The sequence below is a fragment of the Fistularia commersonii genome, chromosome 7 (assembly GCF_037954325.1).
Source record: "Fistularia commersonii isolate RoL2024-O1a breed Wild chromosome 7, RoL_Fcom_v1.0, whole genome shotgun sequence".
Taxonomy (NCBI): Eukaryota; Metazoa; Chordata; class Actinopteri; order Syngnathiformes; family Fistulariidae; genus Fistularia; species Fistularia commersonii.
In genome coordinates, this window is record NC_141290.1 from 10,753,718 (window position 1) to 10,897,896 (window position 144,179).

General features: G+C 43.0%; 4 protein-coding genes across 5 annotated transcripts; 2 read left to right on the forward strand and 2 right to left on the reverse strand.

Annotated features, from left to right (window-relative positions):
- Positions 1-4,710: 4,710 nt before the first annotated feature.
- On the reverse strand, positions 4,711-49,057 carry necab3 (N-terminal EF-hand calcium binding protein 3). The gene is made up of 13 exons (XM_086149783.1): positions 48,715-49,057; positions 43,212-43,236; positions 30,058-30,166; positions 26,295-26,320; positions 25,516-25,613; positions 24,447-24,583; positions 19,632-19,738; positions 17,606-17,685; positions 15,243-15,296; positions 12,972-13,084; positions 11,908-11,985; positions 11,255-11,346; positions 4,711-5,678 (listed from the first exon to the last, which is right to left on the reverse strand). Exons 1-13 carry the CDS (start codon positions 48,853-48,855, stop codon positions 5,650-5,652), a joined length of 1,089 nt encoding a protein of 362 aa, XP_086005909.1. The 5' UTR covers positions 48,856-49,057; the 3' UTR covers positions 4,711-5,649.
- Positions 49,058-50,892: 1,835 nt separating this feature from the next.
- Positions 50,893-62,198, forward strand: rbck1 (RanBP-type and C3HC4-type zinc finger containing 1). Its single transcript, XM_086149784.1, has 12 exons — positions 50,893-51,081; positions 51,306-51,450; positions 52,789-52,885; positions 54,395-54,593; positions 55,423-55,514; positions 55,611-55,778; positions 56,545-56,705; positions 57,447-57,543; positions 59,395-59,574; positions 59,674-59,772; positions 61,160-61,303; positions 61,402-62,198. Exons 1-12 carry the CDS (start codon positions 51,048-51,050, stop codon positions 61,480-61,482), a joined length of 1,497 nt encoding a protein of 498 aa, XP_086005910.1. The 5' UTR covers positions 50,893-51,047; the 3' UTR covers positions 61,483-62,198.
- On the reverse strand, positions 62,143-69,525 carry tbc1d20 (TBC1 domain family, member 20). 2 transcript variants are annotated; one of them, XM_086149785.1, is made up of 8 exons: positions 69,096-69,525; positions 68,719-68,904; positions 68,518-68,598; positions 66,795-66,981; positions 66,558-66,659; positions 65,732-65,873; positions 64,927-65,105; positions 62,143-64,831 (listed from the first exon to the last, which is right to left on the reverse strand). In XM_086149785.1, the coding sequence occupies exons 1-8, from the start codon at positions 69,151-69,153 to the stop codon at positions 64,567-64,569; spliced, it is 1,200 nt and encodes a 399-aa protein (XP_086005911.1). In that variant the 5' UTR covers positions 69,154-69,525; the 3' UTR covers positions 62,143-64,566. The 2 variants fall into 2 exon arrangements, with proteins under 2 accessions (XP_086005911.1, XP_086005912.1); XM_086149786.1 differs by having other exon boundaries at positions 69,102-69,295.
- A 3,221-nt stretch (positions 69,526-72,746) lies between these two features.
- Positions 72,747-91,647, forward strand: znfx1 (zinc finger, NFX1-type containing 1). The gene is made up of 19 exons (XM_086149787.1): positions 72,747-72,863; positions 73,582-73,661; positions 73,760-74,535; positions 74,885-75,113; positions 75,277-75,629; positions 76,107-76,286; positions 77,048-77,154; positions 78,135-78,373; positions 78,707-78,835; positions 79,072-79,214; positions 79,383-79,526; positions 79,615-79,732; positions 80,268-80,509; positions 80,679-80,815; positions 82,568-82,700; positions 86,626-86,793; positions 88,189-88,299; positions 88,438-88,533; positions 88,748-91,647. Exons 2-19 carry the CDS (start codon positions 73,637-73,639, stop codon positions 91,172-91,174), a joined length of 5,757 nt encoding a protein of 1,918 aa, XP_086005913.1. The 5' UTR covers positions 72,747-72,863; positions 73,582-73,636; the 3' UTR covers positions 91,175-91,647.
- The last annotated feature ends 52,532 nt before the right edge of the window (positions 91,648-144,179 follow it).

Here is a 144,179-nt window from a genome sequence, read left to right on the forward strand (position 1 = left end):
ATTTTGCACGTAGTGAATGAAAGGACAAGATCGCAGATACATGCAGCTGAAATGTCCAGCCACCGCAGGGTGGTGGACTCTCCCTTACAGATAGGGTGATAAGTTCAGTCATCAGAATAGAGCTGCTGATCCTCCGCATAGAGGAGCCAGATGAGGCCGCGGGCATCTGGTCAGGATGCCTCCTGGACGCCTCCCAGGAAGGTATTCCGGGCATGTCCAATTAAGAGGAGACCGCGGCTAAGACCCAGGACACGCTGGAGAGACTGTGTCTCCAGGCTGGCCTGGGAACACCTTGGGGTTCCACCAGAGGAGCTGGACCATGTGGCGGGAGAGAGGGAGGTCTGGGCCTCACTGCTCCGGCTATTGCCCATTCAACCCAACTCCATTTAAGTGGGAGAAGACGGACGGACGGACGGACGGACGGACGGATGATTATAAATATGGTGCTTGGTTTGGATGCATGCTCAATTGAGTGTCCTTTTCCTTGTTGCTCCACAGCTGTTCCAGACTCAGCAGTTATTGCTACCAGCAAGGCCTGTGATTGTCAACATCTACACCAGATAGATGTGCCCCCTGGATCTCCAGTCAAGGTTCCAAATAAATGACATGTAAGACTTTGCAAAACTACACAACTTTGCATTAACTCATTGCTTCTCAAATAGTGGGCTCACGCCCTGGGATGATGCAGTGTAATGCTGGGGAGTGGGGTGGTGGTGGTGTTTGTGACCCCAGGGAACATGCTTATTTTTACTGTATTAGAATAAAGTGTAATTGCACATCCACAGTAGGTGTGTGCAAATTATTAGCTCTATGGTGTAAGGTTATTTTGCATCAAGCATGCGCACACACAGCACAGCGTGGAAAAATATTAAACAGGGATGATAAGAACGGTGATGAGAGACGGCGATGATAAGACAAACAAAATCCACTCAATAGTTAAGATGAGGAAATATGACGGAGCGAATGTAGTGCTTTGGTTCACTGTGACTATGGTGGGAGATGAGGAAACACTGGTGTTTACTGTGTTCAAAAAAGAAAAAAAAAGTTGTGAGTTCATGTTGCTTATCAATTTCAGTTTATTATTGTTTTTATTTATTAATCGTGACTATTTTGGTAGACAGATGCTGGAATTGGAGCTGCCAGGCAGGAGGTCTCGAGGAAGTCCAAAGAGAAGATTTATGGACGTAGTGAGAGAGGATATGAAGGTAGTTGGGGTAAGAGAGGAGGATACAGAGAATAGAGTTAGATGGAGAATGTTGATTCGCTGTGGGGACCCCTGAAGGGAAACGCAGAAAGCAGAAGATAAATATTTTTATTTCTTGATTTTATTTTATTTTTCAGTATCAAATGGTTCGGTTGGTCAAAAAATGTTTAAATAAGGATTTATTTTTTTTACATTTCAGGCAAATTGCAGACTGAAAAACAATATTAATAAAGTTACTCGTTCTTTGCAAATTGATCTATATTTCTTTCTTTTTTCATTAATGTTATGCATTATGCAGAGGTCCACATATAACCATTTTATAGACAAATTATACTATTATAGTTGTGGTGGAGAGTGGGGGGGGGGGCACAGTGTGTTTTTTTTGGGGGGGGGGGGATTGCAAATGTTTATTATAGAAATGAGCTTGAAAGCAGTTTCACCTCCCACAATTGTTAAGACAAAAAGCAGGAAAAAAAAGTAGTCCAAAGAAGAAATCAGGTCAGTCTCTTCCTTTTCCTGGTGCTTCAATTGAAACTCATGGCACCGAGTTACCACTAGATATCTAAATACTAATACACACACCCATTGGTTGTTAAGCAGTAGCTAGCTCATCAACCGCATGGCAGGCACAGTTTGAACAGGCACTGCATTGATTTACTAAAAATACATCAAAGTTTAAACCACCAAAGAAATCTTAGAAAAGTCAAGGACGATGGTTGGTGTTCGCAGCACTCCATTTTCATGTTGAAATGCATAATAAAATTCCGAGAAGGAATCATCTGAGACTCCTGTGATGTCTACTGAGGGACCAATGCATTGGTTTTGGTCAAATATCTCCTCGGCAGCTGGAACAGCACAAAATTCCGTAATTTTCTACAAAAGTGGAGCACAGCTGAGGCAAGTAAATCCTTCTATCTCCCAAGTTCCTCAACAACCCACATGAAGCATGTGTTCAAGTTTGGTTTAGAGAAGTCCAGCTAAAGTACTGCAGTCTCACATAGAATTTCCATGGATATGTTTCCCCCCCTGGATGATTTGCAGTTTTGACTTCTCACACTGGATCTTAATGACAACGGTGGAGGTTTCTTTTCAAACACAAAGTGACATTCACCAGCATCCAAGTTGTTGTATCTCTTTTTATTAAAGTTACTCTATAGTTTGTTTACAGTTGTTTTCCATTAATGAACAAAACACAACAGAAATATTACCTCATGTGACATCAATATGTACAGATGGAATGGATTCTACTTTGACCAAAATATATATACATATTTTTTCAGTATCTCCAAAACTCAAGTACATCTGCTGAATCTGTTTTTCATTCATTTTTCATTTCTGTTTTAATACATGAGACATAAAGTCAAAGATCGCGTCAGAAAGGAGCTTGAACAGATGAAACTAATAAATAATTGACCGTAATCGCTGGATGTTAGGTGTTTTTACACTTCAAATAAAATGCGGTACATTAAAAATATAGATATAAACAATGCTACAGTATCATGCAGCTAGATCTGAGTGCTAAATCAATCCCTGACATGTACCAAAGTGACCTTTCCCCGATAAACTCCCTGCTTAATACTGTTTTAAAATGAATTAAACAGTTCAACAGAAATTTAAAGAACTTCCTGTGAAAAATTCCTGTGTTTTCACATGCACAGCTCATTGTATCACTGTCATTATTTCACGATTTTGAATTTGTTTGGGCAAAGGGTTTTATGACTGTCACTGTAAAAAAGAAAATCACCACCAACCCTGTCTATTCCTCTTCCCCTATTTTTCCTTTTCTCTTTTCCACGTCTCCCTACAGGGGTTACCATAGCGAATCATCTTTCTCCATCCAACACTATTCTCTTCATGTCCTTTTTCATGCCATCCATAAATCTCCTCTCCGGTTTTCTGACTAGCAGTTCCAACCTCAGAACACTTCGACCTAGAACTTCACTATCCCTCCTCTGTACATGTCCAAACTGTCTCAGTCTGGCCTCATCTCCAGAACGTCTGACATGTGCTATCCCTCTGATGGCTTCATTCCTGGTCCTATCTGTCCTCCTCCCTCCAAACATCTCTGCTGCCTCCTGTCTTTTCCTCTAATCTCTAATCCAGACAGCATGGTTTGTATTCTATACCTTTATACCTTTCCTTTCATTCTGGCTGATACTCTGAGTGGGAGAAACAAAATCTCATAATGCGTAGTGAATGGGAAAGTTAGTAGTTTCACCCAGACCACGACATTAAGCTGAAAGTAACCTAGGAATTAAGTTTGTATTTCAAAAACCTAACAGAGGAGCCATTGAACTTCACTGGGCCCTCGTGGCGTCTGTGTGAGTGTGAACTGTGTGTGGGCGTGTGTGTCGTAAAGGGCCTGGAGTGGTTGGTCGCAGTTTGTAAACCAGTAAAAGCGGCAAAGACACTCCATTTACCATAGCGCCCTAACCTGCAATAAACACACTGACCGTCATCGAACAAAAACTGAAAACCAACTGAAAATAAATAAAGTAAATCGGAGTTGAGCATGTATAAAAATTATTACCTAGAGTTTTTGAAGTCTGAACCACTGTATTTACAGTGTGTATGTATATACACTGCTCAAAAAAATAAAGGGAACACTAAAATAACACATCCTAGATCTGAATGAAATATTGAATATCTGGAATATTCTTATTGAATACTTTGTTCTTTATACAGTTCAATGTGCTGACAACGAAATTGCACAAAAAATATCAACGGAAATCACATTTATTAACCCATGGAGGTCTGGATTTGGAGTCCCTCAAAAGTAAAGTGGAAAAACACTACAGGCTGATCCAACTTTGATATAATGTCCTTAAAACATGTCGAAATGAGTCCGTGTTGCTTTCTAAGTGGACAGTGATTTCACAGAAGTGTGATTGACTGAGTTACATTGTGTTGTGTTAGTGTTCCCTCTATTTTTTGAGCAGTATATATTATTACCCTTACCCCACCCAAAACTACCATTTCATCATTACTGATACGTCTGTTTCCATTTAGCTGGGTTTGTTTGTTTTTTCTAGCAGCCTTTGAGGCACAAAGCACAGGACCCCCCTGCCCCCCCGAAAACACAAACCAAATTTTAGTTTTAAACATATTGCCACAACATAATGCAGTTTTGTGGCCTAGTCATTCGATACATCAGCATTTATTCCTTACAATGACCGCCTAAATTTGGTTAAATTTGTGACATTGTTTGAATTGTCCTGCAGGAGTGTCCAGTCATCTTTTTTTGTTTTTGAAATCTTGCTGACTTTGCCTGACTTGAGTGTTTTATGAAATTATGAAAACTTGATGTATCCATTTCAAGCCGAAGGTGCAATGTTTTCTTCCCCTTTCGGTAACACTTTCCTAAGGTAAGAATACACGAGTATAGTGTTTGTTGACCCTGAACAACCAAGATTTAAAAAACAAAAACAAACAAAAAGCATTAGTCCTGAAAGCACAAAGCCATAGTCATCGTCATGCACATAGGAAAAGCACAAATCCATCAATTCTTTTTTTCTTTTCCCTTTTCAAATATACAACTCTTCCAAAACACAAGACAGCACTGGCTCACAGTCCTTTTTTTTTTTTTTTACGCTCCATCTGTGTTTGTTCTTGCTGTTTTCGATCACTGGTACAATAAAAGACCAACGCAGCAACAGGGACCAGAGCAGGAGTGAGAGACTAGCTGTGAAAGAAAAGTGAAACAGAACATAGCTCTCTGATGGCAGGAAATTCAGTTCCTCTCAAGCCAAAAGATCGGCCGTTTAGGTGAGCACTGCTATTGCTTTCGGTTTTAGGTGACTATTGGCTCTCCGGGTACTGCATATCCAAGAGCTCTAATAGTTTCAACTCATTTGACGGGTTAATTTAGGCACCAACCAGATGGCTGTGGGATCTGGGCATTTAAGGAGAGCCAACTGCTTTATTACGATGGGTAGGATTTGAAAATGAGCTGCTTTTGAGGGTCGGAGCTACGTGCGGTATTCAAGCAAATATAGCAGGTTTTTACAAAGAATCGATTCAATATCATTTTTATGATATTGAATTTTATCATTTTTTATAACTATGCATCTTAGGGAGAAAAAAAAAGTCAAATAGCTGGTGTTCCTCGCAGCTGACATGAAGATGAGAAACCGCCTTAAGAGGCCAAACAAAGTCCCACCGCCTTTGTAAAGCACTACGATATTTCTTTTGATATCAGTGGTACAGTAATGAAAAGTAAGAGACGCACAAACGTTAAAGCATGCTTCTGAAGGCTGCTGGATGACGTCATAGCCCACGTCTCTGGTTGCCTTCAAACACATGGGTGCTTTTTGAATTCCTTCGCTTGTGTGCGTGCATGAGTGTCTGTGCACGCACGCACGCGCGTGTATGTGTGTGGGTGGGTGGGTTGATACGCGTGTCTTTGTCCGTGTGACAGCGTAGGCAGTAGATGTGGCATTCTGGATTCAGTTCTTAGTCATAATCCACCAGGAAGCTGTGGAAACAGAAGAAAGAGATAGAGATAAAGAAATCTACCGTGTACGTTGGAAATATTTCTTCGGTTCATGGTCATTTAATCCTGAATGCATTTTCAAATTCCCGTTCAATACTAATACAGCAGAATAATGACCGCCACTTAAGTTTTAAGCGGTGCCCATTGTTCTGCCCTACATTGTGCGAGTTTCTTCGAAACCTGCCATAATATTTAGTAACATCTTCACATGATGGACCTGCTCTTTAAACTCTTGGTACTTATGTCTTCTAGACATCAATATTAAGTCAACCCTGGTGACATTTTGCAGTCCACCCTCCATCCGATAAGAATAGTGCTGTTAATACTAGCGGTTTAATTTTGTTTTTCTGATCCGTATTTGGGACCCGACTCCCGACTATCTCGCCTCTCCCTTCTAATCAGGTTTGCTGTTGCCCGAGAGAGCCATAGCAAAGAAAGTAATGATATCTGTCTTTGAAGGAGGAAAAAAAAAACAGGTGTCACAGGCTTCAGCACACATAAGCTATGTATATCCCAGCTATGTATATTCAGAAATAAAATGAATAAATGATGAGATGGGGAAAACGTGTCCTGCTTCTGCAGAATTTTCTGCTGTGAGTTGCTCACAGAACTGGATCTATGCATACGGCATGCACTATTCTCCTATATCCTCAGCTAATGCACATCCAGTGTTTCTTTTGACAAATCTCCATAAAATATGCACCGATAAATGATAAAACCCTGAAAAGAGCTGTCTCCGGGGTAGTTTATGAATGTCTATGCCTCGCTTTCTAAATTAGTTTAAACATTAATTACAACAAAATGAATGCTTCATCACCGCTAAACAAACCTCTTGACAGAATCAAAACTTTCTGACCGTCTATAAAGACTTAATCTACATTTCTACCACATTACTCTTGGAAAGAAATATGTTCAATGCATATTTTATTCATTCATTATTGGATTTGTTAAGAAACTCTTCAAAATAGGAACATGCTGTAGCCATCAGCCTTGTTCTTGAAATTCCACAAATTAGCTTTAGTGGACCAAACAGTACAGGGCCAAGCTCGTGCCTTTAGCAGCTATACTGTAAATGTTATTTTACATATTTATCCAAACCACTTGAGGCAGAAGGTTGCTCGCATTGAGCTGGGATCTGCCCAAGGTTTCTGCCCTGGAAAATGCAGTTGTTTCCTCGCCAAATGCTCACTCATAAGGGAATGTTGGGTTTCTGTTAATCGCTTTTAAAGAGTGTGGTCCAGACCTGCTCTACATGGAAAGGGTCATCAAACAACTGTGTTTTGATGTGGTGCCATATAGATAAAATTTGACTTGGCATGTCATAGGTGTGCAAATTTAAATTTAATGCAACTTTACAGGGTACAGAAAATATGGGGTATTTTATTTGTTTTTTTTTAAAAAAAGGAAATTGTTGTCTTGTGTCGGGTCATATGGCGCTAGAGCTGATCCCCGGCTGGCCATTTTAACAGACTAGCAGAATGTTTTACATTTCAACTTTTCCCAAGGCTCGTTCAACTGTGGCTTGGGCCAAGGATGATGTTTTCAGTGTCCTTTGTCTTCCCTTCTATTTGTAAGATTATTCCAAAAGCCAATAGTCTAAAAAAAATCATGAAGGATGAAGGCCTTGCAGAGAAAGATCTTATGTAATATTGAATATTCAATATTAAATGACTACATGCATGTTTTTTCTGGTGTTTATATTACTAAATTGTGGGTAATTTTTTCCATTGACAAATTTTATCATATTGCTGAGGGGTATCGTAGTCTATATGACGTTCAACTACATTTTCTGCTCCGTTCAGACCTGACCTGACCCCCCCACTTCCTGCACAGACGACAATGTGAAGCGGAGCCTTGATGAACGCTAGCCACTGATCTCCAGTATAAAAGGTACAAAATCGCCTTTCAGCTGCTTTTATCAGTCATAGCCTTGTTACAGCCAAAAATGTTTTTTCACTTCTGATAATTACACTCTTGATCTATATGATGGGATGGAGATATATTGTGTACTAATGGCTGACACTGTTAATCATGTTTCCCTAAAATTAGGAAGGATCCGTCACTGCTATACTTTTATTTATAAAGCATTTCGAGGCTTTATGCTTACCTAGATTTGTACCTTAATTGTCAGGAAAAGAACTGGTCCTCAGTCTTTCTGTTCATAAGATCATTTGTTTGTTTTAACTGGGGAAAAGGGCTTTTGTGCCTTCTGCACCTGGAATACTTTGCAGAAAGACTGGAAACATGAGTTTATTTCATTGAACGTTTTTTTAAAATTTAAACTTTCTGATGCCGGTTCCACAGCATGCACTTGTTTCTCTTAACCTGCTTATAAAATGATCCTTTTTAAAATTTCATTTTCTTTTTGGATGTGTTTTAACTGGGGAACTCTGAGGATGATTTTTGTATTTGTTGCTCACTATCTTGGCCATAATGCTCTTGAAAAACAGGTTCTTAATGTTAATGGGATTTTTTTTCCTGATTAAATTAAAATCAAATAAATCAAATAAAAACAAATAAATAAATGTGAATGAACGAATGCTAGTACTGTGCTTGGGAATGGCTGTGCAACAGCATCACAACGCTAAACCTCAGGACTCAAGCGAATGCCGTTCCAAAAGTTCAATTGTGCATTTACATGAAGCTGTTTGAATTGAGAGGGAACGCATTCAAAACTTTGCATGCCATTTGGAAAATAAAAGCGAACATTTCTGTTCCGAGGCCCTTATTAGGAACTTGGCCATTTCTTTGTTCATTTGGACGTTATAGGATCCAGGGACCATGAACCTCAGTTCCTAGAGCCATTTTAGCTCCTATTCTGAGGCAGGGCCCCTTTAGAGCTCCATAGGATCTTAGATTAGGTGTTTGGTGATTTGTAGAACTCATAAGCCACGGCCATGACCTGATACTGCTTTTGATGCGCCATTTTTTAAAAACGATCGCAATCCGCCGTTTTCTTGCAAAGAAATGAGCCGACCAAGAGATCCCGCCACTGAGGGGTTTCAAGGGTTTACAGCATCAATAATTGTTTTAGCCAAAATAGATACGGAATCAGCTAATCAAGGTGGTTCTTCATGGGGCGAAGCAGTGTAGGTAAAAATAATCCCGTCCGACAGTCCATGGTTATTATTCTCTACATGCAGGGCACGAATACTGGGGTAACTTTGCCCTTCATGTTGTCCCTGTTGTCTTCCTCTTCATGGTGGTTTGGTTATCGAGCGAGGTGCTCAGTTGTGCTCAACTGTCCTCAAATGTGCCACAATGGTCTCTTACTGTCTGTGAGAATAAAAACTGAAAGGTTCCCTTGGGGGAAGGGAGTTCATAAAAGAAAATTTGAGCTGGAAAGGTTTTAGAACTGTTTTGTCCAAAAGTGGCTGAAGATTTTACTCCATGGGATTAAATCCTGTTGAGCTCCTTAAAAAGAAGCATGCAGGCTATCAGAAAAGGCAATAGTGTGTATAAAATACATACACAACAGAACAGAGGATAAATATTGCCTCCTTAGATATAACAGAAACCCTCCCACCTCGGCTACAGAACAAACACACAGTCAAATTAATAAACCTCACAGGAAAAAAAAAGCATTTTTAGCAAATAAATGAATCATAACACTGCGGTGTCTGGTACAAAATCAACATTTCACCGCTGGAGATTATCAGAGCATGATGACTGATCAAGGGGTTAAAAAAAAGAACCTTGAAAAAGACCAGAACCAGTGCAGACTTCTTGCTAATGAAAATAAGTCTCACAATAACTTTCACATATTAAATCATGTCTTTTTTTTTTTTGATGGAAAAAGCTACTAGTAAGTGTGTTGCTGGTTTTAGTCTATGAAGCGGGTTCAGGGTGTGCGCGTGTGTGTGTGTGTGTGCACAACTGCACAAACTGTATATACATTTTATCATTATTTATTGTAACATGTTCCACAATTACACTTGTAGTCTGCCTCCGTTGGCGTGTGAACCCAAACTCCCCCTGAGCCATTCGAGTCCGACCAACGTCACTCAGAGTAGGAGTTTAGTTTTCTGTCGCCGTCAGAGTTGCCTACGTCGATGATGCCACAAATAGTTATCATTACGTCCGTGACCACGGTCTCTCCCTGGTTCGTGACTTTGAGTAACTAGGTAATCTCTGAGCTGAATTCCTCCCGTCACTCAAAACAAGGTAACCTGTTAGCGTCACCGTGGCAACCTGTTACTGCAGCTTCAAATCAGATAAGCTGATGAGAGACTTTCTCTGGTGTCTGTGGCATGTGCCGAGCACTCGACCGACAAAAACCCATATCCAACTTTTATTTTGACCTAATAATGAGGGAGTAGACGCATATCACCTCTTCCTTGTGTTTTTATAGTATAAACGGTGAAAGCCTAACCTGCTCTCCTCTTCGTCCCGGCATGGTGTTGGGTGGGAGATGGGCTCAAAGAGCGACTATTGTTTCCTCCCTCCAGAACCTTAGAGATTGGGTTGATGTGACGCCAAGCAAGATACTGAATCTACTAATTGCAAGGCAGGACGTGAATGTGAACATGACCCGGGTGAACGATGCAAAATGATGAAGGAGTTTCTTCGTTTGCGAATTTTGACAAATTAAACTCAGTCTTGACTGTATTAGGGTAAAAATACTTCTTGTTCCCTGCCCACTATGACTATAAACACATTACCTGGGGGATTTTAAATTACTTTAGTGAAGATAGTCCTTGCTCTAGTTCATCTACTCTATTCTTCTATTGTTCTATGTTCTATTCATAAAGCTAATGATATAAGTACGTATTCTCCACAACTTCAAAAAATTCACGATATTCTCTGAAGCTTTGTTTGCCAGCTGATCCTTTAGCTTTGCTTTAGCACAATCAGTAAAAGGCAGATTATTGAAGTTGTCCAAACGCTAGTAAACATTCGTCTCTTCTCAGCAGTCGGTCCTTTTCCCTTCCGGATTCGACTGGACACATTGCTTCCTGTGTTCGATTGCCGTGTTTGAACCAGACCTGATTTAATTCTTCAAAACAGTCAGTGTGCACACAATATATCCAAATTACTGCTGTGAGACTAAACCAGCATGTGCAGTAACCTAGCAACAAACACGACCCTTGCATCCCTCTGAGCCACAGCTAATGCACCATCTGAAACATACATAGAAATCTGCAAAATATTAATAAAACCTCTAGATAAAAGGCTCTGACTCCCGTTGGCAAGTCAGTGAGGGGATTAATAACAAAACTAAAATAGGTGTGTCACACTGACAAGCTGTGAAACTGAAGTATCCTCTCTGACTCATTTTCATATCGGCGTTTGAAGGGTTCAATTAAATATTGTTGTTTTTCTTACATGTATGGAAAAGCAGTGGATTTAGTAACACAGGCCAGGCATCTAAGAGTATATAAGTAAAAATTTAAGAACTTATAAAAACCATGTAAACAGTCACATAAGTCAGTATGACATGAAACATTAACATAACGTGTATGTATGCCTGTGTGTGTGCGTGCGTGTGTGTGTGTGTGTGTGTGTGTGTGTGTGTGTGTGTGTGTGTGTGTGTGTGTGTGTGTGTGCGACAAACAAACCTGGCAGCAACATAGTAGATACAACTTCAGCATCCTCCAGCATGTCTATGACACAACGCTGGAAATCCTTACTGTTGTTGGACTGAAGGTAACTATAGCAACAAACAATGAGGTAAAACGACAGAAAAATGCAGACGTTAAAACTGTTGTGGGAGTAAAATATAATCTTTTCTAGACAGAAGGCTGTAACAGTTTCTTCAAGATGGTTACTGTTATTATATTTTTGATGTTTACTTGGAGGGATATGACTAATGGTGATGTGTCCAATTTTAAAATGTTTTATATATTTTACAAACTACAAAATACATATTTGTTAGGTATGTAAAAATAAGATTCTTTTCAAGTTGACCGTATAATATTATAGATTCATGTTTTGATCATGTATGCACGTGATATTTAAACCATCTAAAAAAATCTTGAATTTTCTAGTGTGTGTGTATGTGTGTGTGTTTATGTGTGTGTGTGTTTGTGTGTGCATGTGACAAGCCATCTGCTCATCTTCTCTGATGGGGGAACATTTGATCAGAACGTTAAGTGTGCCAAACAGCCTGCCAATATCTCTTTCATACATACATACAGACAGACACACACACACACACACACACACACACACACACACACATACACACACACATTCAGAGTGCCACACTGACCTCATCCAGGAGATGCGGTCTTGCCAGAATTCATAAATTGTGTAACACCTCTTCCCTGGGACCTTCTGAACAGACACACTGACAGCAAGATGGACGATGAAAGCAGAGTGGAGCAAAAGAGGGAAACAGAGTGTAGTCAAGGGTTTGCTCTCAACCAACCAGGTTAAATGACAGGAAATCATTTGAAGTGTTCAAGAATTGAATAAAGCAATCCTCGCTGACATTGCACTGTGTCGTTAGCGTTACGTAATTTTTGAATAATGCCAATAAATGCCCATTATGCTAATGATGCTAGCGCCATGGCTCTGGGTATCTGTGTATTGGTTAAGGAGTTAGCTGCTACAGCTAGCTGTGCTACAAGATTTGTTGTTTTGTGATGTTACATTTAATTGTATCTGTTTCACATCAAAAGTGGTGGAACTCATAGCAGCACTGTCTTCTTAGCGTGACGTCTTTTTGGTGTGAAGATCGGCAGAGGTTTTCCTCTGCTTCTCACGGGAAAGACGGACAGAGAAATGTTGGAACGGTTTGCCATTGGAGGTGTTGATGTGAATGTTTGTTTGATTTCAGCGACAGGTTTTTAAAATGAGCATGATTGAACTCAAGTCAGGGAAGAGAACGACAGAACTCACAGGGAGAGATAAATGTTGATTTAAAATAAATTAGCTTCAGGTTTTATGGCATGTTGCACTATTTTCAACTGGGAAAATCTGGATTTTGTATATTAAAAAAAACAAAAAAAAACAATATGAGGATTAAAATCAGGATCGCTTAATTTCAATTTACATATCTGATCATGTATTGATTTTCTAAAGAAATTGAGAACTAATAACTGTAAAAGAGTGATATATGACCATAGCACTAGCATAAAACTACCATCATTCATTATCTTCAAGCTGCTCAGTCGCATCAGATGCTGCTACAGTATGCTATGACAGGACCATGTTAACTCCAATACTCTTGAACCTCTGACTCAACATCAAAATTAACATTTGAAAATATGCCTCGGCAGTGGAGTGTGACACTGTTTCAGATCGTGTAATGCAAACAAACTTGACACCAACTGCAAGTTGTCGGAGTGAGCTGAAGTGCCGTCAATGTAGGTCTCGACAACTTTCTGGAAGTTGTCCATATCTTCATCAGTCACCGACATCTGCCTCTGAACCAGCAGGATGTTCTGTTGGCAACGAGATGTGTAAAGGAGAGGAATGAGATGACGTGCATCCAGAGCTTGGATTCATAGCAAAAAACAAACAAACTCAATTTCTCGCTATCAAGAAAATCAATAATGCAAACTTTTTACTTTAATGTAAAGTAAGAGTAAGACTAAGTAGGTTGGCGGAGAGGCAGCAGCACTTTATCCGTAAATTTGTTATGTAAGTCTCTTATTACCTGTGTATTGTATCTATTCACACACACCCACACACAATGTCAAATAAGACACTTTCTAATGATGTACTTTCTTTCCCCCTTATTGATCCGTTGCAATAGCAACATCCCAGCCCTGCAGAGGCTTAGCAACCCCCTCCGGGACTCTGTGCTCCAACCGGAGGCCTCTGCACCCCCTAACACGCCATGTCATCCGGCTAACTTTCTTAACTATACAAAGCACAAGTGAGTCACTGCTGCAGGCAGAATAAACTGCCTCATTTATATCATATGGCTGCTTTTGTAACTGTGACTGAAAGAGGTCACACACTTTGGCTTCAAAACTCAGTTGTTAGCGGAGAGAAACCAGTAGTTTCGTTAAACCTTGAAAATAAGCTGTCGTACGACAACATATGAGTGATCTGGGGAAATACAAATTATTTCTGCGTTACGACAGCCGCTATCTCTTTAAAGAAATCTTTCTTTTGACCCAGTCATTAAGGAGACAAGCAAAACAACCAACCGCCTCAGTATGGCCGTTATGAATACTTTGATGAAATTGTCACCATAGTTACCACTTGACAATAGGCTGCACACTCAACCTACCTGTCTGTGGGCGCTCAAGCTTTTCTGCCCCTCTCTTTGACCGTGACTCCGCTAATTTCTTTTGTTCCTATGTGAACACTCAAAAAATGAACTGCAGGCCCGCTCTCAGGCTCACAATTCAGACTCGATTGTACTTCACAGTCGGGTTCTGCCTTTTGAGCATAAATCTGCCTTCCCTTATTTATTTATTTACCTATTTATTTATGTATTTCTGTTGTCTTTCTTTCTTTCTGTAAAGCTTGTTCTCTGATGTTTCCACTCTGGTCAACAGTAAAAGCAAACACGGCAAAAGACGGGAGATAAGAATAGCAACTTTGAGTAAAGAACTTTTACTATTTGACTTGTGCAGTTAAGCGGAGAGGTCCTCTGGAGGGAACTAATGTAGCTAACATAGCAGTCTCGAATTAAAAGCCCCTAGAACTTTCTGGCACATTTACCTTTTTGTTTGAAATCCAGAAAAGGTATGGTAAGGGAAATACTGGAATTTATGAAGGGATTAAACGGCAAGACTGATTATCCACTTTGCAAAATGTCCGTCATCATATGGGTTCTCCCTGCAAAAGGGAAAAGACTCCCGGGTCTTTGCTCTCGAGAATGAAGGGATTCTGTTATCCGCGAAGTGTAGTCGCGTGCCCAGAGACTTTAATGAATTACTTTTATTGAAAGTAGTTACCATTCAAGCCCATGGGTCTGTAGTACAGCTGGTGCAAATATTATGAATTTCACCACAGGAACACTTCGGACCGACTCAATCACAGTCATGATTATAGTGGATCTGAACAATAACACTGTCGTCACGGTATCGGGAATATTGCGTTTGTGTTGATAATGTGATTCTTTGTTTTGTCAGCGTTTTGCCTTCAGGAGTCACACATACTAGTGGATGGAGGATTACCAGTACATTATCATGTTTTTAAATGAATACAGTATTTGTTGTCTGCTTTTAAGATATCACAGATAGAGTATTGTGACAGCGACGATCCTTTTCTCGTACAACCTTGGGCGTTCCGTGAAAAGATGCATTTTTTACAGATTCTACCATTCCGTTCTGCAAGAGCAGTTTGCTGTGAATTTCCGTCTGAATAAACACATTCTGTAAGCTTTGACCAGGTTTTATTCGATTTGTATTTACACCCGCTTTGAAATTAGACAAATGGGTTTTTTTACCTGAGAGAATAAAATCCCTGCCACTGGAACTGTCGCACTGAGCTGTTCAAATGTGTCACCCATTTCTGAGTCACTATACAATTTATGCTTCAAGATTGTTTAATTATCCCTGGGCTCTCCATGCCAAAATGAAGGAACTGTGTTATTTTTTTTTGCCATAAGCAAATTAATCTTGACAAGCACTGCAGACTCACAGACTTGTATGTGTTGGCCAGCGTGTCTTCTTTTAGTGGCTCCAACTTGGGACTCTGAAACAAGACGGAGGGACATCAGAAGGACTTCCAGGATTTACTGCAGGATTCAGTGTATCCAATAGTTTGGATGTAAACTGCATATATATTTTCTTTAGCAGCGCATTTAGTCTATAAATGTTATTTGCATTCTGTAAGCGTGTTACGGCTCAGAATTTTTCAAGGGAGAATGCGATTGGGTCAGTCAAGAAAATTATACTTTTAAATAAAAACCAAGCCGAGACATGAAATTCATAGGACGACTTCGCATTTCAGAAAATATGATAGGGGAAAGTGAAACATAGTAAAGGACACAGGTAAAATGGAAAGCGCTATCTTAAGTGTGTGTGTTGTTGTGGGCGTGGTTGTCTTAGAGGGAGAGAGTGAGAGAGAGCAGAGTCAGGGAAGAGATATTCGATGGAAGGTGTAAGCGATACGGCGGCGGCGGCGTGGAGGTGTGAGGATGGTTATTACGCTGGGTTATGAAGTGCTTTGAAAATTGCATTCAGGTTCTTTTGAGGGAGCCGGCACATTCTTGGCGTGGGGAGAGAAAATATAATGAGGAAGACCAAGGGGGAAGATGGAGAGTGAAGATGAAATTATAGAAACCAAAGAGGGAGTAATCAAGATAAGAACAGGAAGGTAAAATGGGGTGAAGACCCGAGACGGGGCAGGAGGCGCGCATGCAAGAACTTTGGGTTCTGTAAATGGGTTTTTCTTCATAACATATAAAAATAGGGGAGTGATGGTGTGGTGACTGGGAGTTGCACTTGAAATAGAAAATAAAACAAGAATTTTCAAAATCCAGTAATACCTTGACTTAAAAGCGTAATTCGTTCTCAAGGTGCTCTTATATCAAATTATATAGCCCCATTAAAATGACTTGAAATACTTTAAATGTGATTAATGCATAAAAAATAATAATACAGAAAAAAAGATAATTTAAAGAATATGCTGGTTTTATTGAGTGTATTTACCTTGAATATTAGACAGAGATTCCAGCAGTGACTGAGCACGTTGGGTGAGTTTTTCAGTTTGTGCTTTATCACTTAACTTTATGCTTAATACAATGTATTGCTAAATGAAAACTTTACTACAATTCATGGCTAAATTTAATTTAGTGACATAGAGGTCCTCTTTTTAAAATGATCAAACCATTCCTGACCAGATCAGCACCTCCAAATCCGAGACCACGGTGCTCGACCGGATATAGGTGCAAAGCCAAGGAGAGGGAAGAGGTTCTACCCCAAGTGGAGGTATTCAAGTATCTCAAGGTCTTCTTCACGGGGGAGGGAAAGATGGAGCGGGAGATCGACAAAGGGATCGGTGTGGCGTCTGCAGCGATGCGGGCTCTGTATCGGTCTGTTGTGGCGAAGCTCTCAATTTACTGGTCGACCTACGTTCCCAACCTCACCTACGGTCACGAGCTGTGGGTAGTGACCGAAAGAACGAGATTGTGGACACAAGTGGCCGAAATGAGTTTCCTCCCTAGGGTGGCCGGACTCTCCCTTAGAGATAGGGTGAGAAGTTCGGTCATCTGGGTGGCGCTGGGAGTAGAGTCGCTGCTCCTCTGCATAGAGAGGACCCAGATGGGGTGGCTCGGGCATCTGGTCAGGATGCCTCCTAGGGGAGGTATTCCAGGAATTTCCATCTGGGAGGAGACCACGGGGTAAAACCCAGGACGTGCTGGAGAGACTAAGTCTCCAGGGGGGCCTGGGAACACCTTAGGGTCCACCCCCAGAGGAGCTGGACCATGTGGCAGGGGAGAGGGAGGTCTGGGCTTCACTGCGCCGCCTGCTGTCCCCGCGACCATACTCCGGTGAAGCGGAGGAAGATGGACGGGTGAAAAAGACATCCCTGACCGGCTTTGAATGACTCTTCCGATGCCTGGTCCGTTGACATTCCCACTATCTGCTGCACCACACGGCTGTAAATATGTCGTGCCTTCTGAGAGATTATACTCCCGGTCACGGTATCTCACCTACAACCACAACTTCTTTTTCATGGACACGCATGCTCATGTTTTCCATGATTTCTGCCGGGCTACCAAGAGGCCGGCGGCGGGTCAGACTGTTTTTAAACACCGCTTCACAGACAGCGGGGGCCACGTCCGTGTCAAATGCTAATCCCACTCTCTCGTAACTCACATCCCGGCTCATATTGCAAAGCTAAAAATCAATTGTGCAGTGGCCCGTATGGAAAATTCATATGTTGATGCATTTGTATGTTGAGGTTCCACTATTTATTTTTATTTTTTTACTGTCAGCAAGGACATACAAATTACACAAAATCTTCATTCTGGCAGAGAACATGGCCATTGTCCGTACCTGGCACTCCAGTTTATCCAGCAGCTGCTGCAGCCTGTGGATTTGCAAGCACCAGTTGTCTCCATCTTCAGCGTTCGTACCTGCAGTATTGGAACATGACAGAATTTTACATCTGTTATTTATTTTTTTACCAATATCTATTAACAGTTGGATTTGCCCTCCACGAAAACATTTTCAGATTAAAATGTTAGAAATATTATGTTGCTGTGTTGACTCATCCTTGTCTGGGCCTTGCGTAGTCATCTGGGTTTTTCGTAGAAGGGGCACCTTATAACCTTTGTTCCTTATCATTGATCTTAGGGCCAATGCCTGGTGTCGTGCCAATCGACAGTATTGATGAAAAACATTGATGAGTTGTCAGAGAAAACAACTGTCTCTGAAAGATGTCGATACTATCTCTGAGGACAAAAAATGCCTCAGGAAAACGGCGCACCTTCACAAAGACAATGTTGTGAATCATTTGCTAAACACAATCCACTCAGACTTTGAAATAAATGTCATTTTCAATGCTTTTCTTTGAGAATGTTAAATCAAACCACAGATGAATGTTATACACTTGACAACAAAAAGTTCTTCTTTTCTTTTCGGCTTTTCCCTTCAGGGGTTGCCACAGCGAATCAACCGCCTCCATCTCTTGGAGAGGACCTCCTGTCCTCTTTCACTCCATCCATAAATCTCCTCACTGGTCTTCCTCCAGACTTCCTGCCTGGCAGATCCAACCTACGGCACCCTGCCACCAAGATCTTCACTATTCCTCCTCTGGCCACGTCCAAACCATTTCAGTCTGACTTTACCTCCAGAGCATCTAACATGCACTGTTCCTCTGATGGACTCATTCCTGATCTTATCCATCCTGATCACTTCCAAAAAAGGCCTTCATTACAGCTGTCTAATAATTACTTCCTGTCTTTTTCTGCAACACCACTGTCTCCAAACCAGCTGGTCTCATAGCATTCTTCTACACCTTCCCTTTCACTCTGGCTGATACTTATTTATTGCACATCACCCCTGACACTTTTCTCAACCTGTTCCAACTTGCTTGAATGAATTTCTTCATGTCTTTTCCAAACTCTCCATTGCTTTGGACTGTTGACCCCAAGTACTTAAAATCCTCCGCATCCTTTATCTCCACTCCCTGTAGTCTCACCGTCCCGCTTGGGTCCCACGCATTCACACATGAATTTTCATCCCTCTCCTCTCTTATGCATACCTCCACCCCTCTGGATTTTCCTCTATCTGCTCCTTGTTCTAACTACAGATCACAATGTCATCTGCAAACATGGAGATTCCAGTCTAACCTCATCTATCAGGCTATGCATCCCCACTGCAAACAAGAAGGGGTCATCCCTGATGTAGTCCCAATTCCACCTTGTACTCCACTGATGTAACTTAAAATAGGTTGTGGTGTTGTTTCCTCTGCAGAACAACAATTCCTTGGGACGAAAGGTTGGAGTTCCTACTGAACAGAGTACCTTCACCGAGCAGCTGATTCTGGATGAGCCAAACAGGTCCTTGTGAGATTTCATCAGCAACAGAAACTTGCTCAGCCATAAATCAGTCCATCTTTTCTCCGTAAATAACAGGATGTCAGAAAGCCCGCCCACTTTGTGTAGGTGTCCCAGACTGAGGCCGACCGTCCCCCGTCACTCAGAGGTGAACGATGGATCGGTGATTCGGTTCAGTGAACGAGCGGGCAGTGAGTCCCATAGCGTGAACGGAGACTGGCAGCTCCTCCTCCTCCTCCTCCTCCTCCTCCTCCTCACATCTCCAGGCAAAAAAGGACAGCAAGACGCTGCACACAAAAACCTGGATGGTTTTTCTGTTTGTCTCATTCTGTTGCGTTGTAATTATTCTTAGAAAGAAACTAATTCGTCAACATCTTGCTTAATATTGCTGATTATTGCTTACTTTAACGGCACAGAAAAAAAACACCCCACACTTGGCAATGGATAGTGACTGTTAACCATTATATTGGGCTTTGCTTGAGGTAAATTCAGAGGCAGTTTTTAAAAATCATCTCTCCCACCTGTGGTCAGAGTACCAGTGCAGGGATCCGAGGTGTTCGGGACCTTGTGGCCGCACCGCCTGCCATTCCTCTGCGCTCCCGTCACCTCCGGCACCTGAGTGTCTCTCCTGCAGGGAGCGGTCCCAAAGTGGGAATCATAAGAGAGAGAGAAAGCAAATACTTATTTTAAATTATGTAGGCACGGGTGTCCTAATAGGTAATGAAGAAGGGCATATGGGAATGACAGACGAGATCAGACGATGAGATGCAAGAGCAATCAAGTGTTGGGGGGGACGTGGTGCTGGGGAGGTTAAGTACGGGGAGATGCATTAATAATTGATTTAAATCAGAAAATGAGACAGGTGAATGTCAGCTGTGTATATGAGCAAGCGAGAGAGGGAGAGAGAAATAGCGTCTCCTGAATAGAGGTGAAAACACTTAACCGGGCTGGAAGCAATGCTAACCACAGAGGCCGCGTTAAAAAGCAAACCAATCTATGAATTTACACACTCCGATATTAACAGATGGTAGAAAAAAGTTATTCTTTTATGTAAATGTACTGTCAACGGCAATCACCATCTGCACCTGCCTCTCGCTTTTGTGCTGGTGTGTGTGTGTGGATGTCGTCGTGTGTGTGCAGCAACACGCTGACAATGCAGGCGGGAACGCATTGCTCATGCTGGGGAGAGCCTGGAGGCCAAAGGCCACCGCAGCTGTAACTTCACCGCAGAGCAGCAAAGGAGACGGGAATAAGCCATCATTGTTGACTCGTGATAGCTCGCAGTGTGTCCCTTGCAATACTGATTCTTGTCCGTTTTTGTCCGGACAAGTGTGTAAATGCAGAATGACAAGTTAAGAGCGTTATGCTCTGACACGAAGGGTTTCACCGGCAATCATCTTGAGGCCTTTTCACTTCATTGTATGACTTATAGGTGACTGACATTATTTTGCAACCCAGATGAAATCTGAAACTGTCCTTTCATTTTCACTTCCTGTTAAACTCCTGTTGCTAATAAGACCGGTGAACCAGACGATTTTTTGCAGAACCGACATGTTAGAAATATTCCTGGAAATTGGGACTCTTCCAGTAAACAAGAGCCACTTTTCCTTTGGTGGAGCTTTTTGTAGTTCCCAGAACCTTTTCAGGAACTAGGCAAGTATATTCGTGCCGGCAGAGTAACCAGGGACCAATGGACTGCAGCTCCTTCAACAAATTTAGTTGTTTACTTTCAGGCAGTTCAGAAGGATGTCATTTGACATAAGTGCATTGTAGAACTTATAAGCTACGGCCAGTATCAGATACTTCTTGTGCTGCGCCATTTTAAAAAACTGTCGTCAGCAACTGGTGACAATGGACGAAGAGATCCAAGCTCTTCTATGGCATTGAGGGGTTTCCTGAGTTAGCTAGCGGCAGGTTTCTTCACATGGTGCACAGATGCTTGTGTCACACCGGGCCCTACCTTTGGCTCTTACGACAAGTGACAATTCAAAACTCAAAGGTTGCCCCAGGGAAGGGTAGTTGAAGGTTATATGAAATTCCCGCTGGGTTGTTTGGACAGGAACTGTGTTTGTAGAACTTTTCTGTCCAAAAGCAGCTACTTTGTCAACAGTCATCCAGGCAGTTTTCATTTTTGGTCTTTGGGTGTTGCTATTTTTGATGATACCGTTTTTAAGATTTTGGACTAACCATAATTTCTGGACTATAAGCCGCTAATTATTTCACACGCTTTGAGTACTATGGCTTAAACAATGATGCGGCTAATTTATGTTTATTTTTTGGGCTAACAAGCTTCACGCCGCCAAAACATTTAGCCTTGTCACATTGGACCCATGAAATTACCGTGAAAGTCTGAAGCTGTTCAATTCTAACACCGGAGAAGACGACTTTAATGGTTTTAGTGCGCAGGAGGAAGACGAAGATAGAGCGGGGATAGAAAATGGATGGATGGATGAACTTTTCCTTGTGTTATTTATTATTAATCTTTTTCATCAGCCGTGTTATAGACACTGTTCAGAAAAAAAGTATTTCCAGCACGTATTTGTGGCTGATACAGGTATACATTTAATTAAATGTAAAAAAAAAATGTTTCTGTGTAACATCTTTCGGTGTAGATATCTAATGTTACAATGTGGACACCTGTGGCTTTTCGACAAGTGGGGTTTATATATTTACACATTTATCGTTTAATTATTTTAAGCCAGTGTGGCTTATATTCAGGTGCGCTCAATAGTCCGGAAATTACAGTAGCTTTTGTGTCCAATGCAACATTCTGCAATGAACACATTTCAACTCAGGTCACTGTGCTATTTAAAAGTTATGCTAGCAAAAAGGATTATGCTAAAACTATTTTTTTATGTGGTTTTATCAGTTTTTTTGAGGGATTACTGTTTTACAGATTACTTCTTTATTTTATATTTTTTTTCTTGATTTTACTTTAAAGGGCAAGGTTGCTCACAGCTCTATTTAGAGTATAAATAAAGTTTTAACCTCTTGAACGCTTAAAAAGCTAGAGGGAGTACTTTAGAGAAACAAAACATTTCACAGGATCCCTCTACCTTCTTTTTTTAAATCTCTTTCAGTGTCCCACTTTATTTCTGCCGTTTAATCGTCTCTTCCTAACAGACTTTGCCGCGGCCATCCTTACTTGCTCTTTATCTCAACCTCTCTCTTGTGACACTCAATTTGCTAGGGTAGTTAAATGCACTATTATTTTCAAGAATGACAGTTTGGTGCTCAGAGGAGCTATGCTTACCCTTGACACGCACGCACACACACACACACATACACTCACATACATACAGACGCACCATACATGTGCATCGCTACCACTTATGTAGCCAATTTGCATAGTTGCATTAAATGGGTTCAGGATCTTGGTTGTTTATTTTTTGTAAACTGAAAGTATTCAGAAGTCATTTTCCACTGTTCAGACTTGCAGTAAAACAGATAAACTCATTAAATGCATTTCCTGGGTTATTCTTTTGTTTACATCCTCTGAAATGTATTTTTCCATTACAAAAGGTGCTGAGGTCTTTGATGAAGCATGCTGATTCATTCACAGCGGTAACACCACAGCCCGATTTTTTTTTGATTTGTTTTAATATTTCATGAAAATGTTTGACTCTTTGATGGGGAAAATTAAAAAAAATATATATATTAAGCTGTTTGCCTGTTAGTGAGGCACCTGTTTGAACTGCTGGCTCATTCAGAGCTTTGTACTGACACACCTTGAAAGGGAAGCCATCGGAGGTGGGAGTGATTAACTGGATTTCTTTACCGTGCCGACTTCAATGGCAACGTTTTCAGTCTTAATCGCAGAAGGTGCTGCCGATTGTGCTCTGGATATCCCATTCACTGTTAGCACAGACTTTATTGCTTTGCAAGGAAATCAAGAACCATTTAAAGTGAATGTTAATCCAAAATAAGCTTATCCATATGGTGGTTCACTCCAATTCTTCCCGTTCCCCAGAATCAAACCAAAAATATTTTGACAGCTCATTATGGTGAAAATAGTATAATAACGGAATTGATGTCAGCGTGTCGTGCTTTCCCTCTCCAGGTCAGGGTGACCCGATGAGGTCACGATCTTGTGTTTGACTTGCTGTTGATGTATGCTTTGGCTCTCAGAGATATTGAGGTCGAGGTCAGCGTAATAGGAACATACAGAACAGGCCTATAGTTAGTCACAAGTGAATCTATGTAGAATGTGACAATTATTATTTAGACTCCCCCCGTAATATAAAGAAAGCTCGTTTTAAGCCACGATTGATATAAAGTCAAAGTCAGCTACAGAGGAATCGAGAAGATGTTTCACACAATCCTACGGTGACATGAAATCATCAAAATAATAATAATAGAGTGCAAATTAAACAGTTAAGTGCACTATTACATTAAACAGTAAACAAGGCACTATAAAGTATAAGGATAAAGCAGACACAAACAGCTGGTAAGGTGAAAAGGTGACAGACATTTAAGGGCATGAAGACTGAAATGTATCAATATGTGTAATTTTAATGTAGAGAGTAGCAGCAGATGTTTTTAGCGTTTTTTGTACATCCATCCATCTTCTTCCACTTATCCTACACTCAGGGTTGCAGGAGTTGCTGGAGCCTATCCCGGCGGGGCAATTTTCCCAATTTTTTCCAATTAACCTGCGTGTTTTTGGACTGTGGGAGGAAACCGGAGAACCGGGAGGAAACCCACGCAGAACATGCAAGTTCCACATAGAATCCTTCGTGCCCTGAAGCTGAAGCACTAGAACCACTGCGCCACTGTGCGCCAGTTTCTGTACAGTTTAGTTAAAAAAGTCAGTCAGTAATACCATAATGGTATAGTACAATAGCAGCATGGTGGTTTTCTCAAAAGAAGGAACCTGTAGTTCTATTAAAACTTCAGTATGATTTGAAATAGCGACTAGTGGGTGAGTATGTCTTAAGTGCCTTCAGGGATAGGAGTCACGGTTCCTGGGCAAGTCGGGTCAGTGGCAAGAAAGCGTGGTGTCTCAAATGAATATGGATAATGACCTCTTCACACTCTTTGCACTGAATGTAAACACTGATTTTTAACATTTCTTCCATACTGATGCAATGATTGTTTGAATAGAGTAACCTCTAAAGTAACAAAGCCACCATTTAATAACCGACACTAGCGCCGACGTTTTACAATGCACACATTTTGTTCTTATAGTCCAGTTTAGGATCGTCATCTCCTAAACAAATATTCATTTTACCCTGTTTCACATCAACTGATTCACACTGTCCACTGGTTGACAGCTAGTCGAACTCAGCGCCGGTTACTTAGCATTCCTTGCAATACTCGCAGCCGTCGGTACTCACGGTTCGGGGACGCTCTGCTCCTCCACAGCCTCCATGGCACATTGCAGTGACCTCTGCAGAGACAGCAGCTGAGTAGACGTCTCCCGGAGCATGAACCTGGTGACAAACTGGCCTAGAATACTGGAACCCTGGTACTCCTGGGTGACACGGTGCGACAACAACCACGGGAATTTGTGACAGCGACAAAAAAATTGGGTAATTAGTTCTCTCGCCCCATAAATGATTCAGCACCATATATTCCATGTCAAAGGTGAAAAAGCTTTAATAAGAAACATAAGTGTTGCTCGGATCCCCAAACACAAATCTTATTACACTTTCTCAAGGGAGTCTGTCACAAAATGTGCCAAGGCTGAAACAGCGGCATATTGTCAAAATTTATAATTAGACCAGGCTATACTGTAAATGCATCACGGAATGAATGGTCCAGTGCACTCTGTGACAGACCGCAGCTGCTAACTAGCGATTCCACAACCCTCAACGGACCATAAACCCCCACATCGTCTTTCTGGCAGCTTCAAGGAGGAGCAGGAACACAGGAGCAAGGTGATATAATTAAGACAGGTTGCATGATAATTCGCCACACAGCTCTTCTGGGCTTCTCATTTAACAAGCATTGCAGATGTCGTTCTGATTGAAATTCAAAACCATGATGAAAGGTTTTGGTTTTTTTTTTTTTTTTTTATAGCCGAAACAAGTCTCAGGACAATTTGAAAATCTCCTGTCGTGCAAGATGAATGCATCTGGCACAGACGACTGAAAAGGTTAACAATTTTAAAATGAAACTATAAAAAAAAAACTACAAGCCTGGAACACCTGTGAAAAATGATTTGTTACCAAGGAAGGAAAAACTATCCATCCATTAACAGCCTGTTAGCCTAGCTTAGCACAAAAAAAGGCAAACAGCAGGAAACAGATGGTCCGACTTTTTCTTTAGAACAGTAATTGAAGGTAGAAATTTTAAGGCGCTGCTGAACAAGAGGGGCTTTTTTTTTTTTTTTTGTCCCTTTTCCTTTGTTAGTCCTCATCAGGAGCTACATTGAAACAAAGCCACGTTTATTCCAATTCTTACCTCTTTCGTTTTATACATTGCCTTTAAAATAGCAATGTTCAGGCTCTCCAAAGCTGAAAGGACATTGATGTATTCCCCCAGGTGCTGCGAAAAATAGTCTGGTGAAAAATGGGAAAGGAATGAAAAAAGAGTCTGTCAGTGTAAGATGTTATGATGCTGTATAGATAATATTATAGTTTATTAGTATTTTCTAGATTTTGTAAATACGTGTGCAGTTGATAGTATGTCATAGTTTCTGTTAATGCTGGATGTAAATATGCAAGCACAAATTCAAAATATAAAAAACCTATGAAGACAAAGCTGGGCCCGATTCAAAGCTGATTCGGTCTTCACGGCTCCAGTTTATTTTTTGAAGTGATCCAAATGCATTTTTCACCAACTTCAATTGCAAACAAAACAAACAGACAGTGCATCCTCGTATAAATCATTGTTGAACTAAATCCGAGACAAAAGGAACGCCGGGCCACGCCAAAAAAAGTCAACATCTCTTGACGCCAAATGGAAGAGATGCCTTCCCATTCAGTAAATTATGCAAAGGTTTTATTCTGGGTTCTACTGGTATTTACAGGTCTGTGCCCTATTTCCGCACCATATCCAGGCCATCCGACACAGACGTGCTTTTTAAGACGATGAAAAATGGGGCCAATGGATCTGTGCCAGATATTTTCCCTTGCGTACGTTTGGGAATCTGTGTAGCCGGTGGATAATAGTGTTAGAGTGTTAGCGCCATTAGCAGCGTTCGAATACATGCTGTATTACATAATTCAGACAGAACCAACCTGATAGCTTGTCAGTATCGAGATTGCTGCAGGGGACAGAAAGATAGGAAAAAGCATTGTGAACAATTATTGAATATGATACAATTAATGTCTAGTTGTGTGTCTGCACATGAGAATATGCAGCTTTCCAGTTGTGTTAATATCATTTCGGTACAAGTCAGCAAAGCAGAGCTGATGTTATCAATAAAGAAGTGGATAAACATTGATTTATAGAGCTCGACATTTGTCGACCTGCATGGAGAGAGAGGCTTTTTCCAACAAATGCACATTAATTAAGTTGTTGCAACACCTTCTTATTCACCATTCACAGCATTATTAGTTTGCTTATCAAAGAGGTGGTGTTATTGGATATGCGAAGTGCATTCATTGTATTGTGTTAATCTAAAAGGTCTGTCACCGTCAGACGCAGACTATTAGGAATATTGCGTCAGTCAAAACAACATGTTTCCTTTTTACGGCTGTCGTTGTAATCCCTCCTTTTCAGGTCTACACACTACAGAATTAGTGGTTTCTTTACACAGCAATACTTTGAAAAGGGGATGAGATGTTCCTAAATGTCACCGCGTATTAATTCTCAAAACATCCACATGTTGTTTTTTTTTTTTTTAATTCTAAGGTTTTCTGAGAAAATAAATGCAGTGGATCTTTGCTTAGTGATTTTTTTCATTTGTGACATGAGCTGGGATCTGAGTTAGGAGCCAGCGGGTTGAGTATTTGCCACTGCCGCTGTCTGTGAAGTGTTGTTGAAAAACAGTCAGACGTACTGCCTGTCTTGGGGAAAATCATCAAAAAACACAAGCGAGGTGTGCGTGTTGGCGTCTTGTCCGTGAAGAGTTGGAGAAGTTATCGTTGCTGAGATACCGCGACCGAGAGCATCATCTGCGAGAAGGCAGGAGACATTTATGGGGATTTGCTGCAGCAGACGGCAGGAACGTCAATGGAAGAGGCACCGGAAGTCATTCAAAGCTGGTCCGGGATCATTTTAAAGAGGACAGGCATTCACTCCATCGCTAAATTAAGTGTGGCAAAGTTTGCAAGTTACATTTAGCAATAAATTGTAGCATGAAATGTGTAATGTGAAATGTGTGAAAGGGCGCTAAATGAAAAACACCTCCGCCACAAGCATCTTTGTCTTCATGGTAAATGAGCTAAATGAAACAAGTTTATTTATTTACATTCTCCTTTATTATGTATTGCTTTTTTTAAACATGATTTGTAATTTATGTGGTAGATTTTTATTTGAAAACACAACAAAACTAGCTGGCAGGAACATATTTATAGTGTTTGAGTTCATTTTAACAGGGAGATTTGATTTGATGAAGGAGCAAATTGAGTTTCAAGCTCGAATAAATTAAATTCACATGTCAAGGTGTTGCAACTCTGACTGACTGAAGGATTTGAAAATGACTTCCAACAGCAAAGTTTCTCTAAATGGCATCACCTCACGTTTCGATAAATGAATGTCGGTGTCAATTTAAAATCTCAGTCGCATATTGTAATCGTCACGGTTACAGCACACAGAATCTGAATTTAAATCTGCCAGGGCTCAAATGTGCAGAGGGAAGAAACGTTTGGAGAAACCGCTGCTTGCTGTCTGCCTGTCAACCCCTCAGTGCAGGAAGAGGAGGGTTAGCGATGGGCTGAGGAGCAGTGACATCTCAGTCTCAAGCACTATGATTCAGAGATTGTGTGCTTCCTTTCTCCATCTCTTTTTAAATTCTTTTGCTCTGTCTATTAGAGTGAGAGTAAATTAATGTTTTGCTCTAATAGCCGATTTCACACCATATTCATTAGGGATCAAATCATCTGGCGTCGCTCTTGCTATCCTTCAAGCGGATCTCTGCTGCTAATGGTTTCGCTTTTAATTCAGAAGAAAAAAAAAAATCCTCCGCCAATGCAGCCGGCAAAGTGTTCTTGCTTTTTGAAATGGAATTCAGTCGGCTTAAAATCAACCTTGCATTGCAAATTATTCTGTCACTAAATTTAGTAAAAGACAAAGATTCCCTTTCTACTTTGCTGTTGCTTTTTTTCCCCTGAAAAAGAAGTAGAAAACTTTTAAAAAGTTACTTGCCCTCCTTACCAGTTCATGAGAATTGACAGCTTAAATTGCTGTTTATGGGAGAAAGAAATGAAAAACTGCAATCTGGTAGCGAATGAGAATAGAAATCCAGACCTGGTTTTGTTCACACTGCTGCTCATTTAGAAATGATACAAATCTACCCGAAAGGTTTGTGTTTAAGCTCCCATCACTTGAAATTTGGCCATTTTGTCTGGGTTTTCTGAGTAGATACCCCCTTGCACTGGTACTTTACTTAGATTTTTCACAAAAAAAAACAATTCAATCCATGATTGCTATTTCTTTTAGAAACATTAAAGCTGTTATTAAATAATTACAGTTAATAACATGTAACTGCCAGCGGTGCTGATATTAGGAGTAATAGACCATCTGTGCCTGTCTCTCCCAACCCTCATACACCCTTGATGGCTTCTTGATGCCTTCTATCTCTCTGTCCGTCTTGCACTCAGTCTCTCTCTCTCTCTTTTTTTACCCCGACCAGCACGAGGCAGATGGCCCCCGTGTCGAACTCGGATAAGTCCAAGGTTTCTGCAGTGTTTCCTCCCCACCAGCACCAAGGCTCGCTCACGAGGGAATTCTGGGTTTCAGTAGATCATTTTAAAGAGCATGGTCCAGACCATGGGAAATGTCATGCAACAACTGTGTTGTGATTTGGCGGCATGTACTGTATTTTCCGTACTATAAGGCGCACCTAAAAGCTTTTAATCTTCTCAAAAACTGACGGTGCGCCTTATAATCCGGTGCACCTTACATATGGATCAATATTGAGCCGCAAGAGGTCTCGCAATTACAGGCAGCAGCCGCCAACTCCATTTTTTCCCGTAGAAGAAGTAGCGCGCGGTGCATGCTGGGATATATGACTGCGCGAAGCGTGCATTTTCATTTCTATTTGTGTGGGTGTGGCGATTGCAAGGCGATCAGTCAAGCAGTAGAACACTGGAATAGAGCAGCAGCGAGAGAATTCAACATTGACGAATCAATGGTACGGAAGTGGAGGAAGCGACAAGATGACCTGCGCCATGTAAAGAAGACTAAACAGAGTTTCCGAGGGAACAAAGCAAGATGGCTATAGTAAGGATAAACTTGAGGGTTGTTGAACAGAGAGCAGCAAGTAGAAGAGTCACCACGGTCACTGTTCGAATGAAGCGCTAGCATGCGAACTTAACATCAATGAATTTAGAGGCGGTCCTTCTTGGTTCTTTCGTTTTATGAAATGCTTTGAACAGTGACAAATGCAGCTGGAAATACATTGTTTTCAACGAAGGCGGGTGTATGAGAGCGACTGTTACGAGTGGTACCATATTGTGAACGCACTGAGTTGTTTTGGAAGTGAACGGAGTTGTCAAAATGTTGGTTTGTATTCTATTATTATAGTTTGACTGACTTATCTGACTGTTTTGTTGACATTCCCTTTAGCGCAGCTCCATTTAGGCAACGGCAGCCACTATTGTAGCTTCTATTATTTGCGCCTTATAATGCGGTGCGCCTTATATATCATTTTTTTTTTAAATAGGCCGTTCATTGAGGATGCGCCTTATAATCCAGTGCGCCTTATAGAGCGGAAAATACAGTAAATCATCTCCACATTCCAGAATGATGGAGGCAAACTACAGGTACAAGATACATTTCAACACAATTCAATCCTGTATGTGTAGCAAGAAAAAAACATGCAGGTTATTCTCTCACTTATTCTGTCGACCATCTATGGCGTAGAAAAGTTCCCGTAACTCCTCGGTGGTCAGGATACCATCCGCAAAGTAGGCGTTGAACTCTTCAAATGACAGCTTACCGTCATCTAAAGACACCGAGCAAAGATGTGACAAAGGCAAAGAGAAAATGTCACAGCGCTTATGAAATGGACGGGTGTTGCCTCTAAAGAATATACAGTAATTCAAACAAATTACTGAATTAAAAAAAAAAAAAAAATCCAAACACATTCAATAATAAGAGAGCGAAAGATTAAAGAAAGAAAATAAATACATCCTCCCCGTCGCATCCCATAAAGAACCATGGTTACACATGTTATTGTACCGTGGCTCGTGTCAAAAGTAGGTGGGCCAATACTTTATATGAATGTTTCTTTAACGGCAGAAGGTAAAGTTGACACTTCTTGGATATATGAGTTAAAAAAATCCAAAATAAAGTCGCCCAACTACACATAACATTCAGAAAAAAATGGCTGACCGTGCGTCTACCAAAGCCAGTACATTCTTCAAAACACTTATTTCTTGCAAGATGTCTTATTGTTGTGGAGCGGTAAGAGAGGAAACCTGGACAGAACAACAGCAGCGAGATTTTAAAAAAAGCTGCAGACGACTCCTTATTTTGCGAGGCTGTTAATGTTCGGCCCGACTGTGAGAAGAGAGATACGTGGTTTTTAATGATCCCCCTTTGAGGCTCGAGCTCCTGCGAGATGACTCCTCCTAGGAAAACCAACATATTTACCCCATTAGCGATAAACAAAGAACAGCTCGGTGATATTTAAAAATAAATGAATTACCAAAACGATAGTGACGCGTGCTTAAAACAGAAGCACTGGATGTTGCGTTTTAATTAAGCAGATAGAAGAATGTAAATGACAGAATATCAGAGTAATGAAAGCATTTCCTCCGCAATTTGGACTTGATAATTTGGAGTGCAGCTTATCTTGACGGGCAGAGAACATTAAAATCGACAGTGAAATAGCTCTTGCGAATTCAGTGAGGATGTATTCCCCCTCCCTGAACCCGTTGTTAAACAGTTCACTGGGAAAGATCAGGCATATCGATCAGGGAAGGGAAAAAAAAGACAGCTGAGGCAAGAATTCTCATAAGTAAATCCAGGCCTGCAGAGAGACTGATGACACCGACGCAAACAGAGGTATATTGGAGGGAGTTGATAAGTCAGTGTGACTGCAACAGAGCGAGTGATAAAACTGAGCCAGGTGGGAAAAAAATGAATTATCACGGGGTATTTGTCTAATAAGACAAAAAGCCTGATATTGACCTAGAGGTTCAGACGTCGACCGGGATACACGAAATATCAGGGCTGGTGATTACGATGCCTGTAAAGGAAATCCCGTCGTTTAGCTTCGGTTTGAAAACTTCTATAAGGCAGGATGACTCCGCTTCACAGCTTTTTCAGTGATCTACTCAAATAATAACCCTGTCATGGAGTTCCAGTTGACTGATTCTGCATGGCTGAGGATTCAAGGGCGTGCTCGGGCCGCCATCTGCTCAGTCCGGGCCTGTCTTGACAATACCTGGCTGGGGCAACATGAGGCCCTTCACGCTTTTCCCTCTATATCAGACAACCTCCCTCCCACCCCAATTTAAGATCAAAATCAGCACGCTAACCATGCGCGCAGCATGTTTTACAATGCAAAGATGAAAAACCCCAAGACAGATCTGGTGATATCTCTGCATACATCATTAATTCTATATGCAACGGCGGTGAACAAAGATAGCATAGATATTGATTCCCTCAGAAGAAGGAAAGTGATGGAGGGACTCATTTTCTGTAGGCGGGTTGTACTGGGTTCATTCCTCAGATGCATGGGTGGTCATGACTGTCACAGGAGCACATAATAACTGAGGCTACCTGACCCCTACTCTCACCATAAAAATAATTGGGCGGCTTGGTTTTGCCTGCGTAGGGTTAGTGTGCTCCCGGCATGCCTGTTAGCTGCTGTGACAAGCAGATGACTGAACATTGCTCCAGCTCCGATCCCTTTAGCCAGTACATTTGAAGAAGACAACACGAGGGTGTGCGAGCTCGGTAAAAGTGTGTGCTTCTGCATACGAAGTTCATATCTTCGTACGTGGACGGACTAGTGGGTGTATCACGATCCATCATGCCCTTTGGATCTCAGGTCAAAATTGCACAAACAACTTTCCACAGATATGATAATATGAACGGCAAGTTCAATATTTTTCATATATTCATTCAGCAGCACGGTAGCGCAGATGGTCCCTAAATCAATTCTGACAAGGGACCCTTTCTTTGGCAGATCAACTGGAGATCGTAAACTGCTGAGACATGTGAATGGGAAACTGAATGGTTGTATGTCTCCATTGGATGTGTGAATAAAACTGAATAGTTTTGTCCCTTTGAGACGTGTGGGTGAGAAAGTGAATGGTTATATTTCTCTACATGTGGCACTGCGATCTGCTGGCAACTGACCCAGGTTGAATCCTCTCTCTTGGCTAGTGACAGCTAGGATATGCTCCAGCCCCCCGCGACACTTAGTTCAGGATATGCATTAATAAATGCATAAATAATGCTTACTATTTTAAGATGATACTATACGAGTCCAATATATTCTCTATTAAGGGGGTCATTAAAGTCTTAATAGGGGGAGCTTCTGAAAAATAAGCAATATCTTTTTTCAACAAAGGGTTGAAAATGACTGATATTCTTCCTGTTATTATTATATTATGATTGATGATTTAAGACCGAAAACAGATTGCAGGTGGAGGCCAATTTTACCCCATTTCCCTTTTGGGAAACGAGGGAGACACCGAAATATGTGGTTAGCACAGAAAAGTGGTAGAGAAAATGTAATCTGATGTTTACCGAGTTAATCTGACTTTGTCATGCAGAGAGGCTGTGCACTGTCAGAAATGCCAACCTACAGATTTAGAATGAATTTAGAAAGTTTTACAACATGGCGCTCATCGTGGCAGACGTGTTTGCTCGCTCCGCAGCCACATGCCAGATTTTTTTCAAACGACAACTTTTTCTACAGCACGCAAATGCCTCCACTATTGTACAGCTGGCAGACACTTTTGGATATTGCCAACAATCTAACAGAGCCGAAATTTACAGGTTTCATACCACCGGAGCTACAGATCATTGTAGACTAAAGAGGGAGGCGTGAGGGTGATTGTGAACGATGTGTGGTGGAGTTTGACGTGGAGTTTTTGCTGCTTAAACACTGTCCCGATTATCTACTGAGGGAATTCACTGCCATATTTTTATCTGCTGTTTACATCCCACCGCGGGCTAACTGCACGGCTGCACTGGGCAAGCTCCATGATGTCATCAGTGCGCTGTAGACGGCGCACCCTAATGCCGTTGTTATCACAGCTGGCGACTTAAAGCAGTGCAGCCCGCGGACCGTAATCCCCTCATACCACCAACATGTGGACCTTAACACCCGGGACAAGAACACCCTGGCCAACATGTAAAGCAACATCCGTGGCGCGTACAGGGCCGCACCCCACCCCCACTTTGGACAGTCAGATCACATCTCTCTGTTTCTGTACCCAGTGTACAGACAGAGACTAAAACAAACAAACAGCGTAATCAAAGAAATCAAACCCCCGATTCAGAGGGCATCCTCCAGGACTGTTTTGCTATAACCGACTGAAATGTATTCAAGACCGCAGCCACTCAAGAGGACTCTTCTGTGCAGTGCTGGGTACAAGTGCTGATGTACCCAGTCACATACTCAGTGTACAGAAGTACATTACATTACAATCATTTGGCAGACGCTTTTAACCAAAGTGGAGACACCGGCGATTGAACTCAGGGCCTTATGCGCTCTATCACTGAGCTACATACGTACAACATGACAAGTACGCTTAGTATACATCAGCAGTTGTGTTGACAACATCGTGTTCACCATACAAGTCAGGAAGTTCCCCAACCAGAAGCTTTGGCTAAACAATCAGGTACGCCACATGCTGTCTCATGCATTTAGGTTCAGCAATTTACAAAGCTGCTAAGTATGGATTGAAGAAGGCCATCGGAACAGCCAAGCGGCAGTACAGAGAGACGCTGGATGGCTTCTACTCCAGTGCTGACCCTGGGCAGATATGGCACGGCCTGCAGCACATCATGGACTACAAGTCCACCAGCGATATTGGCATCACCACAGACAACCTGCCGGACGACCTCAACAACTTCAACCCAAACATCAACCCAAACTTCATCCCGATAGTATCATCAGACCAGGTACGCCGAACGCTGAGAAGGATAAACCCCCACAAGGCAGCTGGACCTGCCAACTTCCCGGGGCAGAGCTTGTGCCAATGAGCTGGCTGATGTTCTTACCACCATCTTCAACCTCTCCCTCAGCCAGAGCCAGAGCTCCCGAAGAGGAGCCCAACCAACTGCCTAAATGACTACAGGCCAGTAGCACTCACTCTGATCGAGAGAGTGGTGCTGGCCCACATTCAGAACGACATCCTAGAAACCCTCGACCCCCCGCAATTCACAAAGCGGCCCAACAGGTCCACCTCAGACGCCATAGCCGCCACCCTGCACTACTTGCTCTCCCACCTAGAAAACAAAGACTCCTACATCAGGATGCTCTTTATGGACAACAGCTCCGTATTCAACACGGTCATACCCCACAAACTCACACACAAAATGTTCTGAGGACGCTGAGGAGGTTTGGCATGTCGCCTAAGATCCTCAGCAACTTTTACAGCTGCATTGTTGAAAGCATCCTGACCAGCTGCATCACCGTATGGTACAGCTGTACCACTGCTCCGGATCACCACAATATCACTACCTTCTCTGCAAAGCATCCAAGGGAAAGCTGCCTCCATCGGCATAGACCGCGCCCTACCTCAACATGGACTGTTCGCACTTCTTATGTAGAATGACACGATTAAAGAACTCATTCTACTCGATTGCCATCAGACACTTAAACAGCTGACACTCATTCCTCTCCTTGCACATGTAAAGTCATGTAAAGCCACTTAATTTGCATTCAAATTGCACTCATCCTTACACCCGCACTTTGTGAGTTGCACACCAAGCTGCACTCAAATGTCTTATTGCACTGTATTCTACTCACTGTTCTATTGCAATGTTCACAATCATATCTATTATCATATTTATAATAATGTTTACACTCTTCTACCAGCACATATCCCAATGCACTGCGGACAGCAAAGAAAGAATTTCACTGTGACAATAAATGCTTTGTATTGTGAATCCTGAAGTTAATCTTCAGTGAGTACGATTGTGGACGTGTGCTGAAGACGCAATCAGCTTTTAGCATTTGTGATCGGCTTCCGGAGCTCAACCATGGCTCGAATTCCTATGTGTCGCGGTGGCAGCGCTTTCGATTCCAATTATTTTTGTTCTTTCTGCATCGGACAGGTCATCTGTGCTAGGGCTCTTGGAGCGCTCATCATCAGACACAGATGAAAAACACACTGCATTTCACTGGCAGAATCGTCTCCTCCTATAGAATGTTTGTTATAAAATGCAGTCGTCATTCCAGACACCAGTCTAGACAGACAGCAGCTATGCTGGGAAGTGACATGGCTAATACTCTTTGATGGCCTAATGATTGCTCCTGGCTCTTTCCCTGATCTGTGGTGACAGTATCGGGTCAAATGTCTTCTTTATGAAAGTGGTTGCAACAAACATGCAAGGCTGAAGGCACTGGTCCAAGTCTACGCGGCAGACATCAAGCAAAACAAGTATTATTATTTTCGAAGAGGCAAGAGTTCCATCTGTTCCTGAGATAGGAACTCTGCCCGTCCGTTTATGCCTTGAATCGCTTTCTTGTATAGGTTTATAATACTTAAACATGGACCTCTCGGTTTGCCACGTTACGTTTATGCTTAAAAGAGGCAACCTTACCGGAGAAAAAAAAGGATCCAAATCAACATACCTGTGCCAACAGGTGAAGGCACATGCACGTTCTAAGAGCAGCCTGAATGTGCAGGGCTGAGCTGTTCCTCGAGTCTGGAGGGTTAGAAGCAGAAGTGCTTCTGCACATGCTAATCATACTGCATTTGAATCTACTTAAACCGGACTGTAAAGCCATCAATGCTCTTAGAAGACAAGAACGCTACCTATACCATGTGCAATATGACAATAAGCACGGTACACTATATGAACTTAATTAACATCCCATTCCTAACCCATAGGGTTCAATATCACGTCAATCCACCCTTTGCAGCTATAACAGCTTCAACTCTTCTGAGAAGGCTGTCCACAAGGTTCAGGAGTGTTTATGGGAAGTTTTGACCATTCTTCCAGAAGCATATTTGTGAGGTCTCACACTGATGTTGGACGAAAAGTTCATCCACACCAGACTCTGTCATCCATGTCTTCGTGGACCTTGCTTTGTGCACTGGTGCAGTCACGTTGCAAAAGGAAGGAGCCAACTCCAAACTGTTACCACAAAGTTGGGAGCATGGGATTGTCCAGATGATCAAGACAAGTACCGTTCTCCTGGCAACCACCAAACCCAGACTTGTCCATCAGATTGTGAGATGATAAAGCGCATCCCTCCACAGAACACTCTCCACTGCTCTAGAGTCCAGTAATGGCGTGCCTTACACCACTGCATCCAATGCTTTGCATTGCGTTTAGTGATATGTAGCTTGGATGCAGCTGCTCAGCCATGGAAACCCATTCTATGAAGCTCTCTGCACACTGTTCTTGAGCTAATATGAAGCCCACATGAACTTTGGAGGTCTGTAGCGATTGGCTCTGCAGAAAGTTGGTGACCTCTTTGCACTATGCATCTCAGGGTCCGCTGACCCCGCGCCATCAGTTAACGTGGCCTACCACCTCGTGGCTGAGTCGCTGTCATTCCCAAACACTTCCATGTTCTTATAATACAGTTGACAGTTGAGTGGAATATTTAGCAGGGAAATTTCATGACTGGATTTTTGCACAGGTGGCACCCTATCACAGTTCCACCATGGAATTCACCGAGCTCCTGAGAGCGACCTATTCTGTCACAAATGTTTGTTAAAACAGTCTGCATGCCTACGTGCTTGTTTATATACACCCGTGACCATCGAAGTGATTGGAACACCTGATTGCCACTATTTGGATGGATGAGCGAATACTTCTGGCTAAATAGTGTATGTGCAATGACTGCTTACAACGTAAATATAAAATCCATATTTTATATCTTCTGGCTGATAATGTCCGGTTGTACAGACTATATTTTCGGGGCGGCGTGGCCCAGGGGGTTCCAAGTGTTGTTGAGCAAAACACTGAACCGCTAACTGCACCCCCGGTATCCTGGTGGACGGCAGCTAATAGGTCATCCATGATGGGTCTATTGCAGAGTACGAATTATCTCCACGGGGATTAATAAAGGATAAATTACAACCACTAAAATCAATACAACATTCATAGTTGTAAAAATGTACATTTTCGGATAGAGGTTCTTTTTCTGAACACTTGCAATCACTGCAAACACTACCTTGCACATTCATGGATGGTAATGGCTCTTTTCTGTGTGTGTTTACTATCTCACACACTCACTGTTGTAAATGTATAGCTGCTGGTTGGGGATTTTGTGTGCACACTATGCGCGTCCTTCATTGGTGGAGTAATGTAGTTTGAACATATTGTGATATTTTCAGGATTCACATCAAGAGGAACGTTATTCCAAGGACAGACTGAAGTTCAAATTTGTTAATTTGAAAGAGGTCTTTGCTTAAAGTACTTTAAGTGCAAGTTTTTAGGTGTATTCTTTGGGTGAATGATAAGACTATAATCCGAGCAGCTTTTTTTTCTGGCTCTCTGAACTAAATTAAGCTAGTTATGTTACAGTCTACTCTGGTATCTCTTATATTGCTCTGCAAAAGTTAGCAACATTAATTTACATAGATTTTCTTGCAAGACAGAACCTGTCAGGAAAACAAGACAATTCCACAACCAAGCAAATCTGCAAAAAACAAGGGGTTCTCAAATCAGTGGCTTATGTTAGGCAACGATCCATGCGGCAAATGTGGTTTTATTTTTGGAGTTTGTAAAATATTGAGTTTTGTGAAATATCGATTTAACTGCCGAGATGCTCATGGGGAAATTAGTCTCGATAAAACAGCTGTGGCTCCACATCAGGCTCGGCAATGCTGCGTTAAGTTATTAACATACTCAGAACCCTTATGCCAGCTGATGCCTTTCAGTTAATCAATAATTCATGCATGACCCAATGACATATAAGAGATGCACACAGGATCTCTAAGGAGACGGCTTCTTCGGAAACAATAAACATAGAGAAACCCAGAGGCGTCTGTGTGAGCTCTCTCCTGCCACGCTTGCATTTTTTTGGAGCAGTACCTGAAAATATCACAAAAACATCTCCCCCACCCTCACCGCCTAACTTTATAAAAAGAAACAAATCATGAACGCATTATGCCACTGAATGCATCATATTGACCTTCTTTGGACTAAACCAAATACCATTAAACTTGCTTTGTTTTTCATTCAAACTTCCATTTCCTTTTATCATCAAAAAGTGGCGATTCTGTCCAATGAACTGCATGCGGTTTTCCATTTCCTTTGGGATATGTGACTTAGAGCTGTTGATAGCCTTCCTGTTGCATCTTCTCTGTTGACAATAAATCATCCATTCTTCTTATCAGTAGTTATTGTCCCTTTCTTGTGCAATATCCACGCTACATAATAACTAGTTTGATTGACCTAGTGTCACTTAATTTGGTTTGGAAGTGGGACTGGATGGGGGGGTTCACCTTGGCATAGTCTCTTGGTGGCCAGACTCCAAACTGGCAGCACAAACAACAAAAATTCACACATCGTCACGTCCCCAGACTTGCCGCTTGGAGCATAATAAAGCCAGCTGAAAACAAAAAAACAAAACAAAAAAAAAAAGCAGCGCTGTGAACAAAACAACAGAGGCAAAGCACCGAATCAAAAACCTCATCAAGCCAGCTGACCGACCAGGCGTTTGCAGGAGGAATTTTATTTTTACACTTGGGTGAAATAAAAGAAGCCTCCCACCGAACAACGGGGAGCCTGTCTGCAGGTCATCGCTCAGGCTTGTAATCTGCATGAAATTACTCCGGTGCAAAGTCTTTTGGTGTGAGATTGACACAGCGTGATCAGACCGATGTCAAACACTTACAGTAAATTTTTACAGATATTCTATCAAATCAATGTTTTTTTTTTTTTAATTAAATAATCAAAAACAAATGTGTTTTACCCATCTACAGTAAGTCGCATGTTGGACATTTGTTTGGGAAATAGATACCAATATTGGCTTTCTTTACTTTTTTTTAATTTACAAAATCAATGTGATGTAAATAAAACAATACTCCAGAGTCCAGGAGCAGGAAGGTTTATTAATTCATTGATTCCAACATGATGTGCTCGGCTCAAGTATGACCGATTTCCGATAACTGATAAAAAAAAATGAAATTAGCCTACAAATACCACCTATAGGGCCAGAGTAAACAACGGTCCAGTGAGTGAGCGAGAAAGTCCCAAAAAGTAGGACACAAAGTAGGCCGCACTGTTATCTCTCCAAAGGTTATTCCAGCTGCAGCAGTCTTTCCTAAGTGGTTTATAAATTCCCACAGACGCATCTCGGCTCTAAAAGCAACAAGCATTAGCGGGTTGGGCCTTGATTCTAAGTATACACATCCCCGCTAAAAATACTGCACAACATGAATGTATTTTTAGTATAAATTCTGTTGTCTGTGCGAGCTGATGTGGACGATTTTCAAACCTCCAGACCCTAATTTTAAGACCGTACGCTGTTTATGCTCCTCATACCCGGCATCATCTGGATTCAGTGCCTCATTAAGGAGGCTGATGGGCCCTTTCCTTTTCATCGGAGTGGGTGTCAGATGAGAAACACAGTTCATTAAAAGCCAAGGAGTTGAAAGATAAATAGGCCTCCGCAGCTATTAGACTGTAAACCTCTATATGCCTAAAGTTAGATGATTATCAGAACCATTTTTTGAACAAAAATGTTTAGTGCATTTAATGGTACTGCTCTGTGACAATTTAACAGACTAGGTTGAAATGTAGCTTAGGTTATGCAATGTTGATAATTATCCTTAAAGCATTTTGCCCGTGCATAGTGTTGTACTGTTCCATTAAATCCAAGATATGCATTCGGTAAACAAAATGAGTTGGTTATTTTTATCGCCACTCGCAGTTTTTATTTCCGCAACACTCGTCCAGCCTAAAGTCAAATTAATAGCCGTGTTCGTTCATTGAACGAAGAATCCGGAGCAGCAGCGATTGTGAATTCAAGCACAGAAAAAATTAATGAGGATGTGCAAACGGATGTTAATAATAAGAAAAAGACACAATGATAAATTCATATAATACAATCTATAATAATTGTTGTGGTGTGAATGGAACATATTTTATAATGTTAGCTGAATTGCATAGCTTTTTTTTCCTGGATGCTGGCTTTCACAGCCTTGCATCTGAAGGATGTGCATGTCTCCCGAAAACTCTCCAAAAGGCCGGCAAGACTAAGAATGTGACAAACATATCAACAAGAAAGAAGGCATGGAATCAGACACTGTTCTCATGTTCAAAACCTCCCTCCTCCCTCCTCTTCTCTCTTCCCAATCCCCGCTGTCTGTAACCCTGGAGTCAGTTTTCGTGCACGTCTTGAAAGACACATCAGTTACGAAAAATGCAGCGGCATTGATCTGCAGAATCCAAACCTGCAGCACTTGACCATCAGGTATGTCAGCTCAATAAATAAACAAAGGTTGCTGCACTACGATAAATAAATGTTCCTCGACAATGCATAAGTTCGACTTTGTATATAACCTTATGTTTAGAAAGGCAAATAGACGGCGATTAAATTCTGTCACCTTCAGGACTCGTTCTCATGAGTCATTCGTAATGGGTCATGTGACACAGCTGTGCCAAGCATCCTAGCAATTGATGTATTTAAAAACGGCAACCAGTATGCAAATGTGTTTCATCTTATTAAGTGGCTGTTTGTAAAACTCTGCTCCCCTGGTGTCAACATACACCACCTCCGCTGGTTTCTAAGGCGGGTAGCAAAAGAGGAGAGGGACCGGTAAAAACAAATCGGGAGCGCAGCGGAGGAAGTCAAGTAAAACAAATGCTTTAGAAATAAAACGAGAAGACATTGATTCGTTCTACAACAAGGAGAAAAACTGAAAATACAAACTAAATAAAAGAGGCATGGAGCCACTTTTTTCTGGTTAAATTCACATAACATGGCAATGTGGTCTGTACTGGTAAATATAAACATAGCAATTGTGTATTTGACTCTAAGCCAGTGCTTCTCAATTATTTTCTGTTACGCCCCCCGTAGCAAAAAGAAAACAATTCACGCCCCCCCCTCACTCTCCGCCGCAACTATAAATGATATAATTTGTCTATAAAATTGTTATAAATACACCTCTGCATACAATTATATATCCTTATTAACATTAAAGAAAACCAAAAATAATGAAATACAGTTCAACTTACAACAAAGAATAACTTTATTAACATTGTTTTTAGGTCTTTCCTCGTCTCCCACTGTAGTCACAGTGAAGCCAAGCGCTACATACGCTTTCGGGTGACTTTCTTTTGTCTCATTATCTTCGTCTCTCTCCGCCTTTCTTTTCATCCCTGTTAAAAAAAAATTCTCCTGCTCGGTGCGAAAACAAAAAACGGACACCATAGAGCTTATACTCCCTGCACACACTCTTACAACGAGAGCGCCACTGCCAACTACTGTAGTGGATGTGCAATTACACTTTATTCTAGTACGGCAAAAAAAAAAAGCACATGTGCCCCCCCGGCATTGCACGGGGGGGCCCCCACTATTTGAGAAGGACTAAGCTAAGCTAATGGGCCGCGGCACATCGCCACGTGCACCTCAGCCCCTGTATTGTAACAGTCGCTGGTCTACGTCGGCAGCCGCTGGCTTACATTAGCGCTCCTCTCCTCACGGGTTTTTCTGATGACAGTCCTGTCAGCTCAGCTCATTAAAGCAGAAAATGCTACGCCGCATATAGCTGGTCGTTAGCCATAGCCAAAGCGATCGCTTGCATTTCTCGTCAAGCTAAAAGTAATTGTACTTTTGCTTTATATTAGCAGCTGGTGCTGGAGGATTGTGGATTTGATTAGCTGCTGATTCAGTTTTGATGACAGCCAAATGGTGATGTATTTGGAGATGTTTCAAGGAGTCCGAAAGCACACACAACGTGCTATGCGGAGGGCACGGTGCGAGCATTCTGTCGTCTGTGCAGCCGTGACGACTTAAACAGAGACGGAAATAAGAAAAATTCCTCGGGAGAGTTCACTTTCGGGGCACAGATGGCTGCGAAACCGACGGCTGTCTCGCGGTGCCGTAGGAAACAGAGACCGAAAAAAGATATTGGATTTCAAACAATGTGTTGGCAGTTATCTAGAGGATATTACTGTGGGGTTGCAGAAAAAATACCCCCCCCCTTGCAAGAATTAAATGCATATTTGTGAAGCCAGTGGGGCTAAAAGCCGTGAAGCTGGTCTACAGATGTGGACGGCGATACTGTCAGGTGATCCTTGTCACTGCTCTCAGCAAGCGGGCAGATTTATCTTGTGAGATTCGTCCCAAACAGGCGTCTCCGCCGTGAAATTCGGGGAGGGCTTTTCCTGGCACAGCTCCATGTCTCCCTCACAGATTACTGTCACTGTAAGTCAATTAAAAAAAAATATGACTGATGACTTCTACGTCCATCCTGATGGAAGTGATCTCATCCAGGTTGGCAATGCCTCCCGTCCGTTAGGACTGAAGGGCCGTGAAGAGTCAAAGAGTAAAAGCGATGCAAATCGCGAGACCTTTACGGTCGCGAGGGAGACGGAACGATTGTGAACCATCATCGGGTTATTTTCTGTACACCTCTACTGCGAGCTTTCAGTTACCTTACACCAGGCTGCTTTCACTTGGAGAATCCAACTTGTTCTGGATCGATAACCCAAAATTTGATCCACATTTCCCCCTTTGTCAATCTCTGGGATTAAAATACGGCAGATTCATTTCAATAGTCAGTAAAATCACAAAATGTTCCACGCGGGGGAGTTAGAGATACAAGCGGAGTATTGTGAATAATAAGCGACCGTTGTGACAAGTTAGAAGTCGCTGAACGTTGTTTACTCACCGTTTTTGTCTGCGCGGCGGAAAATCTGAAAGACAAGAGAGGGGAAGGGGTGTTATTACTTGAGCTACATCGCCATGGACACTGCAGTGATTGTCTTTAAAGTCATTGCAGAAAAATTCAACAAATATTTGTCTGTTTCACATCAACCGACACCACTTTTCATACTGCAACCACAAAACTAGTCAGCGGTTGGCTCAGATTGTGAGTGCGCTGATTTGGCAATATCCGACTCCCCCCCCCCCCGATCCATATCGTGTTCTTATTTCTGTTTCCAAACAGGAATGACTGTATGACTGGCAGCTCCTCTGCAAGAGTGATTCATCTCTACCTTTCTTGCGAAGTAGTTAGACGTGAATCGTCAGGCCATTAACAACCGTTCCACCACTCGCCACCGGGAGACACTGGCTCTCGTAGAATAAAAATGACATCTAATTACTCTGACATCAGTTCCCGGTACGGCTGAAAAGTCAGGCCACTCAGTCGGCAAGAGGGGAAATGCTGTTTTGCAGATTGCCTCGCTGTTAATGTTGCCTGAGAGAAAGGTCTTTAACGTCAGACTTTAACAGATTCAGCAACACAAGAGGTTGTTGTTTTGTTTTGTTTTTTTTCCCCCCCAGACTGTAAACATACTGCATATTTGGTAAAATATCTTGTTGGGACCATGCGGGACTTTCACCATTCACATCCAGCTTCATTCCTGGAGTTGTCATTAAAGGTTGCGAGACAGGATGTAAATTTGACACGCAGGGGGGATAAGACTTCAAAAAAGGAGGAAAATGACGACAACATGGCAGGCGAGAGGCAGCATTTCCATCGTCTGTTTACGCTTTTATTTTTTTTTTTGCATTCCTGCTACTTTTCACTGTCACAGAGAAAACCATCATGTTGCTATCGCACCATTTACCATAATTACTGACCTTTGCACTAAACCGTACAAAAAAAAAAATCTACTTTTGTTTCTACGTGCACTTTATACTTCATACCTCATAGTTTACTGTTTACTATTTAATGTAACAGTGCGCTTTATTGTTAATTTGAACTCAATTATTATTATCATTATTGACAATAAAACTAACTTTGAACTTTCCATATTCAGTGCAAGAAAGATGCTTTTCCATCAACTGCTTGAATCGCAAAAATCCAATCAGCCTTAAAAGAGGAGAATTAAAGGAGGTCGAACTGACCCGAAGTCCAGACAGATTTAAAAACACCAAGCACGCAAAGCTGTGGAGGAAGAAGAGGCGAGAAGGTCTCTCTTTCAGAGCTTTTGGTTTAGGACAAATGGGCTTTGAGACAAGAATACAACATCAGCCAGTGACGTCCCGGGTTCAGCTCTCAACCCCAGCTCTCCACTCAGACATGCACTGCAAAGCAGGTGGTGCTTGGCTTTAGCCAGCTGGATTGTTCGAGTGAAATCAAGTATCAGACAAATCAGACGGCTCCTTTGTGTTAAGTACGGCATTCTCGCCCACCAATCCGCAGCAAGCAGTTGTGGTTGCAGCGTGAGAATGGAGTGAAATTCAATTATGCGCCTCCACGGAAAAGTCTCAGGGGAAGCACAGCAATGACGCAGAAAGTATAGCAATGGATTTGCTGTAAAGGGTCGGGGTCCCGTTCTGCCTCGTGCCCACTCTGCGCAAATCCCCACAGAAAATCACCCGCTGTGAGCCACCCGGGTGAAAGAGCAACACCTGTCTAAGGGCTGGGCATGGTTTAATGTGCACGGACCAGCTCATATGTCTGAGTGGCATATAGGTCATGAGGCAAGGCAGAATTTCCTGAAGAAAATTAAAAATACGTAAAATAATCTGACTGTCGGTCATATGCGACTTCACAGCGAAACGCAAGAACAATTGTGGGAAAAGCTGCACGTGTGAACAGCTTAAATTTCAGATTTCATTGACATACTGGATGCAATGAATTTTGGTGCTCACCTTTTGAACACTGATAGGTTGAAACTGCAATATTGAAATATTTATTTTGCGTGTGTTACCGTGGTTAAACCTTTTTCCCCTCAGGGGTCGCCACAGCCAATCATCTGCCTCCATCTAACCCTCTGCATCCTTCTCTCTCACACCAACTAACTTCATGTCCTCTTTCACTCCATCCATAAAACTCCTCTCTGGTCTTCCTCTAGACTTCCTGCCTGGCAGTTCCAACCTCAGCAATCTTTCTACCCAGATCTTCACTATCCCTCCTCTGTACATGCCCGAACCATCTCGATCCGACCTTATCTCCAGAACATCTAACACGTGTTGCCCGTCTAACGGATTTATTCCTCTCCCTCTCCATCCTCCTCGCTGCCAAAGAGAACCGCAACATCGTCCCTGCCCGCCTCCAGCTCTGCTTCCCGTCTTTTCCTCGGTGTCTCTAAACCAAACAACAGGGCTGGTCTCATCCTTTTGCACGTCTGTGGAGGTTCTCAGCCATCCAGGTGATGATGAATTCTTATCAAAATCTTCTTGTTGTGGCAACTTGGACATCTTCAGGTGAAGGAAATCAAATCTAGCTGCCACGACAAGAAGATTTTGACAAGAATTTACAGTCTTCTGCAGCTTTCCTGTCAGTCTGGCGGACGGACTTTTTTCCGCTAGTTCCAACTTGCTTGCACCCATTTCTTTTCCAGCTTCTCTGTTTCTCTGGACTGTTGAGCCAAAGTAATTGAAATCCTTCACATTTTTCATCTCCACTCTGCAGCCTCACCGTTCCACCCGGGTTCCTCTCATTCACACACATGTGTTCTATCTTGCTGCGGCTGACCTTCATCCCTCTGCTTTCCAAGACGCACCTCCACCTCTCAGGATTTTCCTCCTCCTACTTCCTGCTCTCACTACACATCACAATGTTGTCTGCAAACATGGAGATTCCTGTCAAACCTCCTCTGTCACCCTGTCTGTCACCATAGCAAATATACTGCTCAAAAAAATAAAGGGAACACTTGAACAACACAATGTAACACCAAGTCAATCACACTTCTGTGAAATCATAGTGTCCACTCAGGGAGCAACACAGATTCATTTTGACTTGTTTTAAGGACATTACATCAAAGTTGGATCAGCCTGGAGTTTGTTTTTACACTTTAATTTTGAGTGTGATTCCTAATCCAGACCTCCATGGGTTAATACAATTGATTTCCATTGATCATTTTTGTGTGATTTTGTTGTCAGCACATTCAACTGTGTAAAGAGCAAAGTATTTCATAAGAATATTTCATTCATTTAGATCTAGGATGTGTTTTTTAAGTGTTCCCTTTATTTTTTTGAGCAGTGTATATAGCACTTATACCTGATCCCTGATGCGCTCCTGCCTCCAGTCAAAAAAAACTCAAGCGGCTTATCAGCAAAATAGGGGTGTAATGTTTTTAAATGACACCTTCATTTATTTGGTTTCATGCTGGCCACTGACGACATTTTTAGACACAGTAAACACTCCGATCTTTCCTGGTCTCCCACCGTAGTCACGAGCCAGGCACTGTATACGCTTTGTCATATTTCCTCGTCTTAGCTTTCGGGTGACTTTTGTCTCATTATCTCCGTCTCTCGCCGCCTTTCTTATCGTCCCTGTTAAATATTTTTCCATGGTGTCTCTTGAGGGTCTGTTCACTGCACTTCATATGTCCTGCAAAAAAAACCTACACCATAGAGCTAATGCATTGCATCCCACCCCATTATTTGAGAAGCGATGATCCGATCTAATCTTACAGCTCTCATACATGTCCTGCACCACTCAAACATACTGTACTCCTCTGCAACTCCGTACTTCTTCTTACGGGGATAAAAATACGTATCTCTATATAGGCCTCCAGGAGAGCAGAGAATAACCACAGCAAACAACAAGGAATACTTAAGTGGCTGAAATCATCACGAGCTTCAATACCTTTAAGCAGGTTGTTGAGAACCGCAGCCCTGCAAAGAGCTCTTACATCAGCTGCTATTTTGCATCATCTAACCATTCCAGCTATCACTATCACATCCATTTTCAGCCAACAATCCATTTCTAGCTCGTTCAACTTGTACATACAAATATATTTATTTATTATTTTTTTTCCTGAGCTGATGAAAGAAAGTAGAGCGATCGTGTTAAATTTGTTCCTGCGGCTTATGTCCTCGGGATCTCCGCCGGCGGGAGACAATAATGCATCTTTAACGGCAAATTTGCGTAAAAGGTCAAGCCTGCTTCCAAGAGCACTGCCGCTCTGATGTCACGGCGGCAGATGTTGAGGCTCCCTCGGCCTCTGCTGACTCACCGATTCACGCCGTGCCTCACATTATCGTCTTTCGAAAAACAGGAACAGCCACTGATCTACTTTCAAAATGAAAATCCACCCGGCATATTTCATTTATCTTGGGACTGTTCACTGGAAGGTGAAATGATAAACACCTCCCAAGACATAAACACACACACACGGCTGTAATTGTCTGGTCTCTAGGGGGACATTTTACGAGGCTGTTCTTGATCTCGTCCTCGGGGAATGTCAGTTCTCTTCATTTCCAACGCCACTAGCAGGCTCATTACTGTGGAAAACAAATAAAGACCTAGGATTGAAGTATCTTGGTCAACTATATGTGTAACCAGCTACAAACCGGCTCGCGCGCATCCTCAAGAACAAACAAAAATGCACAAACTTGATGTAACATACTGGCGAATGCCGGTACAAACCAGATTGTTCATAAAAATGACCAAAAATCCCTTTATTCAACTCCTAGTAATGTCACACATTGGATCATTACAATGTGTAAGTCCTTCTACTCCCAGCGACCATCATCTGACCCGGTTCGCATCCTTTTCAGTCGCGTTGTTGTTTAGTTGCAATGTTTGGAGATGTTCTGCTCGGGGTAATCGCATCCGTGCACGTGCGGCGTAATGCTGGAGGCAGTTTGTTCGATTTCTAATCCAGACTTTTGAACACCAGTCAACAAAGCCTACAGTGATGGTGCAAAACCAGGAACTTAAACTATTGAGAGAAGGTGGATGGATAAATTCTATATTTGTGTTTCCAGAGAGGGAGACGCAGGAGGAGATGATGATGATGATGATGGAGATGGAGAGTTGCTTTCACTTCTGACACGACTCTAACAGCTCACTTTCTTGAACTTGAACTTTACTTTTGCGAGAATTAAATGAGTAGAATGATATTTTAATTAAAAATAAAAAATAAAAAAAAAACAGAAAAAAAAAAGTCGAGGACCCTTGAACACTCTCGGAGGAAACATGCTTCCCGGATGCGCACCGACACGCACTCCCAACACGCAACACAAGATTTTTCAATTGTATTTACGGAAAAATTAGACCAAAGACTAGATAAGTCTTTTTTCCCCTGAACCTGTTTCATTTTCCCCTATATGCCGTAAATTAAAAGCCTTATCATGAAAAAAAAAAAAAAAATGACACATCACTTGACGACTAGTTTTGATGCAAAATTAAGACAAAGGTAAAAGAAGGGTGGGGGGGACTAAAAAAAGGATGCTTCTTTATTTCTTGACAGCATGAGAGTCGGACTCACGTCGTGGAGGATGGTGAGCCCCCGGCCGCAGGCGGCGGGCGGCGGCGGCGGCGGCGGTTGTTGCAGCAGCAGCTGCGCCCGGAGATGCTTCTGTTTGGCCGAACGCAGGCACATGGTGATCATCTCCGCGCAAGCCAGCATCTTCCAGGTGCCAGGAGGACGGATGAAGTGAGGGCTGGAGAAAAAACGAAAGGAAAAGAGCGAGAGAGAAAGAGGTGTGTGTGTGTGTGTGTGTGTGTGAGGGGGGTTGGGGGGTGGGAGGAGGCTGCAGGTGAAAGACGCGACGCAACTTTACTGCGCGCTGCAGGAGCCGAGGCGTGCCGTACCGTCCTGTCCTGTGCACAGAGCCGAGCATCCAGCCCCTCCTGCTGGACCCGCCGTGATTGGCTCCTTTGTCCCTGGAGCCCGAATGTTAACATGCTCACCTTTCCTTAAAAAAAAAAAAAAAAAAAAGAAAAAAAACGTGCTCACCTTTCCTTAAAAAAAAAACAAACAGGCTCACTTTTTCTCATTCCACACAGGTAGTTGCCGTGCAAACATTAGAAGGGTTGCAGTATTTGTCCTTCCTCATAATTATGAATATAACACGAAGGGGCGCGCCATTCTTCACGCATAAACAGTTTTCGAAAAATCTCAGTATTCGCAATATCTGATTTTCTCACAATCAATTTCATGCAAGCAAAATAAACTTCTTTTTTTTTTTTTTTTTTTTTTTTTACACTTTGATCCTTACAATTGGAAAACAGTTTTCTGTTGTTCTTTGCTTGGATTTAATGGTAGCGTATTTCGAGACATTTTTTTTTATTTTGTTCCAACGAGTTAAATGTTCTCTGTGTTTTTCTTTATTACGTTCCTTCACCAACCTGAACTTTTCCTTTCACAGCGAGCAAATATTTTGTCCGGTTTGCATTCGCGTTTATCAACGCGATACTTCGAATGGGACGCTTGGGAGCTTAACACCTCCAGAAATACCTTCATTTCCATCCCATAATATTTTCTTTTTGCAGGGGGAGTGTAATAGAACTGCGTGTCCATGTGGAAAATGAATGGAGAGCCACAAGTTCTCATATTTTATCAAACAGCGCCATCTAGTGGCCAAATGAGTCGTTTCTTTAATTTATTTTTTTACTAATATAAACCAAACGTCTCAAATGCAAGGACCTGTATCGCTCTTAGAAACTGAAGGAAACGGCCCAAAACACCCAAGACGAGCAAATTACCTGAAAATAACTGCTTATAGATATGACTCCCTTAATTCAATTTAAAACATGCAGACGTCAAAGAAATTGGGGTTCAAAACTCAGCTCAAGTTTGTCTTTTCAAGTCAAAACACGGTTTCCTCTTTGGACAAATTGGTTGATACAAAGTCTGTGCAGCTGCTTTTCCACTGGGCTTCTCTGTGGCAGACTAGGCCCACTCACACAGGAGTTTGTTCCACCACACCTGACACCTTCTGCACCTGGCCCTTGTCGCTACTCCACAGCCTGCATGCCCTCCTCTCGTTTCAGACAATTTATCAGTGTCCATGATGAGCCGCTAGCGCAGGGGAACAACATCAGACACCCCTTGTTGGACCACACACCACCTCCACCCAGACTGTGTCCAGTCCTCTGCACACAGCTCTCCCTCTCCAGTTGCCCAAACTGACAGCTAGGGGCAGGACACGGAAAACTGGACGGAAGCAACACCACACACAAGCCCATAAAAGGAGGGAATGAGGAACCAGGCCCCCCAGGGGTCTTGACCTCAGTTGGCCAACCAACTTGGAGGATTTGGAGGCTACGGTGTAGAGCGGGGTAGATACAGATGAGGCCCACTTGCTGGATTATACTGTAGCGTTTTAGTCCGGGAAAACACATGGTAAAACGTCCGTTTAATAAGCAACAGCTGTTGTTGGCCACAGCCACGCCACACAAGCTCAATTCCAGGTAAAAAAAACAAACAAACAAACAAAAAAAAGCTTTTCCTGGCACTCCAAACAACACGCCCAAAATTCCCAGCAACCCCAAAATCACACAGAAAACAAGCATCAACATAAACCGCAACATTCGTGACTCGCTCCAATACTAATGCCACCCGATCAGCTGTGTTCCCTCATAGGAGGAGACTCTCTTCCGGGTCTCGGGTTACTTTCACTTTCACTTTCACAGCCCAACGATCCGTGGGGAAACTAGCCGATCGTCTGCGGATTTGAGCCGAAACCGACCGAGTCTCCGCGGCTCGAGGTGAAAGCCGCACTTCCGGAAACACCGGATCACACGCGGGGACCGTGGGAAGTTGCATGCGGGAGGCGAACCGCGGGGTCCCCGTGACAGCGAGTCGCCGGCCCGGTGATGGAGGAAACACCGAATATCGATTTACGGGCGGGTAAGTGGGCATCCGTTCACTCCCAACTCCGGTTGGTGTGTGTATGTGTGTGTTTTTGTCGAAAATTCGACATAATTTCCGGGGAGCGCGCGACGCAATTCCAGTAACAAGCGAAATCAGAACCACGTGACGCTGAACCCCACCAGAAACCGACAAACGTCTCTTTTTGTTTTTATTTACTTATCTATTTATTAGTTGTTGTTTTTTTTCAATTTCCCCGACAGCGGAGGAGCTCGCGGCCGACCTTGGGGACGCACTCAGCTTCGGCGACGGGCCGGAAGCGGAAAGGCTGTGTCGCAGGCTCGCGCAGCTCGCCGTTCCGGTTACTGTCAACATCTGCGCCGGGGCTTATCCTCAGGACCAGATCAGGTGTGTGTGTGTGTATGTATATATGTGTGTGTGTGTGTGTGTGTGTGTGTGTGTGTGTTTGAATGACTTTTGACACAAATCCCCCTTTTTTTTCTTCTTTTTCGGAGCAAAATTAGTTATTTTCCTTGGGGGGCCAGATTGCATTCTAACAGGATGCTTTGGTCTTGTGGACGAACGATATGAATGCAAGGCTGAAGTTGGAGTTTACCCTCCTCAGGGTCACAGAGAATGTGAATACGTTTTTGGAGGAATACAGTATTCTTTTTATTGTCCTGCGGTCACTCCTCGAGGCTTGTCGTGGTGGAGGGTTTGCGTGTCCCAGAGATCTCAGGAACTATGTTATGGGGGGGGCTTTACTTGAGCGGTGTTTTGTTACAGGACTTTTGTGCTTGCCCTGGACTGCCCATAACAAACATCTTGTTCAGACATAAAGGTGTCCACATGTGCACTTAACACAAGCACACCTTAGGCCGCAGTTCAATGATCGACTTTGTGGATTATTCCGACTTGAGGCTGCATATTCTGGACACTTTGGTAAAGAGAGGGGTAAAGCTGTCAGCTAATCACCACCTGGTTGTGAGCTGGCTGCAACTGTGGGGGAAGACGTTGGTCAGACCGGCCTGTTGGGAACGTCTGTCAGAAAGAGTTTTAACTCCCAACTCTGGCACAGTTTCAATCAGGTCACAGGGACGTGGAGGGACATTGAGTCTGAGTGAGCCATGTTTCATGCCTCCATTGTCAAGGTAACAGACCGGAGCTGTGGCCGTAAGGTGGTTGGTGCCTGTCGAGGCGGTAACTCCCGAACCCGTTGGTGGACCCCAGTGGAGAAGGATGTAGCTAAGCTGAAGAAGGAGTCTTACTGAGCGCTTCTAGACTGTGGTGCTCCAGATGCAGCTGACAGGTAGTGGCTGGCCAAGCAGCACACAGCTGTGATGGTTGCTGAGGCAACTACTTGGCATGATATTGGATATGGTGGGCTGCTGACCTTTACTGGAGACATTGCGGATTGGTGGAATGAATACTTCCAAGGTCTCCTCAACTCCAATGACAAGCTTTCCATTGAGGAAGCAGAGTAGGGGGACTCTGAGGTTGAATCCCCTGTTTCTGTGGCTGAAGTTCCCATGGTAGCCAGAAAGCCAGGGAATGCTTCAGGATCCCCCTCTGAGGAGCTGGACCAAGTGCCCGGAAAGAAGGAGGTCTGGGCTTCTCTGCTTCGGCTGCTGCTCCACGACCTGATCCTATAGATGTGGTAGAAGGTGTATGGATGGTCCCATAGTAACTTTTTGTAAAATAGTGTTCTTCAAAAATAAAAAAAAAATCATCTTGTTTCCTTCACAGGCTGAGAGTGGGAGTCGAGGACGCTCAGTCCGATGCCTACATCCCCATCACTGTTGTGGTTACTTCTGGGATGACCATTGCGCAGCTCAAAGACCAGGTAAAGATGGACATGCACATTAGTGGTAAGAATAACGACTAGTGATAACATTTGTCCAAGGGAGCACGGTGGCATGGTGGTGAGCAAGAGGGTCTCAGTCTGGCTCAAATCCCGGCAGGAAGCCTCTCTGCGCGGAGTCTCCATGTTTTCTCCCCGTGTCTGTTTGTTTCCTCCAGATTCTGCGGTTCCCTCCCAGAGTCCCACCGGTTGCATGTCTCAATATGATGTGTAAATGAGGATAAATGGTTATATGTCTCGATATTTGGCCTTGTGAACTTGCCAGCAGTCCAGGGTGAACTCTGTCTCTGTCCCAGTGACAGCTGGGATAGACTCCAAGCCCATCCACAATCCAGAGTTTAAGATTTTAGGTATAGATAATGAAAGAATGAAAAGATTTGTCCACTTCCAGTCTTTGGTGGTTGCGGCTCAGCTGGTAGAGCAGGCATCCCGTCAGGAGAAACATCAGCAGTTCGTACCCTTAGGTCTTCTTGCCTGCATGCTGAAGTGTCCATGAACAAGACATAGAACCCCAAGTTCCCCAGGTTTGCATCTTGCATGGGAATTCTGACGCCATCACAGTTTTAGTATGAATGGGTGTATTCTGTCTACTGTAAAGTGCTTTAAAACCACAAGGTATGAAAGCGCTATATAAAGAGAGACCATTCAGTACACTTCTGAAATGTTTGTCACTGAGCTTTTAGTAAAGCTTCTGCACGTTTTCAATACATGGAATTTATGTTTGTCCTCTAGCCTTTGAATGACCTTAGCTGAAAAATAGTTTAAATCCATTACTACATCACTAGTATTGACTTTAATATAATTCATTCATTATGCATACCACTTATTCCTCCATTAGGGTTGTGAGGGTGCTGGAGCCTGTCCCTGCTGTCATTGTTATTTTATCGCATTTTCCTCTTCTGCTCCTTTTGGCTTTTCCCTCCAGGGGTCGCCACAGCAAATCAACCTTCTCCATCTAACCCAATTCTCTGTATCCTCCTCTCTCACACCAACTACCTTCATATCCTCTCTCACTACGTCCATAAATCTTATTCTTGGTCTTCCTCTAGACCTCTTGCCTGGCAGCTTCAATTCCAGCATCCATCTGCCAATAAATTCACTATCACTCCTCTGTCCATGAACAAACATGTCAGTCTGGCTTCTCTAAACCCCATACAATATATTGACTCATACATGAAATGAATCCATATAAAGACCAAACCAGACACAGATATCTCATGTTCATCCAGTATGCACATCAAAACTCCATATATTGTCAGCGGTGCTAAATGCGTTCGCTATAAGCAAAAGCCCAAGTGCAGATCAACACAATCCAAACAACACGTCACTCGGGGAGAACATGGAGACTCCAAACTGAAAGGTTACGTAGTGGCCAGGTGACCTTCTGGATCTAAATGGGCCCGTCATCAGCTCTGAACATCCGATGAAATTCTGCAAACCTTGAACAGATTTTGGAATTCCCATGTAACTTTCCCTCTCGCCTCAACCCAGATCAGCCGGGACTACAAGTTCCCGCCGGCACTGCAGCGCTGGGTGATCGGGAAGCGTCTGGCGCGGGACAATGACACTCTGCACAGCCACGGAATCCGTCAGAGCGGCGACCAAGCCTTCCTGTTCATCCTCTCCGCCGACAATGCCAACCTCACGCGGCAGCAACACAAGCTGGACCAGGAGCAGCAACGATTAGAGGGTTAGTTAATAATTAACTGTATATGTTTTTTTAATCTTAATCAGACTCAGAGCTTGTAATCTACAGTGGAACCTTGATTTATGAGTTCAATGCGTTCCGTGACCAGGGTCCTAGCACAATTTGCTCGTATATCGGATTAAAATTTTACCATTAAAATGAATTGGAATGCTATTAATCTGTTCCGGCCCTCAGTTGTTGTAATGTGTTCAAAAATAAGAAAAATGTACTAAACAAATAAAAAGTAATGTATAAAATAACAATATATAATATAACAGAATGTAAAGAAATAAAGTCATCTAGAGATTGGACAAAGATGCCGGTGGCGGCATGTAACTATGTAACTTTTTCACATATGAATGTAAAACAGATCTTTAATTTTTTATTCAAAAATCTGCACACCAAGAGTATCTAAAATTATGGCTAATTTATTTTACATAGGCTAAAGAAAATGTATTAACTTTAGTTTTGTCGTTATTTTTGATCAAGCACCCACCCCTAACTGGGCTATGGATGTGTGTGTTTTTCTTTTTTCTCAAGTCATACAAAGGTAATGATGAACAAAAAGTTTATGAACATAATGTAAACATGCAATTTTTTTCAGTCAATTCAGTCTTTTTGAGCACCTCAGATGACAGGGTGGGGATTTTATCAATTTTTATCATCATTTTTCCGAGAAAGTAGTCCTGCGACTTTTTGGCATTTCTTGACTTTTTCATGTGGATTCAGGAAAATCCAGGTGTATACTTTTTTTTTCCCTTGTTTTTCTTTGAAAGGACGTGCCGTCCTGCTGTTTGTTTACGCTGCCGTTTTATTGCTGTCCCATTCCCAGGTATTATGGAGGTGATGCAGCTTAGCGCCAGGGGAAAAGGCGGAGGTGAAAAGCCTCTGCTGACCGCTCCTCCTGTGCCTCCCAAAAACCAGGTAAAAAATGCAATCCGAGTGGCGGTAACCAAAAAAGTGCGTGTTTCTGCTGCCACTGCTGAGCGAGCATGGGTGTGTGTGTTTTTTCTCCTCCAGGTGGGCTGGGTTTGTCCACGCTGCACGTTCCTCAACAGGCCAACGCGTCCCGGCTGCGAGATTTGCAGCGGGGACCGTCCGGAGGACTACGAGGTCCCCGACATCTACCGGCCGGATGAGGTCCTGCGGCTCGAGCAGGAAGAGATCGCCATGATGCTTTACGAACAGGTGACCCGGACGCTGATGCATCGCCCCTGACTGACACGCAGGTGTTTGAGAGGCAGAATGAGGTTCATCATGTCGTTTCGAGTGCTCCTCACAAGCTCATTTTACAGTGACGTTTAAAATCTGGCGCGGTGGTGGTTAGTCCCCCATATTCTCCTTCCTAGTAGCACCAGCAGTAGGTTCATTGCGGACCCTAAATTGCCCAGACATGTGAATGAGAGGGTAAATGGTTATAAGTCTCCATATGACGCCTAAGTGATTTTTATATGATATGTGAATGAGAGTGAATGGTTGCATGTTTCTATGGAGTATGAATGAAAGAATTAATAGTTGTATGTCTATATGATGTGACAATGAGAGGAAGAATGGTTTCAGGGATCTCTATGACTTGTGAATGACAGAGTGAATGGATGCATGCTTCTATATGTGGCCTCATGATCGATTGAACTCTCGTCCAATGACGGCTATCCATAATGGATGACTGAAAAGCGCAACAGTCCAATTTTGTTTTCTCATCTACGAAGAAGGAAGAGCTCATGGCGGTAAATGGACGATCTGTCTCGGAAACTGTCTAGTTTTAATCACGGAGCCAGAGTTGTATGATGATGATGATGCCCAGCGATCGTTGGCTAAGATGTCGCCATGGACCGTATTTTAACTGGAAACATTAGGATGTGAAATATTGAGTTGAGGCCCTTTTACTTTTTGAAATGTTGACATTAATCTCCTGTATGGTGCCCGTTGCCCTTTCCCCCTGTGGATGTTTCAGGGTCAGCAGGAAGAGCGCGATAGAAACTATATGGACCTGCTGGAGATGGATGGCATGGACCTCATCGCCAACACCACCGAGTTGGACTGCCCGGTCTGCTTCTCCTCCCTGCCGCCAGGAGAGGGCATCGTGCTCAGGGAGTGTCTCCACACCTTCTGCAGGTGGGATACGGGAGGAAGCTTCAATTAATATCTTCTATCACCTTTCTCCATTTAAACCTCTCCTGTACGTACTCTTCTCTCACACCTACTTACTAAATCTCATCCCTGATCTTCCTCTAGACTCTTCCAGCCTCAACATCCCGATAAGATAACATCAGATAGTGCTTTATTGACCCCCATCGGGGAAATTCATTCTCACAAGAGAGCATAAATAACCATATCAATAATATGAATTTAAAATAGAAGAGACATAAATATGAATATGGATATAAAATAGAAGAGACATATATGTGAATATAAATATCGAAAAGATATTTACATATAACAGAATTGGGGGAAAAAAGCAAGGGAAAATTTGGATAAACAGGGTGAGAATGAGGTGATGACAACAAAGATAAAAAAATGTCCAAACCATCTCAGCCTCACTTTATTTCTAGAAAATCCAACACGTGCGGATCCTGTTCAACCTCCATAGCTTCCTTTCTGCTGCCTCCATCTCTGCGTCCTGTCTTTTCCTCAACGTCTCAGTTCTCCACACTTTTCCTTTCATTCTGGCTGATACTCTTTTCTCCATGCGCCTCGTCACCTCTTCTTCGCACTCCACTCCATGTAGCCTCACCTTTCCACACGTATTCTGTCTTTGCCACGGCCGAGCGTCACTCCTTCTCCTTCCAAAGCTGCGATAAGCATGTTGTCTGTTTTCATTAATTACAATAAAATAAAATCTGGTCTCTGTTGCAGGGACTGCCTGAAAGGGATGGTGGTGAACAGCCAGGACGCCGAAGTCTCCTGTCCTGAGGCCTGCGAGAGCAAGCTGCTCGACCGGGAAATCAAAGCGGTGAGTGGAAGTAACTCAGTCGGAATTAGACATTTAAAGCAACTCATACATCAGAAGACTTCGAAAAGATTTGGAAAAGACTGGTGGAAAAGTCATCTCCCACCTGCTCACATCTAAAGATACATTTTTAGTCGCAGCCGATTAGATTCTTACAGCAATTTTTTTTCCCTCCATTGAATATTTTCCCTGGGTATCTTTCACCCCATTGCTTTTCCTTCTCCACTCGGTCGTGTTACGTTTTGAGAGTTAACATCGTGCACGCTAGGCTGTTCTGCCCGCAGCTCCACTGTCTGCTCCTCTTTCTGGACGCTCCACACTGGTTGGGACATCCGTCGTCGTTCCCGTTCATGATTGTTTGTCGACCAGGTTTCTTGTTTCATCAGTTCTCGATTGTGTTACGTCACCGTAAAGACTGGAGGACTTGCAACAGCATCAGAAACGCCCAAGATTAACAAAAGACTCAGGTTATCACCTTCTACTTTACAAACGAAGATGACCTAAAAGATATCCTTCCGACTTTGAGTTTTTAGTCTGCGACCGTGAAAATCTTCAGATCTAAGCTCAGATGATGTTTCCAATGTTTTAAGATGAATAAATATAACTTTGTGAACATTTTGTTTGATAGTGACCAAACAAAATAACGACTTTGGCTCCTTTTAAGTATGGACCATAATTTGCTCTAGAGTACAAGTAGCACCAGCCGAAAAATGCACTATGAAGAAGGGAAAAAACAAATACAAGTCGCACTGGACTATAAGATGCATTTTTTGGCTGAAATATATCTTTATAAAATCAGAGACTAAGAACAGACATATCACATTGTAATAAGTTAATAGAGAACAACAGGTTGAATAGGTGTCTGGTATGTTGACGTAACATATTAACAGTTATTCAGATAACTATAGCATAAACAACGTAGCAAAACAAGTTTAGCAAGCTCTCAATCTCACTCCAAATCACTAAATTCTTTTTAAGTACTTCAACCTCTGAGTGACTCCGTCAACCCCGGAAGTAGGTGGGTCGCCGCTTCCTCTTCTTTGTGGCTATTTTTGGGACATTGGTGTCCGTGCTCTGATAGAGAGGCAGTTGTGTTGCAAGAAGGTCCTCCCGTAAAGTTGTATATATTCATCGCCTTGGCAACTATCTGGCAGTGGAGACGTAACTGCACCGTTGACAAGCCTCTCCCGGCAAGCTTCTTCCGTTTGTGAACTTGTTCCTCTAGCTGTGGTCATCTAGCGTTTCGTCCATGATTAGCTTTTTTGGTTTTCTTCATTTCAGTTCGAGTATCCTCTACTTTTGCCAGTCCCTCACTAGTTTCTCGCTCACTCCAAACATTCATGCTGCTGCATTACCATTTTTGGCTGCATATTTCACTACTTGCAGCTTGTCATCTGCAGTATATGATTTTCTTTTTGATTTTTCTTATTTGTGTTCAGTCTGTCTCAGTTGTCTTTATAAGTTGATGTTTGAATTTTAAATTTTCCATGGCACAGGAGTAATAGGAGTACCAAATACTGGCACACAAACCTAGAGCGCACTTTCGCAGCTGTCAGTATGAAAATGACAAACATTTGAAATGATATATTATGATATAGAAGTCGCACCTGAGTATAAGTCGCAGGACCAGCGAAAAGTGTGAGTTGTAGTTCGGAAAATATGGTAAACGTAATATTTACTCAGAGCAAAGAGTCATTTGTTGTCACAATAGACTGCAGCAGTCGAAGCATCACCAGTCGTAAAAAACAAAACTATACTTTTTGTTAAGATATGGGTCTATAGTTCAATCACACACACCCACATACACACTTCTGCTCTCTGCTGCTGACGGCCGTGTGTGATCTCTGGACGCAGCTGCTCACGGAGGAGGAACACCAGCGGTTCCTCGAACTGCGCCTGATCATCGCGGAGAGACGCTCCGATCACAGCTTCCACTGCCAGACGCCAAACTGCCGGGGCTGGTGCATCTACGAGGACGAGGTCAACGATTTCCACTGCGAGATCTGCAACGCCGTCAACTGCATCCTCTGCAGGGTAGGGACGCAGCGCTCGCAACTTCTGCTGGATTCGGATACTAAAACCGAACGGGGGGGCCTTGTTTTGTTCTGTTTGGTTTGGTTTGGTTTTCCGCAGGCCATCCACGAGGGCATGAACTGCAAGGACTACCAAGACGACCTTCGTATCAGAGCGGAAAATGACCTGGCGGCGAAGCAAACGAGGCAGATGCTGGAGGTGGGGCTGCGTCGGAGCAGGATGTCACAATGCGTTACCGTGCACATTGATTTTCCCCTTCTCTTTTTTCTTTTTAATTTTTTTTTTTTTTTTTTTTTAAGGATTCATTTGGGGTTTGAGAGCCAGGCTGTATGTAGACCACATGCCGAATATCATTCGACCTTTTCTTTTGATTTTTTTTCGAACAGTGAACTTCAATATCCACAATTTTGCCTTGTGGATATCTCCTTGCGTATACTTTCCTATTCACTCAGTTATTAACAGTGAAAGGTCATATTATTAAATGCCATGCTAGAGCTTTTTTTATTTCACATTTTCAAACAGCTCCCTCCCAATTACTTTCATGTGTTTCATTTCATCGTAGATTCGTAGGTGGTGGAAATGGATCAAAACTAAATATAGATAAGCTTTATTTTTACTGCAAAATGCAGCCTCGGGGCACCACGGGCCGGTGTCTCCGTGAGCCGGATAAATGCAGAGGGTTGCATCAGGAAGGGCATCCGGCGTAAAACTTTTGCCAAAACCAAACATGCAAATGAAACCTAATAATCTCATACCAGAGGAGCGATAGTTAATGTATTGGTAGTCGGGTGCTGGAATTGGAGCTGCCAGGCATGAGGTCTCGAGGAAGACCAAAGAGAAGCTTTATGGACGAAGTGAGAGAGGATATGAAGGTAGTTGGTGTAAGAGGATACAGAGAATAGGGTTAGATGGAAAAAGTCGATTCTCTGTGGCGACCCCTGAAGGGAAAAGCCGAAAGGAGAAGAAAAAGAAGAAGTCATTACAAAGTGCAATGCAATGTGGTATTAGCGGTCAGCGCCTTTGCCTCACAGCAAGAAGGTCCTTGGTTTGATTTCGACAGGGCTGTGCTGAGGTTGCATGTTCTCCCCGTGTCTGTGTGGGTGTTCCTTCGGGTTCTCCATCGGAAAACATGGCGTATCATCAGAGACGCTTGATTACCAGACGTGAATGGTTGAACGTCTCAGTAGAATAGAATAGCCTTTATTGTCATTGCATTTCAGAAGCAAGACGAAATTGGAATCGGACCCTGACGTGCGAATGACAAAATGAACAGTTAAATCTCTGTGTGGCCCGGTGATTGATTGGCGACCTCTTCAGGATGAACCCCGCCTCTCACCCAATGTGACCCAGAGTGCAGGAAAAGCAGTGTAGATAATGAATGAATGAATGAATATACAGATGTGTATATACACAGCAAGTTAAATGTACAAGGTGTAGAGGAACAGTGAAATACTGTCCAAAATTTGAATATTGAGGGTAGTGTTTGTGTGTGTGTGCACAGCTTCACGCTGCATAGCTTTTGAATATTACGGTATTCAGTGTTTTCTGTATCCCGAGTCCTGACGAATACCGCGCCTCCCTTCAGAACGTACTACTAAACGGCGAGGCGATGAATTGCCCGAAGTGCGACATTATCATCCAGAAGAAAGACGGCTGCGATTGGCTCTGCTGTGTGATGTGCATGACTGAGATCTGCTGGGTCACCAAGCAAGCTCGCTGGGGACCGAAGGTGAGTCCGTCGCGGGGCCGGCAGGAACACAGTGACAGCCAATCCAATCATCACTCATAGGTTGTGTATGTGTGTGTGTATGTTTGTGTGTTTCACAGGGCAACGGAGACACGTCTGGAGGCTGTAGATGCAGAGTTAATAACCAGCCTTGCCACCCCAACTGCCAAAACTGCCACTAAAAACAAGTCAGTGAACTTATATAGGCCGCTGCAAAAATTGGGGACAAAAACAAACACCAGTAAGATAACCCTGAGAAAGAAATTACTTTTTATTTCTTCTTAATGTCTCGGAAGGTTCCCCTCTTTCTTCGTCAGGAATGTTTTCTAACATTTGGAAACTTGAAAGTGAAACAACCGTGCTTTAGCTTTAACAGGGTCCTCTGCTATAATTACCCGTTGACCTGATGTTTTTTGCATCCGTGTAGTTCAAATTGTGTTTTCCTCAGATTGAATTTCAGCACACGCAAAATGGGGAGGGAGCATGTACTTTATGTGTAAAATCACTATGCAGCGTATATCAGTATGATTGATGAATGAAAATTGCAGTTTCTGGAACCCGGGTCATGTTTACGCAACTGAACCTACATAACTGAAGTTGTAATCTGTGTGCTCTTACTTTGTTAGTTATATCATACCAGTCTGTAGAAAGACTGCTATGATATAATATGATTGTAACTTTGGTGTTGTGCTCAGACCGTTGAAGATGAAATGCACAAATTGCATGGGATTTATTTTGACAAAATAGCTGCTAAGCTGGACTCTGTGTCAGGTTTTTCTTGTTTCAGGGAAAAAATTATGACTTTTTAATGTAGGAGGAGAGAAAAAATCTTAAGCACTGAATGACCATGAGTTAAAAATCCTTTATTCTAACAATAAAAGTTTGGTTTAAAAAGAAAGGTTGGTTTCATTTTTTTTCTACTGTTAACATTTACAGGTAAAAACCTTTCCTTTAAACGTATAATAATTGCCTATGTCCGAAACTTATTTTATTGAAAAAGAGGTCTGCTAATACGGAAGTTTGAAGCCCCGGCCACAAAAATGTTAAGCACCAGCAATTTGCAAATGAAACTGGGGGAAGACTGGAGGCATCTCGTAAGACAGAAGGGCGTGATGCCTGTTGAGCAAATTAGACGCATGTTTGAACTGGATCAGCTGCTGTACAAAACAGCACATTTTTTTAAACATTTCAAATACAACAGAGTAAACACAAAACATCATCGCAACTGAACACAGATGGCTGAATTTAAACACCCCGTTAAATTCTTCCATACATGTTTATATTGTATGTGATCAAGGTACTTGACTTGGTACCGATACATCGACTATTTTCACTATGTTTTATTAGCATTCTCTTGAACAACTGAACATTAGTGTGAGCGTGGACATAGAAGGCAGAAAAATAAAATGTAGTGCAATCGTTATTAATAAAATTGAAAAAAAACCAAACACTCAGTGCAGAAACCCCGATGTCACGTTCAACTAAATCAGGCACCTTGGTGACCTTGAAACGTCCCAGGGCGCAAACAGTTTACCAGCTGAATCATCAGCTCCCTACGAAGGCATTTAACCATTAACTTTGACAGACTAACAAGTTGTCAGAACAGTTCGGGGTCCCGCATGTAGAAAATACCAAATAATAAAACCTCGCTCTGGCTCAGGAAAAACAGGGGTGAGGTTCCTTCAGCAGACCAGCAGTTGCCGGTTTATCCAGTGAAAGTGACTAAGAGCTCAGAGGTTAAAACAAATATACGGAAAGTAAAAAGCGGTTTAACAAGAACAGCCTTCATTCCTACTTGCAGCCAAACAAATTTGCCACATTACCATGAAGTGCTCTGACGGCAAACTATCTTCACGTGAAACTATCTCTTTTCACTTAAATTTGCGTGCAAATGACCAGGACACCAAAATAGCACGAGTCTCCCTCCCAGACAAAGCTACACTCAGACACTGAGGTGTCTATCCAGGGGCTTAGAGAGCTTGTTTTCCCTAAGGTAAAGCATGTTCCTTGACGGAATAAGCTTATCAATACTTTGCTTGATAAGCACATTGCCAAGGTGACTTACTACCATGTTTCTGAATTAAGTAGATTTTCAGCATGTACTGCAAAAAAAAAAAAAAAAAAAGTAGAATATCTGGACAAGTGTACAGAATGTAATCAAGTTTGGCAATATGCAACAAAATGATGGGATAATTACTCACTAATTGATCATAGTTCCATTGCAGCTTAGTTATGTAAACCATGATCAAGAAAAGCATTAATACTTAAAAGCTGTGCCATTGCAGTGTGATTTGTGTTACACATTATAATTATTTATAATAGCATTGTTGTGGAGCTCTGCAGTAACAAGGTGTGTTTCTTAGGGGCCTGTAAACTGTACAGCGCGTGAGTGGGCTAAACACCAGCAAGTCTTTTAAATGTTCTTAACAATGTTAAGTTTTTGGCGCAGGTTTTTTACACAAACATTTTAATAGTTTATGCAAATATTGCATCTTTATTCAGTTACGCCACATTATTACCTAGTTTGTTTTTTGATTAGGTGTGCAGTCAGTCCAGGAGCACATATCTGAAGATAAGGGAGAGGGTGGGTTTGAGTGCAACTAAAGGCCAAACATCTTAAAAGTGATGACAAAAACTAAAAAAAACAAAACTAAACTGGCGGCCTAAACATTTGCCTGTTTGCAATTAACATGTCTTTACCATAAGCCTGAACCCCCCCCAAAAAAAACCTAGTGAGGAAGTAAAGAACACAGAAAAGAGGATTCGAACAATCTTGTTTGGTCTCAATCCAGATGTCATCCCTAACCAGTCAAAAGCACACGCGCGCACACACACACACACATTCTCACTAACTCACTTAATTGGCAGCAGTTAAAAGTTTATCGAGTCCACGAAGCTTTCGTTACATATTTCTGTGTGAGGACTCTATATTAGAGTATGATGATACCAATATAAATAAACTTTAATGACACCACGTGTCCTGAAACTTAGCCATAGTCTTCATAACAGGATGGAATCTTCATTTCAGAGCACCAGCAGCAGGAATTTTGAGTTGCATGTTCTTCTGGAGTCATTAAAAATGGCCCCAGAGGACCAAACTATGTCAGCTGTATATGCCCTGGTCCCTGAAAGGGACAAGGCTTTTGAGGGTTGAGGCTGACAGTGAAATAGATTTCGAGGTTCACGGTGGGGGACTTGGAACCGCACCCAAACAATCGGATTCGATCGAGGACAACTTCAGAGTGTGTAGTTAATGAGGGTGCTGTTCATGGAAACAGGTCGAGTTTGGGGGCCCATTCCAGAGCGGTGTTGACCACCGCGAGAGCTGCCGCCCCCAAAGCCACCGTCAGGCCCATAACTGCCAAGCGAACGAAGCGGCGCGCGGCCGAAGGCTGGGCCACCGCCACTACTTTGCTTGCGGCTGCGCTCTCCAGCGCAGCCTGTCTTTGGCGGCGGCGGCGGCGCAGCACAAAGTCCGGCTGCTGCTGAGTGGATGCCAGATCAAAGTCCTTAAAGGTGGTGGTCGCCATGCTGGGGATGAAAGGGTGGGATGGGCAGAGACAAGGCCAAAGTGTTAGTAAGAGGGAGGCATTATTTTTGCATGTAGTTTGTGCGTTTGTGTGCACCTTTCATGAGAGGCAGCCTCCCGGGCCAATTCGGAGGGGGGGAACTGAACAAACAGGTCTCCCGCTCGGCTAATAAGAGTCTCGTAGGGGAGATCCTGGGGAATCTGGGACAGCAGGTGATGAACCATCGCCATATCGCATTCACACTCCATCACCTCCTCTTCTCTGTAAAGAACAATCTGCAGCACGGGAAGTAGTATTCACACACTGGCATTTTTCTCCACGTCCTCAAGAGTGACTGATTTTTGCCGTTTGAACGCACAAAATCCGAGGTTTTAGAGTGAGCAGACGAAGACAAGATAGTCTCCCTTCTCTTCAGATTGGCGTTAAAATTTTTACGGATATCTAGAGTCTAACTCAAAACTTGAAACCAATTTCGAAGTGGAATGTGACAGACAGAATAGCATGACCTGGGAGGCTGTAAGACTTATTTGTAAATCTCAGCATCGATGGATAAGTGCTGGTTGGTGGTGGGATGACAAAGGGGTAGTTCTGGGATGTATTGCTGGAAACAGCTCCACAAAGGTTGTATTTCCTCTCTTTATGTTAAAATGTATTCTGGGTGCTTGATGTTGAGACTCTTCAGACATAAGCGGACTCTAAATGTCAGGACTTTCATGGCTTCCTGTTTGTGCAATAGAATCACTGTTTACATAGTGAATTGATGTAGCTAATTTGAATTGAAATGAGATTTCACAGCCTCAATTACACATGGAACAATTCATTCACCTCAGATCATCTTCGTGATTTTTCAATTAATGATGATAAAAATGCTATAATTCTAGCAGATTTTTTTAGAACTCACCACGGCTGCAAAGTAGATGGGCATCAATGGATGGCAGGCTAAAAAGAAGTCGTACAACCGCACAACATGGCGGAAATCTGACAGGACATGGCCGAACCAGGTGATCAGCCAGCTGAGAGCAAAAACTGTCCCCACCTCAGCCCTGGTGATCAATACAAACCAGAAAATGTTAGATCAGTGTGGGAATGTTCAACAAGACAATAAACATCATTTGTGCGTGGGAATGGTAAAGGCGACATCCCGGTCGTGTCAGCCCACCGCATAAACGGCTTAGCAATGTGTGTCTCCTTAAGTCTTTACAGACCTGACTAAAACTGTCTGTTGGATAGGAAAGGATCAGTATGGTTAGAGCAGGGTAATCCCTCACTCTCCACATGTTTTACCACAGTGTTCTGAGTTTAATGCTAAGTGTAACTGTTTTTCTAACTTTTAGAGCAGCAACTTAAGCAGAAAAATATCTCAAAACAAACACAGGGCGGACATGTTTACGCAAATAATCCTCATTCCTCAAGAGCTCTGCTTAGTAAGTTATCCGATGTTCAAACTTACTAACTCGTGTAGTTTTATTTCACTTAGGTGATGCAATGTTGGGTATATCCATAGTAATTCTCATAAACATGTTTTTGCTTGTTTGCCTTTTGAGTTAATTCAAATTATGTCTTGATGATGCTTGCAGGATTACCGAAGTTCAGTTAGAGCCACAAAGTTGTTTTTTGCCCCCTCAAATGAAAACCGTTTGTTGTCCAAGTCACTGCGACTCCGGCCTTCAACAGCCTAGAGAAATGTATTTAACCATGTCCTGTTTTTGAGTAAAGTGCAGTCTTACTGTTGCATGAAGTCATGCACCTCGGGATTGACCCTCTCAATGATGGGCATCAAGTAGTTGAGAATATGTTTAGTGTTGTCCATGGTGGGATCCATGAAGTCCCTGACAGAGAGGAGGAGATGAAGCATTTTCGAATGCACAAGTGAACGATTGCTAGTTTTAACTGTTGATATACAAACACAAAAACACTAAGGCCGGGGAAGTAGTTACAGAAGGTGTGACGGATTGAGATGGTACCTGAGGTGATGCGTGGAAAGTTTTTCCACAAGCGCAGTTGCGAAACGCTCTCCCAGGACCAAGAGAAAGGTGACGACTATGTCATGGTAACCCTGGTAATAGTGCAGCTGCGGGTTACGTTTAAGAACTCGGAGGATGATGTCTATTAGCTCCTCCTGGAGACCCTCCCTCTGCTCGTCTGGCATACCTGTATAAAAGAACCCAAAAATAGGATGCTTATATTGTATACAAAAGCTTATTCATAAAATTATTTTATATTAATTCAAGCAGCTCCCATGTGTATTTTAACATATATAGCATGTCCATTGCGCTATACCTTTCTTTTTTACTTGGATCAGTATAGTATGTATGTACAACCATCCATTGTAAACATGTAAGATGTTGAAGGAGCAAAAACATCAATTATGAAAAAAGCAGCACTGACAATTACTGGCTGAGACCAATGTTAATGTTTACTAATGGTATATACCAGTCATACATTCGCTAACACCCCCATAAATAACTTGGACAATTTTAGCGCTTCATAAAATGGGCGGCACAGTGGTTTGCGCTTCTGCCTCTTAGAAAAGAAGGTCCCTGGTTGGATTCTGACAGTGAGTCTTTCTGTGTGGAGGGTCCATGTTCTCCCCATATCTGTGTGGGTTTCCTCCAACAGTTAAGACAAAAACATGCAAAAGGTTCACAGGAGACCCTAAATTGGCCAGATCTGGGAATAAGAGTGAATGGTTGTGTCTCGTTATGTGGCCCTGCGATTTCTGACAGTTAACTGGTCCAGGGTGCACCCTACCTCTTGTCCAATGACAGCTGGGATGGACTCAAGCCTAATTAAGCGGTATCGATAATGAATGAATGAAGGTATTTTGAAAATACACCATTTAATTTTTCTGGTGAATAATCTATGCCATGGTATTTGTATTGGCTCAGACATGAAGATGTAGAGATTCTCTTTGAGATTGATGAGGATGGATAGGATCAGAGCATAGAAATTAGGGAAAAGAGGTAAAAAAATGTGCTCAAGCAGATTGAGGCAGGTTGAGAAAAGAGTTTGATCTGATGTGCAATAAAAGAGTATCAACCAGCATGTAAGGAAAGGTGTAAAAGAGGATGGTGAGACCAGTGATGTTGTATGGTTTAGAGACAGTGGAAATGAGGAAAAGACAGGACACAGCAGAGATGAAGATGCTGAGGTTCTCTTTGGCAGTGACAATGGACAGGATCAAGAATGAGTCCATCAGAGGGACAAAGTATGTTAGATGTGCTAGAGATAAAAGCAGACTGAGATGGTTTGTACAGAGGAGGGATAGTGAATATATTGGTAGACGAATGCTGGGGTTGGAGCTGCCAGGCAGGATGTTTAGAGGAAGACCAGAGAGAAGATTTAGGGGATATAGTGAAAGAGGCCGTGAAGTTAGTTGATGTGCGAAAAGAAGATACAGAGAATAGGGTTAGATAGGGGATGTTAAATCGCTGTGTTGAGGCCTGAAGGGAAAAGAAGAGGATATCTTCATGGGCTCAGACGTGGATTTGCACTTGAAGTTGACACTGGTCAATTAAATGTCCTGTTACTGTAAAAGTAACACGAGATATTTGCACCCGCTAAAGGACAGACAAGTTCATTGTGTGTAATCATCCGTTGTTCTCTGACTCTGCATGAAGAGATGTTCAAACCAGAAAATGCTTCATCAGCGCACAGCAAACAAAGGAGGAGTTTGTCAGTGCTCACCTGGCGGGAACCTTCGCAGTGACCGCTGGACATCCAGCAGCACCTGGTTGTAGTCCTTGTTGTTCTCCCTCTCTACAACCTCTGCATGACAGAAGTCACAATGGGTATGTGACGATTATTGCAATAGGGAGCGGGGTTGCTTGTCTTTCCATTCGTGTCTTGGTAAGACGAACTTTGTGCACGACAGTAACAGCGTTCTACCTGGCTCCTGGTCCAAGACTTGGGACGAAACGTTGAGGAGCCTCGGCCAAACTTGACAGCGAATTTCATCAGTCAATAGTCCGCCCTCGCTGATCGCCATCCTCCTCAGGGCTGCCACATCCACTGGGGTCATGTTAAGGGCCTGCGTGATGTCCGCGACTTTCCTCTTCCGCCTGGTATCCCAGTCTGCGACGCGGGAGGACAACAAACACACATTTAGTGTCCTCTAAACCGTCCACTTGTCCTGGGACAGTACTTTTTCCACGCAGGTGGCGACGTCTCGTTTAGCCGGGTCAGGGGGAAATACGACCCCGGGCAATATCAATATGACAAGTCTCGAACAGTAAGGCTACGCCAAACTAGCAAGATGCACTTACCCACACCTTGTTTTCCGTTCACCGTGGACGAGACGGTAACACTTCTAGACGCCTTCATTTTCCTCCGCTTCTTCTTCTTCTTCACGTAACCTTGTTAGCCGGAGTTATTCGCCATTCTTCACTGCGGTTCGTGTCGACCGCCAACAGGAAGCTAACCGTGATGTTAGCAAGGCGAGCTTTATACAAACACAGCCCTGCTCGCTGTTAGCCAGTTACCCGGCTTGAGCCGCAAAGTCGCGCATCCAAAATTGACATTTTCGGTAAAAGATCCATTGCCATTCGGAAAAGTGACATAACGGAAAATGAACTCCGCTTGAAATTAAGTCAATACACTGATGAACCGGCTACATGTTTACATTAGCCGAGGCGACCAATGGATACATCGGTCTTCAACTAGCTACCCTGCCCCAAAAGATCCATGGCTCAGTCTGAATCGTGACGTCAGGTGACGGGGAGGTGAGGAGGAGCTGTCTTCACTCAAAACCCAAAGTAGTAGTATTACTGCTACTACTGAAAATAATAAGACAAATGTATTTTTATTGTTTTTCAGTTATAGTTATAACTGACGAAAGCTAGTTATAGTTTTTCAACCACCTTATTTCTTTTGTTTATACCGCATCTGTGTTGTCAAGAAAGCGTTTGTCCATACCTTTTGCACGTTTCTTCTGTAAATAATTGGCCCGTCACTTGACTAATGTGAAAATGGATGTAATGACAGCAGCTAGTTTAATTTTGTTTGGAAAAAAAAACATCTTATTTTGAAGTCAAACATTTGGTGACGACACATCCGGCCAGTTACCCGCCGGCTCGTTCTACTTGTTAGTACCAAACGGTGTGGCAGATATGTCCTCTGTTGTTCAGTATAAAAGCATTGTAGAGAAAAAAATGTGGGTTTGAAGTTAGGAATGTCAACGTTCATATACACGGCAATGCTGTTGAGAATATGGTATTTGAAAGAGCTGTTTACAGCTCCGCACATATAGAAGCGTGGGGGGCAAAATTTTTACTGCTGTTGGTGACGCATATTCATTCATTTGTAGCAAAATGACTGATAGTATCTTTTTTTATTTTTAACCACTCACACATTAAGCAAACGCGAAGACGTGTTTTTTCTAGATCAATATCGTCAAGATTCATCTCACAACGATATTATGCATTTTTTGCTACTGTTTCACTTGGTTTTATGTCGGAGTTTCACTACAGCTTTGCCGTTAGCACTTTTAGCTAACTCCGTGGGCGTTGCCAGCTGGACTCTGGTCTCCATGGTAACGTCAGAGGCATCGCTATTGGCTACCGTCTCGTCGAAATCTGTATGATAAGGATACGAAACTTAAGGAAATATGTACTAAAAATAATGACAATAATTAGGACATTATTTTCCTTTCAACTGCCCCTTTCTGGAGTCGCCACAGCAAATCATCTTCCTCCATCTAAGCCTCTTCTCTGAATCCTCTTCTCTCACACCAACCAACTTCATGTCCTCTTTCAGTCGTCTAAAAAAATCTCTCTTTGGTCTTCCTCGAGACGTCCTGCCTGACAGCTCCAACCCTAGAATCCGTCTAGCAATATATTCACTATCGCTCCTCTGTACACGTCCAAACCATCTTAGTCTACCCTTTTCCCCAAGACAACTGACATGAGCTCTCCCTCTGATGGACTCATTCCTGATCCTGTCCATCATCACACCCAGAGAGAACCTCAACATCTTCATCTCTGCTACCTCCAGTTCTGCTTCCTGTCTTTTCCTCATTTCCATTGTCTCTAAACCATACAATATCACTGTTCTTGCCATCCTCTTTTAAATCTCTCCTGTCATTCTGGCTGATATTCTTTTATTGCACATCAGATTGAACACTTTTCTCAACCCACTTCAACCAGCTTGAGCACATTTCTTCCCCTCTTTTCTCCATCTCTCCATTGCTCTGGACTTTTGACCGTAGTCAACTTAACCCTGGTACTAAAAATCCTTCTCCATCTCAACCCATTTTCAGCCTCATTTGGGTCTCTGATTCACACCTTGCTGCAGCTAACCTTCATCCCTCTCCTTTCCAGGGCATACCTCCACCTATGTAGATTTTCCTCCACCTGCTCACTGCTCTTATTACAGATCACAATGTCATTTGTAAACATCACGGTCTATGGCAATCCCTGTCTAACGTCATCTGTTGGCCCGTCCATCAACACTGCAAACAAGAAATGCCCAAGAGCTGACCCCTGATGTAGTCCCACCTCCACCTACAACTTCTGTGCTTGCATACACTTACTGCACCAGTGTAACATACTTCTCTGCCACTCCAGACTTTCTCATACTGTACCAAGTTAGTAGGACCCTGACGTATGTATTTTTCAGATCTACAAAAGCACAATGCAGCGCCCTTTGACCTTCTATGTACTTCTCTACCAGCATTCTTAAAACAAATACTGCATCTGAAGTACTCTACATGGGAATTGCACTTTTTGTAAGTCGCTTTGGATAAAGGTGTCTGCCAAATGACTGTAATGTAATGTAATGTAATGTAATGTCTTCTTCTTCTTCTTCTTCTTCTTTCGGCTTTTCCCGTTAGGGGTCGCCACAGCGAGTCAACTTTCTCCATCTAACCCTATTCTCTGTATCTTCCTCTCTCACACCAGCTACTTTCATATCCTCTCTCACTACGTCCATAAATCTTCTCTTTGGTCTTCCTCGAGACCTCTTGCCTGGCAGCTCCAATTCCAGCATCCGTCTACCAATATATTCACTATCTCTTCTCTGTACATGACCGAACCATCTCAGTCTGGCTTCTCTGACCTTCTCTCCAAAACATCGAACATGTGCCGTCCCTCTGATAGATTCATTCCTGATCCTATCCATCCTGGTCACTCCCAAAGAGAACCTCAACATCTTCATCTCTGCAACCTCTAGTTCTGCCTGCTGTCTTTTGGTCATTGTAACAGTTTCTAGTCCATACATCATCGCTGGTCTCACCACTGTCTTGTACACCTTTCCTTTTATTCTGGCCGATAGTCTTCTATCACATAGTACCCCTGACACTTTTCTCCACCCATTCCAACCTGCTTGGACCCGTCTCTTCACCTCTTTTCCGCACTCTCCGTTGCTCTGGACTGTTGACCCTAAGTACCTGAAATCCTAATGTATGTAATGTAATGTAATGGCACCGCTCCACTTGAGTCCCTCTCAGTCACACACGTACTTGTCCTTGTAGCAATGATGATGACGATAATCCGACACATCTGCTAACTCCCATTGCTTCTGCTACTACTATTAACAACAACAACTCCTAAGTAATATCACTTTTAATTATTATTGTTGTTGTCATTGTTATCGTGAATTGACATAACGGACTCAGTGTTGATGTTTAAATCATCTCTGGCATATCTATGATGGGGATACATTGTCTGCTGGATATCTATGGTACTAACCGCGAATAACTTTCACATGGTCACACCTTTGCCAGCGGCTGCGGAGGAAACGAAACTGTGTGTGTGTGTGTGTGTGTGTATATGTGTGTGTTGGGGGTTGGGGGGGGGGCACCAGCGGCTTTTCACCGAGTCATGGCTTGCTATCAGAAAGTAGGCGTGTGAGGAATCAAAAACGAAAGTGAACTGGTGTATAAGGAGCAATATCCGCAGACGGTACAGTGTGAGCCGAGGCACAGAGGAACACCCACTGTACTCATCTACTGCAGAATAACCACACAGTGCCAGCTCTTTTCCAAATCTTGATGTGATGTCGGTGGAAGACTAAACACAAGACTGATTTCGCTCAGGGTAAGTTTGGTCATTTCTTTGTACGCATCTGCTTTCAGAGAAAATTATGAGCGCACTGCTAATATGGTTTATTTTTGATGCATCATTCGTTTTGGAAAAACACAATATTAATTGAAGTTAATGATATGTTAAGTTTGTAAAGGAGTTACAAACAATGAGCCGGGGGAAATGTTGATGCCAGGTCAGATTTATGTTTTGTTTTGTTTTATTGTTATTATTAGTGGTAGTATTTTACGGAAAAACAAAAAAACAATGTTTACATACGGTAATAATAAGTTAAGTTTGCAGGTTTGTAAAGGCGATATAAACAATAAACCGGGGAAACACGAATTCCACCTCAGATGTACGGTATTTTTGCAGACCATATTGGGAAAAACAAAAACAAAAACAACTCTTACATCCGCCTTGTCGAGAAACGAAACCCACATTCCCATCTAGTTCCTCTTACAACCACTAGATGATGCCCTGTTCAGCCTGACGTCATTGCAAACCTGTCCCCCTCCTTGCTTGATGTTTAAATTATATTTACAGTCACATGGGAAATATTATTCAAATGATTCACCTTTATTCTTGAAAGTTGTACGTATGAGAAGAAACACAAGACACTTTGAATCAAAATATGCTTACATGTTTTTATTTGAGCATAGAAATAATGTCTAAATCCTTGTCTTTTTAATTTTCTCATATGTTGTGTTCACATTCCCCTCCCCATCTTTAGGAATCATCTGCATGAATATTCAAACAACTGCCACCTTTAGCAGTTAACTTTAGGAATGGAAGAAGGAGGTCCCAACAATGGTAATTTCACATTTTTAATGTAGAACATGGTGTACATGATTTGCAAAGCATGTGTATGTTTTCAGTATGTCCTTCCATGCACTCGCTGTTCTTCCCAGATGCTGATACTGGCCGAGGGAGACAATGGGGAGGTGCACATGCAGCCAGGGGTAGGAGAACAGAGGTCAGAAGAACAGAAAGCCCCATGGGTAGCCTGGGTGAAAGCGCAGGGGCAGACAGAAGAGAAATTCACGAGAGGGACACAAGAACTGGAGCAGAAACGTGGAGAAGAAGAGGAGATAATAGAGGCGGAAGTGGAAGGCTGCTGGGCTGGGCTAGAGCAGCATCACCTGACAACTGGAGGCAGCGTGATGGGTCAGCAGGAGGGGGAGGCAGCTGGAGATCAGGAAGAAGTAGAAGAGAGGGAACCAGAAGGGGAATGGAGGGAGGTTACAGAGGGCCTGAAAGAAGCAGTGACAGGAGGGAAAAACAAAGGATGGCTGGAGATGGAATGGAAGGATGGAGATCAAATTCTTCATCCAGAGACAGAAACCCACAGGTTCGTAGGCTGGGCTTTCATTTCCTCACAGAACTTTCTGATAAAGAGCCATCCGTAGTGGCCATTACCCTCTCCTCCCACCCTGGTCTAAAAGATACACTGGATGAATCAGATATGAAACAGAACTTTGTCAGCCTTCTCTGCCTGGTGCTGAGCAAAGCCTTCCAGTCGCAAGGAAACAGGGGAACGCTGCAGTACCTGGCCAGCATCATTAAAGATTCAAAGTTTTTCCGTCTCAGCCTGCCCATGTACCTGACAGAGATGACAGCGGCCCAAACTGCTGATGGAGGACAATGCACACAAAGTTTGGAGTGCATCCTCACCGTTATCAGAGAGGTAATAAAGTGAAGGGTGGGATGAAATTTACAATGGAATTCAACCATAACAAAACAGAGATAATTCTTAGCAATTTACCCCTAAATGTAATGTATTCCCAGTGTGATGGTTAAAATTCATATTCTTAAACCATCTAAGGGGATCCTGTATGTGGTTTCAATACAATGAACCAGCAAGATACAAAACAGTTATTAGATCCTTTTGTCTTTTTTTGCAAACAAATTACATCACAAATACCGTGCATCTACATGTGTCTCTTGTCAAAGCATCATGTTTTTAACAGACATTTCATTTCCAGGAAAAATGCAAATACACATAATGCATGAAAACCTCTGTGTTTGACCATTAGGTGTTCATCATCTTCCCTGCCAGCTCAACTCCAGCAGTCACATTGTTACTGTCGATGTTGAAAGCCACCATTAACCCACTGAGGGCGTCAGGAGAGTATATACCAGATGAAATAGAGGAGAAGGTGGAAAATCTCCTGGACCTGGTCTTGCACAGCTGCCAGAGTCCGAAAAAGGGCAATACCTGCATAAAAAGGGACACCCATGGCCTCCTACACTCTAATGATGATGGTACTAGCCATAGATAGGAAACAGCTGCATTCAGAAATACTGCTTGTTAAACTTTTGAGATCATGTCACTGTCAACTGATTGGGAATTATTTTTGCAAATCTGCACCAGTGAAGCCCAGAGACGCTTAAGATACAATTAACCCTTCTGGTCATCCTATTCCAGGCAAAGAGGAGCAGGAGAATTTCAGGACCATGTCCATTTTTCCCAAGCCTGAAGAATTTCATCAGGAATGCAGGCCCTTTCTGAGGCCAAACATCGTCTCCAAATGTTACACAAGCCCCCGTGTTTACCTTGACACACATTTTCGGCTGCTGAGAGAGGACTTCATGAGGCCACTACGTGAGGGAATCCAGAAATTGTTTTGGTACCAAAGCGACATTGGAGGGACGGATAACCAACGGAGGAAAAGACTGGTTGATGATATTCTGGTGTATTTTGACACAAAACTGGTGATGCCCATATGCACCCAGGCTGGTCTGGCCTATTGCATCCAGTTTGACATTAAGCCACTCAAGGTTAGGATATTCACAGAACATTAGTGATTTGTTTGTTGAGTTACCGAGTCGCCCGTTGTGTGAGTGGGGAGGGCCATTGTGAGCCATCTGATTCCTCTATCAAAACTCTTGCCATAGTGGAAAAAAGGAAACATTAGTTAAACTCGAAACCAGAACTGTTGCTCCTCCCACAGGACTGATGCAGTGATTACCCTGATATACAGTATTTATACAGAAACGGTCAGTCCTAAAATAGTGGGAAGTGCTGAAGTCTCTTATTCAGCTAGCTAATTCAAAGTAGCAGGCTTGAGCTAGTGAGTGTGTCAATAGAGGGCCAGAACAATGACGAGAGTTTTGAATGTACACTAAATTAACAGTATTTGGAATCCCTGAGGTATCTGGCACCATATTTCTAAATATAAGTACTTTACATTTGCAGCAGTGTCTGTAAAGTAGATGTTAAATATGGCAATGCATTTTTTTCCTCATCTTTTGCAGTTTGTCTGCTGGCAGACCTCCAAAAGGCTTCTCTATGGTTCCCTAGTCTGCCTGTCGTGTGATAATTTCCAGAACATCTTGTTCGCAACGGTGTCAGATCGGCGCCCCGAAGACCTGCAGAAGGGAAAGGTCCAGATTATGTTCACAGCAGAAAGCAGAGAAAAGTTGGTCGAAATCCAGGTGGGACTAGATGATTTATAAAAACATGTAACACTAACTTGCAATGGTTCACGATTAACCATCGAGACCCCTAGGCCCACTAGTGTTAAACTTCATACACCAGATAATATTATGTAAAGCAGCAAGACAAGTTAGGACCTAACAATCAACATATACACTAAATAGTAAGCGGATGCTATGTTGACGTGCTTGGTGATCCAAAATAACAACACACGTTCAACATGGTACTATTTAGCATGCACTGTGCTATACTGTATGTTTCGCACTGTAGCACACTGTCTAGACAAAAAAGGCCCAAACAATTACTTAGTAGTTATATGTAGCAAAGTGTGTGGTTATTACAATTTTAAAAATATGAAATTTGATCTCTCAGTCTACAGAATCAAAGGATGATGTAAGCTATCTTTGCTAATATGAATGGACAGTATAAAACGTTAAGAGCCCTTCCTACTGTAATACAGTACATTTATCCAGCAACACAAGCTGTGGCATCAGCTCCTTTCTAAAATGGTTGTGAGAACATTTCAAAATCCAATTTGTGCATTCTAGACTTAATATTGTGTTGTTTATGTCTGATAAATTTTATTCAACATTCAAATCACTGTATTTAATAGTAAAATTGAAACAGGCTGGAACAATTTCCTTTGGGATAAATAAAGTTATTCTTATTCTTATTCTTATTCTTATTCTTATTCTTATTCTTATTCTTATTCTTATTCTTATTCTTATTCTTATTCTTATTCTTATTTTTGGCTCCATAGGACAATGCTGTGTTCTTGATGGTGGAGACCACTGCTTACTTTGAGGCCTATTATTATGTCCTCAAGGGCTTGCAAGAAATGAAGGAGGAAAACCTGCCCTTTCAGAGGTGTGTGTGTTTGTTTTGTGTTGTGGTGGTGATGGTGGGGTCTGACTGTCAATACAATATGAGTCAACATGTAAATACTCAAGGGTGGGGGTAAAATGGGGCAATACAAGTTCAACGATCACGTTTAGGTACCTTGAGTTATATTGCTGTATTCTCAAACTTCCATGCACGGTTTTGCACGAGCATTGGCTTGTAAGACATGAGCTATTAATGCCATGTCTGTTCGGCCATCTGTCTCCATGCATTTTCTGTAATGAAGCAGTCGGATACCATGAAATTGCAAACTGTCGCATGGAGCGTTTGAGCTACATAAATATATTCCTATTGATAATGTGCATATATGTATTTTTTTTCTCAGTGAATAAAAAATTTTGGATGAAAATTATAGAAAGGTCAAATAATTTGGTGTATTACCCTTATGTTTCCAATGCATGGCTTCTTATTTTTATTTGTAGTCAGGCCAGTTTTGTGGTTGTACTAGCAGATGGGTTGGATTTTTTCCTGACAATCCTCTCAGGGATTTCAAAGGTTTCCGAAGGCTCTTTTTAGTATTTCCAGCAAGGCCAGGGGTATTTGGAACCGAGATAAGTACCTTTATACATGTAGAGCAGAATTCACAAGTAAATAAAACATGCGTTATGTAAAAATTGAAAAAGGGCAACGTACTAAAAGGGCTTTTAATAATTCAGAGAATACAATCTTTAGAAAGACAATTTTGACTGGAGGTCATTCCTCCTGTTGTTTTCCTTTATCCATCTTTATTTAATGTATGATGCTTTGGAGCCTGCATTGACTAATGATGACAAATTCAGCTTTTACATCTTTATCAAGACATATATTGCTAAAGGTTTTTCAAGTTTGCTTCTTTAAGAGTATTGCCCACAAACAGCATGAAAAAAGAATAAATAATGAATAGGTATTTTCGTTGTCATTTTTAATGAATTAGGTGCTGAAAGATGTCTTATCTGTAATACTTCTAGTTACATCGTGAAGTGTAGCACAGACGTCGGACCCCCTGCCTATCTGAAAATATCAGATAATTATGACCTGTCAGCAATTGCTGACCCTGCCCATGAGTTTGGCATGACACCCTTTCCCTGCCTGGAGGAGCAGAGCTGGCCAAGCAAAGAGAAGTTGGGGCTTGATGAATGTCAGATGAGAGCCCTCCAGCTGGCCCTCACCAAGGAAGTGGCCCTCATCCAGGGACCCCCTGGCACTGGTAACGTTTTAAAAACCCAATGTTGCAAAAATTACCATGTAGAATATTATAAAGTCATCAACGTATGATACAACATGCAATAAAAAAAAATGAAATAAAACCACCAAATACAGGAAAACGTTTTCTTTTGTTAGTGACTTTTCTTTTTTTTTTTTTTTTTTAGTGATAGTTAAGACTTCTAACACTCACAGTGGAACTCATACCCATCTTCACCTTAGTAATGGTGTCAGATGCATTTAACTAATATGTAAAATGACTAAAAAGTACAAGTTATGAGTCAAACTCCCCTCAAGGGTTTGAATTTAGGCAGCTGTGCTTCTCATATTTTCCCAGGAAAAACCTACATCGGCCTCAAGATCGCACAGGCTTTGCTGACCAATGATTGTCTTTGGACCACAGAGGGCCAATCACCCATTCTGGTGGTGTGTTACACCAACCACGCCTTGGATCAGTTCCTTGAGGGTAACCAGTGACAATAGTTCATTATTGTTTCAAATCTATTCAATTTTAATTCATTTGAGCCGTTCATACACAGAAATAAAATGTACCTAGTTGTTAAGTCATAAACCATCGGCAAGAGTCAACTGTAAATTTGAAGCAACGTTTGGTTTAGATGCTGAGTGTGCAGTATATTTTGACAGGTGTATGTATTCATTTAACACGCTCCTTGTAACATTTTCTTTGCTTTTGTATCGAAGGTATCCATGCATTTCTACGCACTGGCATAGTGCGAGTGGGGGGCCGCAGCAATAGTGAGGTCCTTAAACGTTTCAATCTTCGAGAGCATATCCACTCACGTGCCTTCAAGCGACCAGCGCACCTCAGTAGTGCATTTAAAGAGGTGACCTAGTGATCTGAATATAGTGTTGATGTTGGATTATGATGTTCTGGATAAAGTGCACATTTTGCGTTCCCTTTTGTGTTGCCTCGTCCGTTTTCTGCACGTTGCATCAACCGATATTTGACTCAGTTCATGTGCCTTCTTTTCCTGACTCCACCTTCCCGACAGCTGCAAAGGGAGCTAAGGGAGTGTGAACAAAAAATTGGCCATAGCAGTGCGGAAATTAGATGTTCCCTAAAAGGCATCCTGTGTGACAAGTTCCTGGAGAGGTTCATATCCACCAGACACTGGGATTGTCTGCACTTCCATCCTGTGAGTCAACAAAACATAAAAACAGTCGCAAGTTGCTGTACAGAATTTAAAACATCTTCAGTGAAATGTTTTTCTGAATGATCTGTAGATGTGGGATGATTTCGGGATCCGAGGCACGACAAAGTCCAATCTGATCATGGAATGGTTGGGTGTGGGCACCGTTGCTGTCCTGCAGAGGGAGACAGAGGATGCTGATAGAAATGAAGGTGAGTGATGGCACAGCGGGGGAACCTCTTTGGAACAGAAAGCCGATGGTACGAGCCAACTGCAATGAAGAGTTTCAGTGTCGAGGATGATGAACATTTTGGCAGAGGGGATTCTTCAGGGGTTAATGAGCTGGTTTATTGGAGTTGCATCCATGAACCCAAACGTAATCATCTTGGAATAGTTACGAAAACCAAATTCCTCGATTTTGAGGACTGAACGAAATCCAATTCATGAGAGACACATGATCGTTGGACAGGATGATTAACTGCTTCATTTATAAATCCTTAATATGGAACAAAGAGGCAGGATATCTTTTCTTTTTGAAGGATATCCATATTGTTGTGCATGCTGACACAGGCCACAACTTGTTCATTTGTCTCTTTACATGAGTGGTTCCATTGATTTGTCAAAATTCAGCATTCCTCCCATTTACCTCACTACACTTCAAACAAATGTTGCCTAAACATTGCTTGGGGCCAACATATTTCAGTAGAACAAATACTGTTTTTACTGCTTCCAATTACAATATATAAGGTGAAGCAGGGGACGAGGCGGTAAAGGAGAAGTTAGAGGACAACACCGAAATCATGGAGGAGGCAGCTCTGATCCAAGAAGAGCGGATCATCGAAGACGATGGTCCCAGAGACGTCAGAGACGCCAACAATGCTAGAAACAGAGAGGAAATTTTCAAGCTTTTGGAGGAACGGATGCTGGCGGGGAACCTGAACAAAACTGAGGACAATGCAAAAGCTATGCAAACACAGGAGGAATGGCAGGTAAAGCCAAATGTGTCACACAACAGATATGAATTTAGGGGCTGGGTGGGTTTGCGGAGTTGGAGCTGAGCAGCTAAACGGGGTTTTGAAACCATCCGAGTCAAAATAAAACAAGAGTAGTTAACATCAATTCAGCTTGATCAGTTTAACCCTTTCCTCATCTCTGCAGATTCAGTCCAACCGCAAGAAAAAAATGAACAAAATCAAGAGAGAACTGGCCAAAACCACTGTAATGACCGACGAAGAGGAGGGGATGATCTTGGATATTTGGACACTTCGTCAGGAAGAACGATGGAGACTCTACAGGTCAGTCTGTTTGGATCTGTCCTTTCTCCACCATTTTATCTGCCATCTCATTTATATTTCTGGTGTGTCCTACTGCCCTTGTTCCTACTCCTACTTCTCCTGGTTTGTACAGCACTGTGATAAAAAGCGCTTCACGAAATGATTTATGATTATAAAAGTCACACACCCACTCCTCCACGCTATTCCCAATGTGTTAAATGAAATCAACTATCCATCCATCCATCCATCCATCCATCCATCCATCCATCCATCCATCCATCCATCCATCCATCTTTCCTTGCTTATCCGAAGCCCAAACCTCAATACTCTATAAATAGAGTATAGAGTATCAGAGTATTAGAGTAGTAATGAGTCAACTAAATTTTTTTTTTTTAAGGTTGGGTATGTGATTGATGTTTCTGCCTCACAGCAAGAAGGTCCTTGGTTCGACTCCAACAGGGGCCTTTCTGTTTGGGGTCTCCATGTTCATTGGTTTCCTCACGGTTTTGCGATTTTCTCAAAAAATCCAAAAACATACGGTAGTAGGTTATTTGACGCTCTTAAGATGTCTTAACAAGGCAGTGAATGGTTGTAAGTTGAACAGGGTTTGAACAGGGGTAAGTGTCTACATGATGTAACAATGGGAGAGAATCGTTGCGTATATATGTGGCCCTACAGGCTACTGGCATCTGGTCCAGGGTGAATTCGGCCTCTCGCCCAATGACATTTTGGATAGGCTCCAGCAGTCACTGACCCTGACTGCAGGATATGTAGCTAAGATCAGTGTTACCCAACCACTGTGCCGTGGCTCATTAATGTGCTGTGAGAAATCATCTGGTATGCAGTGGAAAAATGCTCATTTTTACCTAATTGGTCCAGAAATTATTTATTCAATGCAACTAATGTGTCTTCCTATGTCTATATATGTGGGCAGCATGCAGTGACAGGCAGAACAACTAAATACTCTTTCACTACAGGTTGTGAACGAACATGTGTGTCTACCTGCTGCTGCTCAAACAGCGGAGTAATTAGTGATACTTTGAGTGAGACAGATGGACAAATATTATAAAAGACAAATTATTCAATCAGGACCCTCTGGTCCTAGAGAACATTCTAACCCAGATGAAGGCCCAAGTATGAAAAGTGGTCAAAAGAAAGTAAAAAAGGTGAGCTGAAGACAATACAATGAAAGTTGGATTGCATTTGGATTTACTTTTACTGGGGCACCCACTGGTGTGCGGGAAAAAGCTGTCCTACAGTGCCGTAATTCCAAGTAAACTTATACGGCATTTCCAAACGAAACCCCCTTCACTTCAACATTAGAACACGGACTATCTTGTTCATTGGTGGAAACAGACCAAGAAACAGGCTGCGTTGTAGAAGAAAACCACCAAGATTATTCAGAAAGCTCTGAAAAGTAACTACAAAGTTGCTGAACTCATGGTTCAATCCAAACAGCCACACGCCGTGGCAGAGACATTCATACTACCTGGCTGTAAAATCGTCATAGAAGATATTGCTCGGCCCTGGTGCTGTTAAAGAAATAACCCCACACTGAGTTAGTAAATTGAGACTACAGTTTCATTCTGTTTCATTAAAAACATTTTTGACAAATTGAGTGGTGTACCATGTGAATTTTCTAATGTAAAACATGTGCCGTGGCTCAAAAAAGGTTGGGAAACACTGGCTTAGATAACAAAAGGAAAAAATAATCTTTTAAATTAATTGTGATCTCATTATTTACCACAATGCAAATATTCTGTTTATCCGCAGGCTGTGGGTGGCCCGCTTAAGAAAGGAGGTTCGCACCAAAAGTTTGATTGTGGAACGGGCTTACCAGAGTGTTGTGGACAGACTGAATGATGTGAATTGTAACGAGAGTCTTTGTATCCTGCAGAAAGCCAAGGTACAGTATTTCATCAGTGTTCTGTCAAAAGTATGAATCACTGTAAAGGCTCATTTATGCGAATTATAAGTCTGTTAATGCGTACGTCCATTTCAAATATTGTCAAGTGTCAGTGACTACATACAGTACATCCCATGTGAGCTTTACGTCACTGTAGCTGTTCAGCAATGCATCCGCTAGAGGGCAGTGCCGTGTTCAGAGTTCACCTCCAAGGTCTGAGCTCAGCTTCATACTGTAACAAACATGGCGATGCCGGAGTAGCTCAGGATAATGTACATTGTAAGACAGAGGCAGCGCAGTAGGCGGCAGTGGTTTCTGCAACCATTAAATACATGCTTTTGTGTGGACGGGGAATTCTTCTCCTTGCTTATACCAATGCCGTGTTGAGCTAAGATAAACTTTATTGATCCCCATGGGGGAAATTCCTCTGTCACAGCAGTTTAACAATTATAAGTTTCAAGAAATATGAATATAAATATAAATAAAGTCAATTAGAATAAGCAAAAGACAATATTCAAATAATAAAGACAAACGCAGAGAGAACAGCAACAGCAACAACATCAAGGATAAGAATGAACAGAATGGAGAAAGAAAAAGACAGTAAGGGTGAAAATAGGCAACCAAAACTAAATAACAACATAGACAGAGTGACAATAGCAATGACAAGACTAAAATAAATAAACAAAAATAGGAAGGATGTGAGTGGGCAGAGACCAACAAAGTTAAAAAAAGACAACAGAGTGATGGCATGACACATTAATGGGTGAGGTAGTGAAGTAGTGAGTGGGGTGATGTAGTGATGTAGTGATAGCAGAAATACACCTCCAGCCAGTCAGAGTGCCGTCCAGTCTGCTGTTATAAAGTCTGATGGCCGTGAACACAAAGGAGGGTCTGATGCGTTGAGTTCTGCACCCAGGTGGAATGAACCGTTGGCTGAAAGAGCTGCCGATCAGCCATTGCTCCTCGTGCAGGGGGTGGGAAGGATTGTCCGGGATAGCTCCCGATTTGTCCTTCACGCGCCCCTCTGCCACCGATTGGAGATGGTCCAGTTTCAGTCCCACCACCCAGTGGGCGTTCCTCACTCGCTTGTTGAGCCTGTTGACCTCACCAGTCCTGGCGCTGCCCCACTAGCACACTATAGTGAAGAAAAGTGCACTGGCTACCATAGATTGGTAGAATGTCTTAAGGAGCCGGCCACAGACACCAAACAACAACCGTCTCCTCAGGAAAGCCTCAGGAATGTTCTCTGTTTCTTTCGCTTGTTGAACTTGAGCTAACTGCCCCTCCCCACGACTTCCGATGGTACTGCTCTGTCTGGTGTGTTGTGGTACGCATGTGCAAGCTCCCCAAAACCGCAGTGTTAGGTAGGAAATGAATGCGGAGGATAGACAGAAGGTGCCATTGGTATGGGTATTTAATGCTGGCCATAAATGAGCCTTAAGGCTTAATACTGGCCACTGTGGATGAAGGTTTTGTCTGTCATCTTATTAGCTTTGCTTATATTGAAAATGGAATTGCCTAATTCACATTTTTTCTAATCTGGAATGAGTTCTTTTCCAGCTCTCTTTTTTCTTATAAGTCAGTGTGTTAAAGCAAGCCGAGTTCGCCTGCAGTATCGTAATATATCCCCAAGACGGCCTGCCCCAGGCCCTCCATATATGTGGACCTAGCCCTGATCTTTTAACATTCCGTGGCTCTGCACTTGTGTGAAACTATGGCTGAAATGAAATTTACAAATTTTGACACATAAACAAAGGGCTACACAACCTCTGTGTACGCTTCCCAAATATACTTAAAGTCCACTTTCCACATGCATATGTGTGTGTGTGTGTGTGTGTGTGTGTTTTTGAATACACTCCTGTTGATGCTCTCACCATGTCCACCCACTCTGGCTGTGTGTGTGTGTGTGTGTGTGTGTTTGTGTTGTCTGTACTACCACCCACTCCTGCAATGTGTGTGTGTGTGTGTGTGTGTGCGTGGGCTCCCACCCGTACCCTGACAATAGATCATAATAATAGACTACAGTACAAACCGTGGAGAGATCATCTGTTGTGCAATTAACTTTCCAAAGTCCACATGTACAACACAGGAGAAGCCCAAAGTGCAGATTCTATCCTGTGGATTGTGAAGTGCAAACCAGTGTGCGTTGTCACCTTCCAGCCTGCATGGATGGCTGAGAATTTAAACACATTTCAGATTTATGCAGGCCTGGCATATTCATACTGGTTGGGGCAAAAAATAAAAGTTATGCTACCCTTCCGTTTGCAACACACCATACCATCAATAATGCACGAAACATCATTATATCAAACAGGAAATCTCATAGTCAGCGATTATGAAAAGGGGCGTAATAACTCCAACAACTCGGTTTGAAATTCTTCAAGGCGTAGTCGCAACCCTGCAGCAATTTTCCATATAATCAAATTACAACTCCTCATGCTGATTTAAAACCAACGCAAATCTTCTAAACATATTTTCTATGTGTGGGGAAAACCCACATTTATGAAATGTTTAAAAATATGTCAAGTCATCGGCGGATCCGGTGAGCTAAGACGTGATTGGCGTCAATTAATTAATTCCAGAAATGACAATGTGGGTCCGAATCATGGTTAATATCTTAAGACTGCTCTAACTTCAATTCTTTGTGCCATATCATATTCACTGAAGATGTCAATCACCTTATGTCACAGCGTAGCAGCCTACAAATGTTCTGTTTGGCAACTTCTGGGATTTTTAGAAATATTCCCACCATATGTCAGAGCCCCACTGTGTTGAGCCTGGTGGAGCCTCAGTGCTACTTACTCAGTGAACATCTTTTCTAACGTGCTCACTGATGTGACAACTGAGTTAAAGAAACATCACCTGGTGTCACAAGCACCACATAGAAATCCCCAGACAGTGACACAGTGATGGACTCGATGGTAGACTCGGTGGCTCTGGGTGAAGCCGCCGGAGGTAGCACGGCCTACAGGCACCGGCTCAATTTAAACAACTCGACTGACTGACAGTGCTGGCTTGAAAAACATTTGTGCAGTAGTGGATGTTGTCGCAGTTTGATCAACACATTTTGGTCTAGTTATTCATAAAATTTGAAGTACTCGTCTACTGGTTAGCTAACATCTTGTTGCGTGTAATAAAGAAATCATCAAATGATCCCATTCCTAGTGCAGCTCTCAGGATCAGCATCTACGAAGATCACGGTCAATGATAATGTTTATAACCCATTTGCATACAGTTTCTCCACGATTGACAAATTAAATGGATGGCAAATTAAGGTCATAAGAGTTACAGAGCAGGACTTCCCACAACAAGTAAAGAGGGGAGACTTTCTTTGCACAGTTTGTGACTTCTCCATGCTCTCCATCTTCCTCCCAACATCTAAAACAAGGTCCCTTAACTGATGACTCTCAAGTGTCCAGAGATTCGAATGAAAGACTGAAGGTTGCCTTCATGTTTGGCCCTGTGATTGACAGGCATCCAGTATGGGATACACTATGCCTTTTGCCCAACGTCACCCTGGATTGGCTTCCGCCCTCTCAGATAGTGAATGTGTGAGAGAAGATGAATGTCATGGTTTTGTGTTTACCGTAGATAAGATTTGGCTTTGGCGTTACATAACGGGTCAGTACCAAAGAGGTTTTGGACAATATGCAGTCGCTGCTCATGTGAGCAGAACAAGTCTTCATGGTCACAACAAAGTGCATCCAATCCCTCCGCAAATAACATCCGATGACATAATTTACATTATGTGGGCCGTTGAGAATCGTAAATCTAGAAACTGTATACTATTATCTGCTGGAAAACACCAAAGTTATAGCACCAGGACTCACTCATAGTTATTTGTCATAATGGTAAAAATACATTGTTACGGAAACCCAGTGGTAGCTAGGTTTTAGGCATAAATAATATCAGATCTGTCCATTAGGTAATTGGCATGACAACCACTGGGGCTGCAAAGTACCGGAAGGTCCTGCAAGAAGTACGTCCAAGGCTGATAATTGTGGAGGAGGCTGCGGAGGTCCTGGAGGCCCACACCATCACCACATTGAGCAAAGGATGCCAGCACCTTATCCTCATTGGAGATCACCAACAGGTGAGCATCAAAATAAGCAAACACCCTGCAATGCCTTTTTGCATGTTATTAAAGCTGAATTCTTTTTTTTTTTTTGCATTGGGGAATTGGACCTAGATGAAAAAAAAAAAAAAGAGAAAGGAATTAAGAAACTACAACAAATTCACCATTGCAAAAGAAAGACGACTGAGACAAGAGTACAGCATGATTTAGAGGACGACTGTAAACTATTAAGAACTTGTGAACATATGGCCAGGCAGCTTTTCTAGCAACTTGTATCAAAACACAAGTACTGGGAATTCTATCACATATCTCAGCACCGTGTCTCGGTCTGCACATGCAATTGAGAGAGATGAAGTGTTTTCTTGTATTCCAATATTTACCTATTGGACGTTGTCATTGCATTTGACAAGGGAGCTGAGCCCACCTCCTCATAACAGTACTGAAAGATAATTAAGTATACGAGTAGAATTTGAAATGGAGCTTGACATGAAAATTGCTTTTATTGGAACCTGGGCATTGGAAATCAATGGCTATTTTCATACGCTCAGGTCCAACAGATGGATGTAAAAGTAATTTACTGTGGCTCCGAAGACTCCCTTGATAATTTAAGCAACATAGTGCTGCTAAATGAAACACGTGGAATATAAGAATTACAAAAGAAAGACATCCATTACCATTAAAGTTTTGGACATCAGGACAGTTCAGTCCAACAGGACTTAGAGTAATGACATACATGTTTGTTTCATGAGTTCATATTTTTCCTTTATTTTTCATTTTATCTCAGTAGACAAATGTTCAGGCTGTTACTGTGTTCAGTGCTGGAGGGGGAGGGATCACACTTTATGGCTAAAATAAGCTTTGGCATTGTTGTGGTGTTCATTAGTCAGAGGATTCAGTGTTTAAGTGAGCAGAACACAACGCTCTGCAGTTCTCTTTGAAACATTATAGACCTGAAATGCTGTACGTTTCTAAAGCGTTAGATATTGTTTTTTACCTTTATCCTTTGCCACTCTGTAACTCTGATCTGGAATTCTGGAGTCTGCTTTCAGGATAACAAGACAAGTATTTGCATACTTGCAAAATCAATATTTCTCATTAATCCTGAACATTTCTCTCTCTTAGCCCTTAATACACAGTTTGATCCATATGAGTCTGCAAATTGTTGAACAGATTTGGATTATATTGCCTTGGATGCGATGTTGTGCTGCTCAGCATACTCATGATATACCAGTAGCCGGACGGCCGAGTCAATAACCACTAGATTCAGGACTATGAATCCACAAAATGACAGGTTATACCTCAGTTGCACTAAAATATAGAAACCAGGGATTCATTTTTGCATGTTTCTAATTATGCCAAACCAACTAACAATTTGGTATTAAAATCTGATGAATTGTGATTTATTTTTTATAGCTCCGACCCAGTGCCACAGTTTACGAACTCGGTAAGATGTTCAACCTGGAGATGTCCATGTTTGAGAGGCTGATAAGAGTGGGGCTTCCCTTCACCAGACTGAACAGCCAGGTTTGTTGTTCTCGCGCATCTGAGAATGTAAAAATTAAAAAGAAAATGGAGAATGAACAAAATCATTCTCACATGATCTTAGTTCATACATTTTTTTGTCCATTATTGTAAATGCTCATTCCTGCTTTCACGTTGTAGCACCGTATGAGGCCAGACATTGCCTGTCTTCTGACCCCACACATCTACGCAGAACTGGAAAACCATCCCTCTGTGATGGACTATGACAACATCCAGGTATGTGTTGTGTTTGCTGTCACGCTGTGTTTTCATTTTCTTTATTTGCTTTTTGTTTTTTTTTTCGAGCAGAATAAAATCTGTTATATGCCCAGGAGCATGAAAAGTATCACCATTATCTTTTAGCCTTATGATTGAATTCCAAATAATGATTGATATCAAATAATAACATTGTCTGTGTTTTTCCAAAAAAAAAAAAAAATCTGTCTTACAGGGTCTCAATACCAATTTATTTTTTGTGGAGCACAGCCACCTGGAAAAACAGATCAGCGACGGGAGAAGCCATCAAAACCAACACGAGGCAGAGTTTGTAGTTGCCCTTTGTAACTATCTCCTTCTTCAGGGCTATAAGCCAGAACAGATTACAATCCTCACAACATACACAGGTCAGCTACACTGCCTGAGAAAACTCATGGCAACCAGTCAGTTCTCGGGGGTCAAAGTGCGTGTCGTTGACAAGTACCAAGGAGAAGAGAATGACATTGTCTTGTTGTCTTTGGTACGAAGCAACACAGAAGGCAAGGTTGGCTTTTTGAGCATCCCTAATCGTGTATGCGTTGCCTTGTCTCGTGCGAAGAAAGGTCTCTATTGCATAGGCAACAGCGAGATGCTGAGCCAAGTAACACTGTGGAGCCATATCTTGCACACCTTGAGGGAGAAAGGCCAGATCGGAAAGACCCTGACCCTGTGTTGTCAGAATCATCCGGAACGACAGATAAAAGTTTCATGTGCGGAAGATTTCAAACAGGCCCCAGAGGGCGGTTGTATTCAGCCATGTGAGTTCCGCTTGGACTGTGGCCACGTTTGCGCTAGAGCCTGCCACCCCTACGACAAAGACCACAAGGAATACAGGTGTAACAAGAATTGTCAGAAGATTCTTTGCGATTTGGGACACAGGTGCACGCTCCCCTGCCATGAAGAATGTCCAAAGAAATGTTTGCTGAAGCTGGAAAAGATCATACCCAAGTGTCAACACAAACAGATGGTTCCTTGCCATCAAGATCCGAAGGATTTCATTTGTCAGGAGCCTTGTCAGAAAACGCTGGAGTGTGGACATCCTTGTAAGATGCTCTGTGGGCAGACATGCACCAGCATGTGCCAGGCTAAGGTCACCTTAACACTAACGTGTGGCCACAGCCAACAAGATGCTTGCTACTATAAAAAAAGTGGAGAGGATCCTGTGTGCAGGACCCCATGCGAGCAAGAGCTAAAATGTGGACACATGTGCCATGGTACTTGTGATAAGTGCTATCAGGGGCGCTTCCATGTTCCCTGCGATCACCTCTGTGAGCGCCTCCTGATATGTTCGCACATATGTAAGCAGCCGTGCTCCAACGCTTGCCCACCATGTCAGAGGCTGTGTGAAAATTGCTGCTGCCACAGTAAATGCATGAATAAATGCGGGCAGCTCTGTGCTCCGTGCATTGAGCCCTGCATTTGGCAGTGCCCGCACCAGCGCTGCAGTAAGCTTTGTCACGAGCCGTGCGATCGCCCGCCGTGCAACGTACCTTGCGAGAAGACCCTGAAATGTGGCCACCCTTGCATCGGCCTATGCGGAGAGACGTGCCCGAGCAAATGCCGCATTTGTAATCATGCCGAGGTCACAGAGATTCTGTTCGGCACAGAGGATGAACCTGAAGCTCACTTCATCCAGCTGGAAGACTGCGGGCATATATTTGAATGCACTGCCATGGACAAGTATATGGGAATAGCTGTCGACGAGAAGGACGACCAAGGCCAGGCGGCCATAAAACTTAAGGAATGCCCACAGTGTCGAACTCCAATCCGGAGGAACCTACGCTATGGGTCCTGCATCAACAGTAGTCTGGCAGAGATAGAGATGGTAAAGACGAAGCTAAATGGGGATAAGGCAGATATTGAAAAACGCATTAAGGCACTTCGGTATCAGATGGCAGTGGTCCCCTCTCTTTGCCAAATAATGGCATACCAAAGTGAAATACAAAAACCTAACATCACAGCTGGTGATATCTGGATCCTGGAGACCAAGCTGAATTTCCATATAAGAGTCGAGAAACTACGGAGCATCTATAAGGACAAAACAATTTTAGGCAAAAGGCAAAATTTCATGATGAAGGTGAAGCAGTTTAAGAGCTTGCTTTACAACAGTCAGCAGATATGCACAGACCAGCAGGTTTTTGATTTGCAGAGGGAGCTTCAAAGGCTCACCGTCCTGACTGAACTCAAACCTTATTTGCAAATGGAAAAGCCCAGAGCGAACCAAATTCAATCTGAATTACAAACAACAGAGCAGCTGTTGGAAAAGCCTGGGCCTTTTACGGAGGAGGATGAAGAAAGAGTAAAAGAAATCATGGAGGAGATGAAGCGAAAGGTGCCACTGCCAGTTTTGGGCATCAGCGAGGAGGAGAAAAAGATGATCGTCTCTGCGATGAAGTTGAGGCCCGGACACTGGTACAAATGTCCCAACGGGCATGTCTATGTGATAACTGAGTGCGGGGGGGCAAATGAGCAACGTCTCTGCCCCGATTGTGATGCCACTATCGGCGGGACTAATCACAAACTGGCCAGTGGCAACCAGGTGGCCACAGAGATGGATGGGTCAGAGCATCCCGCCTGGTCTGCCGCCAACAACAATCTCGATTTTGATTTGGATATCTGGTGAAAAACCAATTCAGGATCTTTTTTTAGTCATCTCATTCTGTCTACTGAACTTACTCAATGTCTTTAACAAATTAGTCAAGAATCTTGTTTAGTTGTGACTTAAAGAAAAGGGCCCTCCAGCTTGGTTTTCGTCAGCTCCTGGTCCCAAGTATTGGTTGCAAAGCTGTGAGTTTTGTTGTAACAGAGTCGATTCATGCTAGACAATTTGGAACTTGTGGAACAAAGCTGCATCTTGCTCAGTATTACAGGAAATGCATGTAAATGTCTATATCACATTGTTAGGAAAACGACACAGCAGTTTTATCTATTCGGATTACTTATCTGGTCTGGATTTTAATGTCTGGTAAACTCTTCATATTTACTGCATGTGCATGACAATTTCTAAGACTAGCAGTGAAACAAGGAAATTGTATATAATTCATTAAGACTTTATGTGACTCCATGCTTAAATTCAATAAAGAGTGCTTGAATCTCCCCCGGCGTCCAGGACTGAATTTTACACACATCACACAGATATACACACACACACACACACACACACACACACACACACACACACACATATATATATATATATATATTTATGCACATGATTTTTAAAATTTTCATTAATATTCTTAAAAATGTAAATAAATGCAAGTTTTTACACATACCCAAAGGTGAAACATTTTTCTTGACTGGCATCCATTCTGGTCCAAATGACTTCCTATTTATTATGTTTCGTATTTAATTACTTTTTCTTTTTTTTTAATTTGTGAATTCCCATTGACCGTCTTCTGTAGGGCCCCCAATCAAAAGCATTCAATTTAACCTGTGATGAAATATTTGAATTCGTACTTTGAAGGACTTCAACCCAGAAACAAATTATAGTCTTCATCCAAACACACTTCCGAGGTGTCCGAGGAAAACAAAGTTTCGGGAATAACTGGAACATTTCACATTTTTTTTTTTGGACTTCCATCACTCAGTCATGCACAAAACAACATTAGAAATAGGCAAGTCACAGTCATTTTTTTTTCCCCACCCATGCTGTTCATTGGAAACGGTTGACACCAATAGTTGATAGTTTGCGTTTCTAAAAGAACATCACTGCAAGCGAGGACGAAGAGGCAGTCCTGAGATAGCTGCAATTCTTCTTCACTACCAGACTCCACTCACTCACAGCTGTAGGCATTTTTGCACCTTGCATCACCTTATTGTGTGATGAATGTGTCGCTGTCACAAAGAACGATCCGCGACGCAAACTGTCCTGTCAAGATGAGTGTTCGAGCCGAGCAAACGTTAAAATACTGCCAACCCTCTCGATATTTAAAGCGAATTCGAGCGCTGACCAGACCGAGGAGTGGACCGCTGAAAGGGGACACGGCGGAGAAATGGCAATATCCCACAAGGTGGACGGTCTCATCTATCATGTCAGTTGCTTCTTAAATTATTCCATTGTCACAGTCTCAGCTAGTCTGGCCCCGGGGCGACTACAGCGACCCCTACCCAACACACACGCTCTTAGGGTTAAGCTGCGCACTTGGATGCGCCGTGCGCGAGGCTCAGATAAGGTTATTTTAATTGAATCCCCCGAGTGAAACTGCCCTCTTTGGGCCTTCACATCCGTTGTTGTTTCTTGACAGGCTCCCGCCGAGCCGCGGACATCCCTCTGCACTCTCACGGAGCCTCCTGCCGGATTTTGCTGCCCGGCCGGCGCGCAGATGTCCTCCTGCAGTTTTTTGTCCGCGGTCCACGGGGATTATTAACAGTTGGCTGCTTTCCTCCGCTTTGCTGAGTTGGCCAAGTTTCATGTTTTGCATCAGTTTGTTGCTACCTTGTTTTTTCGACCACTCTGCTTGTATCCGACGCTGTGGTCAGGTAATTGAAGTGCAGACACCATTTGCTGATGAGCCTCGAGTGGACTCGGTTTGGCCCCTGGCCTTTTTTTCAAGCTTTACAAAAAAAAAAAATGTCTGTTGGCCTCAGAAAATCATGTTCATGCCTTCTTCTCTCCTCTCACCTGACGGTATTTAACATCCAATCTCTGCCAGCAGGACTTTTCCTGTGTGCTTCCTCACTAGCAAGTTTTGATGCAACGTCACAATCCAAGACTCGGGTGAGTTGATGCGACTGGTGATTATGATGGTGATGTTGGGGATTAGGATTGACGGCAAGTAGGCCCAGTGGTTTGTGTTTCAGGCTCACAGCAAGAAGGTCCCTGGTTCTATTCTGACGGTCCAGTCATGCAGCAATGAAGATATGAAATAGGCCATATGTGTGAATGGTTTAATGTCTGTTTAATGTTTTAATGATGTGTAAATGAGGGAGCGAATGGTGAGATTAGGAACGTGGATAGTGCAAAAGAGGTAGTTATTAATGTACAAGGAGCAATATAAGTAAAAGGAAATAATATATAATTGTGAGGAAAAATAAACAAGAAATAAAAATAAAAAATGTCAACAATACAGGAAAATTAGAATATTGTGATAAAGTTCTTTATCTTCTGTAATGCAATTAAAAAAACAAAAATTACTTTTTCATGATATTCTAATATTTTGAGATAGGATTTTTGAGTTTTCTTAAGATGTAATAATCAGCACTATTAAAATAATAAGAGGCTTGCAATATTTCAGTTGATTTGTAATGAATCCAGAATGTATGACATTTTTGTTTTTGTAATTGCAAAAACAGAAGATAAAGAACTTTATCACAATATTCTAATTTTCTGAGACAGTCCTGTATATAAACAGTATTAACGTGCAGAAGTAACAGTGAAAATAACAAATAGACAGGAGGGAGTGCAAGAGGTCGCAGAGATGAAGATGCTGAGGTTCTCTTTGGGGGTGACGAGGATGGATAGGATCAGGAATGAGTCCATCAGAGGGACAGCAACATGTTAGATGTTTTGGAGAGAAGGTCAGAGAAGCCAGACTGAGATGGTTAAGCCATGGACAGAGGAGGGATAGTTAATATATATGTAGGTAGATGGATGCTGCCAGGCGGGAGGTCGAGAGGAAGACCAAAGAGAAGATTTATGGATGTCGTGAGAGAGGATATGAAGTTAGTTGGTGTGAGAGAGGAGGATACAGAGAATAGGGTTAGATGGAGAAGGGTTGATTTGCTGTGGGGTTGAACCCTGAAAGGAAAAGCCCAAAGGAGAAGAAGAAGAAACATGCTAAAGTGCAACTAGCAGCATACAACGTTTACAGAAGCAACACTGATGAATGAATGAGTGTGAGGATGAATAAACGGAAGTATGCGGGGCAAATGTCCAGAGGTGAAACTTTCTGTTTTATTTATCCTTTTTTTCATAATTCGAATCCACAGCACACAACAGAGGTTTGCAAATATGATAATAATGAAAAAAAACAACTTTTTCTTAGTTTTTAATGTCTTTGCAATGAGAAAATGCCGTAGTCTCCATGCAGGGAATGATCTGTCACGTCGGCTGTGGGGGTTTGCGATATCAGAAGCCACTCTATTAAAGATTTCTCCGAGGGGTTCATCAGCAAAGAAAGTTAAGTTCTCTAACTAAATCACATCTTTATTTTTGCAGTATAGTCTTTGCCGGAAAAACTGCACCGAGGTGTCACAGATTAAAAAAAAAGACCCAGAAACTGCTGTTTTAGCACAACATCTGAAGCGTCTTAGTATCGTGTGCTACCTTCAAGCATCTCCATGCGCAATGAGCCATGTCTCTGGTTTCAATAATAAATGAGAAGTTGTTTACATGGTTGTGCTTCAGAGAAGTTGTTTTTAACTCTTTTATTTATTATTTTTCAATCACTTGATAAATGCTACATATTTTCTCTTGCATCTGATTACGCACAGCTTATAAATATAGGGACTCAATTATCTGGAGAACTTCTACCAGTAATTTCCGAAACCCACCAAAGTACATTGATGATGTCATTTGAGGAAATATTTGTAGCACCCAAAGTGTGTAGGATTTTAGGACTGTTCGCCCGCAAAAATAGTATGGAATAAAAGCTCCCTGGTTCGACTCTGACCGGGGTTCTCTGTGTGGAGTCTCCATGTTCTGCCCTTGTCTGTGGAGATTTCCTGCGGGTTCTCTGCATCGGAGATCTTAAATTGCCCAGTAGTGTGAATGTGAGCGCGAATGGCTGTATAGCTCTATATAACTTGTGAATAATTGTTGGTCTATTTATGACTTGTGAATGAGAGGGTGAATGGTTGAACATCTCCTTATGATGTGAGAACGAGAGAGTGAATGGTTTTTATACTTCTATACGACACGTGAATAAGAGCTTGAACAGTCTTTCTGTGGAGATTCTCAGTCATCCAGGTCATGGATGACTGAGAATCTTGAATCTGGACTGGAATATCTTCACTTGAAGACCAGGGGTCCTTCGCACTGTGAGGCCAAAACGCAAACCACTGCGGCACTGTGTCACCCTCGGTATATTTTGTTTGGTATTATAATCGGTATATTCACATATAACTATTCACAATCCAATTCGGGTATTCCCACAAAGTTGCTCTTTTGCTCCATTAGCACAACAACTCCCTAACTAGTTTCTGCCAATCAACTCTTCCAATTACACAACAAGCCATCATAACTTAGACCCGTCCAAAAACCTGGCAGTCATATTGAGAAACTCCAAGTGCGTAAGAGCATGAACAGTCTTTCTGTGGAGATTCTCAGTCATCCAGGTCATGGATGACTGAGAATCTTGAATCTGGACTGGAATATCTGTCGACCCTGAAAATGAGGGAGACCTCAGTGGTCTTACAAGTATAAATGAAGGTTATCATTATTATCATTATATCTTCCCTTGAAGACGTTCCCAGAGGAAACTCCAAACTCCACACAGAAAGGTCCCCTTGTTGGAATCAAACCAGGGTCCTTTGGACTGTGAGGCTGAAGCGCAAAATATACCCTCGGTATATTTTGTTCTGTATATTAATCGGTATATTCACATATAACTATTCATAATCCAATTCAGGTAATCCCACAAAGTTGCTCTTTTGCTCCATTAGTACAACAACTCCCTAACTAGTTTCTGCCAATCAACTCTTCCAGTTACACAACAAGCCAACATAACTTAGACCCGTCCAAAAACCTGGCAGTCATATTGAGAAACTCCACACAGATCAGCGGAAGAGAGGAACCTTTGCATTTTCCTTTTCCTAGCCTATAGTTCAAAACCACTGTGGGGGTTAACCGGAGAAGGTATGAATGAGCGAGTGAATGGTTGGATGTCTACTTGTGGAACAGGGGACCAAGCCGGGTCGGACCTCACCTCTCGCCCAATGGTGGGATGGAATCCCCCGATTTTCCCCTCAACCGCGTGGTCGATATCCCAGCAGCTGCCTTGTCATTTCCACTGAATTCCACTGACTGTAAAACAACTCTATAAAATACCACACTTGAACAGATGATACCGGTTAAGATAAACGGGAGGTGAAAAAAAACAACAGAAAACCCAACTACCGTCTCTTTCACGCTGCCAAATAGTTTTTCAAGAGGAAAAGCAATTCCCTTTCTAAAATGATCGCTGAACATTGCAACTCGTGAACACATGCTAACACTGGCAAACAATTTGATGTGCAATTTGAAAGCAAAATGATGAAAAATGTAAAAACGACCCCTTTGCAGGAAATGATCTGAAATCTTATCCCTTTGGGATTCAGCGGCCGAGGTAGCTGTTAAAAAAAAATAAATTCAACGCTCGATTTTTTTCATTTCCAGTCGTAATGTTCAGCTTGTTCCTTCATTGTTCTGTATTGGAGAGATATTAAATTATAATGTTGAATACAAATTACAGAGGGCCGGAGAAATATTTGGAGCAAAATAACTAGTCTTGAAGTGTCATGGCCTCCATCGGCAACAAAAATAAAATATACATGTCAGGTGTGATAAAGGGGTATCAGCCAGAATGACAGGAAAGGTGTTGAAAACAGAGACAGTGGCATTGAGAAGATGACTTGAGGCAGATGAAGATGCCAAGATGATATTCCGATTTCTTTTAGAGAGTGAGGATCATGGAGAGGATCAGGAATTAGGGACGGCACGTTAGATGTTCTGGAGATGAAGTTGCGGGGGAAAAATCAGATTATCCCTGTTGCACAACATGTAGTTTGCTTGTTTTTGCTGTGTTGTCTGACAACATATACTATACCTGTTTCATCGTCAAGCTTGTTTTGAAGTACAGTATACCCTTGTTTTTCGCGGGGGTTACGTTCCAAAAAGAACCCGTGATAGACAAAATCCGTGAAGTAGAAACCTTTATTTTTTTTTACAATTATTATACAATTAAATACTCTATTATACATTGAAAAGAACAGGAGACGAACGGAAGATTCATTAATTCCGTAATGCCGACCTACAGCCGCATAGCTTTTACCTTCCCTTAGCATGTCCAGAAGTTTAACTTTATCTGCGATAGATAGCATCTTCCGCTGCCTTTTGGGCCCTGCCGCAGGTGCTTTTGTCGGTCCAGAGCATTTTGTCAACATTATGGGATTTAGAAAAACTCGAAATTGTAAGAGAATTTGCACGTACGTAATGTCAATTTGGCAAGCTGTTTACGTAGGTGTACAATATTAAACTGCAACGTTATTGACGCACAGGTAGAGAAGAAGCTGAGTGACTTTTTAGCCAATCAGAATGCAGAACACAATGCACGATGCAAATCCGTGAAGTCGCAAAACCGTGAAAAGTAAACCACGTTATAGCGAGGGATCACTATAAATCAGATGATATGTGCCATTGGCATGACATACCAATGCATCTAAGAAGGAATTATTAACTAGCTAACAAATATGTGTCTCCTTGTCTCTCTATCAAAGCTTGTCTGTAACATCAGTTGGAGTTCAGTCTGTGAGGAGACTCCACCTGCGGCTGAATGGAGAAGCTTGAGCTCTGATTCTGGTTGCAGATGACTGCCGATTACTGCTGCTCGTCGTCGACCGTCACTGACTATTGCTGGTTGTTCATTGTAATTCGATGCATTGTTTCTGTAATAAATTGCTGTAAACCTAGAAGACTTATTTGTGTCTTGCTTCCTCACCCTAGAGACCTTTACCTCTACAAACTTGGCAAGAGGATGAGATTGAGTGCGTGACCCGGACTCTGCTGGACGGACAGAACTGGCCAAACGAACTTCCGGATTGCCGATCCAACCCAACGAACAACCACGTGCAGCGATGACACAATGATCCACTACAGACGGAGCAGTTGATAGGAAAATAACTCACAACTGCGGAGAAGTTGTCGGCAGACGTGTCATGGTTATAGCTGTAGTATTTCCTGGGTTTGTATCTTGCAGTTGAAACTAGAGGTTCAATGTTGCACACTTTTGGTAATACAGAGAGAGACGAAACTGGAGATGGGCAGCAGTCAGGGTACAGGAGGAGCACTTGCAACCGTGGAAGACTGGCTGCCTTTGTGCAAATTTATGACTGAATGATGTCCTGGCAGTTTGAACCAGATTCAGAAGTGAGTAGAGTTAGACTTTCCCTCAAAAGGGAGCCTCAATGAGAACCAGCTAGAGCAATTGAAGGTACAGTTACGGCAGTTGGAGTTTATGTGTGCAGATCAGTATTTCACCTTGTCCAAGAAAAATCAGCCAAAGTACATTGCACATCTAGGATAACCTGATTTTCTCCCATAGAAGTCAGGCTGAGATTATTTGGACGGAATAGCGGAGGAGATAAATGAATGGCGTAAAAAGAGGATATGAAGTTATCCTCTTTGGTGTGAGAGAGGAGGATGAGATGAAGACACGTGATTGGCTGCGACAAATATCTGAAGGGAGAAGCCGAGGGAAACAGAAGTAGAAAAACAAAAATAAAATGCGGAATTTTTAGAAAATAAAAACAAAAGAACAAAAAAAAAAAAAAAGAGTCAGTACCTGAACGATATTCTTGAGCCCCGTCAAGGTTGCGGGACCAAAAGGGGGGTGTTGCACGCCGTGTTTGACAAACAGCACCTACAGTTGCTGATCGGATAAAAATGCGCACAGAGACAAATGCCCCTTTGGCTGAGAGGTGCCAAAAAAACCTTCCCCCTCCTTTGGCCGGGTGCCTTTTTGAAATTCAAGAGGAGAGGAAACACGAAATGGACTTAAAACCATCCCTATATTCAATATTTTAAAATTTTTAGTTTTGAAGGATTTTAAAGGACGCACGCACCGGCTGCTCTCAAATGCCCCCGTGGACCTTTGGAGGAGGAATAAATCCACTAATGCATCAAACTGGAAAATTGTCATGCGGTTCCCAGTGTTTACAGCATCTGTCCCCATTAAATGAACATAAGAAATAGAAATGGATGGATGAAGATTAAATTCTAAATAGAGATCAAGCGTAATGCTCGCGATCGGCCCTCGATGATATCGTTGCCTTTCTGCTCAGAGGGGACTGGACACATCTAAGAATTCCATAGTTTCGGGAACCAGCCTCCTCTGGGGGAACTTTTTACTTTTGCATCCCCACAGGCAGTAATGGACCACGATAGGGACCGGCTGCAACGTGCACCTTGAGCACCACAGTCAGAACAAACAGCCGCGAAGAGGAGGAGGAGGAAAGCGGCACAGACACCATGGAGAGCGAAGCTCCCAGAGCATCCATGTTCTGCATGCCATGGGCTATCAGGTGGGTTGGAGTGTTTTTATTTTCTCCCTGCATTGCTTCGTCATGTGAAGATTCCCACTGTTAGCTACCTCTGGACTTATTTTGATCAAAAATGTTGATGTCCTTCTGCAAGCCCTTGAAAGAACCAGAAGACCAGAAGAGCTTGGACCTCTTCAGTAGTTCTTTCCTCACTATTTTGGTCCATTTTATCACAAGGAAACAGCTGAGCAGTGACCACTTTAGTTTTTAAAAATGATGCTCCTGGGTCCAAAAGAAGGGTCTGGTACATGTGTGGTTGATCAGTTCCACCAAGCACCTGCATCACATAGTTCCTATGGAACCCTCAAAAGCCCGTGCCGCAGATTAGAGACGACAATTGTTTTGGTACTGAAGTCCTAGATCATGTTCCCTCTGCTGTTTGCATGCATAAATATTCGGACAGGTTCTAAGGCCTGCAAATTGATCCTACATTAAAAAAAGTGGCTGTTGACGTGGACGTCTCCCGGGGAACTTCTGCAGCTTCCAGGGGGGGTACAGTTGCAATCCGCGCCTCGGCCACCAGATGATAGCAGAGCCCAGACACTGATCCGTTTGAGGGGCTGGATGGCGCCCCCAGAAGACATCAGGAGAGCCTCTTTGAAGTCCACCACGCCGGTCACATTCGATTTCAGCTCTTCTTTGTATAACAGCCCCGCTCCCATGATTGCCTCCGTCGGGTAAAAGAAAAAAAAAAGTTGAGGTATAGATAGAATAGATCGGGCATCACACGGTTCTGCAGTTGTGCCGATAGCACTGTTGCCTCGATGCCTCTGGCCTTATTTTCAAGGGAAGGCCTGTTTTTTTTTTCTTCTCTTCCGAATAGTCCTCAGTGGCAGTCTCACTTAGCCTCAACTAGCCCGCTATCCCCGGCCACGATTATCACGGATGCTTTGGGCTCTTTGTTCACTTCCCACTGGATTTGACTCACCCCCCTTCCCCCTTCCCAACTCATCTACTGGACCGGAGAAAACAAGAGGAAAAAAAAATATATGAAAAAAGCTACACAAAGGCTGCACAGGCATATTTCCGGAGAAAGGAAAAGAATAAACACTGATGGAAATCAGAGGAGAAACGCTGGATTGGAAGAGGAGAGATTGTGTGGTTTGATACCGGGAGAGATGATGCGAAGGGGGAAAATGACCGGATTTGATTTGAAGTGAAGTAGTTTGAGGCCGTCCTCCCGAGATCGACGACGTGATCACCCGCCCCCTGAAAACAATGCGACGATTTGCCCGCCGTCCGTGGACGGAAGCTGTCCGTCAGCTGTTATGACTCCAGCTGGGGCGAAGGAGGGAACAGGATGACACTGATAGAGAGAGACTAAGTCTGCGTGGGTCCGGGACCAAAGCAAGCAAACAAACAAACAAACAAAGATGAGGCGTTTTTTTTTCAGTTCACAGCACAATGTTTTCTAAATCACATATAGTTGTATATCCGAATGAGAGGGTGAAGGATCATGTTTCAATATGACATGTTAATGAAAGGATGAATGGCTGTCTGGTAACCAGTTTAGGTTTAATCCCAATGACAGCTGGGATTGGCTCGGTCCACCTACAACCCTGGGTGCGGGATAGGCGGTATAGGCAATGAATGAATGAATGTTTCTAGCAAGATGGGTTCCATATCCAGCGGCGCTGTGGTTAGCTGCCAGAATGTTACAGGGTTCGTGGATTTGCTGTGCATGTGCAAAAACACGCAGGCGCTTCGTGTCTGTATGGATGAGACAGACAACGATTGGTTAGATGTCGTTCTTTGACTGGCTCAGGTTTAAACACTGCCTCAAATCAGGCCGCGTGTTTTGATAAGTGATCAATTAATCGATCCATTCATGCATTAATTCATTCATTCATTTGTAACTTCTTGCATATCCTGCACTCAAGAGTTTCTGGAGCCTATCCTTGCTGGGTGAGAGGTGGGGTTAAACCCCAAGTCGATCCCAAGTCGACTGCAGGGCCACTCATAGAGACAGACAACCGTTCACCCAGTCATTCACACGTCAGAGTCTCGAGTGACCGTCCTGCATGTTTTTGGACTGTGGGAGGAAACCAATGTAGACAAAGCTGAAATCAAACCGCTAGAATAGAACCGGGGACCTTCTTGCTGTGAGGCAGAAGTGCCTCAATTTGACAATGACAAATTTAATGATGCATATTTTACACTAGTTTAATTCAAATATTAACGTTGGTGTTTTTTTTCACTGACATCTCAGACAAACAATGCTCTGGATAATACCGCCGTCCACGGCCGCCTCAGCTCCGTCGCACTGACAGAGATCTCCCGCAGATTGGTGCCTCCCTTTGCAGAGAAACCCGAGTGCACTGCCAGTTAGCTACTGCACAGGTAAATTATCCAATGAAGCAAGCAAATCCCTGCAGGGAGTAGATGAAAATTAAAAGGAACTAGGAAAAAAAAATTGAAGATTTGCTGGAAGCAATGAGCATGAGGATGAACACAGACAATCTGGCGAGCAAGGAGAGAGGGGGAGGAAAACGTAGAGGGCTCTCTGATAACAGAGCCAGAAGCAGGTGTGTAATTGGAACCAAATGTGGACGATCAAAAGGAGGGAGATGCACAGAGGGCAGAGACTGAGTCGGCCACGTGGAAGTCCTTTAAAATAAAATCGGAGAGGACAAACAACGACGAAGTGGTGACTCTATTAAGATATCCTGTTTTAAGTATTTTTCTTTTTGCCGTGAATCGAGTCAGAGACATCCTGTGTGGCGAAGCGGGACGGCGGGGGGGGGGGGGGGTATCTGCCGCTGTATCACCGCATCGGACGCTGAATGTTAAATAGCCCAAATATTATTTGTTGCCAAATCTCTGTGTAATCATTTGTGCCCTTCACCCGTGTGGAAACAATTAGGGATTGCAAGGGAGTGGTTTGGTGGTGAGACTCTCCCTGGCTCGTTCCCAGCGGCCATCGCATATTCTTTATTTGAGGTACTTTTCGCCCCCAATTCCCAAAAAAATGCTTGAGCTAAACTGAGGACTACATTATCCATAGGTGAACTATCTGTGAATGGTTGCGTGTCTCTGTCGCCGTGGAGACGGAGCTATGTGATTGACGGATGACTGGTGTTAGGGTACGGCTCACAGCTGCGCATTCATTAGGTAACACACAGCTAATACAAATTACTGGCAATCAGGGAGGACTTAAAAGCGAGAGCCTCGGGCTCGCTGGTTGCTGGGTCATTCCTCATTTATCCTTTTTCGCCCTCCTTATGCGTGCCCTTGATCCTGTCACATGGGCTTTCTCTTTGCTGCATCCATCGTTTTTTTTTTGTTTTCATGATAGTGCTGGAAGACGGCAACCTGTTGCAACTTGTTTTACCCCTTATTTATCTATCTACTCTTTTGCATGTAACATGTGATACTGTTTTTTTGGCACAGCGTTCTCCTTGCAACTTTGGAGAAAAATGATCACAAACTTGGGTTATCCACCAGCACTCTCTTCCCGGTCAGTGGGGACTTCAACCCCGACCCTTTCACCTCCTTTTCTCCCCGCCTTCATTCAGCATGTTGACTGCACAACCAGAGGGAATAACGCTCTGGACCTCCTGTATGCCAATGTGAGGGATGTATACAACTCTGACCCTCTGGGTGACTCAGGCCACAACCTGGTACACCTGGTCACCACCTACACACCAATGGTGAAGCGGCAGGCGTCCAGCACCAGGTCTGTGAAGGTCTGATCCAAAGCTACAGAGGAGGCATTGCAGGAGTGCTTCAACGTCACCGACTGGAGTCTTTTCGAAGAAGGCCGGTGGTGACATCGAGGATCTTTCCCGTTGTGTAACGGACTACATAAAATTGTGTGCAGACAACCTAGTCCCATCCAAAAAGGTCTGTTTCAATATTAATAAGAACATGAAATGCCTTTTCAACAAGGAAAGCCTTCATGTTTCTGGACCACCAGACCCTCTGCTCTGTCCAGAGGAAGCTGAGAAAGGCAAACCGTAACTTTAAGGAGAAGGTTGAATTCAAGATGGAGCAGAACAAAACAAGAGGTGTGAGGGAACATGAGGAAAATGACAGACTGGGAAAGCCACACCCGGAGCTAAAGGTGGCCCTGACTCTGTTGGGGAGCGAAACCTTTTCTTCAATAGGTTTGACACCCCGGTGAGCTCTGAGGGTCAATCAGGGCTTCCATCCCCCACCTCCTCGCCCTCTGTCACCTCTGCTGTAGGCTCTGCACTTCCTCCCTCTGCCCATCAGCAGCGGTCACGGACAACTCCCCCCCCATCTCCCCTCTCTGTGGAGATTCCCAGTCTTCCAAGTCATGGTGAATTTCTTGCCGTGGGGGCTGGGCTTTGATTTCTTCACCTGGGGGTCTTTTGCCCCTCATCCAAGAGTCTTCAGTTCAAAACTGGAAAGGCTTCTTGGCTGGGGGGGGGGTCGGGTTGCAGCGATAGAAAGTTTTTCCCCAGGACACAGACATGGCCACTACCAGCTTTCGCTGACACCCCCCCCCCCCCCCCCCCCCCCATCACACCCACTTGAACATTGACACTCACAACCACCACTCCTCTCCTGCCCATCAGCAGCTTCCTCTTACAGTATCTCCCCAACCGGCCTCACCCTAATCACTGGGCAGGTGCAGAGGAAGTTCTCCCAGCTGGACCAGATAACATCAGGCCCAGGGTCCTCAAGGTGTGTGCTTGGCAGCTTGCTGGAGTCAGCCTTAATTTCTCTGAGCTGCCTGACCTCTGGAAGACCTCCTGCATTGTTTGAGTACTCAACAACTACAGGCTGATGGCACTAATGTCACATGTCATGAAGTCATCTGAGAGGTTTGTACTCCAGCACCTGAAGGATCAGCTATCTGCTTTCCTGAACCTTCTGCAGTTTGCGTATAGGCAGGGTGTGGAGGATGCAATCAAAGCCCTATCCCATCTGGAGGGTGCTAGAAGCTCTGTGAGACACTTTCTTTGACCGCTCCAGTGCTTTCAACAGCATCTAAACTACCTTTTTTAGGTCAAGCTGTTGGGTACGCAGCTTTACCCTGACATCACTGTCTGGATCTTTGACTACCTCACAGGACGGCTGCAGTATGCCGGAGTGGATGGCTGTGTTTCTGAGGCCCGGGGTACTTTCCTGTCTTCATTCCTCTTCACCTTCGGCATGAGTCCGGTTCCTGCCACCTCCAAAAATTCTCAGATGACTCTTCCATCATTTGATGCATTAATGAGGAGGTGTACGGAGGTCTGAGTGCAAGTTTTGTTGAGTGAAGCAACCAGAGCCAGATTCTACTCAACATCTCCAAGACCAAGGAGGTGGTAGTGAACTTTAGGAAGACTCGGAAAAGAAATGTACCAATCACCATCCGGGGTAAGGAGGTGGAGATCGCGGACTCCTACAAGTACCTTGGTGTCCACATTGACAATACACTGGACTGGCCATGTAACACAGATGCCCTCAGGAAAAGTCAGCAGGACGTTCTTCCTGAGGAGACTGAGGTTGTTTGTTGTTTGTAGCGGGCTCCTCAAGACTAAGGTAGCCAGCATTCTCTTCGCAATAACGTGCTGGTGGGGCGGTGCCAGTTCTGGCGAGGTCAATTGGCTCAACAAGCTGGTGAGGAAAGCTTGCTCGGTAGTGGGACTGAACTTTGACAATCTTGAATTGGTGGTGGGGGAGGAAGAAGGACAACCTGGGAGCTATCCTTGACAATCCTTCCCACGACAAGCTGTGGCGACTGGGCAGCTCATTCTGCCAACGGTTCATCCCTCCCCGGTGCAGAACCGAACTGTGCTACCTCACTCATTCATACATGTCATTCGGTAATGTATTTTTATCCTTGATGATGTGTTCGTCCTTTTAATTGCGTCTTATATATATTGTTTTGCTGCTGTGACGAAAGAATTTCCCCTATGTGGCTGAATAAAGTATCTTATCATTCCTTCCTGCCCGTTGGTGTATGCTGACACTTGTAAGCTTCATTCCTTTGCCCTTGAGTTTTGAACTGCCATCCCTTCCTGTCTTCTCAGTTCCGTCTGGTCCCCCGGAGTTTTGATTCCCGCCCTGCATCCTGGTTCCATATGACTCCCCTTTTTTGAGTTTGGATGGAAGTGCCCTGCGCCTGGCTCCTGGGCCCCAAGCTGCCAGAATTGCACCCCAACAGTAAGTCTATTTGCCTGCTCCCGGAACCAGCGCTTTCCCAAGAGCGATGACAAGTTGCTTGCCGGCCCCCGTAACCTCGGAGAGGCCGACTCGAGGGGGGCCAGCTCCACAACCGTCAATGCCAAACTGCTACCACCTCAGTACAGTTTTCTAAACCCTATCCTATCTTTTTGGTGCAGAGTCTTGTGTTAGCTTGTCCGACCCCAAAGCTGTTACTACTGGTCCAGGTTCAATCCCACCAATTAAATGGTGACAGGATAAGCAGTATAGACAACAATACAATGGAAGTAGGATAAACAACCACACTGGGGGGGTACTGCAATGAAATGTGCATTCATTATCTTTGCTGCTTACTACATTCAGGGTTGGTGAAGCCTATCCCTGTTTTCATTGGGCGAGAGGCAGGGCTCATCCTGGACCGGTTGTCAATCAATCACATGGATACATATGGAAACATACTTGTATGTCATGTCTGTGGAGGTTCTCAGTCATCCAGGTCATGGTTTATTCTTGTCGAAATCTTCAGCGTTTCCGTTATATTCAGAAACTCCCCACAGGCCATCAGAACTGAAGAAGCCTCTCGGATGAGGGGTGAAATGTTTTCAAGTGAAAAAAAATTCAAGTCCAGTTGCCATGACAAGAAGATTTTGACATTGAGACATCCAGCTATTAACTCTCCCATTCACATATCGGGGCAATTTCAGGATTTCAAAGAACTTACTTTTTGGACATGGAGGAAGAACACGGGAAGAACATGACGCCTCCACACAGAGGGATCCCCCGCTGGAATCCAACCAGGGACTTTCTTGCCGTGAGGTGGAAGCGCTAACCACCATGCCACCCGTAATAAAAATTAAGGTAAATTCTCCATCCATGTATCAAATTTTTTTACTGAAACCATTGAATTGTATTCAAAGTCAGGTGCACAAGTTGCACGCAGATACAGATAATAAACGAACGCATGAATGCTATGATTATATAAAGCGCAAGGTGAAACACACTGACTCTCACTTGCCGACAACCTGTAGCTCGAGAAAATGGTAAGAAAGCTAAGAATTCTCAAACGCCCGGACTTCCTAATGTGAAAATAAGAATTTTGTCATCCATTTAGACATGCGTCACTGGTCGTTTACTTGGTGAATTTAGACCGCTTTGTTTTTTGTCTGTACCCAGTAGTATTTATTCTTATTATCATTCTTATTATCGCAAATGGGTGATCACAAGCTCATTCTGAGACAACTGTGCACTCGGATTGGGATTCATATGCACACTGAGGGGTCATCAGACATGAAATAACAATAAAATCATTTATGTATCCAATAATGCTATATATTTTATGTACAAACTTCTAATAATTCAGGAACTGTTGATGCCGAGTGTCTACGTAAGAAAGCATCCAGTGACTTCACATCTCCCTTTCAATTATCTGCTCTGTAACCAGAAATGACGCACACGTTGTGAGACACGGAACTTAGCCGGAGGGCAGATTTGAAGGATTTAGTGCGCGGTAATGTGTGAGACACGCCACCCTGGGTTTCACTGATGTGTAATCGCAGCTTGCGTTGATCTTATGCTACCTCCGTCGTCTCTCTCTGGAGATGCTAGACGGGCAACCGCGCACGAGCTTTGTGTCATCAAATCAAAACTTCGGAAGCCCAGACCCCTGATCAGATTTTTGTTTAGCATCCGGGGTGATCTAAATGTAAATTCGTTTTTATTCCGGCTCCTCCCGTACCAACTGTGCCCCGGTTAGGTAAGCGGGGTGGGAGTTGAGGGGTTAGATGGTAATTCTGCCCGGGTAAGCATGTTTTGGCCGCAAGAGTTTGATTTTAAATTCATTTGAATAACTGCGTGGAAGCCAATTTGGTTCACTGGAGCCCCTGCTCTTCACAACGCTAACTAGATTAGTGACTGACGTCAAGTTGTTTTGCTGCACCGGGCTGCCAAGCGCTCCCTCTTAGCGCCTTACAACTCTGGATTTACCTCCAAATTTTTAATACAACACCATATGTGCTTTGCAGAATATGCAATGAGCCTGGCTTGTGGCTTCACTGAGCCGCGGTAAAATATGGCCAAGAAAGGGAAAATAATACCCAGGCTAATCCATTCTACTCTCCTCCGCCTGAGTGCTGTGACAAAGGTGGTTTATTACCATCAGTCTATGATTATCAATATGTATTAGGCTATCTCGCCATCAAACACACCCCCAGCAGGACATGGCAGGTAGAGAACAAACTATGATTCTGTTACATCAAGGAAAAGCATTATCCAAAGATACGCATTCCCCGTAGCGCCGCACCGGCCCGGCAGCTGAATTTCCCCGAGAGGGTGAACGCGCGTTCGTGCACGGGCTGCGCGCTCGCCAAACCCCAGGAATGCATTTGAGTTCTGAGACGCTCAACTCATCGGGGGCCCACCTGCACGAACCACGCAAATCCGCCGAGACGTTTACCTGGATTCACAGATTACTCCCGTACCAGTTTGCTTTTCGGCATTTTTATATTGTTATATTTCTAATTTTTAATTGTTTATTAATTCAGCTTCATGTGCATTCTCCAGATCGGCATCGTCCATGAATGGAATACCCTTGGATGGAAACACCGGACCCTGACGTAAGTCTTATTTCGCTTCGCCTAAAATCATCGGGCCTTTCAGTTTCGGCTTTTAATTCGGGATGTTAGGGCTCGCTCCATGGCTATGCCCCCTATCTCTGCGTGATATTACACCAAGGACAGATACTCCGACCCAGAAGGAGGAGGCGAGCAATAACCAGACACTGATGCACGCTCGCCCAGCGGCAGACCACACAATCAGCATGCCGGAAGGCTGGCGGCTGCTGCGACGCAGTGGGTGGCGAGCTTTGATACACACCTGAAAGTGTGCAAAACATATTGAAAAGAGATGGGATTCAATAGAGTCTAACTGAAACCAATGCTATTATCCGTTCCACTCAAAGTTCCAAGCGGGCGATTTAGTTGTTTAGTTTTATTCATTCGCCTTCTCATTTATTCATGATGAACTTTGTCTGAGAATGAATTTAGGTTTGGTTTATCTGTGTGACAATGCCATTATCTCTGAGTCTGATGGAAATAGCTTTGGTGTGATACAGATGAGCAGACGTGTCGGTGTCCGTTTTCTTTTTGCCGCAGCCCATTCGTCAAAGCCCATTCTAACTTCATGTTGTCCGTCACTTCGTCTATGAATCTCTCCTACCCAGATCTTCACTCTCCCTCCTCTGCACACGTCCCAACCATTTCAGTCTGACTTTATCTCCAAAACGTCTAACAGGTGCCGTCCCTCTTATGGACTTGTTCCTGATCCTTTCCATCCTCTTCACTCCAGAGGAGAACCTCATCGTCTTAAGCTGTGCCTTGTGTCCCCCCCTCAGTGTCTCCAAACCAGACTACCGTAATTTCCGGACTATTGAGCGCACCTCAATATAAGCCGCACCGGCAAGCCGATCGCTATCTCGGGCTTCCTCCTGCGCACTAACACCGTCAAAGTTGTCTTCTTCGGTGTCGGAGTTGAACGGAATCAGAATTTCCCGGTCATTTTATCGGACCGATGTGACGAGGACAAACGTTTTAGCGGCATGAAGCTCGTTTGCGTCCCCCACCCGAAAAAGTCCATATATTAGCCGCATCGTTGTTTTATGTGAAAAAAGTCGCGGCTTATCGTCCGGAAATTACGGTAGATGGATGGTCGTGCCACCTTACACATCACATTACATTACATTACAGTCATTTGCAGACGCTTTTATCCAAAGTGACTTACAAAAAATGCAATTCAGTCGCAAGAGGTAGTACCAGTAGTCGGAAGTCAGAAGTGATCACTCAACCAAATAGCCATCTCAGAACCATATATATATATATATATATATATATATATATATACACATATGCATTCATTTCATTGTTAATTTTTTTTCTCCACCCATTCCAACCCAGTAGCACATGTTTCTTCAACCGTTTCCCACACTCTCCGTTGCTCTGTTTTCCCAAAGTACTTAAAATCCTCCACCTTCTTCATCTCCACTCCTTGTAGCCTCACCGTTCCACTTGTTCCCACACATCCCCCCTACCTTCTATAGACTTTGCTTTACACTGCATATCACACTGTCATCTGCAAAGATGGAGATTCCTGTCATTCTGTCAGCCCAACAAGTCAGGGAAATCATCTGCTAGCTAAACTCCATGACAGGAGAGGATATTTCCACGGCTTTCGTCCAGTTCCATTGATGACATTTGCCTCACATTGATGGAATCGTCTCCCATTGTTCTTAGACTTCATCCACTGATGTTTTCAGCAAAGCTTGAAAAAGAAAAAAAACTGCAAATAAAAGTTGAAAACAGAAGCGTAGTACTTCATTAGCTCAGTAACCGGATTCATCCGCTTGCTCGCATTCCTATTGCCCCGGCAGAATCTTGCCGGGGATGAACATTATTAAAAGCTAATTCGGAGGCTCGCTCAGCAGATGGTGAAGGAGAGTGGAGCGTAAAAATGGGACATGGTATTAGGTGAGATTTTGCACAGATTATTTATATAGACGCTGAACAACATGAGTCTCAACATAGAACCTTTGTGCGCGTCCTTTTTGATGTTTCTGGAAAAACACTGGGTAGATGCTGCTATCTAAACACGCTGCGGATAAATAACTGGCGATCCGAGCTGCTGCTCGCTGAAATGGACCGGCATGATTAGGCCTTGCTCGACTGCGTCGAACACCTTCAGACAAATCAATCAGCATTTCAGCTGTCGACGTTATGTAAGCCAACAGCTGCGGCTGAAGTGCTGCATTTACAGACTGATATTGGTATTAAAGAATGATTAGAAGGTGTGAGGATGCTGACATTTATTGCCGACGAGCTTCGCAAATACAAAGCGTAGTTTGCAAATCGGCCTGCACCCTTCAGTGGCGACAGGTCAGTATCAAGCTGACTATCTTTGTTTTGTTTTTTTTCATAAACAATAATTGAAATACATTTGTGGTTTTAGAGACGCTGAGGAAGCAGTGATGGAGGTAGCAGAAATGAAGATATCTCTTCGGGGGTGAAGGATCAGGAATGAATCCATCGGAGGGAGAGCTGGAGGTGAAGATGATGTTTTGGAGATAAGTCAAACGGAGATGTGAAGATCTGGGTGGGAGGATGCTGAGGTTGGAACTGCCGGGCAGGAGGTCAGAGCGGAGGTTTAAGGATGGAGGGAAAAAAGGACTTGATGTTAGTTAGTGTGAGAGAAGAGGATGAAGAGGAGATGGTTAGATGGAGGCGGGTGATTGGCTGTGGTGATCCCTGAGGAGAGCGGCCGTAAGGAAACGAAGAAGTGCTGGTGGATACTGCTAGAACTTGATGAATAAAATACCTTCCTACCTGACTCAAGAGGAGGAAGAAGAAGGATGAGTTAAATTAATTGTATTGCTTTTGAAAAATATATTAGAAATCCTTGGGGCATTGGGATTTTCGTAGTAGTTTCGAAGACATAGAAAATTACACTTGTTGGTCTTTTTAAGAAATGTAAACTGCTTTTGGAGTTGCCCGGTGATTCGTCACTGTTTTTGCCTTTTTGTCTTCGGTCACGTCCATCCTTTGCTTGTGGAAGGTCGTATACTTCAATTCCGAACCTTTCATGTCCCAAAATCAGAGAGAAGCTATTTTTTTTCTGTATCCACAAAAGTATCATTAAGGTATTTTAAGGCTGCCTCCACTTTAGAGTAGAATGAAATTCAATATCTGTTATAGAAAGTCAGGCCATGAAAATACACAGATAAATAGCATAAATTGATAAATGAATACATTTCTCAAAAGAAATCTTTCCATAGAATGTCATACATTTCTAAAAGACTCTGGAGGTTAATTGGAAATCCCTGACCCCGCCACGTCCCTGATTCAAGATTGCAAATGTACGATAAAGAAATAAAATTACTGTATTCTGTTTTTGTGTATTGTACTCGTGACCGACTCCGTGACGTGCTTGGAAAACACTTTGATGAAAATGGTTTAGAAATATCATCTAATTAATGATTCATTGTCTGCGGTGCTTGACCGGTCATAAGTCAATTGCAGGCTTTTTGAATGTAATATTATTATCATTAAATAGGCTATGCCAACTGTCATTGGGTGACATACAGGGTTCACCCCGGATCAATCGCCAGTGAATCTCATGGACACTTATAGAGACGAACGTTACAGATATTGCTTTTTTGGTTTGGGGGAGGAAACCTGAGAACGGGGAGGAAACCCACGCTGATGCAGCCAGGACACGGAGACTCCACACGGAACGGACACGGAATCCAACCAGGGACCATCTAGCTTTGAGCCAGAAGTGCTACCCACTGCAGCACTGCATAGCATAGAATTGTTGCCTATTATTATCATTTTTTTATTAATGTTAATTTTATTCTTATGAATATAATATTATTTAATTATATATATTATACTTTTATCATTCACTCATTTATTTAATGATTATCTATGGCTTATCGTGCAGTTGCAATGGGCTGTCAATGGGTAAGAGGTGGACCGGTTCGTAGATAATAGCATTATTATCAGCATCAACATTTTCTTTTAGAGATTTTTTTGGAAAAGTATATTTTTGCCCTGGTAAAACTGGCATGTTTACAGTACCGAAGAAGCACCTGGTAGCTGCCCTTTGGATGTTTTTATCAGCGTTGAGCTCCAAAACACACACACGTCAAGTGAAACAAGCGCACCAGCCTTCTGCGGATTTTGAAGAGAGCCTGTGCTCTAAAGGATGAGCTCTCGTTGCTGCAGAGCTCAGGTGGCTGTCGTCGTCAACGGCAACCCCCGGGCACCCGCCGCAGCGCCACCAGATTGCGATGACGCTCGCAGCGTTAGCCATGACGGCTAATACGCAAATAAAACTTTATGACTGAAAGTTTTGAGTACTAAGACGTGATGAAGGTAGATGTTCAAAAAAATGGCAGCCTAAGGCTTTATTATTTATTTTAATATATTCTGTGCTGAGATATTCATAGAACTGAATATTCTCTCAGTGCCGGGAGATCAATGAGTTTTGTCGCAAGCACAATTTTTCGAAAAAGAAACACGGGCGTGGAGAAGAGTTGATCTGAAGCAAATGGGGCATAAATTACAAGTTGTGCTGATGGATTTATATTCGCTCTTTTTCTGCGTTCAGAGCCAGATTCGAATGTTCATTGGCAGAAAGTGATAAGTCTCGATCAGCGTGCGAATATATTTTTTATAATTTCTTGTCAAATTTATACTCGTGAGATGGAAAACGTACCTAATTGTGATTTCTTTGCGGTGAGAAGGCCTGTTTTTTAGAAGAAAACTAAAACACATATCTGGTTTTCAGCACTGACGAACATCCTCCGTCTGGTGAATTTTAGATGAAAAAAAATTACTTTTTTTTTCCGGAATGGTTTTCTTGAGGACGGTGCAGTTGTTGGTGCTTTGGCCTCACAGAAAATAGTTCCCTGGTTTGATTCCGGCTGGGGTTCTCCAGTTCCCTCCCACAGTCAAATATGCAGGAGGTTCTTTGGAGACACTAAATTGTCCAGACGTATGAATGACGGATGAAATGTTCTCCCCGCCCCCCGAGTGCAGGATAAGTGGTGTAGATAATGAATGAATGAATGGATTTTCTCTCTGAGCTCTTACAACTTTACAACCACTCATCATTTTTTACTCTCATTGTAATGTCATTTTTATAAAACGCTCCACAACACCAAAGATGAGCCCTCAGAAGACGAGCGTCCTTGACCATTATGGGAAATGCGGCAACATTTCCTATTATCATTGGGGAATGTTGAACGGGACACGTCAGAAAAAACTGAATCAACATTGATTCTGTCAAATAAAGAGTTTGTTCAGTGGAAGCCGAGGGATATTTTCAAATTCTGACTGCTGTCGGACAAAAAGCTGGCAGAGTTGTGCGCCAACGGTCAGAGGCCCCAAGCAGGATGTGAATACAGCTGCGTGTCGGAGTGAGTCTTCATCCGTTGACCCATAGCGTATTTAAAGATCCTTCCACGGCCCACTTTCTTTCTCTTTCATGGAGACGATCAGTGAAAATGTTCTGAGCTGGAGCCATGAAAATGAATTTAGACAGTTGTGAGTATACCGATAGTTGTTTACACGACTACATTTTGATCTTCTATTTATTTTTTTATGGCTCGCACCGGACTTTGGTAGTAGTTTCGTATCACATACTGTAAGGTGTGGTGGTATGACGATAAAAGTTCCTTGAATCCTTTGAATTCTTGAGATAGTCACGTCGTGCCGAGGACGGATCCCGATGGACGGCCTCCGAGAGAGAGCTCTCTTTACCAACTCCGGCTTGACTCACCTGAGAAGCCGACGCCAAGGATTGTATATGAATGAGCTTTCAGTACCGGTGCATTAGACGTTTTTTTTTTGGTCCATACAGTAGATTTAAAAACATGATTACCTGAGTCTTTTTTTCAGAGCTGCAAGGAAAAGGAAGAAAGGCAACATGGGGAAAAGAGAGAATATATATATACAGGTGTGTATAAACAGCTTCTGCCAAGTACACTAGGGGACCAGGAGCTAAAGGCCTCTACGTACTCCACATGAGTCTTGAACTCTGTTTTCTCCCCTGGCTGTGTGAACAAAATAACATCATGCTGTTCTGCAGACACCACCTGAACAGAATTTGTTTTTTTTCTCTCCGGGTGAACGAGAACCATTGTGCGGTTTGTCAGAAATTTGAATCTGGTGTTGGCAGCAGTGTTGCCGTGCCCACTTTTGTTCGAAAGGGTGAAAGGATGGCGTATGATGGTCTGTGAAACCCATCCAGGTGGATAAAGACATGCTAATGGCAAGAGGTGCCTGAATGTTGTTCATGGAAGAAAGCATCCGTTGCAAAAGATGGTGGTTCCCTTGTCACAAATTGGCCAAACATATTTTCACTGTTGTGTTGCTTCTTGTTGTTGTCTATGTTAGATTGCTCTCCTAGGAGGACTCCCCTTCCTGGAGTTCAGCAGTTGAGTTTCTTGCGAAGTACAAAAATGTCGTGACCACGAAGAACTTCTGGCTTTTGGCTACCTTTGGGCAAGGTGCATGGAGTTGCTAATGCTAACACTAACAGATGAAATTCCGGCAGAGGTGGCTCAATCTGCGGTTGAGGAAAGGTGAGGAAAGGTGCCAAATAAAGTGCATCGCTTTTTCCAGTTTATTCTTGGTCTTTTCATTCTTTTCCCAGGTTAGCAGTGGGAAAAGGCTGTCTCAGTGATCTGTTTGTGTAAATTTAAAACCAGGGCAGAAAAGAAAGCGCCCCAATATTTTTAGTCCACGGCATCCCCCAGGGATAAGAGTGCGCTGTGATTCCAGTGCAGAACGTAGGTGGTTTCGGCAGCAAACCCCCGCTCTCCAGGTGCGACTCAAACCTTTTTAGGACGAGCGGCTGAATCCCGCTGTTCGAGTCTGGCAACGAGTAGCCATTAGTTTCCCGAATAGTAGATTGAAAACCTACCCTGTTGTTCAAAAATGGGATTAAGCTGCTGAACGTTTCTGTCTTTCTTCTCAGGATTTAAGACTTTGCTTTTTTGATGCAATAGTTCTTATAATAGATGTACGCTCCAGGTTTAACTTCACAGGGGAAATGGCTGAACCACCGCATTTGAAAAAAAAAAAAGAAGAATAAGGAGTCGGATGAGAGGAGGCAATTTATTGGAGAGGGGATGTCGGGGCTCGCTGAATCACACACCTCTTTAAGTATGTGCGAGGGTATGTGATCTGAAAGGAAAGGAAAACAAACGGGGCTATCTGAGGCTCCGGAGGAGCGGCGGGGGAGGCTGGGATTTGCCTTCTATTTTTGGCTTTCTTATCAACAGACAAATTGAAGTGTCCGGGGTGACGTGTTGATTTGGCGGACACTTGTGTACGCGAGGGGTTCTCCACACCAGGGGAAGTTCTCCGACCTTCCCTCTTCTTGCTTTTAATACTTTATAGGAATATTAATTGCCTCTGCTCCTCCCTCCTCCAGCCTTCCTGTGAGACCATCTTCAGGCCCGGTCATAGTGCTCTCTCTGTTAATTATGGGCATGGGAACATGCGCAGCCTGCTGTAAATACTCCATGTTCATATTGTCCTTAATTACGTGCAGTTCTGGCAGCTTTTGGATACAAACAAGCCGGAAGGATAGCGCAAGAAGTCATGGGGACATTGCAGCCAGTTAATTTAAGCCAGACCCACGGAGGAAAAATACTACTACAGTAAAAGTATAAAAACTGAAGTGAAAAAAAAAAAAAACAGCTGAAATACTTCTGGAAATTTTGTGGAAGCAACCTCTGTTTTCAGCCTTGCCAGACATATCGGTACAGCGTCTGATATGGACGAATTTTCATTTTCATGCACAAAGGGAGCATGAAGCAGCTTTTTAAATTGCCCGTTCAATCTCAGGGACTACAAGGAGTAGTCGGTACGAGGGACCGGGAGTCGGGACGGTGATTACGTGGGGGATACAATTGATGGTGCAGGAGGGAGGAATGACCTGGAAGACATGAACAACAACAGCAAGGAAAAACTGCCCTTTACTTGGGTGACACCTAGGATAGATCTCAGCTCAATGGTAGTGGCCTTCTGCCTCAACCGATTGGGACAAGAAGAGAAAAAAAGTGAGAGGACAAGGCGAAAAGGACACAAAGCAAGGGTATGATAGAGTCAGAGGTATAAGGGACTGGGAGGGGCAGGCACAAATGACCTTTTACTGATAATAACACCAGCGCAGACGGCCATATGGCGTCAAATCCTCCCAATATTCATAAAAGAAATAACAGTGCAGTAGCAGGACGCTGCAGTGGATCAAGCGACGCCCCTCTGGGAACCTGCGGAATGGGGAATCCCTTTCCCAAATCCCAGGGATTTGGGAGAGGATATGCAGGGTATGCAGGGATATGCAGGGACAAGGGTGCAGACAGCGTAGGAAGAGTGAGCGGAAGAATATCCCTGAGCAGAGTATAACTAGGGGTTAGCCTAGCTCTAACTATAAGCTTTCTCAAAAAGAAACATTTAACCGAGATCGGAAGATGGACCACAAGTAGCCCCGCAACCCGGGATCAAGGCTAAATGGACAGTCGATGGATAAACAACATCTGTGATGGACGAAATCATGGATGTAGCCATGTTTGTGCGACGCCCCCGAGCAATACCGGGGGATTCTGTCCGTTCATAGAAAAAACAAAATGACAACAGGCGTCCTGAGGATGACCTTAGAGGATGTGGAGCCCGTTCAAGTAACCAGGGATTGAAACCATGTTCTCTGCCCTCGCTAAGGGGATGGAGGCACCGGCTGAGAGGGTTTTAAAACTCCTGCATCCCTGTGGGGGACGTTTCAGCCGGCAAAATAATGACGTCTTGGACCCAGGAGGCTTCGACATTGACGGGACAACAGAAAGAGAAACCCAACCCCCCATCAATTTGTGTGTGATGACACAAAGAAAATTTGTTTCGCATTTAATGCTAAGACGGAAAAACAGAGGGAACATTAGAGGATAAAAAAAAAAAAAAAAAACTAAACCGCTTTTGTATCACGTGTCCAATTAGCAGTGAACACAGTATGATGAACGATGTCAAAACAAATTGCATTAGCATAACAGTGTTAACCAGCCTGTTAGCAAGATATCTCATTATTATATAGTCGAATGTGGCTGCCTGATCTGGCTCGCATTACAAAGTGTGTCGTGTTATTTGTCGCCGCCTGCACATATCAGGGAAAATGTCCTTTCTCTCCGAGCACGTTCAATGAGTGGCACCTTGCCAGTGAGGCATCTAGTTCTTGTTGTTCCGGAAACCCCCTCGCTGGCTGAACCAGATGTCTGACCCATTTGCGTGAAACATGCACTTGTCGCAATATGAGTACGCGGCTCAGGGGCGGTCGGGGACACGACAACCGCGGATGAAACCCCCCTCTGACGGCTCCAATCTCATCACCGTCGCTGAGTACGGGATCTGGGATTCTCTCCTCCGCTGACCATTCGCCAGTCCCATTGTGTCATGTTGCATTAGGAGAAAAATTATGCGCACTAATTACTTTGCAACGTGGAGACACCTGCCCCGATGGACCTGCAGGAGAACAAAAAAACAAAAATGTTGATATCCAGTAAAACCAGAATAAGGAAGAAAAGAAACATTATGAGCTGTTTTAGTTTTTGCAAGAGAAGTTTGCTGTTACACTGGCGTTTAGTGATGGCTTAGAATGAGCTGGCGCACACACACACACACGCACACACACACACACGCAAGGTCTTTCGTGCAACTGCTGAGTGAAAATCCATTTACTGTGGCATTTAAGCTCAAAAACCGAAATGCTTGCTGTTACATATGCCCCCCTCAAAGCCCTCCCGCCCCCCCAGGACAGACTTTGAGATTCATAGCCCTAACCGGCTGTGACCGGGAATCTCCCCGCGAGGGTCTGAAGCCGCTGTTCCAAGCTGACGCCGAGAATTACGAAGGCGCCGCGTTTACGGCACTGAAAGCACTATCATAGGTAAACCCAGTGGGGGAAAAAAAACCCTTCCAACACCCTGGCATGACAGCAGGGAGCACAGGTCAAGCTCTTTCTACAATAAGTTTTCGAATTTTATATGAAGATGGATGCCTTGCAGTATCTTTTTTTCTGTTGTTTTTATTAACCCTTTAACACATCACGAGGACCTGCAACAGTGCTAATTTCCAGAAAGGGTAAAGTTCTAGATCTTGTCAAATGGTAACCTGTGTCTACCATTTTGGTGTGTGTGTGTGTGTGTGTGTGTGAGAGAGGACAGTGGAGCAGCAGCAATTTGATATTTCTCGGCAGCGGCTTGTACTTTCAGCTGTTGCATCCGCAGGGGCCCACTTCCATGCCAGAATCCTACGAGCTCCCAGGGGCTTCTCAAGGAGGAAAAGATGATGGATGAGTGATCCATCAGATCTAGTCTTGATGTTATGGAAAATTTTAAAAAGTATAACAAAACTTTTTTTTTTCTCTGGGCTGCTCCATTCAGGGGTCACTTCTTCATGTCCTCTTTCACTCCATCCCTAAATCTCCTCTCTGGTCTTCACCTGGGCATCTTGCCTGGCAGCTGCAGCCTCAGCATCCTTCTATCCAGATCTTCACTCCTTCCTCTGTACATGTTCAAACCATCTCACTCTCACTTTATCTCCAGAACATCTAACATCAGCTGTTATTTCTGACGGACTAAAATCTACTCCAGGAGTAGCTTTTAAGAATCAGTTAAAAAAAAAAAATGCTGTCATATTTTTAATCTGAATACAACAGAAATCCTAAGATTTTTCTTGATATTCATTCATTAATACATTCATTATCTATGGTGCTTATCCCACACTCAGTGTCATGGAGGGGCTGGAGCAGGGCTCAGGAACCTTTTTGACTGGGAGAGCCATAAAAGCCAAATATTTCTAAATATATTTCATTAAGAGCCATATAGTATTTTTAATTTATGATAAATCAAATATGTCTTACTTTTAATGGGACCTCTGGTGCTGGATGGATTTGTTCGAAGTGCCGCTTTATATTTGACCGCAATTTTATCATTTCATATTAGTCATACTGCAGATCCAAATACAAATTCCTCTGTCCACGGAGCCTGGAATGCACGGTCATCATCGTCTTTTTTTCTTTTCGTCATCTTTTCCATTACAAGGGTTGAAGCGGATAAAATAGCTGGCTATCTGATAAAATTAATTTCTTCACCTTTACAATGACCCGGACATGCTCGGAAGCTATTGGTTCCCGACCCTTCCAACGGGTGACCCGTGAAATTTCTCCTCAAAACTAATTTCTGTTTACTTTAAAATGACACAGTATTATGGACAAGTATCACGAATATTTTAAAATCTGTTCCAAACTGATTATTTTTTTTCGGCCTTATGCCGTCACCGGAAGAGCCATATATGGCTTGTGAGCCGCAGGTTCCCGACCGTTGGGCTAGAGCCTATCCCAGCTGTTATTGAACAATATATATATGTGTGTGTGTGTGTGTGTGTGTGTATTTATATATATTGTCCAATAACAGCTGGAATAGGCTTCAGCCCTTCCATGACACCAACTGTAGGATAAGCTCAATAGATAATGAATAATTAATATATATACACAGACACACACACACACACTAATATACATATATATGTATTTCCAGTTGTGATATTGAGGATTTTCAAAAACAACCAAAAACTATAATAAAGAAACCAAAAATCCTCCATAACCACCATCTTACCATATTTTAGTTGTCACATTTTTCTTGCTCAATCACACAGATCACTGGAAGCTACTGACACCTGGGCACCTTCGTCATTACTATATTTTGCTTTTGTGCATTTTATGCAATTACACTCACTAGCTCAGGGCCACGTGCACCTATTAATCCGGCTCTCTTGGTCCAATCAATCACAGAGCGAGCTTTAAGGAAGAACCAGCAGCGGCGTCGGAGTAGTAGAAATTAATGAAAATGAGTGAAATGACTTTTTTCCTGACCTGGCTGTACCTCGGGTTAATTGTGATGTGCTCGGTGGAAAGGGGACGCGTCTGTTCGAGTAAAGCCTAGCTTCAAATGAGAGCTTCGTGTACCAACTTAGAAATTCTAGCTGTCCTCCTACGTACTAATCTTTCACTCGAGAAGGGAGGAGCCCCTTGGCAGCCCTTCGGGGCGATGCATCGGTGCATTAAAACCACCAAACTCCTCTCTTTGTGGGGTTGGATAATCGTCTCCGCGAATGCATGCGGCCTGGATTTCCAAACAAAACAAACCTCAGCAATTGAACCATGTTGGGTATTGCGGGAATTACGGTTGCAGTATGTCAAACGATCACCGGGGGCAACCACGTCTGAGGTTTCCAGCGAAGGACTCCAACTTTTTTACAAGCAGGACGTGTCAAGATGTATTTTGGGTTAAGCACAGCGGCATGTCACTAATTGGCTCATACTCCTGTGCAAGGGTGCTGCAGCTGCTTTTCCATGCCGTGCGCATTATGAACCATTGGACATGCCCTCTGGTCTGCGCGCAGCTATTCTTCTGTGTGTGTTTGTGTGTGGGAGAAAGACAGAGGATATGTTTACTCACATTACACACATTTTATGCCTGTTTGCTTTACTGTCTGACCGATTACCTGTTTATCAGACGGTGTATTTCACTCCCTCCCCCCCCGAACTGCGCTCGCTCTCCCCGGACCTGGAGTCTGGAAATACGGCAAAAAAATAAAATAAAATAATATTAAAAAATGGCTGAGTCAGCGCACATCCAATGAGACATTAAGGAAAAGAAAGGAGTGCAACAGATTAAAAAAAAAAAAAAAAGAATCCTGTGCTCGGTCAGAGTGGAAGTTTTCCATTTTATTTTTCATTTTCATTATCTGTCTGCTGAAAGTATAAATGCCAGAAGGATTAGAGAAATGAGAAATTACATGGGCTCTCGCCTTTCCTGGCCCGGTGCTTATCGTCTGTTCCTCCCCCTCCCCCCCCCATTCCATCCCCTGCTTTTTACCTTCATCGCATTGCTCTCCCTGCTTACCGACCATCTTCCCCACATCCTCATCGCCTTTCTTCAGCTGTTTCTATCAATCTTTTGATGGTGTGGCCGCTCCCTGTTGACACACCTCTACCCCCCCCCCCCCTCCCCCTCCCCCGAACCCCATCTTCATTTTCAGACACGCCGTTCCTCCTGGTCTCTTTGTTGTCGAGCCTCCCTCACACCATCCTCCTGGCGCTCCCCTCGCAGCTCTGCCTCGCTCGGCATGGCTGGGTCCCTGTGGATGCCGCCGGCCAGACAGTTCTCAGCAAAGAGAGGTGTCTTAAGAAGGGGCCCCTAATCCTTAAGATCTATTACAGATAGCAGAGCTGACACAAGTGACAGAGATTAGCGGGGGGCAGATACCGACTATATTGATTGGCCTTCTCCTTTCAGGGCTTGGCCTGCAGGTTGCTTGTGTAATCACGAGCCTTAATGAAATTCAAACACGACGCCGATGCGTGGAGCTGCAAACACATTGCATCACAGCGAAGCACCAGGGGGCTCACTGGCAATACCGTGGGATCCATGGGTGAGACAGCCTGGGCAAACAGTTTCAACTGGGTTGCACTCCTGCTTTACCCTGCGAAATAATATATAGCAGTCTGTGGCTGGCTAAAATTATTGCGAGGAATTACACTGATTTTGAAACCTTTGAGCTTTGTTGATTCTGTTTGTCTGTTGTCAGGTGCATAGTAGTTCTGGGCTTACACCTGACGATTTTCACAGTCGCAGATTCGAGACTGAAAGTTGGAAGGGAATTTTTGGCGTCTTACTGGTGTCGCAGCCCGCTCCCGTCATCTCGATCGTGAAGTATAAGGTGGTAATCTGAGCTGTCTCTCAAATGTATCGCGACCAATTGGTGAGGGAAAAGGCATGGAGTGAAAAAGGAAATACCCGGTGAAAACATTGCATGGATGGAAAAAATTGTGAAAGAATAGAGTTGTAGTCCTGTAAATAGTGACCCTGTAAGTTTCACAGTCTTTGTAAAATTTCAGTCTCAGATTCAGCTGAGGCTTAAAACTCTTAAAACTCTTCTGTAGATGTGAGCAGGTGTGAGTTGATTTCTTTCTACCAGTCTTTTCAAATCTTTTCAAAGTCTTTAAATGTATACATCGCATGAGGACCTGTGTTTCCCTGTGCAATGAAATTCTTACTTTTCTGTCCGCGATGGATGCCAGGGAATTTCAGATCATTGAAGAAGCATGGGGAAATTGATAAGAATGTAAAGAAAATAAGGTAAATAAAGGACAGCAAATGTAAGATGTAGCGGAGGCAAACTTTGTAATGCACAGTGGGAGAGATGTGAATATGCAGGTGAACAGTCAGGCTAGGCGGTCGAAGAATATCCCAGTTCATGGCTGTTTGATGCATTTGATGACTATTGTACCACGACTACCAGTTTGCCACTAATGGCGACGACTTTTATGGAATGGCAAATTGCAAATTGACAAAGTTGTAGTTAGACAGTAAACACTCAAGAATTTCCATGATTTTAAACTCTTGTTTGTTGTTTAGAAGTCTAATGGTAGTTGGGTATGACAAGTTCCAAGTTCTACAGTCCTCAAGTTCGACATTTAACGCTTCTGAACTCCCTCGGCCTGAGGGTAGATGTGTCTGTGTTGGGACGGGTGCTGTCCTTGACATTGGAGGCATCTCTCCTGTGGGCTCCAGGGTGGTGGATGCTCTGCAGAGAAGGTGGTGGGGTTCAGGTGATCTTCTCAGCAGTCTTGTCGCTCCAGCTATTTGCGGTCCATAGTAACCGATACTGATGTACAACATGGTGATGCAGCTGGTCAAGATACAACATACTAGTCAAGTTGCTGAGGATCTTAGTGGACATGCCGAAGTTCCTCAGCCTCCTTAGAAAGTACAGCCGCTGTTGAGTCTTCTTACCCATACGTGTGTTGTGTAGTGACCATGTGAGGTCCTTACTGATGTGGTCGCCCAGGTTTTTAAAATTTCTTACCCATTATACTTCTAGAGGAAGTGCAAGAGACCTTGACTGTATTGTGGGTGAGGTTGCTGTGCAGCAGTCAACAACGATACCCATACCTGCTGTATGTCAAATCAAATTTAGTGTTTGAGTGCCAATTCGGAGGTTGGTTGATTCGAGAACTATTCACACATGATCGAAGATACTGGGAAAAGAAGCAGGATAACTTCAATGCAGAGGTTTGACCAAGAAAAGAATTGAAACACTGACACAGGACATAAAAGTCTGTATTTGATTGCAGCAAAAGGGTTGGAAAAAAAAGGTTATAGCATCAATTATATGCCACAGGGAAAAAATGGCCCCAATTAAAAAGCGTAAATTAGAGCATTCATATTCATTTTAAGTTATACTGCCTGAAAATCCATACAGTTACTGTTTTTGTCCTTTCATAGCCCTGCGGTGATAAATCTACGTCAAAAATGTTCAATGTGGGAAAGCCGTGTAACGGGCCTCTAGAAACACTGCCAGGGCCCATTTTCAGCACAACAGCGCAGCCATTGATGCAAACAACCTTTTGGAGAAAAGTCTATTACATCTACCCTAGGGGCACTTTGGGGGGTGGGGGTCTGGGGTGTCCCGCATAACAGACTTTGCCAAAATAAATCAGTGACATTGACAAAGTTATTTGGGGTATATCAATGTATTTGACCAAATTAAACACAATTAATTTGATAATAATTGCTGGTATGTCAGCAGACCAAAAACGGAGCAGTTTTTCGGGGAGCTCACGGATGCATAGCCAAACACAGGGAATGGAGCAGTACCACTGGTAATCGAAAGGAACAGTGAATAAGAAGACAACATAGACACATCGTTTTTAAAGGTTGCCGTCTATTGCGCCGCCTCTTTTTGTGTTGCAACTCTGAAGTGAACTTTGAACTCTGCACCGCCCACCGATGGATGAATTGCTAAACAGCAACTCAAAGAACGCATGGGAAGTTTGTGGGCGGTGATGATTGACATAGTTTGAAACAGACTTACCTATTAATGTATGTAACGTGAACACATATGAACCCCAAGGGTAACTGGCGACTGTTAACCAAACTAGCCATGGGATATGTTGCGTCCGGTTGGGGGGCTGTATATAGTTCTAGTCTTTTTAAGGGCAGGAGAAGTTCAATTTCCAAATTATATATGTGTTTGAGTGAACGTTTATGAATTATAACATGTAATATAACATGAAGGTTATATTTGGAAACTCTGCGGAAGACATTAAAACTGAAATAGCCTCTGGGATGAGGGGTCAAACATCTCAAGTGAAGAAAATCGAGTCCAGTTGCCACAACAACATTTCGACAAGAATTCACCATGACTTGGATGACTGAGAACCTCCACAGACATGTCGCTACTCCATGTGCACTATACTGACCAAACACTCTTTTTGTACTCTTTTGAGTGGACACTTCCGGTACACTTGCGATTAAAAACTAGCTTTCAGACTCAACAGTCACCGGACACCCAATTATTAACAAATGATATGAAAGCGCAAACATCTATCGGTTCATATAGATTTTGGTGAGGCTTTTTAATTAAGGTTGATCCTGTTTTTGCCCCTTTGTCAGGCGATCCTCATCCCCTTTCGGCCTCCATGCTGAGAAAGACAAAACAGACCGCCTGCCCCCTGGGTTTAGTTTGATACAATGGATTGCAAACAACATGCAATAGCTACAAGGCCTCTGCTAATCACAGTATTGATCCCGTAATTCCACCCATTTGAAACTCTTTACCTCTGTGGGCAGTATCAATGAGTAAAGTCCAAGTCTCTGTTTCTTCCCTCACTCACTGAAGCAACCCCTTGTCTCCGGGGAGGTGATTGAGACCCGTGTGCCTTCCCCGGGACGCGGATTTTCTCCTTAGTATTCAGCCGCCGCCACTTTCACGAGAAAGTCTGCGATGTCGGAACAAACGCAAATGGAGAATGGCTGGTCGATCCCCTTCTCTTCGACAGCTGCTTTGTGGTTGCTCTGTTGTGTCGTGCCGTCCTCTGCTGGGGTGAATTGTGTTTTTTTTTTGTGTGTGTTCAAAAAAAGAGTTTGTGCAAACAACTGGGGTACAATAGATGAGAAAGCGTCGAATATCAATGGGCAAAGTAATTCTTTTTGGGATGGAAAACCAAGTAGTGCATGGCTGGCTGCCTCTGAAAACTCAAGCAAAAATGTAAATTAACAACTTGACACACGCTCAGGCTAAAAATTGAGCGATGTGACTCGTCGTAGGTTTTTATTTTTCTTTGCATATCATAGTTCATCCGGGGGATGAGACATCCCGGCGATTTGAGTTGTGGGACATTTCTTTAGACAAGGGCCATTAAAGAAAAAGAGGCTGAGAATCGGGAGCAATAAGCGAAAGGTGGTGGGAGACGGCGAATCCCATATTCTTATTTATATAATTTCCTGGAAAACATGGCAGGTCTGCGGAGGGAGATGTTTAAAGACAAGACGTACATTGACATGGGGGTGTGGGGACATTTGGAGAAAAGGGGGAGGAGCGAACTGGAGCCGGGTTTGGCACGGGTTGCAATTTTTGTAAGTCGCTTTGGATAAAAGCGTCTGCTAAATGACTGTAATATAATGTAATCTACCAAAGAACTGAAAGCGGGGTAAGGATTGTGGAAGTAGGAGCAGGATTTGTATAGAATTTAGCCTTCGTTTGTATTTACAGCTGCTGAGACTGTATCTGTTGGGTTTGCTAGGGCGTATGGGTGGTCGTGGGAACACCTAAGTGAGATTTGCATGATGTTGACGCCGGGATAAAAGCGTGTCATGGATTGAGCTCAAGCAACGGAGCAGACAAAGAGACTTTAGTAAAGGTATAAGGAAACTAGTTGTACGAGATGTGAAAAGTGCATGTTTATGGCTTTTACACCAGCTTGCAAAGACCGACTCTTTATGTATAGCACAGCAATGTTTTGTGGCGTTCAGTCCACGAACCCTTATAGTGGCTTGTATTTCTGACGCCACCGGCCGGGTTCCACGGGAGCTTCTCGCTGGATTTACTTTGTAATTTTCCCTGCATTCGATCTGCTTCTCACAATTAATCATCGCCGTCAGAGTTGAGCTCCACCACCACACATTTTAAATTCCTTTTGCTATTGTTTTGACCTCTGGCTTTGGGGTCTTTTGTGCTTTTGTCTCATTTTAGCCCCCCCCCCCATCTCCACAATCCATAGGCTTTTATTTGAATCCTGTATTCTGAAAATGTCTCATCAGCATTAATTCATAAGTAATGTTATGACACTATTGAGCGCTATCATTAGAAGGAGTTAGCCATGGCCTCCGGCTGTAAGTGTATCTCATTTTCACTGAGGACTACATCAGCATAATGGTTGCCCTCAATCGGCCACATGTAATGGTAACAGTATAAATGTAACTAAATGCAACCAAATCTAATGTCAAGTAAATGTAACTACTCCTTAATGTTCAATAAATCTGAATTTATTACCCATTCAAATCCAAAATTCAAATCCAAAATATGCATTTGCGTGGATGTAAAAAAAATATGCTTACTAGATGCTCTGGTAAAACATAAATCATTTTATATTGTCAGTTTAAGAAACCCACATTACTTCATTAATCATTGATCAAACTATCCAAGTGAATAAAGAAAAATATCATCCAACACTAGTTAAGTGTTGCCAACACTGTTGTCTGTGCTTTCATCAAGGGCTGATAAAAAAACTATGTAGCTCCATGTCTCTTTGGCCAGCTGTGTTGCTAGGTTTCCTGCTCTTTCCATAACTTGGTCGGCGATGATGTTTCTTTATAAACTGATATTTTTAAAAGTCTGTATCTGGTCGGGACACACCTGCTCACACACCTTCAGCATTCACCGCTTCAAAAAGGCACCATCTGTAAAAGACTTTGAAGCTCGGGCGATTTCTTCAGCCACGGTAAAGCTAGCTTTCATCTCTGCAGTGTTTTTGGATGTGGCTTTCGTGAAACACCTTCTGCTGCCATCATAGTTTGGCTTTTAATTCTTGGATAATTTGTTGTTTTTCTGGAAGTCTAACTTTGGCATACTTCGCTCCATGTTTGTGTCAAAATACCGACATAGATTGTACTCTATGACGACCGACACTGCCTCATAACGCAGAAGGCATGCCGTTTTTTCTCCTTGAAGCACAGACATGTATTTGCCTCCCCATCTTTCTTGAAACGGCCTTCCATCTGCATCAACTCTTTCTGGACAATCAGACCTTTTAAGACATTCACGTGGGCCACATAAAATGACGTGGTTGACCACATTTGGCCTCGAGTTTCACACATGTGCTCTAAACCAACTAGAGGCAGCGTTTGACCTGAGGCATTTTGCAGATAAATGATATTGTATTTGAGATCTTTAGCCTGAACTGATGGTGAAATAGGAAATATGCCACTTGATCAATATTCCAGCTCTCCCCCTTAAGTGAGTCATGCAGTAGTTTTGTTAGGTTTTTTGGGGTGAGTCCAGTGACGAGGCAGTGAAGTGAAATGGGCAGCCAATTATCTTTGGATGGAGGAGCACTTTCTGAAAAGTAGCAAAGAAAACAGATTCCATGTTCACCCTTGTGCGATTCAACAAAGACAGTCACTCACAAGCTGAACAACAGAAAAAATGAAGTGTGCAAAACAGAGATGACGGTGGTGCGCGCGCACACACACATACATATACACACAAACGCGCGCCGTTTTATCTTTCATTTCCTGATAAGGGGAAATGGAAAAAAAAAATGTGATGACGTAAACCTATACGTGAACGTATATTCATCTTATGTAAGCTGTCAAAGAGCGAATAAAAGTTCCAAGAATATTGTGCCCCCTGCAATTTGCACAACACGTTCGTAAAAAAGAGGGCTATACATCTGATGTGGCGTTCATCCCATGCTGGTCATAGCGCCGAGGTCACACCTGCTACTCAAGGTTTCAGGGCTTCCACTTCACTTTAATGGATCCATGCCAAACCAACCGCAACTGCTCCTTCTGCTCTACGCTGACATGTTATTGACTGATCTATAATTCCACGGCTACATTTTTTCGGCGCTTTTGAGCCAGACTTTTCGCCCGTCTGGACTATTATTGGCCTCAAAAAAAAAAAAAAAAAAAAAAAAAAAAGAAACACGCGCAGAACCTAGGATGATGAGGGATTGCCTTTGTTCCCTCATTCTGTGGTTCATTTGCCCCTTTCCTTTTCATTACGGGCTAAAAAGATAATAGCACTTAACAAACTCTAACTGCCCATCCCTTAATTTGCTCTCATCAGTATCGAAAGAAGCGTTTGTTCTGCCGAAGCCCTTCCTCCCCCCCACGGCTCCCCTTCTCACCCTTGACTCACCCTACTTCTCCATATAGGAGGCGCTTTGCACTCAGCCACGGGCCATTAATGTTGTCCCACAGCAATAAGCCTTTATCTGTGCGACCAAACAGTTAATGCTTGATAAGCGTAATCCTGGGCTGTTTTAGTCCCCTGAATGGTGCTGTGTGGGCTGCGAGACCCTTCACAAAGCAGCGAGGACTAAATTGCTCACTCTTGTTTGCCTTTTGTGTCTGGATTTATGAGGCACTTTGAGCTGCTTTACAGTTCTAAGGCCACTGGCCTCTGTGGGATGGACTTTTTTTTGAAGTTGCTGTGCTGACCACAGAGATAGGACACGGCCCACTTCCACTGCTCACCAAAAAAAAAAAAGAAGGAAAAATAATAGAAAAGAATGCCCTGGATGATGTCTTTGTCATGTAAAAAAAAAAAAAGATTCAAAACCCCATGCTTCACAAGTCACATGGAAAGAAAAAATCAGCAATTTCCAGCTATCTAGTAATGAGAGGGCGGCACATTTGAGTTTGAGAAGGCGATTGCAGTATAGTGGCCTGATGTTTAGAGCTCGTACCTCACACAGAGAAAGTCCCTGGTTCGATTTCTGTGTGGCGTCTCCGTGTTCTCCCCTAGTTGCTATGGCTTTCTTCTGGTTTCCTCCCACAGTCAAAAAAACATGACCTGATGGTAAATGAATAGAATATCTATAAATGAGAGGGTGAAAGGTTGTATGTGTCCATAGGAAGTGTAACCGATTGACTGAATGGTTGCATGTCTCTATATAATGAGGGTGTGAATAATTATCACCGCCGCTTTCTTAAAATAATTGTCATTTTGTCATGTTTTTTCACAAAACGCAGAAAACCAAGTCACATGATGAATAATGGGTTAATTAAGGCAAAAAAAAGAAAGTCAAGTAAAAAAGTAAGTTGAGAAATTATTTATTTTAAGAAGTTGACATTACTTCTCTATATCAGCGGCCCCCAACCTTTTTTGCGCCCTGCAATCCTGAACTACAGATAAGCGATGCAGATAATGAATGAATGAATAAATGAATGAATGGTTTAATTGATCAATACACGGGTTTAACTGAAATCTGTTGGAATACAGACACGGAAAACTCATCGTACACCTTCCTTTCTGTTGCATTAAAAGTAAATTTAAGATCATTCAAGCGCTTTCTTTTTTTTTTATGTGGTTAAATGTGTGAACGCATGTCTTGCTAGAACAGATTACATCCCAAGGTGGAAAGTGAGTATCCTCACCCACATCCGACCAGCTTCTTCTCCAATCCCATTAATTCCATTGGCACTCGACGGGGAAGCAGTCAAGTCAGATTAATTGTGCTGCACTATGCAAAGCAGGTACATTTTAATAGGAGTACTATACAAAGACTGGGCTGACGAGTGATTACGAAAATATTTCAGTGTCCGCCCAAGGTTAGCTACAAATACCTCTCCCTTGTTCTAATTCTGCAGACACTTCTTCTGGCATGAATTTACTCCTTTTGCAACAGCGCCTTGTTTTCCCCTCTGTCTGACACATCAGGGGATGTCAAAATTCTCCACCATCACTCACTTCCCATTTGTACAGACTCAAACCCGGCTAATGCTTCCTATATGTCCCCTCTGGGCTCCCATACATCAGCTCTTGACCCATGAGTGAGGTTCAGGAAGGAAGAATCATTAATTATTGAAATGTCTAAAGGGGTGGGCTGAAGCTGGAATTTTTATAAGGGTTATTTTTTCTCAATGTGCAGCCAATCATTTTAATGTAGCTGTCACAGATCCACCGGGGCGGGGAGTTATGCCGGAACACGCGGAGACACACATATAGCGAGGGGATTTTTACATATAAATGAGAAACAAAAACAAGAAACACAATTGAAGGGGTGCTCCCCCAGCACTGCTGGTGAAAAACAAGATTTTACATCCAATATTTGGAACCATACATTGATCAGGATGTTTATAAACTATAAATATGTGGGTAAAGCAATATGTGCTTTTGCATTAATATGCAATATGCATTATTAACTACACCAATCAACTATTAAGCGTCCATCTGAAATAATACAAAGGAATATGTGAACTATTGAAGACATGCTAATTGAGAATGCAACGCTAATCAAACACAATGTGAAAAGACATTGGTCATCATCCGATGGAAATCAAAACGCAGCTGCAATACACGAAATATAATTCATATTTCTAGAAAATCCCCACAATAACTTGGTGCCATGAATAATGTACACTTACGGAGTATACAATAAATAAGCAATGAGTTTCCTTTGACCAGTCTCATCTGACTCTCAACAAGCCATGGTTTATTTCAAGAGATTGCAAACTCATTCATGAAAAGAGGTGGCAGAACAAGAGAGGTCAGAGTTGATTTTTTTTTTCTCCTTCTTTTAATTTTTTTCCCATCAGACAGAAAAAAAAACAAACACAAAATAAGATACAAGGTTCATGGATTGTTGACAAGTTGAGGCATTTTAATTGTGACACCAGATAAAATTAATATAATTGGCTTTTCCATGTTTAAAAAAGCAGTAAATGATTCAACAACTATTTGTCCATGAGATGTTTTTATATATTTTTTTAATTTAATTATTTTTCTATCCTTTTTCTTTTTTTTCTTTTTTAAAAGTTTTTGAAATGATCCCAGACTGCTGTCACAAATATGGCAATTAAAAAAGACCAGTATTCAAATATTAATCAGTACCACAGGCATAGTGGTAGTTTGTGAAAATGATTTTTGCCTGCAATTTTGTTCAATGCAGTTTTAAAAAAAGCAGATTCTGACGCACAAAAATTGTTTCACCGAAGTGAACCATGATGGCTGACTGCAATATCTTATCTCGATATATTTTATTATAGGTGGCACAGTGGTCTGAAAACATGCAGTAGGCTCATTGCAGATCCTAAATTGCCCAGGTGTGTGAATGAGAGCGTAAATGCTTGTTATCTCCGTTTGCGACCCCGTGATCGACTTAGCCAGTGACAGAAGATATAGGCTCCCGGGCCCCTGCGAGTGGTATCGATAATGAATGAATGAATGAATTATTGATTTTTTCATTCATAAGACTTGTCCAGAACGTGGGGTTGGTCATTAGGTTGGTTGAGGGTTTTAACCTGGATCGCACGCCTGTCGATCACAGAAGCCCATACGGAGATGTCCAACCATTCAATTACCCTTTCAATGAACCTTCTGTGGTGCTTTTGAAGTGTTGGAGGATGTTGCAGAACCTGAGGAGAACCCACAGTGGTGCAGGAAGAACATAAAGACCTGACACAGGAAGGGCCAAGTTGGAATTAAACCATGAAAATCCCTGCTGTCGGGTAAGAGTGCTATTTAAAAACCAAAGCTTCCCACTAGGTTGTTATTGGAGGCATGTAGTTGATGAATGTGGCACCTCACTATCAGATGAATCCTCACGATAAAGCTGATTGTAAGAGGTCATGAGATGATCCGTTTATGTCAGGGGTGTTAACATATGGCCTGTGGGCCGGACCACGCTCACAAACGGGATTAACCCAGTTACTTTCGCTGAAAGATACTCTGATTTTACCCGTGCAGCCCATTTGAGAAAACATTCTCTGGCCCCTGAGCTAAAATGAGTTCAACATCCCTGGTTCATGTCATGTACTCCTTTCACTTTAGAAACAGGCTGCGCATGATTTGATTTTGAATTGGAAACCATAATTCTGGTTGGCAATCTGGCTCTGACCCCAAAGCCCAAATCGGTCTTGGTTTTCCAATCAAAAGTGAATATTATTGAGTATCTTGGAGAGCTGAAAGTCTTCAGCCCTGATGGATCTGAACAGGAGTGCCTCAAGGGTCACTGCTTGGCTGCTCTCAGTCAACACACCCCTTACGTTATGCGATCATTTTCTTAGCCCAAATATGCTGATGATTCTCATTTATCTCTCTCGTTGCGCCCGGTGACCTCACATTCCCCAATCTGATCTCTTCACGTCATGCTGATATTCTGCATAAATGAAAGATGGGCATTTTGACTTAACCTCTCGAAGAATGAGCCTCTTGCCATCCCAGCCAGTCAGTCTATCAGACAACAAATCAATATCCAGCTCGAATCAACTCGGCTCATTACCACAAAGTCGGACCGAAATTGGGCCTTTCGTGATTGATGATCATTGAACCTTCAGGCTTTGTGTGGCTTCAGTTGCCCGGACATGCTGATTTGCTTGTCTGGAATCAGAAAGCTTTGACATCGCTTGGCTCAGGCTGCAGCAGCACTCTGGGCCGTGGTAATATCAACCACGGCCACTTCACCGCCTTCACCGATTCCTCTCAGTGCACTTTTAAACCTTAGCAAATCATCAACTGACTCAGAACACGGCATCACTCTTCCGCTTATATCTCTTTAAACTGAAAGCCTTGACACAATCCTGCAGGAGAGTGACGCCAGTCCCCCCACACCTCCTCCAACACACACCCTCACACGACACCCCTGTATTTATGGATTCACTTGGTCTTTCTTGGAAAGTTCAACCAATGAAAGTTGCCACAAAGTCACAAAATTCTACTACACCAACTGGATCGCCCATGTCCATCCAATGATCTTGGCTACCTTTAAAAATTAAGTCAAGACAGAATCAAAGTAAGACTGAATATTTAAAAAAAATAACAAATTGTGAATACTCCTGAATATCTCTATCAATATATATATATAAAACCAAAAGGTCTTCAAGCGAAGAAAGTCCAGTTGCCAAGACAAGAAGATTTCGACAACAATTCACCATGACCTGGATGACCGAGAACCTCCACAAGCACACGATATATATATATATGTGTGTGTATCAATATATATATATTATATATATATTGATATGTGTGTGTCTTGGGGCCTTTGTTCGATATGTCTTGGCAACTGGACTTGAATTTCTTCACGTGAAGATGTTTCAGCCCTCATCCGAGAGGCTTCTTCAGTTCTAATGACCAACGGGGAAGTTTTTGATTTTTGTGGCCATGTCTAGGTTCTGCTAGCTTGTTGATTAGCAGAAAATACGTGTAAAGGGGTTTGTTATGCTAATGGAGGTGTCATTCGCTGGAACAAAAGAGCTTGTCTTCAAACAAATGGCCCTTGTCCTTCAGGTGTCAGTGGACCGCAGAGTCCTGTCCTGAAGTGGTGGCTCTCCTGTGTTAAGCCATCCATTTGTGCAGAGGTTGTTTGGTTTCTCCAAAATAGACATCATCACAATCCTCAGGACAGCATACACCACATTCTCTATCTTGTTCCTGTGTGTTTTGTCCTTTGGGTACAGCAGTTTTTGTCTTGAGTGTTGTGGGGTGTTTGACATGCACTGGTATATGGTGTCTGTTGAACACTCTTCAGAGTTTCTCCGAAACACCAGCACCATACGGCATGACACTATTCTTTTGTTTGTTGTTGTCTTTCTCCTGTTCTACGTTCCTGCATCTGGGGGTTTCTGATTTGGCGAAGGCCCAATTAGGGCAGCCACAGGATCTCAAGGCTTTCCTGACGTGTTGTATCTCAGTCTTGCTTCCTTCGGCGGTTTAAGGGATGTTCTTGACCCGGACGTGTAGAGTTCTGATTACCCCCAGTTTGTGCTCAAGGGGTCGGTGTGAGTCGAAAAGTAGCTATCGGTCGGCATGTGTTGGTTTTCTGTAATCTTGATGTCCAGGCTTCTGCTCTGTTGGATGTGAACGCAACAGTCCAAGAAGGGGAGTTGGTCGTCACTGACGTCCTCCCTTGCGAATTTGATGTGGGCGTATAATTCTATTCATCGGTGCACTGCCCTTTTGTGTCACCCCAAGTTTCTCCCGATGGCCTGGTTAACGCCTTGGATGACAGCTTTGCCACCATCGATGTGCGAATGTGTTTATGTGTGTGTGTGTGTGTGTGTGTGCTAAATGCTATCTAGTGTGAAGCGCTTTGGAAACCCTGAGGTGTGAAAGCGCTCTCTAAGTTGAGACCATCACTTCTGATTAAAACGTGCTTCGTTTTAAGTAGTTGTATTATAATATTGATACATCTACTCATCGCTTACTGTGCTGCGTCAAAAAACAAACAAACAAATGAAAGCTTGTTTGTACAACAGCCCATATTTTAGAAAACTAATTCTGCAGCTGCTGCTGACGTTCTGACAGATACCATCCATCTCTCGAGCCAAGATCTTGAACAGAGTTAATATGCAATAAATTAATTTAGATTCCATTGTCTTCTGCATGAATTAAAGTGTTCAGTTGTCACCAACAGTGTTGCACATATATGGGCCACAAGGCGGCAGCATTCCTCGGTATTTAAAAACCAAAAATTGAGGAGTGGGGGTCATTTGGACACCTTTGGAGAAAATGGGTAGCCTAAATAGCACTGCGACACAGAGGTCCCAATTTCAGCTTTTGCCTTCCAGGGGAACGCCCTCGGGTCAGGACCGAGGGAAACCTCTGGGGCTGAAAACAGATGGTCGGAGGATGGGAGGAAAAGGGTGAGGCTTTTCTAAGTGAAGACCACAAATGCGCTGTGACAACTAAAACCAGCCAGCAGCAAATGAAAATGGATGCACACAAGACAGAGAGCGGTGCAGGGGAGAAAAGAAAAGGGGACAGGTTGCTCAGTGCCTTCCTTCCACTTCCCCTGTAACCTTTTGAAGGAAAAGAAAAAGAAGGAACGTCTCTGGAGGCAGTGAGGCAGAGAAAGCGGAAACCCTCCGAGACCAAGGTGTTTGGATCTGTGGGTGTGTGTCAGACTGTGTGTGTGCGCACATGTGGCGGGAATCCTTCAGTGATAGGAGAATATGGAGCCAAAATCATACGATGTTCGAGAACGCCGAACATTTGGCTTCGAATTCTCGACAAGTGGATGTCAATTTGTTAATTTCCAGTCAACTCGGCGTAAGAATTTCTCAGCTCCTACAACGTTCTAATTGCAGATCTCACTCTGGATTGACTTCAAAATGAGAATGGTTCCATGAGTTTCACTCAAAAGCCGCTTTCCTAAAATCAAAGAAGAGGATGCATTCTGTAGACTCTTCAAATGTGTTGGAATTTTCTATTCTGCAAACTGCAGACCAGGTGGGTGTAGATTTTATGGGATGGCTGATGTGGTGGTCCCCTGCCACCACATCAGCAAACAGCAAATATGAATTAGCGGTGGCTGTGTTAAAGCCATAGGAGCGCACAGCAGGAGCTTTCTGCAGATCCTAAAATCCCCTTGGGAACTAAACCAGTTTTGGTGCATTTGTAGAGCATTTGTACGAGGAAGAGGGACCTTAGATCTTAGAACCATATATTTACTCCTACTCTAAGCGGAGTCTTTTTATATTTCCATAGGAACTAAGTGATGTAGGTGATTGGTGGAACTCATAAACCATGCAGATTATCAAATGCTTCTTGCAGACTGCGGGGCGCCATTTTGAGAAACTATCGTCGTTGCTGACTATTTTCTCACGACAAAATGGAGAAAAACTGAGAAATGGACCGACGAAGAGGTCCAAGTTCCCCTGGCCTGTTGCATCACAGAGGGTTTCCAGGGCCGCCACTTTAGGACAAGACTCTGCGGTCCACCTACACCTATCTTCGTTTGAAGATAGCGATGTCCATATTCTGGCCAGAGAATACAGATGGTTTGAGAGAGGGGTCAAAGAAGCCATCTTTGTCAAAACAGAAAACCATCTTTGTACAGAGAAGAGGGCCTCGGACACAACCTTTCACAAATGTACAACGCTGTGCTGGGATCAATACCAAGACGGATTTGCACAAATGAACCAGCCACATCTGCACCCTCCAAACAACCAGGAAAGACCCACCACTGGAACCAGCCCCCGGTAACTTCCACATGAGCCTCTGCCATTTGCCGAGACAAGAAGCTTTCGACAAGAACATACGTGGACTGGTGATTTTTTTTTCAGCCTATAAAGCAACATTTAATTCCACCTCGGGTTATTTAAGAGTTGAGCTTTGCTTTGTGTTATTTCCAGCCATTTAAATCAAGTAAACGTCACAAATTCCGATTCTGATACTGATGTCCGAGGCCAACCAGTTTTCAAGGAATTTCTCGGGCCCCGTGTTGCATTCATCTTTTTAATCTTGTTTGTTTGGCAGCGTTGCCGTGGCAATGCTTTGCCAGTCAACTCCAAACGCCGTGGCATATTCCAGCAGGAGACTAGCCACATTGCTGCTACAATGAGACATTGTTCACCAAAATGGAGCAGAGCTATAATTGATTTCATGAATTACTTGTACATTGTTTACCCTGCAAGGAAGTGAAAAAATGGCTTCAGTGAAAAGGGCCATTGTGGATATAGTGTATGTTCTATGTCAACTGATCAGTCAGCGACCAGTTGGTTAACAGGATTCTTGTAATTCCCACTTTTCCACCGGGATGGAACGGTGTACAAAGATGGATAATTCTAAGGATAAAAGAAGAAAGACATCCAGTGCAGCCGTCCATCCATCATCCCCCGCTTATCCGCAGTCAGGTCGCAGGGTATCAGCCAGAGCAGTGAGGCCCAGACCCCCCTCTCACCCGCCAAATGGTCCGGCTCCTCTGGGGGGACCCCAAGGTGTTCCCAGACCAGCCTGGAGACATAGTCTCTCTAGGGTCTTCTCTGTGGTCTCCTCCCAGATGGACATGCCTGGATTACCTCCCCCGGAGGCATCCAGGAGGCATCCTTACCAGATGCTCGAGCTATTTCATCTGACTCCTCTCGAGGCGGAGGAGCGGTGGCTCTACAGATGACCAAAATTCTCACCCAAAGGGAGAGTCTGGCCACCCTCATGGGAAAACTCATTTCGGCTGTTTGTATCCGCGATACAAGCAACATCCAGAGCAGCAAATAAATAACACGCAAATGGCCAGTGAGTCTTGGAAAGAGGTACCTGAATGTTGTGCACAGAGGTTGTGCAAAAGAAGGCAACACCTTCATGTCAAATTGGCAAAGGCCAAGCAACGTATACCAGTTTAAGAAGAACAGATGTTTAAACGGCCCCTAACACCATTTCTGTCAGATTCCCCGATTCTTAGCGTGCCTGACGTGTTGGTGGGACCTAGGATGGCTCTCCAGGAGTTTGGCAACTGAGTTTCTTGCAAAGTATCAAATGTCACTGAGGGGGTATTTGGAGACCTGTAGGTTCAACGGGAAATAGCTGTAAAAGAACATACATTTACTGACGTATGAGACCTGGCACTTTAGGGTGGAGGATAAATATCCTGCATTTTGAAATGTGATACAATACTTGCAAATTTGGTTCCAAGCGAAACATATAAACGATAAACAGTTCATGCTAATAACGGTCAGCTTTGTCAGCATACACGGTGTCATAAAAGTTCGAATGAGTTGATAATTGAGAATCAAAAAGAAACATTAGCTCACTTATATGATATATATATCGCGTAACTAAGTGATATAGAATAAGTATCTAAGGTTCTATAGGATGAGTGTCAAAGACGGTGTTCTTTGAAGCTCTGCTTGAGGTGAAACTTTTTTGAATTTGATTTTTGATCATCAATTTGTTCAAAGTTTTATCATGTTTCTTTTTTTTTACAACAATGGTAAATATTTAGATTTATGGTATTTCAACCACATAGGTTGGCCTAATCTATTTGTGTCTAATTGAATAAATACTTTTCAGATATTGTTTTCATCCGATCAGGGTTTGCAGTTTTCAGTCATATCAGTCCAGGCAAAAAGCGCAGGATCATGACCGTGATGACAGTTAAGGATCAGGCTTGCCCCAAATAACAATGCAAATTTTTCCACCAGCCTGGCCTCTTCCCTTAGAGTTGATTTAACTCACATTTTTGCCTTTTCAGTTTTGCTTTTTGGAAGAGCGATCAGCTGTTTTGGGACAGATAACCGTCCCACTGTTCTCTATGAATGCTAACTGATTTTGCCCCATTTTCGGCACAGCCTCCAGTCCCACTGGAAGTGTTGCTGCAGTGGAGCGAATCCTCAGCAAAACTCACTGGTTTACCCTAGAGTTGTTTTTTGTCTCTTGGAAGGGGAAGACGCTTTATTCAATTATAATATAAAAAAAATGAAACAATTGTTATTTTTGCTACTTTCTGATTTAGCATCTCAGTTGTTTTCGCATCCATATGGTCTATATGCAGGAGACCACTACGCCTCTGATGATCATGTTGTCATCAGCAAACAAATATCCAATGCCTTTCATATGGGTAGCCAGAAATTATTCTTTGAAATATAAACAAATCAATGAATTGACCAATACATTCATTCAGTCATTCATTCAGATTCACCAACATGATAAATACATAAATAAAAAAAATTAAGTAAGTGAATAAATAAATGGAACAATGATTGATTGTCTTAATGTACCAAACAAATTAATTACTCATAAACTAGACATATGGAGCAAAAGCAGCAAACTCAGGCATTGGAATGAACCTTCATGAATGCCCGGGGACTACTAACTCTTCTCATGGCATAATATGGGTCAGCTGAACAGCCGGAGGCTAGCGGGGTGCTGATTGGACGACAACACCGGGAACAGGGTGGGGTTGACAGGAAAGGTAATTGTACTGGGAAACTAAACCAAGATAAGAGGAGAAACTTGATAATTCTACATAAATCCAGGAATAAAAACAGAATCTGGGACTTTAAGAGTAGCAGCTCCACCAGCTGAGATACCGAAGCAAATAATCTCGTTTTATGGTTTCACCAATGATGAGCAAAGGTCACGGAAGGTTATTGGTTAGATGTTGTCGGAGCCCGTGCCTACCTTTTGTCTTTCACAACTCGGTTTTTAAGCTTTTCAGATATCAATCGCACATAAAATGTAATGAGAAAGGGCGCACACTGGACAAAGGCAGCGTGACAATTCCATTCCACTTTTGTGAAATCCCCCTTTGAGGCGAACCCCCCCCAACTTGATTGAAAAGAATGTGTTAAGACTTTGGGTAGGGATGAACAATTAGGCTGTAAATTGGCCGCGCTCCAACCCTCTGAAATAAAGACAGGACACGGAGCCAACAGAAATCACTCACACTCCAAGATTATATCAGCGGCGGGCAAAGTGCTTTTTTAAGTGAGAGCATCTTAAAAGGAAATTTGGGTGACAGGTCAGAAAGTTGAATAATGCAGAGCATGCAAAACTTGGGGCAAATCTCCCTCTCAGCACCAAATTGAGAGCGCAAGCGAGCTTGTGTGACACCCTTCAAGGGTTTTCTTCAATGATCTCCCATTTGCTTTAATGGAAAGATGAAATGCCTTTAGCGTATGCTATAATAGAAGAGAGAGCAAAAATTGATATCTGCCAGTTGGGGTGTTGGTGATGGTGGCGGGTAACCTGAAAGGAAGTCAATGGGATCTAAGTGTCTCTCTAGGCAACAAAACCAAAATGTGGTCTAATTAATTTACCTAAAATACGGGCATTTAGCCTCCGCTGGCTTGGAGACGGGGTCCGGCATAACATCAAATCTGCTGCACAGTTGGGCAACCCGACATTGAATATGGCCCCGATGAATACCAGGTGACTCCGATAAGACTCCCCAGACTCAATAACCCATCGGATGATTGATGTTAGTGTCGTCATGCTGTTGATAAAGTACGCCAACGCCTTGCTTTGACTCCATAGATGTTCGAGGTATGAAGGAATGGAGTCTTGAGCCCGGCTGAAATGTAAATAGTGGAGCCATTTCTGTAATTTCATCATGTCGAACGGGACCAAATCGATAGCCGCATGCCTCGCAGATACTGTCATCGATGATGCTGACTCCGTTCGGCTGGATGTAAAGTATGACCGCAAGAGGGATGCCATTTCCAGCTGGGCCAATGAGAATTTCGCTCTCATTGTGATCGAATGTAATTTCACACTCAGGTAAACCATCTTTGCCCGAACCAGTCGGTACCCTGATCCGGCTTCTGTGCAAGCGTCAGCAGAGATTTGGAGAAGTGGAGATAAGCCATCGTTAGATACTTCATAGCATGGCTAACTGCTAGCCCGTGGAACGAACTCACATGGAGTCCCACTCTGACCGACTTACCTCTGCTACTTACGTCGGCTTGTAAAATTCACGCTCGACAACTGTTACTCACAGCGGCCAGAGCAGGGAAATAATGTAACCTCATTGCCTTGTACTGACTCTGTCGGGAGGATGTGTGGAGGTGGGAAATAAATTTGACTCTGTAAAGTGATTTCCAGGTGAGGATTTATCACAGGAGGTGATACGAGGGTTCGGGATGAGCCACGCTCGCTATCGTGTGTGCACATGTACTTCTTGTCCAATGGTTACAAAATGTTTTCTGGGCTGGTGAATGGTGGAATAGCGGTCCCTTAATAGGACCATCGTGTTTGACCAGCTCCCCCGGCAAGGTGCATCATTTGCAACCACGTGGCTGCGGTTGGATTTACGCATAACTAGATCAGACGGATTGCGGGTGCTGATAATTGCTTCGACAGAATGGAGCCTGCTGACACAAGGTCAGGCAGGGAGGTGGAGCCATAGCTGAAGGAGATACTGCGAACTGCTGTGAGAAATGCAGCCAGCGAAGGGCAGGCATTTCCTCCCGGGTCGCCAAATACCAGGAAGCTTGTCTCCTCACCCTCAATGTGACTTTCGGAGGTTGCCGCAAATGGGCATTGGGCATCAGGAGGAAAGGTTTGCAAGGAAAAAATACCATTGATGCTCCTTTGATTCCAGAGAGAGGTTGCAGAGCATCAAGCTGAGCGCTACGGTGAATCCTCTTCAGAAATGCCATTGTTCCCCCCGCCAGTGATGCCATGGCGACAGTCAGAATGGCACGGCTGAGCTTTTATTTGAAATAAATATACCGACCATTCTTATTTCTCTGTAGTCACAGAAAAACGCTACACATTCCCGTGATATGTGAGCCTCCTCCATGAGCAGCGATGACTAACCTTATTTCATTCATTGTCTGCCATCACAGAGATGCTATAGCCTATACCAACTGTCTTTGGACGAGAGATGAAGTGCACTGTTGACCAGTTGCCAGTCAGTCACGAGGCCACATATAGAGACGTAATGTTTGTCTGGGCTTTTACGGGTCTCCAATGAATATGATATGAGATGTATGTTATTGACCCTAGGATTGGGAAATTATATGGCAACAGCAGCATAACATACAGAGAACAGACTGTGACAAGCTACAATTAAACTAAACTACACTAGAATGGACTAAAATAAAATAAAATCGGAAAGTATCATAAGTATAAAAGTATATCCATGCATATTTACGTCTCAGTGAATGGTTGTGTATCTGTATATGTGGCCTTGCGATTGACTGGCGACCAGTCCAGGGTGTACCCCGCCTCTCGCCCGACAACAGCTGGGATAGACTCCAGCATCCCTTATATGACATTCACCGTATGGCTTCCTGTGGGAAAAAAAGACCTGAACGAAGTCGAGGAGGAGGTGAGCACGAAATCCGACAAGACACCAAAAAGAGGTAGATGATAAGAGGCGATACTGAGGAGGAATCAGTCAAATAGAAATAACGTAAAATATACAGAATTATTATTTTTTTATCTCAAAAGGAGTACTAGTCGGACAACAAAAGCCAGAGGTAGAGATTGGAGTTATGGAATGTGCTTAAAAAACATGGTTGCAGAAGACTGAAGCTTGGATACTATGAGAGTCGGGTCAATTCATTTTACTCTGGAGTCAGATTAGCTAACCCCCTCCTGATGCTTTGAGATGAGAAAACGTTGGATCGGCAAGTTGTCGCTGATAAATGCTTTTTTTTCCACAAAAACTTTTGAGAGAACCGCAACCGTCTGTGGTAAGAATATATGGTGATTAAAATACTGAAAAAGTTGACGTATCTTTGTTGCACTTTCCCGTTTGCAACAACATTTCACAGAAAACCTTGCCGTTCTTCGGCTCTTGTCAGTGTTTGCTTGTTAATCTTCCTTTTTTTCCCGCTACCACACCTGGCTCAGCGTGAGTCGTGTCCCGGAGGGGCTGCTAATACCTCAATATGAAAACCGGAAGACGCGATTTACATGATTTTAGGGGCTTTCTTCAACCTTTCTTTAATGAACCCCTCAATGCAAACAACATTTTATCGGAGGGATAAAACTAGAGGCGTTTGGATTTCCTATCTGTAATAACGCGCCTGTCTTCCCACCTGTCTTTTCAAGACGAAACAGTTTAGCATTTAGTATTAAAGAGCCTTACTTGAGCGTCATCCATCTGTTAGCTTGTTGTCACTTAAGCTCCGCTGACTGGAAACTGATACGCTCTTGAGGGACTGGCAATCAACACGTTTTTGATACTGTTAAGAAATGATCATTATCTTTTCCTGTGCTCAGTGTCACGGAGGTACTGGAGCGCACCTGAGTTGACTGGGGCGAGATGCAGGGTTCACCCTAATTTTGGAGAACCGATTTAGGTTCTCCAACCTTCTACATGCTTTTGTGTTGTTGGAAACCCAGAGGGAACCCTCGCAGACATGGGGAGAATGTGCATATCCATGTTGTCCCTATGTTAAATCAGGACCAATAATTCACTATTGCAAATGATCTGTTTACTTGGGGTTCAGTGTCTCCCCAAATGAGTGGGGAATCAGACTACCAACTTTCTTATCTCCACCGACTGAACAACAGGCGCTTCGCTACACTCTTCCACAAACCAGCCCCCATTGAAATGAACTGCATCGGGTCTCTGTCAATCCAGCGGGGAGACAAATCTGCAAACTCCAGTAACCACATCACATCTGCCACGTGGTGAAAGCTGTAACTGAATTTGGCTGATGACACCTAGCGTCTAATACCAGGGTGTGGGGGCCATCTGCTTATAGGTGGGCTGCTGATTCGATCGCCCCTCTCCTCCCCGAAGTCCGAGTGTCCTTGAGCCATGTGTCTGTGTGTGAATGAGGTTTAACCATAAACATAGTTAAAAAATATACTAAACAGGATGAGATTCTTTATTATATATGCATCTATATCTATAGTATATATACACAAACACACACACATTTACATTTCTATATGTGTGATTGTGTGTATATGCCCCGCCTGCAAAACCCAGAGGAGAAGGTCAACATTTGTCCCCAGAGTCGTCCAACTCCTCAATTCCCAGAAACCCTGCAAAGCCCTCATCGCCTTAGCAGCCCATTTTTTATTTATTATTTTTTATTTTATTCTTTCATGTTCACAATTTGATGCTTCTACCTCATGTGCGCTCAAATTGCTTTTTCAGGACAAACATGTTTTTTCTGATTCTGATTCTTATTCTGGTATGACCTGCACATACAAATACACAAATATATGCATATATGTCTTTAGTTATGTATGTGTGTGTATATATATATATATATATATATATATGTGTGTGTGTGTGTGTGCGCGATATATATATCTTGATACATAAAAACCATATGTATATGTAGATATATAAGTATATATATATGATATATATGTGTGTATATATATGATATATATATGTGTATATATACATATATAGACCTATATGTACATATGTGTGCGTGTGTGTGTGTGTGTGTATGTATACATACATAC

What these genes read in the sequence shown, in the direction of transcription:
- necab3 (XM_086149783.1), bottom strand. Translation starts at nt 48,855, where the DNA reads ATGCTGGCTTGCGCGGAGATGATCACCATGTGCCTGCGTTCGGCCAAA. An exon ending in GCTCACTCCGACAACTTGCA is followed by an intron (nt 11,986 to 12,971) that starts GTTGGTGTCAAG and finishes TCTTGCTGTCAG; the next exon opens with TGTGTCTGTTCAGAAGGTCC. An exon ending in ATCTACTATGTTGCTGCCAG is followed by an intron (nt 5,679 to 11,254) that starts GTTTGTTTGTCG and finishes CTGTTTCCACAG; the next exon opens with CTTCCTGGTGGATTATGACT.
- rbck1 (XM_086149784.1), top strand. Translation starts at nt 51,048, where the DNA reads ATGGAGGAAACACCGAATATCGATTTACGGGCGG. An exon ending in TCAACTGCATCCTCTGCAGG is followed by an intron (nt 59,575 to 59,673) that starts GTAGGGACGCAG and finishes GGTTTTCCGCAG; the next exon opens with GCCATCCACGAGGGCATGAA. An exon ending in AAGCTCGCTGGGGACCGAAG is followed by an intron (nt 61,304 to 61,401) that starts GTGAGTCCGTCG and finishes TGTGTTTCACAG; the next exon opens with GGCAACGGAGACACGTCTGG.
- tbc1d20 (XM_086149785.1), bottom strand. Translation starts at nt 69,153, where the DNA reads ATGAAGGCGTCTAGAAGTGTTACCGTCTCGTCCACGGTGAACGGAAAA. An exon ending in GTGCATGACTTCATGCAACA is followed by an intron (nt 65,874 to 66,557) that starts GTAAGACTGCAC and finishes ATTGATCACCAG; the next exon opens with GGCTGAGGTGGGGACAGTTT. An exon ending in GAGGCTGCCTCTCATGAAAG is followed by an intron (nt 64,832 to 64,926) that starts GTGCACACAAAC and finishes TTTCATCCCCAG; the next exon opens with CATGGCGACCACCACCTTTA.
- znfx1 (XM_086149787.1), top strand. Translation starts at nt 73,637, where the DNA reads ATGGAAGAAGGAGGTCCCAACAATG. An exon ending in CTTGGATCAGTTCCTTGAGG is followed by an intron (nt 78,836 to 79,071) that starts GTAACCAGTGAC and finishes TTTGTATCGAAG; the next exon opens with GTATCCATGCATTTCTACGC. An exon ending in TCACCAGACTGAACAGCCAG is followed by an intron (nt 88,300 to 88,437) that starts GTTTGTTGTTCT and finishes TTCACGTTGTAG; the next exon opens with CACCGTATGAGGCCAGACAT.